The sequence below is a fragment of the Chiroxiphia lanceolata genome, chromosome 13 (assembly GCF_009829145.1).
Source record: "Chiroxiphia lanceolata isolate bChiLan1 chromosome 13, bChiLan1.pri, whole genome shotgun sequence".
Classification (NCBI taxonomy): Eukaryota; Metazoa; Chordata; class Aves; order Passeriformes; family Pipridae; genus Chiroxiphia; species Chiroxiphia lanceolata.
Genome location: NC_045649.1, coordinates 9959416 through 10103594, shown reverse-complemented (window position 1 = coordinate 10103594; position 144179 = coordinate 9959416). Strand labels below are relative to the sequence as shown.

Below are 144179 nucleotides of genomic sequence, written 5' to 3'. Positions count from 1 at the left end.
AAAATGTAAGAAGTAAAAAAATTACTATTATGTAAATATTTTTTCTAGTCTGAGTCTCAGCAATGCAGGGAGAAAGTTCCAACTTGTTTTAATAAATGACCCATGTTTGTAATCATTAGTAAACTTTTCCAATAGCATTTTCTCTTCCACTTCAGAAGGGCTTCAGTTTGTCTTGACTGTTACAATGTCATGTCCTACCCAGCAGAGTGGGTCACAGAATCAGAACTGCTAACACTCACTCAGACCATTGTAATGCTGTAAATGACATTTGAATACAGGTTGATCAAGAATATATATAGAATTATACAGATTACAATAAATTCAGCAGTGAGACCATGTTTTATAATACACAGTATGGCAAGAAAATATCCACAGCACCAAGCATTACCCACTCTAAATCAGTAAGCCTTCCTTTAGCTGAGATATTCCAAAAGGCTGTGTTAACGTGGTAGAAAGAATTTGCTTTCAGCTTTTAATGATACTTTGTGTCGCAAAATGCTGGTAATTTCATATTTATTATAAAGTTCCTTGCTTACAATTTCATTTGTAAGCAATAACTGAAAGCAACACTGGCTGCAGTGGCTACATTTTAACACTGGATGGCACCAATCACCTCAGGAATTGCCTCGCTAAATGTTGGATTACATTCTTATTATGCAAACCTTGTAGGGTAATTTGATGGGAACGCAAAATGTAAATCTCTAAACAAAAAAAAACAAACAAAACCACACACAAAAAAAAAACAAACAAAAAAAATCAAACCAAACAAACAACCGCCCAAACAAAAACAAAACAAACAAACAAACAAAACAAAAACAAAAACAAAACAGAAAAAAATCTTCAGGAAAGTAACTTCAGGGAAGCATCTTTCTGGAATATGACACTCCCCATCAAAACCCTGTGCCATGTAGAATGAATTTGTGTGTGTAAATGCAGCATATGTTCACAGATGTAAATTTTTCCATTTTATCGTGCCACAGGCAAATACTTTATTTGACTCAAAGATGTAACACTTCAAATTCAGATAGGAAAATATAGATAGCAATACCTGAACGTAAGCATTTAGTGTGATTTTCTGATGTGCTAAGAGCTGCAACCTCTCATTTACTTAAACAGTTCTAATGAGGGATACAAGTGCCTTTATAAAAATGATATTTTGTATTTTTGTATTAATCCTTTGCTGGTGTAACACGCAAGTAGACAAAAACAAAATATGTACATTTAAATACGCGACAATAAAATATTTGTCCTGCCTTCAAAGGCTATATTTAATGAACAGCTACTCCAATCTAACTTCACAGGGATGCTAAAGAGGTGGACAAAACAAGTGGGAAGCCAGTAGTCTGGAGGGAACTAGGAAGATATTTACCTGTGTCTGAGAGGAGATGAAAGGAGCTGAGACATTTACTCCTTTGTACAACAGCTCGTCTGTATTGTCAATCCCAGGCACTCAAAAGTCTACCGCAGCCCCAGAGATACTTTTTAAGAAGTAATGTTATCCTTCACATCTCGTTTTAAGAGTTTTTGGGGGGAGAAGTTGTGACTTTTTTTTTTTTTTTAATTAAAATGTGTCCTCTTTGTTTTCCAAGCTATCAGAAGTACCGATTTGGGGATGGGGGCTACACTGCTGTCCCCTGCCACCAGGAAGGGATTAAACTTGTCCTTGTTTTTAAATGAAATCCAAGAAGGCAATCTCAGAACTGGGCCAGGAGTTCAAAGCAAGGGCCCGGGTTGCACAGACTGACACGAGGAGGTTCCTGTGCCCCTCCGTGAGGGCTGTGCCGGGCGATAAGGGCACCAGACATGGAGCTCCAGGAGCGAGCCCGGTGGAGGACTACGAAAATGTTTAGGGGACTGGAGCATCTCTCTGACGAGAAAAGGCTGAGGGAGGTGAGACTGTTCAGCCTCGATAAGAGGCGACTGAGAGGGGACCTCATCAGTGCGTATCAATATCTAAACGGGGAGTGCCAAGAAGATGGAGCCAGGCTCTGCTCGATGAGGCAGAAACTGATGCACAGCAAGTTCCACCCGAACGCGAGGAAGAACTTCTTTATTGTGCAGTGACCGTGCACTGGAACAGATTGCCCGCAGAGATGTGAAGTCTCCAGCACTGGAGACATTCCAAGCATTCTGGACACAACCCTGAGCCAAGCGCTCTGGGATGACCCTGCTCGAGCGGGGAGGCGGGGCCAGGTGACCGCTGCGGCCTCTCCCGGCCTGACCCACCCTGGGACTCTGAGGCGAAGGGCGGGAGGCCCCGCCCCACGCCCCCCGCGTGCCGCAATGTGGGCGGGGCCAGAAGCGGCCGGGGCGGGGCCTGGAGGCGCCGTGGGCTGGGCCATGCCCGGCTGTGGGCGGAGCGACCCCGCTGAGGGGCGGGCCCGTGCCCGGCCGTGGGCGGGGGGATCCCGCTGGGGGTGGGGCCATGTCAGGCCGTGGGCGGGCGATCCCGAAGGGGGCGGGGTCATGTCTCCACCGCCCTTGCTAAAGATGGCGGCGCCGGCGGGGGTGGTCCCTGCGCGGCCCCGGCGCGGGGCGATGACGCGCGGGCCGGAGCGGAGGGCGCGGTGATTCCCGGTGTTGTGGTTCCCGGCGTCGTTGTTTTTTCCCGGCGCGATGGCATCGCGAGCGGCCCCGCGCTGATGGCGGCGCGCCGGGCACCGCGCGGCCCCGCGCCCGCGCCCAGGCTGGACGAGTTCACGGTGCCCGCCGAGAAGAGCCGGCTCCTGGAGCGCAGCCGGGGCCGCATCGAGGGCTTGTTCGAGGTGCAGCTGGCGGTGCTGGGCGCGCAGGGGGACTGGCGGCCCGCGCTGTCGCCGCCCGCCGCCGCCAGGATCTGGGTGCAGCTGGCGGGCGGAGGGAAGGCCGTGAGCAGCGCCAAGGTACGGGCCGGGGGGGCGGGAGGGACCCTGGGGCCGGGTCGGGCCCGCGGGGCGGGGGGAGAAAGCGTGGGGGAAAACCCGGGAGCCCCAGGAGGAAATGCTGGCATGGCAGGTGGGGGTGTGCCCGGTGCCAGGGAGTCTCCGGCCGTGTTGACACAAGCGTAGGGAATAAAGCGAAACAATCCGGCTGGGAGGGGCAGAGTCCACTGGTGTGAGGCGCTCCTGCCCGCGGCTGGGGACGGGTCACACCGGGGCCGGGCTTTGTTGGAAAGCCAAACTTGGGATGTTTCGCTTTCCTTCTTCCTCCCTCGCAAAGTCAAGAAATCCCTCGGAGTTGTTTGGGCGTTGCCATGTTTTGCTTTACGAAGTTCACCTATTCTGTGGCATTTAGTAGCTCGCTAGCGAAGCTTTCAGTAACAGAGCTGATATTTCCTTAGTTAATAGTGGTCAGAGCCCGCCCGCTTCCCCAGGCTGTGTGCTGGAGCAGATGGCTCTCCTTGATCCATTAAAAGAGTTAAGAGTTTGTCTCTTAACAGTAAACGCAGTCTGTTTGTCTCAGACCGGGACAGCGGTTGCTGTGAGGTATCTTCAGCGTTAAATGTCTTGTACAACGAACACTTGGGGGGAGTTTCTCAGCAGTAATGCTGAAATTAGTATTACTCATAGCGAACCTGGCAAGTAGAGCTGTTTGAGTCATGTGATGAGAACTTGGTGTGAGCGCTGGGTGGGCTGAAGGTACCTTTCAAAACCAAAATCTCGGCATGTGGGTGTTTGTCCGTCTGTTTGTTTAAATACAGTTAGACGTTATGGGGATCCTGAGCATGTATTTTGGGACTTAATTCACAGACTTGGCAGTCTGCTTTCAAAAACTTGATCCCTTAACTGTGCAATGCATAAGACTTGTCAGGAAAATACTGTAAGTATTGAATTATTTGACTGGCGTTTACACTAAACCGCTTTGCATGGGCTCAAACTTCAGAAACTGTTACAGGTAGCTGTTCTTCTTCTCCAGGCGTCTGCAGTACAACTTCCTTTTATTTTAAGGAAATCAAAGCCTGAAATAAATAGCACAAGACTTCAGTATTCTAATTGCAGCTTTTCCTAACAACATACAAGATGTTTTCTACATCTGATACTTTAAAGTGCATGAGAAACTTGACTTCACTTGCATGTAGAGCAGTTTTCAGACACTGTCTGGAGGAATGTAGTCAACTGCATATCTTTATTGTCTCCCTTTAAAGGATTTGATGATAGCAACTTGTGGTTTAATTCATCAGTCACATGCAATACGTTCATCCTTCAGTGCTGCTTAATAAAAAGAAGTTCCCAGATTTTGAATATCCTTTTTACCAATTCTGTTGTCCTGTTGCTCTGCAAAAGCAGTCATCTGATGACTAAGACACGGAAAGTAATCCTGTGGCTTTGCTGCAGAAGCAATTTGTGTTCATGTGCCTTGATACCTGTGTGATGATGTAACTCAAACTCAAGGAAGTGGTGTTATGTTATTTGTTACCTTGTATTGGCTTTGAGTTCCATTTAAAAGAAGTTTAGTTTTTGAGAGCAAAGGTAGATACTAAATGTGGTGCACTTGGGAGTCTGTGAATACAATGACTGCAGTTTAGAAACTGGTTTCACTGCATTACAGAATTTTAAGCACAGAAAAAGACAGTTTGGGGAAAAATAATGCTACCTGAAATAATAAATAATACACTGTATTGCAGAGTTTCGAACTTTTAACACGTTTATAACAAGGCAGTGTAGTGAATTTAACTGCAGTAACTTTTAGGTGGCAGAAATAGCACTGGGATTTTTAATTATTTTTTTTATCTTTGTAAAACCAGAACTTCAGGAACCCAGAACTGTCTGGAGCCTGGAGTTCTCAGTCCTTTATCAGCAGCAAAAATATAGGATAGTTCTTGTTGGGATAAGCCTTGGGAAGTGTTCCTTAAAAACTGGTTTTAGAAGTTCAGATTTATGAACTAGGTTGAATTCTCCAGTGGCAGGCATTTGTTCATGAAGTGTATGTTCTCTTTGACCAAAGAATGTGGATGGGAAAATAAGTCTCTTTTGACTTGTCTTTTAAACTGTTTGAGCTACAACTGAAATACCCTGTTACTATCAGTTTCAAGTAAATTTATTTATAAACAACAGGATATAAAAAAAAGGCTTCAATAAGGTCTATTTAAAAATCATTTCAGAGAACTGTATTTTATTTCTGTTACCCAGTTTACTGGCAGTATTTACTTTCTCATTTACTTTTCTTATGCTAAATTTCCTTAATTTTCTAATGTACTTGTCCATTACTGACGTAATAAAAACTAACTGAATATATTGACTTTTCATAACTGAATATATTGGCTTTTCACAACTATTCACTCTCCTCTCTCTCCTTCTAGGAGTATATCAAGGGACTGTGTGAACCTGAACTGGAAGAGAAGGAGTACTACCCAAAGGACATGCACTGCATCTTTGTTGGTGCTCAGAGCCTGTTTCTCAACAGTCTTATTCAGGATACCTGTGCTGATGTATCAGTGCTGGAAATGGGATTACTTGTTATTAAGGGGGGTGCAGAAGCTGTTGTTATGGCTCAAAGTCACGTTCAGCAGTTTGTGAAGCTTTTTGAGAATAATGAAAGCTTGCTAAATGACAATGAATCTGAGATTAAAAAGCAATTCAGGCAATTTGTGGAAGCACATGCAGATAAGTATACAATGGATTTACTGATTTTGCCTAGTGCACTAAAAAGAGAACTCCTGGCTCTCACCCAGACTGACTTCTGTGAAGTGGAGAGCGATATCATAGACCTTACAGGTTCTGAAAGCCCAGCAGGGCTTGTACAGCACAGCGCTTCCAGAGTAGTTGCTCCAAACAGAGATGGAAGGGCAGGTGGTGAGGAAGCAAGAAACAAGGCTGGCACCCCTGTAACTGAGCTTACAAAGCAAATGGACACTGTGTTTTCTGATGCTCCTGAAACAAGTTTTGTTCCCATAAATGAATCTCTGCCAGAGGCAGTGGCATTTAAAGAAAGGCAGTCATGTAAAAGAAGATCCTCTGAGGAGGAGGAAAGGCTCTCTAAAAAGCAGTTCTCTTTGGAAAATGATCAGCAAGTGAAGCCTTCTTCACACCGTAGTCGTTCAGACAGTGATGCAGTTATTGATCTGCTTTCAGATAGGGATGCTCAATCAGATGATCCTACTTATTGCCTTAAAGAAGGTGATGATATCAGTGAAGAAATGGAATATAAGATTCTTGTGAACTTTTTCAGAACAATGGGGTATTCACAAGGTATTGTAGAAAAAGTTATTGGTATCCTAGGGCAATCTGTGGAACCGTTAATATTGCTGGAAGAAATTGAAAAGGAAAATTTGAAATTTCAAAAAGAATGTGAGCAGTCATCTCAAAAGCCTAGAACTGTCAGTCCTCCTTTAGAAAATAATGCAAGTAATTCACAAAAGGTAGAAAACAAATGTATTTCTAGGAAAAGTCCCCTTAAATCCAGTCATATTTCAAAGGAGACAAAAAATGAATATCACAAAGTAAGAGATGTACCAGACGTGCAAGTTGATGCAGAAGATAAAACGCATGCAGTGGTATGTAAACCTGCTTCCCCTTCCAGCAGAAATTCAGCTGTATGCTATAAAGAGAGAGACATTTACTGCCCTGGTAAGAGTCCCAGTTCAAGGTCAAACCATATAGAAAGTGATGGCAGGGTAACTTTCAGCACTGTACAAGCTGGAGCTCTAAAAGACATTGACTTTGTAGCCAGGGGGAGCTCAGATGTGCAGCGTGTCCCAGCTAAGAGTAAAACTGCAGTTCAGCAAAAATCTGCGGGGCCCTCAACTGTGCAGAACAGTCATCCTGTTTCTGAAGACAGACTGGGACACTGCAGCTCTGCTCAAGCAAAATCTGTCTACCAACGCTTTTCCCAAACCTCAAATTGTGAAAATTCAGTCCCAGACCACTTCTTGTCTTCACAAATACATCCTTCAAATCCCGATAGAGAGGCAGTGGGACCACACAGACATCATTCTGATCCTTCAGTTACTGGAGTTCAAAGATTTTTGGACTCTCTGAAGAAGCCATACAGACTGGAGTTGAAAAATGAACCTGGGAAACCATATTTAAAACACATAATTATTGATGGAAGCAATGTTGCAATTTCGTGAGTATTGTTATTTTCAGTTATCTCTTTACTAACAGTTCAGTGAACTTTCAAATGATATGGGGGCTAAGAGATTGCAGTGGCAAGTATAAAGTTTTTGCTGGCTATGTTTTTTGGTGAGCAACAGTCCTGTACACTGCAGGATTTGTCAGCTACTAGTAATGGTAAATCTTAATAATAAAAAATTGAGACTGAGAGTAGCCATCTTCATTGAAGAAGGTGCTGATCATGACTCGGTTTCACCATGTTCAGAGCCCAGAGCCCCCTCATGACTAGCAGCAATAAAGCTTCTCTGGTCAGTCATTTGAGAATTAAGGGTTTCTGTCATTTTATAGTCTTGATAAATTTAAAGGGAATGCCTAACATTATCCATAAGTCTTGACACTGCTTTAATTCAAGTACAGTGTTTTGCTACAGTGAATAGTTCTTAAAGTAAACATTTCCTCGTTCAGACTCTGTTATTTTGAAATGGTGATGCAAAAGTGCAAGTTGCAACTGAGTCATAAACTACCTTGAACTTTTAAAAATGCGTATTAGTGGAAGAAAGATGCAAATTGTGGGGGTCATGTGGGAAATAACAAATGTACTGCATCCTCTTGGTCTTTTTTTTTTTAAATATGAAAATACTTTTTTCGTCTGTGTGTTTCATGATCATTTCATGGGGTTTTGTGTCTGGATTTTTTTAACAACTATATATATCTGAAACCAATTAATTAAAAGATGGTGAATAAACATCTGCTTATTTCTGACTGTGAGACTACTGTAGGCAGTGGTGTCCTAAATTTTTTTGATTGAGCACCCCATGAATAGAGAAATCTTTGAGTATGCATCCCAATATATGTATATTTACCAACTATATGTGTGCATTACTGGAGTTCTAGTGTTTCCTTCATCCATGAAGTGGATTGCCTTGCACACCAGCTGGGGTGCACACACCCCATGTTAAAGTAGGGCAGAATACCTGGATGACATGTAGTCCCCAAAAAGAGGTTATATAACACCTGCTGCTCAACCAAGTGAAAACTTCTTATGAAACTTAAGGGACAGAGCTGCCTCAAAAGAGCAGAACCACTGAGATATTTAAGTGTCCTACTAAATAATCAATGCATGGGGGCCTGTTGGTTTTATTATGTAGGTATTCTGCAGCTTCCTTCTGGCTGAACAAAGGCTCATTATTTTCTTGCATATTAGAAAGTGAAGAATTGTTTGCAATTTTGCTTTGAATTTTTTTTGATTTTATTTCTCAGTACCTTGAAATTACTGACAACTGTTTCTATGCTTATGCTGGTTTGGGGTTCTTTTGATCCCTGAGTACCATGAGGTTTTGGTTTGGGTTGGGTTTTTTATGGGTGTGGGTATTAATGCATTACCTGCATGCTTAGACTAATGCTATATGGGTTTCTGATTCAGTGCTTGCCTCATGTCCTAAGTCTGGAAAACTACAAGAAGCTGTAGAATTTTTTCTTTTGACATGTGCAGGACATTGCTGTGTTGTTAGCTGTACTTTCAGTGTGCTTGTGGAATGAAAGAAAGCCCTGAGTTTACCCTAGCTGCTAAAAATTACCTCTTTTTGTATGCTGAAAACAGGTCTTTGGAAGCAGACTGAAATATCCAGATAGTTGTCGAGTTATTATAAATTAAATTTTATTAAAATGTGGAAGAAACTCAGAATGAAAGAATAATTGGATGGAATTATATCTTGCTAGAACAGTTTGTAAATGATATGTATTTGGGGTGGTGCATCCCCTGCCCTGCTCCCCTTCGTTCTTGAGTCTGTTCTGCAGTCACAAAACTTCTTGATAAGCCCTGACCAAACTGTCTGAGCAGTGAAGTGTCCCCTGACTCTGTCAGTTGGGCCATGAGGCACTCCCTGATCCTACCAGGAGCTCTTCCCTGGTAGAGGTGGGAACAATCAGAAACATCAGCTGCCCAGCCAAGGTGGGAAACAAAGGATAAGCAATTATCCTTGGAAGCCTTGGTGAGCCATTTACCTGAATTGTGGCACATTGTTACTGCACTTTGGGAGGAAGGCCCAGTGGTTACCGAGTTGGGTTATGGCCAGGATGCAAAGTCACTGATGACCAAAGTCAGTCATCTTGTGGCCCTATAAAGAGCTGTCCTGAGTGAGGCCCTTTGAGCTCTCCCTGTGAGTTGGACACAGCTCAGGGATCACAAATCCTCAAGTTTGTGATACTCAGAGGACTGACACTGACAGTGAGGCTCCCACACACCTCTCCACACTTCCTGAGGTGCAACCCTTGCCTTTGGGAAGTGCAAAGGGATTTGATGTGAACATTTCACTGAACCTGAGGTGAATTTTTCATAGGTATTTTACGCACAGAGAAGTAGGGGTACACATTGCTTTACCTGTGTGCATGTGAATTGGTTATGGTATGAGTGTTACCATCTCAAATCTCTAGTTAGGTCACTGTTATGACTGTAGTAAACCCTGTGGAATCACTTTGTAAATGTTCAAGTACTCAGTGATTAAGTACTGCTAAACCCTTCTGCACCCTTATCTTTTGCATTCCCTGCTTTGGTATAAATCATTCCGAATTGCTTCTAATTTGATCTTCCTTTGTATGCTTTAATTTGTGTAGTAAGTAATGAACTTTTCACAAGTTCACAAGAGTGAAGGTTAGCACCAAATTCCATATAGTTGTATTTTGACAAATTCACATTAAACCCTGCTTTTGCCAATACCTTTGATGGAGTTTCTTCAGCAGCCAAACTACTCATGTGTAACAGTACTTTAGTTACAAAACCAAAGGGAAAACATTGCATGTCCCAGAAGGCAACCTGCTGTTTGCTACTTTGTGCTGCTTATGATAATTTCATTCCTTTATTTGACTGTGCTTGACATCAAGAATGACTAATTTTATTAGGGCAAGTGTGGCATAGCATTTTTTTCCTCTGGAAACTCTGTAAGTCAGATCTTTTGCCTTTTATGTTTCAGAAGTAGCTTACTCATTTTTCTGCCCTTCTACATAAAAATTCCTCTCCGAATTCAGAGAACCTTAACAGATTTAAATTTTGATAAATTTATTTTAAAAGGAATTTACAAACTTGGAAAAGGATAAATGAATGCTACTAAAGGCTGAGTTTCACTGTAAAATATTTCCGTGGAAATCTTTTAAAGACCTTTTCGTTGGGAAGATGTCTTGGTAGGATAAACTAGAGTTTAAAGATAAGATTCCATTCAGAACTAACAGGGCTTACTATTAGGTTTATAATATGCAATTGCATATTAACTGGGAGAGCAGCTTCAAATACACAGACCACTCACTCACTTATTGTACCAAAAACTTCTGCAGTGACTTAAGATCTAACTCAAAACATAGACTGGGCACTATTTTGCAAGAAATGATTTGTCTGCTCATGCCTTCAGTGCTCAATCAGTGTGTCTTTTCTAGAAAAGCATATCTTTGTTTTGTCTAAGTGTGGCCTCTAATCTATGAAAATGTGCAGGGAAAAGTTTCTGAATGAAAACTGGATTATTTAAAGTGCTAATAGTGTTTGGTAAGAATTTACTCGGAAGGTGGTTTTGATTCTATCTTCTGTGCTTTATTTTAATTTTTCTATGATTCCACAGAAACTCAGTTCCCAGAGTCTCATTAGACAGTTAATTGCTAAAGGAGGCATTTGTGCCTTGTATAAATAGGCATAAAGGATCAGTGAGAATTCCAATTGGGAGGGATTTTGCAAGGTCATCAACTCAAATCTTTGTATCCCTCATATTAGGCAGTTGCTGATTTTCTGGAAAGTCACTTAAGTGAGTTGCAAAAACAGATAATGAGCATCTTATGTTTTTAAATGGAGGAAAAAGATTAACACAAAAATTAAGTGTTTTGAAAATTTTTCTTCAAAGAAATTTCATTGTTTTGCTTCAGAACAATAGCTCAGACTGTGGAAAGGAAGGGAGAAGAGGCCTTAATATCTTGAATTGTCAGAGAACTTCCCAGATGTAATCCTTGGTCAACCTTTGGTAAACCAAAGGCCTTCTATTTTGTAGCAGGACTGTTTTTGGAACTACCACAATATTGGATTATATGTATAAAATAATATAATATAATACATATACATGCGTAGTCAGTAGATGTCAAAACTGATCACTATTGGCCATTTTTTTTAAAGTAGAACCCACTTCTGATTATCCCAATATTGTTGTGCCCAAGAAACTAAAAGGAGCCTGATCTATAAAGTTGCCAAGTTATGTATCTATTCCCTTGCTGAGGATCTCCTTCCATTTATAAGATTCCTCATCTGTAACATCCATCTGCCTTTTCTTTTGCTGACGCTGTTTGTGTAACTTTCTCCTTCACTTTGCAAGGCTTTGTTCCATTTTCTTTGTATTCAGAGTAGTAAAACCTTTGTGAATTTAATCTCCCTTGTCTCTCTTTCACCCCCAGTCATGGTCTAAGGAAATTCTTCTCCTGTCGGGGAATTGCAATAGCTGTTGACTACTTTTGGAAGCGTGGCCACAGAAACATAACAGTATTTGTCCCACAGTGGAGAACAAGACGTGACCCTTACATTACAGGTGAGGGAAATTTCCTAATGTTTCTTAATTAAAACAGATTGTAACTATTTCTTGGGATACTTCTGTGAAGAATGAATGGAGAAGGAATACTTCATAAAACGTTAAGCACGAGCAGTCTGGCTGCTCAGCATGTGGGACTGGGTTTCCATATGCAGTGTGACACTGAAATGCTCTTTAGGCAGACTGGGGTGCCATAAGTGGAGGCCTTTTTGCTTTGGTTTTTGTTTGCTCTTTAATTTCTAGTTCTGACCTCTTCCTCCCCATTTTTATAGTATTAGCAGTTCTTCCGTTGTCAGTATAATTTCTATAGATAATTTGGTACAAAAATAGCCCATCTTCTTTGCTAATTTTATGTTAGACTAATTGTCAAATCATGTTTTAACAGAGCAGGATTTCTTAACACAGCTCCAGGATGTTGGAATATTGTCTTTAACCCCTGCAAGGATGGTTTTAGGAGCAAGAATTGCTGCTCATGATGACAGGTACAGAATATAAATAGTTTTAAAATCTTTTTAAACATCTGACTAATGGTTGTAAAACCTTAATGCTTCATGAGTGGTTCTATTAGCAAGTTCTGCAACCTCTGTAGACAGAGCTGTGATCCAACTTAAGACTGAGCTCTACATCTGTTGCATTATTTTGCTGTTGTAAGAAACATCCCTGTGTATTCAGAAGGTCATGGGAAATGGCAAGTTTTCATGGCAATTTAAACAAAAAAACCACGGTAGTGGTTTTGTGCTTTCCTGATCATCAGTCTGTCCCTAAATTGCCTTTTATGTTGGGGCATAACTCAGTGACTGATCAGGTACAATTTAGCTCCATTTTTTTCTTGATGCCATGGTGGCATAAAGACCTTGCTGTGTATTTGGAGCAGTGTATTTGTAACAGTAAATTTCGAAGTTAATTTGAGCACCAGAGATCAGCTTCAAAATGTGGGGCTCATCTTTCAGTTAACAAAACAGTAGAGCTTTAGGAGTTTGTGTTGTCAGAGTTTCCTGGTACTTCCTTTTGCCAGATTTTCCCAGTCTTGAGACCCAGTTAAAAGCACATGCTGCTTCAGTTATTTGGGTTTTCTTTTTTCCACAACCAGTTTTCCTGATTCTCTATGGATGCACAGCTTGCAGCTTTGAAATTGTTTCGCAGATCAGTTTGCTGGATTTTGGTTTCTTCCTTCCTACTAATAACCACTCCTACTTTATTTTTCTGACTACAAAATTGTCAAGTTCTTGTGTCATGAGCATGTCTATTTTTGTTAGATTGCACAATCCAGTACCTGATTTCAAAACTCTGATATGCAAGAGTATATAGAGTGTACTTAATTTATCTCCCTTGCTAAAATATATTGACTCTGATTTCTTAACTATTAACCTTGTAGCAAAAAAAAAAGTGCCAGGCAACCAAGTTGGAGTTGTTTGCACAATAATGTTTTACGTACACCCAGCCTTTCCAATAAAATGCTATAGGTACATTTTATTTACAGTTGAGATTACTGTGGAAATAAGTGTTGTGATAACATATTTGCACTTTTGTTACAAGTGCATGCTTTCCTTAAAAGGACACCATCTATTATCTCGTTGCTAAAATAGTTTCAAATGGCAAAAAGCTTGTTTTCAGAGAGGTTAAAATGAAAGCAGATATTGGGGGTTTTAATAAATTTTTGTCATTATTTATTTAACAACAACTTGTTAACAAGTGTTGACAGAACGAGTAACATGCACAGTACTGTCTTGCAGAACATAGATATTAATGCTAAGCAAAAAAGGACAAGGCAATGAGTTTGTGTTGGAATGTGTAACAAATATTGTACTGTTCCATAAAGCAAGCCATTTACCTCTTCAAATATTTAGACCATGAGGCTTGGGGGGGTTTTGCTTGTGTGGTTTGTTTTACGGGAAGAAAACCTCCCATAAAGACTCTGCTGCACTAAATAAATGCATGCTACTCAAAACATTGGTTATGGTGGGTCAAAACAGAGTCATCTCCTGGTAATCAAAGTGCTTGTTTTCATGCAAACAGATTGGTTTTGGATGATGAAGTGTTTAGTTTTCTAGATCTTTGGATCATTTTCAGCAAAGCAATCTTAATGATCTTTGAAATGATTTTTACAGGTTTTTATTACACCTTGCTGATAAAACTGGAGGTATTATTGTGACTAATGATAACTTCAGAGAATTTGTGACAGAATCATTTGCCTGGCGAGAAATTATTCAAAAAAGGTAATCACTGAATTTTTATGAAGTCTTGAAAGGCTGTCTATCTTTCCAGTTGTAGGCACTCTGCCTTCATGTTGGTTTGGGTTTTTTTATTTTTAATTAATCTATCAGGGAATTCTGCTAGATCTGGAGGAAGTACTATCTGTGTTTCACTATGTTGATTCATGGCCTTATACTCAGGTGTTGAGTAGTCTAATGTCCCTATTATTCATATGTTTTCTAATGTATGTCTGTTAATTGCTCACATAAATAGGAGTTTGGTGTAACAGCACAGCTATAGCACCTGTGAAGCTCAGCGTTGGATCCTGTTAGAGCACACACTTTGTAGTCCACTTTAACAGCCTTTCTTGTTTAAAAGTTCATTTTTTTTCAAGAAGACACAGTAGCTGATGCACACACAAAATCACTTCTGAGGTTGCAGAATCAATCACTTTTTACTCAAGTACAACAGATCGGTAGCTAAACAAAATGAGCACTTGCAGCATATCCGTGTAGCCATTTCCCTGCAAATGTTGGGTGTCCCCTGGACTGAGTTCACTTAGCTATCAAATATCCCTGTTGTTGGGTTTGGGTGGGTTTTGGTTTTTTCCCTTTCAGTTGAATCAGATCACTTTACTGTTAAGGTATAATAATCTGTCACTGAAACCTCCCACTGACATCTTCTGAGGGGACATCTGCTACGGTGACCAGGTCTAACGAAATAAGTAATTACAAATTGCCCTGGCCTCTCACAATATAACTGGGAGAACAGGGAGTTGATATTGCTAATCATGTAGGTATTTACACTGTTTCTTGAGTGAATTCTGCCCAAGTCAGGTTCTGTTCTACAGAACTGTAGCAAGAATACTTGGCACGTCATCTCGACTCTGTGGTTTCTTAAGAGCTTGTGTTAACATCTGCTCTTAGTTTTACTTCTGGGGAAATTCCGCTGCACCAAATTTTCTCGCTGCAGACAAATTTTAGTTTAACTGGTTTTTCTTCAATTTCCCCCTATCCCAAAATGATTCCAGAAAAAATAGCTTCATGTCTTAACTGTAAACAGCTAATGCTATGTTTTCTAGTTTTGTGGCTTTCTGGTTACGGGGGCATTTTAGCTACATGACTGAAGATCCTAACGAGGAAGGGGAGTTAGAACAACCAGAAAGTCTTCCTTAATCACCTGGAAAAGTCTATCCTGATCTTGCTACAAAAAACATACAGTCATAAAACAGTTGCTGTCAAAAAAAAAAGGGGGAAAAACAAAAAGAGAAGCTCTGTGTTCTACAGTGTAATGGGAAGAGTTTTCAGTTCCCATTGGATTATTTTGACAGTGAATGCTGGTTGTATCTCAAGTGGGTTTACTAATTAAACTTCAGTGATCCCTGATGTCGTGTATAGCACCTACTCTAAGTTTGTCCTGTGCTACAAAGGTGAAGGACAAGGGTGTAGTCCCTTGTTATTTAATAATATTGAAAGAACTCTCTTGCAGGTTGCTCCAGTACACTTTTGCTGGTGACATATTTATGGTTCCTGATGATCCTTTGGGAAGAAATGGACCCAGATTAGATGACTTCCTTCGAAGTGAAGGCTGTTCTAGGTATAAGCACTGTTTTCACTTTTGAGACAGTTTTGATTTCACATTTGAAATAAACTGTTTACCTGGTTCACTCGAACACTGTAAAAGCACAGTAAAATGAAGTAGAAGCCCTGTATAATATATAGTAGCTTAACAAAAAACATATTTTTCCTGTTCAGAAACTGGTGGTGAATTTGTGTCTAATCAAGATGTCTCTCAGAACTAAGATAAGTAAGACAAGAACTTCCTTTGAGATTTGATTGTGGTGGCTTTCAAAGGTGTGTTAACAGCACACTGAGGTGCCAGTGGTTTGGGTATGTGGTAGTCAGACATCCTGCTAATGCCACTGATGTTATCTCAAACACTTTGGTGGTCACTTACTCACAGTGGGACAGTAGGTGCTACAGACACTCTGCACTCAGTTATTTTTTGTCACTGGAGAGGTATTTCACCTGGTGGTTGAGGGTACAGTATTGCTGTTAAAACAACTTCTGAGGCGTTGTTTTTAAATGCTTTTATATTTGAGTAATAATTATAAATATTAATGAACACATATTGTCCTGTAAGATTAACATACTTTTTAAATGTGCATATATTCAAAATATGAAATTGCTTTGCATTAACTACCAAGACTTGAAGATTAGTTTGCTGTTTTGCAGAATAATCTGCTCTTCTTTCACCAGCTTACGAATTATAAATGCTAATAATTCTGAGGAGTATTGAGAGAGTTTTTAAAAACAAGCAAGGTAATTAAAAATTGGCAATAGAAAAGGCCAATTCTTAAGCTATATTTAATACATGAATACACAGAATGAGGAAGAATCTCATCTATTAGAAACATTTGAGAAAAGTGAAAGATATACATACCAATAGGTCACAAGCTGATATGAAAATAAGCATGCTGACATTAAAAAAGCAAGTTCAGTTCTAGAACTCCAGTAGGAAATGCAAAGAAAATATTTAAGCTCTTTCACAAAACCCTTACGAGATGTTATTTGGACTGTTGTACCTGCCTGTGTCTGAGGAAAAATAAAATTCAAACTGTGTTCTCTGAGAGGTAAGTGTGATCACTGCAGGATTGCAGAGAGGCTTCTTTGTGAAGGCCTGTTAAGAGCTTGGTTTCTTATTTGTAAACTTGGAACTGGAACTGGCATTGGGGTTTATTTGGTTTCTGTTTGGGTTATTTGGTGTGGAGCGGGGGGGGGGGACAGATGAGACAGAAAAGCTGCCAGTGTAAAGAGTTAATTTTGTTCCTTCTCTGAGACTTTTCTACATGAGTTAAATGATGCAGAAAGCATAAATGGCACCAGGAATAAGATCAGAAACTAGAAGAATCTTGAGCAATTAGAGAGCCTTTCCACATGAGTAATGAGAGGTGTCATAACCCAAATGCTTTTAAAATAGAGCTCTGTAATTTACATACTCTTTCCCTTGGTGGTAGGAAACTAGACTGTAACATGAGTTCCAGTTCACATTTCTGTGTTATCTGGTGGCATCTGAAGTAGACTGGGCCTTAAATTTTATAGTGCTGCCAGTTTGTAGAGTAGCAATAACTTTTCAAAGTCTGAAATGAAATCTCAATAAGGAAGAGTGTTCAGATCCTGACATTGCTAAAAATACTTCATTGCTCCATCAAGGATGTTATACAAGGGAATGATCTAAATGTGAGCACAGCTCACAGTCAAGAGCAAAAATAGGTGAGGAATAGTCTCATGGAGCATCTGGAAACCCCTCTGGTCTGTCAGTATTTTCAAATGTTCTGAATCAGTGTATATGTGTTCAGTGTATTTTTTTATCCATACCTTCATAAATAAGCTTTGACTGTTGCTGTATCCTGTCAAATAAAGCACTCACAGCACATTGAGCTGATATCAATGTGCTTAGTTGTGCCGGATTCAAACTGAGAACTGCTAAACCTTCTGTTTTCTTTCACTTTGAAAGAATGCTTGTCATTTGATTCCAGTCAGGAACTAGCTGAGCAGCAGTGAAGTGTAAGTTAGACACATTTCTCTCTTGTACGGAGGCTACGGCCGCCATCTCCTTTAGCTTAATTTAATAAAAACTTTTATTTTGTTCCACAGGGATTTTCGTTCAGCACAAAAGACTTTTCAGAGCAGTGGACAATATTCTTCTGAGACACCTTTCTTCATCCCCAAAGCACCCAGCAGCAGTCGACAGCCCGAAGGCAGAGCACACGACGGCCGTTCATCGCCGTGGCTTCCGCTGGAAGAAAACGTAGAGACTCATCCACCACAGAGATCTGCCTCAGAAACAGTACAGCTCAGAGAAGCCCTGATCAAAATCTTTCCTGATTATGATCAAAGACAGAAGATTGATCAGATACTGTCGGCTCATCCATTCATGAGAGATCTTAATGCACTGTCAGCCATGGTGCTTGACTGAGTGTTGTAAAAAGCTTTTCTATCACAGCTGATCTGACTAACGAACATCAGTGTGAAGAAAGATGTTGCTCTGTTATGCTACCTTGTGAATATTCAAACCCTAATTTTATTTGTATAAAAAAAAGATATTTTTGTGTATGTTCTGTTGCTAATAGACTGCAGGTTTTAGTAAATTAAAAACTGCTGCTACTACAGGTTTGTAGTAATATTTTCTATGAAAAACCCCCAAATCTTCTCTTTCATTTGAATTGCTTATTAAAGCAGTGGCAGTACTTACTTTTAAATGGGCTGTTAGTACTTTTTTTAAAATCCTTTTCCCAGAAGGGAACAATCCTGTCCGTTCAGAAAGCCCCGTGTGTGGGAGCAGCGGGCTCGGTGCGCTGCCCCAGCTCTGCCACCAGGTGGCATCAGTGGCACCGTGAGGCTGCCCGGGAATGCCGCTCCCACTTTTGGAAGTGCTCGGGATGCTGTAAGGAAAGATTGAATGCCGAGCAGGAGGAATCAGTAAGGATGTTATGGGCAAAACTGTGCATTACGTGAATGACTTAGGGATGCTGAGCAGCCTTTTGAAATTTTGGGCAGCTAAGAAGCTTTGTATGTGTGGGTAAATCTTAGTGCCTGCAGAGTGAAATCCAAGAAAATCCATTTGCCCACTCATTCAAGCTGAGAAATACTGTGCTGGAGTAGTCAGAAGAGAAAATATAAATTTACAGCTCTCATCAGTAGAAGATATTTTGAATGCTTTAAAAGATCTAAGATATGTTGGCTGTTGAGTTGGAAATTCTCTTGACCATCACTACTCTTTCAGAGTAGTTTTAGTATCTTTAACAATTGCACTGATAGCCATTTGTCTTTGCCCTGCCTGTTCTAAACCTGAATGTTGTGATGTTAACAGAAAGTGATGCTGTTTATATAGAAATGACATGTTTATGCAGAGTTCATAGGCTGCAGTTAGCAGTCAGCTCCACCCCTTTAAATCTCTTCTGGGATCTCTCCCAAAAGTCATGTGGAAAAAAAGGAACACAGTTTATGAAAGCTGACCAACAGGACCACTTTCAAGAGCAGAGCAAAGTGAAGATTACTGTGTCTCTGTACAGACTTAAGTAAGTCTGTTATACCTTCCCTTTAACCAGTTTCTGATGCTGTGTTTATATTAGTAAAATCAAATTGGACCATAAAGAAAATGTGGGCTACAAGAGCCCCTGTTAAACTGCTGATGTACTGAGCCTTACCCTGATGCACAAATGGTCTTTCACATGTCTTGTGAAGTTAGAAACAGAAAGTGAAGTCTTGCTCTTCCCTTAACAGAAGCAACCTGAAAGAGAATTGCAGCAACAAAAAAAGAAGAGTTTTAGGAACAGTTATTACGCCATCTCAGAAATACAAATGAGGATGAAGAAAAGGTTTTAATATGTTTCTGCATCCAAATAGACACATCTTAATTAATTTTTATTCTGTATAAATGAATAGGGAATTCATTATTCAGATGGGCAGAGCCATTCTGACCAGCACATTTGCCAAGAAGCAGTTCTTACCTACTGTTATGCAATCACCAAGTTTCACCTTGCCCAGCCTGTGTGCGTGTCTGAACGTGCTCCTCGAAGAACTTGTCTTTTGCTTATGTATGTCCTGCTTGCATATGTGTTCAATTTCTAGGTGTGGAGATACACATACATTGTAATCTTTATTTCATAGAATATGCTGAGTTGGAAGGGACCCATCCAGATTGTAGAGTCCAACTCCTGGCCTTGCACAGGACACTCCAAGAATCCCACCCCGTGCCTGAGAGTTTTGTCCAAACACTTCTTGAACTCAGGCTGGTGCTGTGACCACTGCCCTGGGGGGCCTGTTCCAGGGCCCAACCACCCTCTGGGGGAAGAGCCTGTTCCTGGTATCCAACCTAAATCTCCCCTGACTCAGCTTCAGGCCATTCCCTTGGGTCCTGTCTGGTCATGAGAGTGAAAAGATGAGTACTTTTTCTTCTTTCTCTATTTCTTTGTGTAGAGTCTGTTTCTGAAGCATTTGCTTTGTGCTATTCAACCTTTGGTTGCTGAAACAACCCAACTAGAAGCAGTGTTTTGAGTGGAAAATAACAGGAACCTTCCCTTCTGTGTGAGTGATGTGGCATTTCCCTCTCCCTCCCTTTAAAGGGGTAAAGTCCTGAGACTTTGTTCTGATTCCTGGTGTGAGGGTAAGTAAAGATTTCTGTGACAAATACAACAGATTTCTGTTGAAAGGAGCTTTTTCTCTTAAGTTTTAAGAGAATGTAATGTAAATAATTTAATTCCAGTTGTAAACAAACGAAGCTCCCAGGAGTCCCAGTAGTCAGTGCCAGTGCTGCTGTTTTTCCTTTCTGTTTCAGTGCCATATTAGGAGAGCTTGTGTTTTGGAAGAGCATTTCTGAACTGCCTTTTGCAACAGCAGAGAAAGTGCCTGTGAAAGGTCCATGACAAACAGTGACTCATACAGCGTCTTTCTAATACTGGCAGAGTTTCCTTCTGTTTTGCAAGCTTGCAGGCTCTATTTGATATGAATGCCTTTCTTGCTAGAATTTTGTGTAGCTGCAACCAGTGCTATTTTTAGATCTGGGCCTGATTTATGTCCCGGATGGCTCTGTTTTATTGGGAAGCTTGTAGCTCTGCTATAATTCATGTACAGGACCTCTTACTTTCATAAATACAGTTTTGAATAATAATGACTTTGCAGATTTAAAGCTAATCTGCTGTGAGAAGTAAAGCTATCGTAGAGTATTCTGGTATTTGGAGTCTGGTTATATAAGTAGGTGTGTCTGATGTGTTCAGTTTCTCATTTTTATCACAGAATAGAAACCCAAGTGCCTTAAAACAGTGCAACTCACCATGTTCAAAGTACTCTTAGTGCCCATGACAGCTACAGTGGGTGCTCAGTTTTGCACATATACGTTGGTATTTAACTGCATGAAGTGGAAATACTGCAGAGCTCAAGTAGATGGGATAGACAATTGATGAATTTTAAAAACCAGATGGATTTTAGATTTGTACATTTCTCACCTGTGTGTGGGTGCATTCATGTTTAGAATGTGGTTCCATTGTACTACTGAAACTCTACAGCTGTGTATGACAAACCAAGTCTTGCTGTCTGCCTTGTAGATAGCTAAATTCTGTCAGATCACATTAGATAATTTTAAATGGCATGTTCAAATGAAGCACTTTTAAGAAGATACTAGTTTTGAATGCATTGGGTCTCCTTTTCAGTTTCCACTGGAGTATTTTTAGAAATATTTCAGAAATTATACTTAGGGTGTACATAAGAGAACTACAATATTACATATTTTTAATAAAACCCCCCAGAAACTACAGTCCAAAGACATCAGAGTTCTGCTGAAATATACCAATTAACTTTTATTTTCTCATCATTTGTCACTAAATGCAGGAATAGTTGTGATTCAAATCCAAAGTAATGTATAATTTTTTCCCAGCTGTTGAATGAGCATGCAGTATGCAAAGTATTGTTAGTAATCTTAGTATCGTCAATTTAAGATAAAACTTTGCTTTTTTTTACCATGGTAAAAAAAATAAAAATGCTGCCTTGCATGTGCTTTATATAGAAACACAGGCACACGCCCTTCTTACAAAGGCTGTTAAAGGTGAATCCAAACTGAGCGTCTCAGTTCTTTAATTTTGTGTAATTGTTTTGGTGGTCACAAAAGATCTTTTAAGTGTTTCTGGAAGGAAACACCAGCGCTGACATTCCTGTGACAGTAGAGGGTGCCACGGGTTCACTCTTGCCTTAAAACACAGCTCGGCTTCCGACGGCGATGGAGAATGTTGGGGTGATGTCTGAACACATCAGTGCGTGCACAGTGACCCTGTCTCAGTGCAGAACTTCACTTATTTTGTCTTTGTGGTGTTTTACTGATGTCCTCACAGCTGTGGTAGGTTTCATTTGCTTCCTGGCTCAGGTACTGCTCTTTTGTTTGCTAATACTTTAGGTTTGATGTGCAAATGAAATTGGTAGTAATATATTAACTTTTGATACGAGTTCTTTGAATTCAAAAAGCCAGAAGTCTGCTGTTTGAACAATTCTGGTTTTCAAAAGTTATGATATCAGCACAATAGAAATTATATTTTTAAAAAATAAATAAGATACATTCAGAAATTCAGAGGCATTACATTAGAAATCGGAGAAGACATCACAGAGACTCACATAGCAGCATGAGAGCAGAGCTGGCTGCCTAAAACTTGGTTAGGGGTAAAGCAGAATCCAAAAGCAGAGGCAGGAAGGGACCAGCCCTTTTTTTGGGACAAGGACTTGGGAGCACACAGGACTGAGTGATGCTGAAACCAGTCTGAGTGTGACTCGGATAGGTGAGGAGCATGACTGCACCCTGAATCCACTGTGCCCAACTCAACTGTGTTTTGCAAAGACAGAAGGAAATTGGGAATATCTAAAAGGCAGAGCATGAAGGTTTGGCAATATTTTCTGCAAGGAGAAGATATATTGTAATTTATAAATACTTTGTGTAGGAGATCTTTGCAGCAGAGGGCCTTGAATTAAAAGAGGCACATCAGAGTGCTTTGCCAGATCTCCTACTGGCAGGACACCAAGAATATGGAGAAGGACATTCTTGACATTCTAAAGTGAAGGGGCATGAAAATAGTAATATTTGACATTCACTGGGAACAAATTAATGTTTTCTGTTGCACTTGTAGCTGCTTAAGGATTCTTTTCATTAGGAAAGTAGAATTTGTCATATTTTAACTTTTATCCAAATTTTTATTCTCTTGGCATGTGTGTCTATCGGCTATTAGCACCTAATCTAAAGAGAAATTTCCTGGGCTGAATGTAACTTGTGAAACATGTAACATCAACACACAGCTTCACAATGTTCAGACTTCTTTCCCTTCCAGATTTGAGCCAGAAACAGACTTTTGAGTAAATTAATAAGGAAATAGCACTAGAAATGAAGCAGTTTAAGACAATGAAAGCATGATCTTGAAATTAATGTGCAGTCTCTATCAATTCAGTGTGTACACATGATTATTTTTGTTTAAAACCATTCAATACATTAATTTTGACTAATTATTGAGAGCTCTGATTCATAAGCAGCAGGTGTTGTAGTGGCCTCAAATGTTACCATGGTGTTTGCAGGAGATTCACTTCAGCTGCCCTTGCTCCTGCAGGATTCTGTGTGTTGCTTTCCCAGTTGTCACAGCTGGCAGATTGGTTTAAACTGTTGTAGGTCATGAGCCTGAGCCCTCAGTTCTCTGCTGTCAACAAAAATGCAGAGAAGATACAGATATAGTAGCTAGATTGTTATCCTTTGTTTTATAGCATCCATCAAAGCCCTACTTTGTAAATGGAAATCAAATTAAGCTTTCCAGTATTACAGCGGCTATGAGTCTTCCAAATGATGATGGATTGAAATAATTCATGCAAAAGCCCAGGATATCTCGTCTATCCCATCTGGTGGGTTTAGTCTCAGGGCCTTTCAGGGCATTATTCAGATGTTTCTGGTAGGAGGGGAATGTAATTGCTGCTTGAGGAGCTATTTGGGAGGGGAGGTTATGATTTCTTTTAATATGATATTTAATTATATACAAATAATAAAGCAGCTTAAATAAGTTTGTAATGTTCCTGTGAAAATGTTATAACCCTTCATTTCTTTCCTCACCAATAGGCTCTTGCTTGCCTTTTGTTTGTCTCATAGTGCACTAATGGTGAGTGGTGCAGAGTAAAAAGGATGCAGTGGGAGTCTGCCTTAAATTGTGTCTGTCCATAGGCCCATAGGTGGGAGGAGAAGAGGAGAGTTAGACTCTGTACAGACTGTGGAAAGGGCTGGGTATTGAATCATATCTTACTGTACAATACAAGTTCAACAGGGTTAAAATTTTACACTTTCTAAGATTTGATCTGAGTTAATGGCCTTTCTGAGAATTGTCTGTTCTACAACTGATTTGACACTTGATGGTCTGAGCAGCCTTGGAAATAGGAGCACATTTTCTATTGTATCTCAGAAGAAAAAAGATATATATATAGATGTATATATATACATATACATCTATACATACTGTGTTGTTCTTATGTGATGTACCCATTGGCTTTAGAGCATGTGAAGGTCTATACCAGGACCTATCATTACACAGCTCATCAGGGCAACATTTGCAGTCCAGCCACTTGCCAGAAGGTAAAGCTGCTTCCAAGACATTCCTGCTGATGATAAAAAGAGCAGGGGGGATTTCACCAGCTCTTAACAGAGCTGTGGGAGAAAACAGGGTGCACACTGTGATGGGCTGCAACCTTCTCTGTGTTCTCTTTCAACCAGGTTGTTCCCCGAAGTTTTCTGCAAGCACTGTATTGAAGATATCTGTGATACCCCACTGCCCCTTGACTCCTAAAGAAAGGCTCTGCACTGACAAGGTAATTTAGCTCACAGGTGAACAGAATTGGTTGGTAACTGATATGATGGAAACACCTCACAGACCCACCTGAATTCAGGTTCTGCTATGTCATGTGATCTGCAAATTCAGAGTAAAAGATAGACCATGTTATGAAGAGACTGCATTCTGAATGGAGAATTTGAAGAACAAGGAGGGTTATGCAGGCATATATAGAGTTTAATGGCTGGTTTTCCATATAAGGTTTGGGGAAGGGGGAGAGGGGGAGCTTCCCCCTCTAATTTTCTATTCATCTTGTAGTTTTGATTGTTGTTTTTAATCAATTTTTTGGTTTAGTAATCTATGGAAGTTATTGCTTTAGTGTAAGCCTATGATGTTTTGTTGATTCTAGTGGACTGGTGAGTGACTGGGGCATGGGGAAGAAATTAAACCAGTAATGCAAAGTCAGAATTTTGAGCTTGAAAAACATATGACTAACTCTTAATTTGTAAGGGCAGCTTGTGATATTTTTGTATGCCTATGCAAGACCATTTTCCTGTTAGCCATAGTCATCTTGCTGCATGTTAAATAGTGAGGTATATCATAATGTTTTAGTGGAAAAAAATTGTAGCTATTTATGGTGTATTTATAAATAAGCTAGCAGGTTGGACCCGTTATTCCATTACGTGGGGTTCATTTCCCATGACAACTCTGATTCAGAGTAGAATTAATTTAAAAGTAAAAATAGCTACTAAAAATCTTGCTGCCATTCTCATTGGTATCCTCAGGTGCCTCTATGCCATTTGAGCTAGTTAGATGTAATATTTCTCTCCAAGCTACATATAATGTATCAACCCTGATACAAGATTAGTGCACTTACTTGAATGAACTTTTGCCTGTGCATGTTTTTCCCAAGGATTGAAGCAAACTATCATCAAGGAGTCCTCAAACTGTTCGCTTGTCAAAAAAATGTGGTGCTGTGAATTGTAAGGATGAGTTACTGCTAAACTATTTACAAAAGCTTTTTGTAGGTAAAAATCCATTTAAAGGTGCTACAGAACAAAATACTTTCAGGCTAAAAATAATTCTTGAGATATACAGAGGATTCTTCACCTGTAAACTCTAGAGAATTATTATGAAGAAATACATACTGTTTACTTACACTGATGGGTAACAAAATTTAAAGTGCAAAAGAGTCTATGGTGTGGCCAAAACAGGTCTGCTTAGGCAATTTGGAAAACCTGTAGTTTGAAATTGGTAAATAAAGAAAGGATAGGAAAAAAATCTTGTGCAGAAAGTACAGTTTGTACTGTTGGAGCTGTTACTTTCACAATATTTCCAAAATTTTGCCAAAAAAAAAAGGTAAATATAATATTTGCATCAGCATATGTAACATAAATATTATACATACAGTTGTTGCCTGTTAATATGTAGACATTTTCTAAGTGATGGTAATGCACTATACATGCTCTCTTTCTGTTGATTTGACATTTAATATAGTAAACCCATTAATAATTTTTAAGAAGGTATGTTATGTGCATTTGAGGAATCAAACTGTCTGAGCTCTATTTTCTTAGCCTTTTCTGCTTTTCAGTAGGGATGCTATTCATCAGTCAAGGGTTTTGGTTTTAAATCTGGAATAATTTGTAGGCAATGTGAAGATATACGAGCAGTACTTCTTTTTTTTTTTTTTTTCCTTAACAGGGCAAGATTTGTTCCAGAAGGTTCTCGGAGCTTTACAGGGCACTTAGGGTCTAAAGATACAGGAAGGAGCTCTATGGCATTTTCAGAAGTGCATAGGTACATAAATACTTCTCAAAGACCACAGTTCTTTAGGTAGTTTAGAAAATGTGGCTTTAGCACCTAAGCACTTACATTTTTGAAAAGCCCATATTTTGTCTTCATATAGTATCACCAAAATGTGAGTACCTCAGAAAAGCAAATCAGACGTAGATTTACAGTGGGAGGTAAATGTGTTTTAGGTCCCATGCCATTAGCACCATCTGGAGCAGTGTGTCAGATGCCACAGGAATGCACAACTGCAGCCATGTGGCTGTGCAGCATTTCCATGTAAACTGCCCCAAATGTGGCTACAGTTTGTACTCTCAGACAGGGGAAAAACAGGACTGGTTTCACAGTAATAAAACTGTGGACTTGCTAAGCTTACTGGATGCAGTTCTGATCATCATTAAACTTGCTTTCATGAAGATGGAGGGGGTCTCAGGGTACAGACTCAGAGCTGGAGGTGCAGAGGTGAGGCAGATTGTCCTGCAGCAGCTGCACAGGACTGAGGTCTGAGTGTTGAGGTATGTGGGGAATGCTGCACTGGTTTCATTACAACTGTTGATGCAGGCAGAGATTGTGATTAGAAGGTTCATCAGGTGTTTGGTGCTTTAACAAATGAGCCCATAAGAAAGTCATGAATCCTGAGATACCAAGGACTAGTAGTTGTCACTTGCTGGTAGTAAAGGCAGTGAGTTCAGTATCTTGATGTGGAGCCCGATGTTGAAATGATTCCACAGAAACTTCAGCGAGCATCAAAGTGTCTGGTTTTGTCTAAATCTGGCACAGAATGATAAAGAGTATTTCCAGTACGACGTATGCCACAGAGCCATTGTGAATGTCTTTGGCACATTAAATGTATTGATGCTTTAATCTTAGATTAATATGAAATCGGAGCCTTCTTGGCCTGAAAGAGCTTCTTGACAAGCTCCCTCTCTGCCTCTGAAGCTTTTGTTTTGCTGGTGGTTTCCAGGCCCACAGCTCATCCTCAACCACAACTCCTGCAACTCCTGCTCACTTACATAAGTAAGCATAAAATTGTTTACTTGAAACTTTGGTACACAAGTGGCTTTTTTTTTTTTAATATATCATAGAATGGTACAGATTGGAAGGGACCTTAAAGATCATCTAGTTCCAAGCCCCGTGCCATGGGCAGGGACCCCTTCCACTAGAATAAGCTGTTGTGAATTTAAAATACAAAACTGGCAAGCAACAGAGTGTTTGCATAAAAGTGAAGGAGCAGTCATGGTGATTTGGTGTGACTGACAATGCTGTTAATCTGCCCAGCCTGGCAGTTGGGAGGTAAGCTTCTTACAAGTGTTTGTCTCCTTAGGAATTCCCCTCTGCTTAACCAGTGATAAAGAGATGATGGTCCATTTAACCATAAAGGCTTCTCCACCAGCTGCCTCTGTATTTATTAGCACAGTTTCTATAACACAAGAATAATTTATAGTACAATGCCATATCTGATTACAGAAGCGTTTTGTGATATTTTCTGTTTCTTGTGAATTGTTTAATATGAAGCAATCATGCAGAAATGCTTGGATGTGTGAAGTTAGTGAGGCATTTAATTAAGTTGCAAGGCCCAATGAATGCAGTTGCAAATGGAATATTGAACATACCACTTATTTAATTCGTGAAACAAAATTGGTTGTGGATTTGAAGAAGAGAAGACTTGCAGACATGTCCTTCTAAATTCTATAGGCATCGTAACATCTATAGTTTGGGTTTCATTTGTAAGTGCCCTAATTTGGGGGTTTATGTTTTAACTAATTTAACTAGTTTAATAAAGCAAATCCTCCTAGCAAATTCACCCTTGACTCTGCTTCAAATGGACCAAAAAAAAAAAAAAAGGGTAAATCTCTTCTTTTCTCTTTGAAATGAAAATCTAATACTTTAAAAAAAGAAAACAAAATATTTTTTGTGAGGTTTCTCTTTTGGGTGGGAGTGTCTTGCTTTTTGGTGGGAGGTGCGTTTTGTGGGGTAGGTTTGGGAGGTGGGGGTAGGTTTGGGATTTTTTTGGGGAGGGAGGTGGTTTTTGTTTTCTTGGGTGATTTTTTTTGAGAGGGAGAGAAGGGGACTCTATTAGTTATTCCTATTGCCTACAAAGGTGCCATGTGTGGGTTTTGAGTTCACACAAACTGGGTTAATCTGAGGCTGTCATAAAGGGCATATGGTCTGGAAGAAGGCATTCATTGTAGTACTCCAGAACCTTCCAGCTGGTTTATCAACAGGGTAAACTGGAGTGTTCACTGGGCACGTCTGCATGTGTACCTGGGAGTCAGTGTAAGATTTCCTTATTTGAGCGAGGATGCTCAGCTCCCATTGTAATCTATTTACTGGAACTGTTTCCCATCAAAAAATAGCTCAGAAATTAAAGAAAAACCCTGGCGCAAAGTCTTTGGAAATAATCCATATGCCAGTGAAATTTCTATTTGGGAAGCTTATAGGCTTGTGCATTTAATTAACAATGTCTATTAAATACTCTAAAATTTTACTTGAGTACCATAGATCCTCTTTCCAGTCCCACACGTGTTATCCAGCTGACCTAAGAGGATTATATGCTTGTTTGGGTTTTTTAAAGTTTTGGGAAAAAATAATCTCCAGGACTGAACTTTTTCCACTAAATGTATTATTGAAGAGGCTGATGATATTTGCTATTAGTTCTATTTGGCCCACTGTTTGCCTACTTGGTGTCAAATATAAGGGTTTGAATTAGAAAATAAAGAATAGAATTTCATTTGTAGAATCAAGGAAGCCATCTAAAGAGCCATCATTGTTCAATGCCTGTAAAGTTCTAAGCACAAAAAAATTACTCAGCTTTTTTTTTTCCATCTGCAGTAACTTAGATCTGCTTAACTTCAAATGCTTATGTGGAGCCCTTGAATATTCCTGTATCTAAGTGAATAAAACACATTGTGGCTGTACAGATCCTTCTGTGTTGGGAGATTTTATAGCTGTATATATGCAAAATAGGATTCAAGATTTCCCCTAAACTCAGTAACTGCAAAAATCTTACTGTTATTGAAGCAAAACTAAGGCTCCAAGCTTGTGTGTTGGACCCCAAGATAATTTTCCAGAATATCTTTTTGAGGAGGGGCATAGGAGAAATGGAATTACTCATGTATAGATTTGAGAATTTTTACATGAAAATTCTTGTTTCCATGAATATCACAGTATCATGTCTATACAGCTCTTTTTAAAGTAGTAAAACCAGTGTCTAGTATGCTTATTCCTCTTTTTTTTTTAAATATTGTGTTTTTTCATTTACTTTGGCTTTCTCAGTACTTGTGTTCCTTACATTCTCTATAGTGAATGCTTTTGTGAAGTCTAAGCATGTTTGATGAAAGATCTTAACTTTCTTTTATTGTCTCTGCAGCTGCATTTGGTTAACAATTAATGCAAGATAGTGCTCAGTTTTACTTAACAAGGCAATATAATCCTAGATTAATTTGAGTTAAGGACCTCAGGAGATCACCTAGTCCAGCCTCTTACTGAAAGCAGGGTCAGCTACAAGATCAGGCTGCTCAGGGCTTTGTCCTGTTGGGTCTTGAAAACCTCCAGGAACTGAGACCATGCAACTTATTCCACTGCTTGGCTGTGCCCAGGATCAAAAGATTTTTTTTTTTCCTTGAATCGATGCGACCCTCTCTTGATTCAATCTGTCTTTTACCTCTGATCCTTCCACCCCACATTACTGTGAGGGGCCTGCCTCTGCCTGCTTGAGAACCAACTTGTAGGCACTGGGGAGCTGCTGTCCAGTCCTCACAAAGACTTTCCTTCTCCAGCTGTATCGGTGCTCTTTCCTCTGGCTTAATGAGTGCCAAATACAGGGAGAACAATGACTTCCTTGGATCTGGGGGCCTGTTCCTGTTAGTACAGCTCGGGATGCTGGTGGCCATCCTGGCTGCTGGAGCACGCTGTGGGCTGGTGTTTGGCTTGCTGGTATCCAGGATTCCCAGCTCCTTCTCAGCACAGCTGCTCACAGCCAGTCAGTCCTCAGTTTGTGTTCTTCCACAGGGTTGTTCTATCCCAACAGAGAACTTTGCTCTTGTCCTTGTTGAATTTCACAGGTTTCTGCTGACTAAAGCCACTAGCCTGTCTTAAGTCCCTCTGCATGGGAGATTTCCCCTCAAGCCTCTTGACTTTCCCCTAAAATTGGTTTCCCCCAATTTAGACACACCAACCAAGCTGCAATTCAAGTTCAAGTTGAAATTTTTTTAAGCTAAGCTTATAATAAAGTTGAAAATACGGAAGAGCTTTCTCATTATGATTTTAGTCTAAGGAACTGGAAGTTTGGATGTGATTTTGGAAATGTTTTCTGAAGCTCTTTTAGGACTTCGTTAGTGGAGCAAAACTTAGGTTGAGAAATGTGACGTGCTTCTTTGCAGAAACAATTAAACCACAGTGGGTTTTAGTAGGGTCATCTTTGCATGTTGTTTTTATGTACATACATTAGTTGGTAGACACAGTTGCAGACACAACAGATATATCATATTTTGTGGAAAGGAAATAACCTTCCTCTGCAGCATTCAGTTTGATGTGGCATTTTCAGAATGGCCAGGACATGTAAAACAGGGAGATCACACACACAGAAAACCTGCGTGTCAGTGTAAAAGCCTCAACATTCCAGTTTTGGCAACAGAAAATCCTGCCAATGAAAATGAGGTGGATACCTAAGCAGGACAAATCAACAGGAAATAGCCCATGAAAAGGTTTCTAACAGAAAGTCATTGGGGGTTTTTAGCACAGTGAGTATAAATTTCACAGATTATATGCTTGTTTAGTCATCAAGGTAAATCTGGGGAAGACAAGATCTGTTTAATGGTGACACAGTTAGCAAATGGTATGGAATTGTTTAATGTTCCATGTATTAACATTTTGCTTTTAACTTTTTTAGACATTCTTTGCCTGTCTAAGTGCTCTACATTTGTTAATTAACTCCATCTGCTGAAAGTCTGGTCTGGAAGTTTAATAATATAATGAGTTGCTTTGTTAAAAAATTGTGCCTGAATGTGCTACTGTTGGTTGAAACAAAGAGGATTTAAGGCAAATATATCTTGGAAATACCCTTATTTTGCTGGTGATGTCAACAAATCCTAACCTGTTATAGCTATAGTTCTTCATGTTTCAGGTTTATAGGAAATGGTATGCCATGCTTTTCATCATGCAAAATATTAAATTTAACAGAACTATCTTTATCACATTAGCCTTGTTATGTAGATTTTGTTAAGAAATATAAAGAAAACCACTGAAAGCCTGATAGGGCTTGAATTTTGCAGATTTAAAACTGGAAGTGAAAGAAAAAACTGCTAATAACTAACTTCACAACTTCTTAGTAAATTCTGTTTGAACCTGATAGAGAAACTTGTATTCTATTTATTAGGCCTTATTCAATATGTGTATTCTTTACCACTAAATGCAAGAGATTTTCTTGACAAAGTCATGGGCATACTGTTACATTCTTAATGAATATGGGGAAGAAAAGGATGTAATACTTATAATCATCAGATCCATATGTTGTAAGTTGGTTTAGGGTATATATTGCTATTGTGTGTATAAGTACTACCATTTGACAAACATCCTGAGGCAAAATGATGCCTTGATAAAACAACTTAATTATTCTTATTGAATACAAAGCAAATTTCTGGCTTGTTTTTTTAACTCTGGCTTCTTCATTACACGTAATTAATTGTAAATAAGTAATATCTTTTTAAATACTTAATGTTTGCTATTCAAGGAATTGCTGTGTCTGGTTCTCCATGAGCCACTAACATTCTGCTGTGTTCATAATTAGTCTGCATGCTGTTATGTAGCTGCTAAATATAGTTATGTTGCACTTTCATGGAGTTTAAAGCCAAGCAGCCAGTAGATTGTATAGCCTGACACATAGATGACAGGCAATTGTAGTTCACCTGATAATTTGGATGATTGTCCTAGGGTTCAGCTTTTTGCATTCTGGGAGATTAAAAGCTGCAGATGGAGAATTAGGAGAGAGCATGCTATTAAGACCCATCTAATGCTGGGTTAATGGCCAGGTGAGAGCTTCTTCTGCCACCCACACTGATAAAAATGTTTATCAAAAACAGTGGAACCTCATTGGTAGGAAATATTGACTTTTTCTTGCATCCATTTCTGTGTATCAGCAGAACTGAAAAGCTTTTTTTTTTGTGTAAATACGTATGCTTACTGACTGGCACTTATCAAAATTTTCTTTGGCAAAATTGAGGTTTGTTAACCTCCTGTGCCTGTGTCACTGTTGGGGTTTCTGTGCATAATATCCAGAATATTTTTATAGTTGAAGAGAAGATGTCTTTCCAAATGTCAAGTGTTATGTTTCTACTTGATATTCTTCTTTACAAATATACAAAAATCCATTGTAAAGAACTACTGAAGTAATAAAATTATTAATGTGGGTATTGCAGACCCTTTTTATTACAAGGCTACACAAAGAGCTGAATTGTGTTAGTTACAATGACCCTCAGGTCTTCCTGTGAATTGCTGCTTTTCAGGACAGCTTCCATCTTAACCATATGTTTTTGTCCTTCCTTCCTCCTTCCTAGATATATTGTGATACACTCAATGATATTAATGTTCAACATGACCATCGAACCATGTGTTTAACATCCTTAATGTAACTTGACACCTTATAAAGTTATTGACAGTAAATATTTGGCACAAGTGTTTAGATTGCCTGTATAAGTATAAATGGCATGATCCAAGAATGGATCATCTGGTAACCTGCTAATGTTGGTAGTTATGTTTACAAATGTGTTGTCAGCCTGTGTTTAGTCCTTTTAGTGTTGTCCCTATTCCAAATAAAATGTTTTATATATATGTATCTTATTTATATACGTCATATATATTTGTATATGGTAACAAGTTAAATGCTCTGGTATATGCAGGGTAAAATACAGTTGCCTTACCTGCTGATCTTTTCCCCTATAAATTGCACGGACTTATTTGTCATGGTCTATGCTTTATGACTTGAGGAATAATTAGCCATTTGTCAGGGTTTTATGAAGACTGGTGGTGTTTCCAACCAAATAAGTAGAGCTCATTACAAACATATTTAAGCTTTATAAAACTATATTTGCAATCACCTAATAATATATATTTAATAATAAATAACTAAATCTTGGAAAGTTGACCTGGACTATAACCATTGAGCAAATCCTGTCTGTAAGTAAATACAGCTGTAACTTCTTTTGTTTCACTGAAAGTGTCTGAATGGAAAGTAAACTCAGCCTATGTAACTGAGCTCGTGGAGATCATTAGGCTGAAAATTATATTGCAGATTAAAAATAAGGTCCACAGGTTGCTGATTTATGATGTAGCCTGACTGTTCTTTATCTGTGTTTATCTGCCCTAATGTCTTTTTATTTTCTAGGAATACAGTGCTTTTTATTAAAAATGTGAGTAATTTATATTTTACACTATGACATGATCTCTATTAACTTCTTTAAAATCATGCAAAGAATACATTTGGATATCCTTTGCTTCGGAGGATGCATTTCTCTCTTAGAAGTATAATCCACAGCATTAGCTACCACAATGGATTGTAAATATGCAGCTTATCCAGACCACTACAGTTCATTGAAAATTCTGGCTATAAATAGATTTCTGGTAACTGAATATTCAGATACATCTAATGGAGTTTTCAGAACTGCCTAATTGGCTCCTTCCCATTGATTTCAAGGGAAAACAAGTGCTTTTGGAACACTACCCTTCTGCCAGAAGTTTTTCATTAATTGAACACAGTTCAGGTTATGTATTATGAGCACATTTTAGGTTGATTACTCAAAGTGTCTTCATAATGTCAAGGCAATATTTATTTGGCTTGAGAGAGTTAAAAGGGATTGCACAACTTGACTAATTTACTGTTTTAACGGATGCTTAGCTAAGGGTGTGTTGTTTGGCATAGGTTCAAACACAGTAACTAATTAGAAAACAATGTGAGGGCTGAGGTGATGGCTGAAAAGGCCTTAGTTTGCTAAGCTCCATCATGCATTACTTAATTTTGCCAGTGTTTAAAGAGACTTTTAGAACACCATGGGAACACGTATGGCCAAAATGGCCTTTCAGGGGAATTCTAACATCTCAAAGCAAAGCAGATGGATTTTTAAGTGATTTGGAAGAAATGAGAGTAGTCAGCTTAATAAAGTAGCAAAGTAAAGGGAATTCTCTGTGTGCCCAATGTAAGATCATCAGCCTCTGAGTAATTATTATTAATTTAATAGGACAATTAATTGTGAAGGGGGAAAAGTTACCTATTCAGAGCTGGTTTGCATTGTAGATACTCAGAAATCACCGTTCTTGTCGCCAGCCTGTGCCTTGTGTATCACATAATATTGCTTCTTTTAATGCATCTCATAGTTTTTATCTTTGCATTTGCTTATCTGGTTGTTTATAATAAAGTCCACATTGAGCCATGAGCAGGATAATTGAATAAACCTTAAAGATATCTAGGGTAGGTTGCTCAATCACTTGTGTTATGCAGTCTGATTCAAGGGAGAGAGGGGGATTTGTGCTGACTGTGAACTTCATCAGTTTTAATATTATGAATCATATCCAAGGAATCCTAGAAACCAAAAACTCAAAAGGCCTTTTTTCAGCCTGTCAATGCACAGGTCTTTGCTTACTGGGCTCTATATTACAAACTGCAGTGTTGCTTTCTTTTTACAGTTAATTGCTTAGAGACTTAGGAGTATTGGGCTAGATTTTTTTTCATGGTGTCTAATTTTTTCAAGTCAAGTGTGATACATAATGGTGTGAGAATGGTGAGTTTTTCTTTTGGATGACTGCAGCTGCTTTCTTCAGAGATGGGTATGATTTTTCCTATACTTTTGTCTTTTTGTAAAGGAAATGCAACTTGGGTCTTTTTCAGGTATTTCAGAATGCTTTGCAGAAAAACGATTGGCAAAACTATATTTCTTCAGACTAACCCCAGTCTGGGGTCTGAGTGAAACCCCCAGTCATCCTTTCCAAGCTGAATGGTACTGAAAGGACAAAGGAAGAAGAAATAAGGAAGAGGGGGAAGATCTTAGAAACAACAATGTTCATATGAGTCCTTTGTGTGGTTTTGACTATGGAAAATGTAATTCCTTAACCAAACTTGCCCAATGGGCTCTCAAAACTCAGATTTGGATCTTTCTTTTTTCCTTTTGCCTTTTCCTGTAAGGAAAAGCAGCAGTGCAGAATCCTGCATGTTAAATCAGTAGAGATGAGAACAATATGTGTGCAGAAGGCTTTAGGATGCAGTGCTAACATTGCAAATACAAATGAGGAAGAATAATATTAATACTGATCAAGACAGAGCAGGTGTACATGGGAAATGGAAGCTGTGCTGCTCTTTCAGCTGTATTTCTTTGTACAAAGCTGGCAGAAGTTTGGCATGCCCTGTAACAGGATGAAGGCTACAGTCTAGAAAGAACAGAATAGTACAGCAAAAACATGGTAACTGAATGTATAAGGTGTCTCTTGATCTCTAGGGAAGTATGATGTGTTTTAATGTCTGCATACCACCAGCCTTATGGGGTTTTTGTGGTGGTTTCGGTTGTTCAGAGTGAGATCAGTAGGTTTTGTCCCACACTTGAGGAATTTAAATATTTGGTTTTCTTTAGTGCATTCCATTGCAGAGCATCTTGTTTTGCTTTTGCCTCTCCCACTTCCTTTCAGAATTGTACCAGCAGCCCACAGCCTTGTTCAGCATTTCAAAGGGGCAATACGAGTCCCAGATCAGAATGGTGTCAACAGGAGACAGTCTGCCTAGTGTCATTTTTTTTGTAAGTTGTTTCTTTGTTTACAGTGTGAAATGAGAAGGGGGGAAAAAAATCAAATTGTGCACAATTGGCTCCAGTAAATGCCAAGGGACAGTAAATGCCTTGTTTATGGCCTGGGGAAGGCTGGTAACTTGCTGAATTTCCATGGAGGCTCCTTCATAGAGAAGCAGGGCTCAGATCTCCCTTGGAGCTGGTTATGCAATTGATGGGGCAGGGTTTTGGCTAATGGAGCAGCAGGCTTGCATAACATGGCTTCTAATCCAGCACTCCCTTCCCAGCCTGAAAGGACCTTTTTCATAAAGCATTTCCTACAACAAAAAAAGTGCTTCCAAATTTCTACACAATTACTGAAATAACGGTAGCCTGACTCCTTAAAAAAAAAAATTCTTTTGCAAGAGATTTTTTGACCTCATCTTTCTGTATATAGATGCTTTTTTAAAAAATAATGAATCATTTATAAGTGCTTTTTTTTTCCATACCACGAAGGCTACTTTTTCTTTTATTAGCAGAATTCTTGTTGATACAACGCTGAAGAAATTGAATTACGCCAACTAAGCATTTCTTGGAGGCCTTAACACAAATAGGCTGGTTTCTGAGAGTTTCTTTTTTTTTTTCTTACATGACCTATATACAAAAGCATAGGTGGCCAAACCTGCAACTAGAAGGTTTAGTCTGTGTACTTGGGGGCCGAGGGCCTGAATAATAACATGACATTAATGCCACAAAGATGTTGTCTGCGGAGATGGCTGCAGTGGTTACTTAAGGACAATGGGAATTGGGACATCTTGTCTTTATTGCAGCCTGGGGCATGCATTCTTCTTGCTCTAACAAGAAACTTCCATCTATTATTCTTCCACTCCCTTCATAACATACACTGCCCCTCTCCAGATGTTTGATTATTCTGTGCATGTTTCTACCCTCACAGAAATGTGTGCATCTCCCTGTCAGTGTGGTTGAAAACTTGAGAGCAGCCTATGGGTGGTATTTGTGTGTTGCAGTCCAAGTCCTGCTCTGTACAAACTTATTGTAGGGTCCTTAGGGTCAATATGAGGACTTATGCAGCATATAAATGTTTATATTACTACTTTATCTTCCAAGTCAGAAATGTAGGAAAAATGTGCGGCCTTCTTGGGAATTGGCAGCAGGGCAACCCAATATTCTTTCCCTCCTGTTACTGAACTGCCCCACTGAATCTTCATGCCCAGGAAGAAGAATGTTCCCAGCTTGTTTCAAATTTGGGGGTTCTCTGGGTACTCATAAATTAGGATCTGGTGACTTGGAAAGAGCTGAAGTTATGTATGCATCTCTCATCATTGTCAGCTGTAATTACAGATGATTGGTCTTTCTGAAAATAACTTAGTGGCAAAGAGGTGACAGTACTATTTCAGAAGAGAGCAATCAGGATGATTTACATGAGAATCGCATGAAATCTGTTATTATGGTATCTGGAGCAGTCATTACTTGCTTTCATGAAAGCAGATATGAAAGGTGAAACTGAGAATGTGTTTATTTAAATACTATTGCTTGAAATTTTTGGATACTAAGAATTCTGAACCTAATTGCTGAAATCCTCATTCACAAAGGAGCAGTATGGACAGCTGAAAGCTCCGTAACTGTTGCACAAATATGGGTTGTCATATATTTATGCATTTTTAACCCATTGTCTTCAATAATTGGACTCTGCCAGCAGTATTAACAAGGGAAGGCTTTTGCTGGAAAATGTTCAGTGTAGGAAAATCGTTTCTTAAGTCTTACTTTCTCCATTGTTTCTTTGCTGCCACGAGCGTTGTCACCATCATCTCTGCTGTTTCCTTCCACAAACTCTGCAACACTTTTTGACACTTTCACAATATCTGGATATGCCTAATGAGGTGGTAATCAGAGGGACTGCTGTTTTTATCTAGTGAATTCTCTGACACCCAAGGAGATGATTATTGGATCAATCACAGTATCATCATAATTTAATTTATGTCTCTTGGATTCACTTAGTGTTCTTTCAAGTCCCTAGGGGGTTGGCAAAAATAACACTAAACCTCTATCAGGAATTGTTTACATTCATATTTTGACATTCATATTCAATAATTTGGTTGGAGTAAACAAAATCTGAGGTGTGAGATGGGCCAATTATTTTGGATCTTATTATTGAAATGCATTCTTAATATCAGCTGAATATAAATCAGAAAGTATGTTTAGAGGTTATTAATAACAATTATATCTTTTATGAGAAACTGCACATTTTTAATTAGTGGATACCTAAAAGGCAGAATATGTATCACTGCACTCAATCTGGCTGATCTCCAGCAAGCAGCCCTAGAGTTTCATCTGTGAGAAACTGGAACCCAATCAAACGTTCTGTTTATGCAATCTATGTTATTTAATGAACTACTAACTCTAGAGTTATTTGATCTTTGACAGTTTGGGGGTGGGGATGGGAGGTAAAGTTGCATTCTCACTGGCAAAATCCACATTCATATCAGAGTTTTTAACTGAAGTATAAGGTCGAGTCTGTCGTATAGCAACATGTTCACTAAATTGTGTATGATTGCTAGTTGAGTTCTTACAGTAAAAACAACTAAAGTCTTGTGAATTCAATGTTAAATTCAGTCTTTCATGTTCTGAAAGAGTCTGCAGTGACTAATAATGAATCCAAAACCTATTTCTGAAATTTTGAATTGCCAAATAAGTTTCCATGGACAAGACTCACTGAACAAGAGAGCTCTCACTTTTACTCCTTTGAAAGCCCTCAGCTCTGTTTTTCTGGCTCTTTAAGAATAAAATGAAAAAATTTCTGCTCATCTCTCCTTGAAACTGTTCCATTGAGCTCAGGAGCAAGTCCAGGAGGGGACAGAATGTGTGCAGCTCTAGGATTATCTTATAGGTGTGAATTAAAATAGAAGCACAGTATTGATATGAGAATATTTATATGCTGCACTAGCAATTTTTTATGGACATCAATATTGATGATTGTAAAGTTAGACTTTTTTTTTTGTTCTTAGCTATGGGGAAAAATTCTCTATGTAGACTGAGTAAAATACATCCATAAGAGTATTGTTAATCCAGAACAGCTACACCCAAACAATGAGCTCACACCAGTGTGTCCCTGAGCATTCAACTGCCCAGCTGTGCCATGTCTGTGCTGTAGATTTGTGTTAGTGCAGCCCCCTGAGCATACATGCCTCCTCTTTTGATACCTAAGATGTATTACTGCTGTACAAATCAGTCAAAAATATAAAGTATGTTTATTAAAAAATCATTATATCCTGGCTTTACATTCATCATGGTATGTAGTGGATGGTTTAGAATGAAGGTTATTTGAAACAAACAAAATTTGTCTTATCAGATTATCTAGTTATGTAGCAATCTGGGATAATTCATTGCGAGCAGAAAAGCCACATAATGGTATATATAATGGGGAAACTTTTCTGTTTATTGGAAAAAAATCAAATTAGCAGCTTCAGAAATAGCCCTGAGTCAGACAGCTAGCTCTATTATTATGTTACTTAGAAGCTAATGTATTATGAACAAGTGCCAAATATTTCTGTGTAATGCAGAGGAGATTAAATGGAAGCTTCTATTTTTGAGATCCGCTTTGTAGCATCCATGTAATCAACAGAAAGTCCTACATAACAAGTAGTACACAGATAGCCCTGCTAATTATTAATAATTATGTAAATGGTCATAATCTGAGAATTATACTTATCTGAGGGATTAAGAATACATAAAAATCAACCAAAAAGTTTTGAAAATTAGTTTACAAGTAGTCAGTTAGAAGTTTATTTTTAAAAGATGATGTGGGAGCATAACTTGTCTATGTAGTTTTGTTTAAAGTCACATTCCTAACATGAGGAAGGAGAAAACTCCCTGAGAGGGCTGGACTGCATAAGTATATCAGGTTTTAAATCTGGTCAAGTAACTTGCATGGTACTTGGTTGTTAGAGATGACAAAAGTTGGGAGTTTCTAAATAAGTTTCTGTGCAATTCTTGGCTAGCTTAGTATGGTTTTATGCTTTCTGTCTTATTTCTTTACTGGAAAGGTCAGTGTGTAGAGTTGCAGAGTTGAATTTAGTAAGAGTAGTTTCTCCAGTTAATGCATTGCAGTGGCAGCTCCAAAACTATTGCTCATGCAAATACTCTTATTTCTGAGACAAATGCCAAAATTGATTTCAAAGACCTCTCTGTTCTAGTAAAGTTCAGATCTAGTTGACTCTGTGGATAGCATTGTCAGTGCAGGGGGTTGGACTGATTTGCTGTATTTTCAAATAGGATTTGCTATGCAGTTCTTACTGTTTAGAAATGTTTGGGACTGAACAGAAGCATCTAGGATATGTTTCACAGGAATGGGCTTATTTAAAAAATTCTCATCCAGAGCAAGTTAGATGGCCTGGTTCTCAGTGAGAACAAGCTGCAGCAAATGCTGGCTCAGTCAAAACTGACCTCCTATTTTACTTATTCTGTGCTTGTAGAGCCAGGACACAGAAGACATCAGGGAATTTATGCTTCTAGCATGGATGTACAGGCTCTGATTATATGTGTGTTTTCTGAATAGTTATTGATTGTTTAGTTTGGGGCATGTAAAAATGTCACTGAATTTACAGGTGACTAGCTAAGATTTTGTGGGTAGCAGTAGTTATTGTCTTGCACATTTTAAAGTGCCCATTGAAGGCTCCAAAGAACTTGCTGAACTTGGTGTTAGCATTTCACTTCCACATGGCACTGCTTGTAGAAGAGGATCCAGCTCTGCAATGCTCTCCAGTGAAAATCAGAATGGGTTGTTGTGGCCACTGAAGGAAGCAATAATTAAGGCCTTGGGAGAAGGAAGGGTTCACTTCACAGCTTCACAGCAGAGCAGCAAGCATGGTAGCATATTGCTGGTTTGAAGAGAACCCTAAAGGCAATTACTGCTGCCTCATTAAAGGGATTTAAAACACCTTCTGTAACACTTAGAACCTTTTCTGTTTTGGCTCTGCAGGCTTTCTGAAAGTGGTTGAACAAGAAACCAAGTTGTGTTTTGGTTTTCTTTTGTAAGGGTACTATTTAAAAAGCACCCTACTTCTAAATCAGAAACAAACTGTGTTTTCAATAGGTGTTTGTTAAAAATTCTGAAGAAGTAAAATGTACAGAGACACCTTGTTCCTGTTGGCTTTCAAATGTTTGCATGTTATTACAAAAAATAAAACTTGTGAGCCTAAGCAAGTTCAATTAGGAAGCCTTTGAAAGAGCTTTTTCAAGATGTATTAAATTTACTGGGAGGGTTTTTTTCCCCTTATGCTACCAAATAAGTTATTCTTCACAGAAGAACATTTCTCATACATGTAGATTGTTCTGCATGGATTAAATCTGAGAACTTTCACTTGGGCAAATTCAGTTTTGGTTTTAATGATGAAGTAGCTGCAGTTTAGCTTTTTAAGTTTTGCAATTCAAAATACAACATATTGAATTATGTGATATTAGCAAATACAAGATGATAATTATGCTGTTTCTAAGTATTTTAATTTTAATAGAAGAAAGATCTGGAATTTTCTTTCTACCACGCAATCTTGATATTACATATATAATTTTCCTACAGTGAAATTCTGTAAAGGCCAATATTCATTTGAATTTGACTCTCAAATTCTTACCAAATGGTTGGATAAAGTTTATTAGCAGTCTGTTTTTGAGTAGGAGATAGTCATGTGATCACTGTGGTGAGATTCTGGTTTGTCTTTAGTGTGTGCCAGAATTTATTCATAGCAGCGTCCTGGGAGACAAATAATATGTGATAGGAACAGAAGATGCCTTAAAGGAACATGTTAGTTAACACAAAGTTAATTCTATGAGAAGTGGTAACAGGCAGAAGAAAATCTAAGAAAGTCAGAGGTCACTGAATTAAACTTAATGCACAGAAACTTTCTATACCCATTTCAAGTGCTCAGTGTGTTATTTATTGAAGTTTAGGAGGGTTTTGGGTTCCTCTCTGTAGTAGCTCTCGTGCAGTGTTTTCTTGAGCTATTCTCATGAATGAGTCTTTGTTTCTGTTCACAAGGCTTTATATATAAGGTGCTAATAAAGAGGCATATTCTGAATACAAGGCTTTTCTGTAACTACCTGTTACTTTACCTCCTTTGTTTGGGTTCTGGAAGAAGTTCTATTTCCTGTGTCTCCCAGGAAGCCCCTCCACTCATCCCAGCACATCTGCAAGAGGGTGTGCTGATCCTTTTTGACTCTGATAATACCTGACATTTAACTGGCTCACTGAAATTCTCCAGGGAGTTTCCAAATGGTGATATACTCCCTGGGCTGCCTGGTTATCTTAACACAATGACTGAGTTTTATCGCTCCTGTCACTGAGGCAGCTCCTGTTGGTGTCAAGCCAAGAAGGACCATCTGGGATAACTTTACAGATAAATTCCAGTGATTTGCTTAGAGACTTGTACAGACCTTAAAGCAACATTTTTGTTTAGGCTGTGAAGCCTCATGTAGAGATATTTGCATCTGAACTTGTTGTTTCCTCTTCTTTTTAACATACTTCATTATTTTAAGTTCAAACTGCTTGTGACATTGATTCCTCCCTTGTGACAGCTCTGCTCTTACCAACAGGAAGTTTGCCTCTTGTGTGGTTGTTATTTACCAGCATAATTTCCTTCTCAAGAGGACTGTACACACTAAACATATTCTCTAGATGTGCCTTCTGTCATCAGTCCTGTGCTTGGATTGTTCATTATCATGTCTGTGACTCTTGTCTTCTATAACTGATGGGGCTGTTCAGACTGTTTCTAAGCCAAGTTCAGGACTCCATATATTGCAGCAGCCACACTCAGTGAAATATGGATTTCTCCAGTGGTAATGCTTGGCTAAATAGTGTTGCTGTTACATGGATTAAATTTACATAACATATTGTCTTCCAAGGTTTTTTCATTAATTTGGTGACAAGGCACAGTAGTTAATAGATCAAACCCCAGCTACACTGAAGATGGAATTTCAGTCTCTGAAGTGCTAAGACAACAGCTGTGATCCCATGGGACAATGTAAATCACAAAGTCCTGGATAAGGTTTTTTCATATAAATGGTTCTGGCTTAGAAACATTATTCCAGGGCAGATTAAACCCAGGCACTGAACATCTTCGGGAACTTCTGCAAGTCATCTTCATGGAAAACATCTTGCTGTTGGAATTACATCTGGATACCAGCTTCAGCCCAAGAAAAAACAGGCAGCACCAAATAATTATTTTGAGGGTTGGGGGGGAAATTATATTTTTCAATCAAAGGTGTCTCAAACATTTGAATTCTCAAGAAAGAGACGTGACAAAGTTTTTTATTGATCTTTTTGGATTTTACTAATTCAAATATAGGAAGTATTCAGACACTGTAATAGATTATTACAGGATCTGGCCCAGCAAAGATTGCAAACCATTGTGGAAATCAGAACTTTGAGTTTTACAGCCAAATCAGTCTGGTGTTCCTAATTTTTATCTAAGCCTAAGGGTCCTAGTGGTAATGCTGACTTTCTGGTGGTATCTACATTTTTGTATTTAATTTGTGTGCAAGTGTATCCCAAATCCGCCATCTCTTTTTTCGTGAATTCTTTCCCTAGTTTGTGTGTGGTAATGAAAACACTGCTAGATGGTCTAACCTCCGGATATTTTTCCTTAGTGACAGCTGCAAAATACACTCTCCAAGAAGGACTAGGCAAAACAATAACCCCAAAAGTGCTCCAGCTCAAAGGAATGTAGAAGTTTATAGATACAAGCATGTTTTCAAATACAATCTAAGTAGGAGACTACCAACTGTTGCTTTTTTTTGTGAAATAAATTTCCATTGCAGGAGGAGGATGTCTGAGCTGACTGAAAATTTCCAAATATGTAAAAGAAAATATATAGGCTACAGGGGGCATTTTCTAAAAGAGAAATAAAAAGAAGCTGGAGAGAAAATAAAGATACGAACAAAGAAATTATTTTCGACTCCTCTTTTTCTACATGGCGGACCAAGAACCTCTGAAGTGGTTAGGAATTTGTTTACTGTCTGTTTCCTTATGGATTAATTAAAATTACTGATCATTTACTGTTCTTGTTTTGTTTACAGGCTGCAAGTCCTTACCTATACTGAAAAGCTAAAATAATGAGCACTCTTTTCTTGGCTCCCTCAGGATTAAAGGTACCATGAATTAATGGTCAGGATAAGATATTTTGGCCTAAAAAGATTAAGCTCTTTTTCCTACCAAAGCACCTGCATAAATATAGACAAATCCAGAATCAACAGAAGATACAAATGTTATATGATGTGACTCAGCAAAAGCACAGATTGCAGCTCATATGTGAATATTTTAATTCCAGCTACTTTTTGTCTTGCATATAGATGAGCGTCATTACTGTTGAAATCAGAAATTGTCTGCTGTCCCCTTTTTACTATTTATTATATATTTTCAGTTCTGAGTAGCTGTAAAAAGTGTTCATATGTGAAAGTGCAGGTACAGTCCCATTACTTTTATTCTGTAGCCCTTGCAAACCATAAATATAGTCAGTATCTTACTCCTTTGCAGCTCTCAGCCATTATCTAAGTTCCAAAGTGAAACATTTCAAAGATGCTATAAATAATTTTCTGGAACTAAACGTGAATGGAGATTAATTAAACTCCAAGGTCTGGCATGGATACCTCATGCTCTAGCACCCTTCTTTTGATTGCATTGCAACGTGAAACTATTGAGAAAAACAAACCATAGGACAGATCCTGTTACTTTATTTTAAAGATATGGCATTTGAAACAAGATTTGATAATTGGGAAGCAAGCAGTAGCTGCAATTTAAGAGGAGTGGTACTGTCTGTCTCTAACTACAGTTTTGCAACAGGTCTAAAATAACCAGAAGCTTCCATGGAAGTACATTGGAACCTGAGTGCATAAACCTCCTTAAACTAATGGACTAGGATCCTCAAGGGAGGAAAGGGGCCTGGAAGGAGTGCACTGTAATCCAATTTTTATAGATTTGTGTGCTGCAGTTATCTCTGTTGTGTTAGAGTACCTTCCTGGAAGCTACTGCTTTTCTGTCAGCTAGTGAGTATCACGAGTCTGGCTTCAGAATAAATGGAGGCCTAAATCTTGTCCTCCAAATGGTATAAATATGGAATATTTTGAGTGACACCACCCATGTCTGTAGAGGAGATAAGAACCCTCTCTGTGACATCCCTTCCATATGTTAGTATACTGGGCTTTTTTTCTTACTGACATGCTCACTATCTCATTTCAGTAACTGATATGAAATTCAAGTAGAAGAGAAGGCAGCAGCCATGTGTGTATCTGTGGGTAAGCAGGTTTGTCAGCCTGTTACACTGGGAGGGTTCTGAGAGAAGCCCTTGGTAGCAAACCAGAAAGCAAGACTAGAAAGTCGTCTCCTTGCATCGTTGCCTGTTTTGGTGTGCAAAGGAGATCGAGGAATTTGGATTCCTCACGTACTTTTAGGCTGCAAAATTCATTTGATACCTTCTCCTGCCTTTGACACCAGATAGGGTCTGAAAAGGGCTTCACCATCTGTGTTTGTGTTGGCTTGGTCTTTGCATGTCTGGTGGGTTAGTCCCACAAGTATTTCTCTGTGAACAGTACTTAAGAGTCTTAGCTGATGGATTTTTACATGTTCCATTGTCTCTTCACATGACTAAGGCACTGAAAGCTTTTAACAAGTCCCAGATATTTCCATCCCTTCTTTTGAGGAAGTATAAAACATGATGGTAAAACTCTCCAGTGTATCTGATGTCATTGAGCATTCTTTGAAGTTAATAATTCCTTACAGCATTAAACATACAAAGATACTCCAGAAATGTCTATGCCTTACATAGAATTTTAGTGTTTCTAACTATGTACTGCATTTTAACAGACATGTAATGTAAGCAGTTTTCCTGGTTACAAAAATATTTTCTGTTGAAGTCTCTGGGACATGTTTCTATTAATGACACAGCCACATTTTACCACTCTTACATGGTAAATATGCCTGGTAAATCAGGAGGCTAGAGATTCCTTGCATGCACAATGGTTGTAACAGCTGGGACAGAGAAGGGGGATGAGCTTTGTTAAAGAGAAGTTTTGAGGAAGAAAGAAATTTGTGCCTGGAGTCTTAGTCATGAAGGAGTCTTCCTGACTAAACACCAAGTGGCACTTCAGAATAAGACTTCTGCATTTGAGAGGAATGGGCATCCTTAATCATCAAGGACAGGACCCTGGCCTGTATTTGGACCAGGGTGGATACAAGTTGGTGAGTGCATTTAAGAAATTGAAATAAAAATAAAACCCATAAGAATATTTAATAAACATTTTTAATTATCAAAATACTTTTTAGTACCAAAATGGACCATAAATTTACTTTTTGGATGTTGCAAGTTTCCAGTGAAGTAAATTAGGTTAAATTACTCAAGAAGGCAGTTGAAATCCAAGTGAGACTCTCACACTACCTTGCTATACACTTGAACATATTGAAAATTAATATTAGTTTCTTGACTTGCTGCTAAGGCCTCACAGGTCAGCTTCACACTGATTTCTAGGAAATGTAGAATTGAGATTCTATGTGTACAAGCTGCAGACACAAATAAACTCTGTTTGTTTAGACAGTGTCAAGTAATTTTCTCGAGAAATGTAAAGATGAAATATCTTTCCAGGAATTTCCTGTTAAATAGTAGCCTCTCTATGAATTTAATCTTCAAGAACTGGTACACTGTTGAATAGTGCTATATGGTTATGGGGAGAAAATGGTGGTCAATTGAAGGAGTTTTAAAATGTAAATACGGCTTTTTATTTTTATGTCTAGATTTGTCTCTCAAAGATATCAGATTTGCGTTACAAAAATAAAACTACAACTAACTTGGACTTATGGAGGGGGGGAACTTAATTGGAACCATATGTTTAGAACTAAGTTATTACTGCTTTCACAAATGGTTTGTTGTACAGCTTTTTCAGAATTATCCCAGATAAGTATTTTGTTGATGACAACCTAGAATTAAATTAGGATAATACACCCTGCATTATTAATAAAATAAGATAAACAAAAGTATCTCTCTGGCTAAAGGTTAGTCGTCACCTTAAAGAATTTTTGGTTTAGGTTTTTAAAGCACTCAATAACGATTGGCTGCCCTTGGGAGACATTTGTAATATTTTATTCCATGTAAACATATGGATTCAATTTAGTCAAAGAACATTGTGAGTGAAAGCTGGCCTCTCTCCAGTGCACTGCAATAGGTGTCTGGAGGTTTGAATACTTCGTTTGGACTACTCTTATGAGATAAAATTTACCATCAATCCAACTAATTGAGACCCAGTAGGTGCCCTTTAATACTAAGTATCTTAAGAAAATTAAATTCAAGTTCACATGCAGAATGCTGCTGCAATGTAATAATCATAGGATTTGTAATAGAGGTGTACAAAACCTTTTCAGGAATCACTGTGCAAAGATATGGCAGTAAAATAATTTCTAATTATTTCTAAGAGTAGTAGAAGTTTTCATTTTGAACTTATTTTTGTTGTTTGCCATTTGATGTCATAACGGAAATATGATAAGCTGCTCCAATTTATTTCTTTCAAGAGTGAATAAATTTGGACCTTTATGACTAAATCAGAGAAGTACCAAGCATCTCCCTTTGAGGTACTAAATAGTACATGAAACAGTAACACTGTCAGGAATCCATGAAAAAAAATCCCTCAATAATCATAATATTTATGTTTTTGCCTATGAGCATTAGTAACCATGAAGGACATCAGTATTGTTGATTAGTTAGTGAACAAATTTAATTCCTTAGTTATAGCTGTAACTTCAAAGTGATGGGCCTTCTTGATTGAATTTAAGTTGCATGGTCAAGTCATATTCATTTTGCAATTTATAAACAACATGGGAAGCTGTTCCCATATGTAATAAAAGCCTTTGGGGGAGTGAGGTGGGGAGAGGTCTGACTGAACATGTGCACTCCAGCCTGTGTTAAGCCTCTCTGGCTTTGAGCGTAAATCACTGTAGTCAATTTTCTATCCTGATTCCTTGCAAATTTGTAGTACTTTGAGTCAAGGAAATCAAATAATTGCATTTCAATTTGTAAAATTACGATATGCCAAAATCTTACAGGTTATAAGGATTAACTCTGTAAAGTTTTCCAGTTGTAGAAAGTGTTACCTAAGGTTTGGTTAAGCACTGTTACATCCTTGTAAGATGTGCAGTTCATATCCTATGCAGCTGCTTTGACTTAGACACAGCAGATAGGGCACAAATCTTACATGCTCTATCCTACTTCCCCAGTTTTTGGGACTTCATTTCTGGGCATGAATTAGTTGCCAAAACATAACTGTCCATTGCCGTTGTGATGATCAAAGATATTTCACCTCTACTCTGGTTTCCCATTCAAAAGGCACAGATATCCTTTATGTTCTCTGTTATATCTGAATACATTTTTAAATAATTTGGAGCGGTATATGGTTCACAATTGTTTTAAATATTAAATGCTATAGGTGAGATCCTAAAGGCCAGAGGGATCCTTCAGAGCCAGCTGGTGCATCAGGCCAACTTCTGGCATGTTTGCTCAGATGTGCTGTCTCACTTTCACTTCTGAAGTTCCAACATTAGGGGGAATTGTACAATATTTACTAACTGGCAACAAAGAGACAGTATAAAAATGCTCAGAAATCAAACACTAAATATTAATGCAAAGGGCTCTATATTAGGGTTTTTACAATATCTTTAAAAATTATATGATACAGCAATATGGGCATGCAGAACATGGATGCAATACCCATTCCACATGCACCAATTATATGAATATCCCTTGTCATGGATCTTATGGGGCTTTTCCTTGAGATTTTGTTTACAAAAATAACCAGTCCACATTTCTGAAGCATAAATATACATTCACTTTTTGACGGTCCCTCTGCAATTTTCCATGGCTTGATAGAAAACACAGCCATCAAAGCCAGTGGAAAGGTTGTTCTTGGCCTCCTTCCCAGTTTGTAGTAGGTGAAGGTCCAGGAGACTTTGGTATCCAGATCCCTGGGGGGGGATGTGGGTGCATACGTGGACTATATAAACCATAATAAATCACTTCTTTCAAACATAGTTGGTCCTTTTTCTTGGCATCTAAATGATTGAGATTGTGCAGTATTTATTTTGTCTCTTCCTAAATGTTGTATGGAAAAGGAACAGATTCTTCCCTGCCCATTTCCTCTTATGAATTTCAGTATTTTTATTTCTAAGCCTTTTTCAGGTTATTCAGAGGTACAATGGACTAAGTTTCCAAAGTGGTGTAGCTCCTTTTTCACTAATTTTCCCATTATATTTTATAAGAACTCCACCAATTGTATTGATCAGCATCCACAGCAAAAATCTACTATGTATGCCACTAACATTTTATTTCCCTAAAGTTAAGGGTAGAAAATGAGAATGTGAACAAGCACCAAACATGAGCTGAAGAAAACAACACCAACTGCTACACTAAGTGAGATTTGAATGTGATGGCTGCCTGGCACTGCTACAGTAAAAAAACCCTACAACACTATTGCTGAGAAAGAAAATCAGGAGAGCTGATTGTGCTTGAACCACTACACATAACAGTGGAAGTTACAACCTTTCTGATTATTTCCTTAAGTACAAATGAAAAAAGAATAAATAGGCAGAGATTCTTTGCAAGTCAGGTCATTTCCAGCTATAGTCTTGCTTCCCTGTATTTTGCAAAGGTACTTGAATTCCTTAGTTCAGGGGGTTGCCCTAATTATGCAAGTACTTGTTATGGAAAGACAACGCTTCTGTTTACACTGCCATGACTTTCAGCAAAGGTCACTTGCTTCTATTCAAGCTGTAGCTTTTCATGTAAGGAGGTTGCAGGAGGTCTCTAACTCTGGTCACTGTTAACTAGTAGCCTTGGTTATCTGCCAAGGGCTGAAAATCTTAAACATTTGAGCTTAAACTGTGCAGAATCATGCAAACCAAACATAAAGAATTTTGTTGCCTACAGACACAGGAGCTGGCTGGATTAGTTCTCACTTCCTTCTCACTACACAAGCCACTGTCATTTTCAGGTTTTATGGAACTTCCTGATTCCAGCACTCCATCCCTGACAGTGAATAAAACAGCATTTAGCACATGATGTCTGAATATCTCAGTGTCTAATTTTAAATATGTTTTTCACTGCCATCTTTGTGTCTCTGTTTTTGCAGTAGCTTAAATGAGGTCAAAGATTTTTGTGCCTACAGTGCAGGCTAATGTATCTGAGTAATCTAGACATCAATTTAATATGAGATTTAGGGGGGATTTCAGTCCCCATTTTGCCTCCAGGCATCCATGGGTTAAAAAAAAACCCAAACAACAAAACAAAGAAACCCACAAAACTGATTGAAAGCTGTATTTTGGCTGAGTGCACATTTTAGCAGGCTCCTGATTTATTTATTGTATATGACCTGGCTGTCTGTTGGAGCTATGGAGATCCTCTGAGTGCTGCAGGAAACCAGCTGGAGAAAATGGGAGGCATTCTGCTGGTCTGAGACAGATGCTGGTATGAGACAGGTGCAGGTGCAGTATTATGGAGGGATCTGTGCAGTGTTTCCTCAGGAGAAAGCACTGTTTGTCCCAGCACACTTCCCACGTGAGGCTGTTGCTCCCTCCGTTGGCACGTGCCCCATTGGAGCTCTGCTTTGCCAGGTTTGCTGCAGCCACAGAAAGTTTGTTTTATTTGGCTTTTGTCAATATTAACCCAGAGAAGGCTGACGTTTGCACCACCTTTCTTTTTGAAGCACAGAATCCTTAATTATCCTCTTATGTGTTTTTGACGTGATGTAATCCCTGTGCTGTTATTTTTCTACATATGAATAGCACTTTCAAAAAAAATCATTGTTTCTAAAAGTGGGTTAAGGTATCACTTTAAGATCTTTGCAAGATCTCTGTTTGGATGTTTAAATTTAGAAACCTGTGCTGTCATTAGGAAAAAAAAAATGTTGCTTTTCATCTGCTTTCCCTCTGGCTCCCAGGAGTCAGTCTCGATGTAGCAGGCACTGCATTGCCATTTCCTTTTTAAATCTAGGACAGCAAAGCTATGACACTTTTCAAAGTCCCAGTGTCCTTGTTAATATTTCTTTGTGCTCTGAGTGAAGGTAAAGCTTACGCAGGAAGTGTCCTAGTTTCCAGTTCCTAATTCCAGCAGAAAAACTTTAGAAAACAGAAGTTTGACAGCTTCTTGTATTGATATAGATTAAATCGTGTATATTGTAGTATGTAAAAGCTTTGTTCAAGATGGAGGAGATAAAATGAAAAAGTATGAGAGTTTATGATCCACTTGTAAAATATTCTACTGCTGCTTTTGAAAGATTTTCAAACCTTTAAAATAGTTTAACTGAGATACATCTGTCTGGTACACAAGCACTAGAAACTTCTTAATGGCTCTCTAGTACCAGAAAGATATTTTCATATTGGAGTTAATTCAGCAAAAGACCACTAAGATAGCAAGGGGATTGTAATACATGATACAAAAGGAGAGGCTGAGAGAACTTGGTTATTTGAGCCTGGAGAAAAGAAGGTGAAGGGGAAACTTTATTGCTCTCTACATCTCTTTAATGGGTAGGTACAGAAAAGACAGAGCATGACTCTTCCCAGGGGCTGCAGAGCTATAGGATGAGAGACAAAGCATGTAAACTAGAACACAGTAAATTCGCTTACATAGGAAGAGAAATGTTATTACTGTGAGGGTGATCAAACACTGGAACAGGGGACCAGAGAAGTCGTGGGATCCTTGTCCTTGGAGAACTGGACGGGACAAAGCCCTGTTCCAGATCTAGCAGCACCTGCTCTGAGCAGGGGATTGGACCGAAGTTGTTCTGTGTTTCTGTGACTGAGCAGAGTTGCTACATTTGATGCTGGTTTTGCCACAAGAGTAGAGCAGTATGACTTTCGTATGAAAGCCTAATTATTTTCATAGTTTCTCTGAAAATGGGTGCCTCCAGATGCACCAGCTCTGGTCACACTTCCTTGTCCTCTCCTTTCTTCTCTGTACTCATGCAGCTTTAATAGAAATTGGACAAATAATGCAGGAACAATTGACAGGCTAATACCATAATGCTTTTGCAAAGGGTTTGACCTGGCCAGCAGAGCGTGTTAAAACCCTATTTGTGTGTGACTTTTGGTCCATGGTGAGGAACAGTGGGGTCATCAGTGACAGTGTTTTGAATTCAGCAGAGAAAAGCCCCAATGAGATTTGAGTTTTTAACCACTAATGATAGGAATGTGTGCCTCACACAGAAATTCCTCCTTTCAGCTGTTTTATATTACCCAGTGAAAATTGCTCAGAAGTACAAATATGCACATACACACTTTTTTTTGTGAATTTAATCTTAGCAATGTTTGTAATTGCTGCTGCAGCAGAGACTTAATTCAAAAACTTAAAGTGAATATAAGCAAAATAAGATTCTACATTCTGATCCCTGTGCTCCTGGTTTTATCCACTGTCCAGTCAAACTCAGTTGCTTCCAATACTGCTGTGAGAAGCAAAGCTGGGATACTGATAGTCCTTCCCCATTGACTGCAGTGTGTTTACAACTCATGCTAGAAGGGAAAAAGTTTTGCAAGAGTCTATACCATTATAGCTATTGCTTTCCGAAATGAAAGATTAATGGCTCTTACTTTCTTCCTATAAATCACTCCTTTTAATTCTTCTCTGGTATAATAATTTTCTTCACCTTTTCTACCACTTGGCAGTAGGGAAGGTTTTGAGCAGTGTCTGTAAGCCTGCTGGGGAACCAAATCCTACCAAAGTTTATTGGGAAGAAAACTGAGTGGCTCTTGGAAGAATGTTTCTTTATGCATAGTGGGGACATTTTTACTGTGGGACAAATGCTGTTTTCCTACACGTTCACTGATCTTGGTGGGACTGCAAGTGTGCTACTGAATTGCTCAGGAGATGATTTTATTGTATTTTGATGTTATCCATATGTGCTGTATATATAAAAGGTTAGGTTCTAGCATCTGTACTACGACTAGACTCTGTCCCTATCCCTGTAAGTTAGGAAGTTGGTATGAGGGTAGAAACAGAAGGAGGAGGAAAAGGTCATCATTTCAGAGTACAGCAGGTATTTAGAAGATGGCAGAAGTATTAAAACGAGAGTGCAAGAAACATATCCCTTTGAAGGGATAGTATCTACATGGCATGCTGCAGGTTTTTGTTTTTCAAAACTAATGTCTGTGAGAGTACTGGCAGTGGGGAAAAAAGACATGGAGCTAATCAGGCAGTCTTGGGGGGGTTGTCTTTCTTCAGTACACTTTCAAAATAGAGATTGAAAACATCACTGAGTTCCATAAACCAAATGCCCCTCTATGCAATCCTGGTAAATCAGCAGAATTGCATCATGATCTAGTCATCCCTGCAATTTGGACTACATGACATTGAGTTCAAGGTGCTCATATATCAGGGGAATAGATATGTCACCCTTGGATGATACTGGCATGTGGGTTACTTTGCTTCAGGGTCACAAGTTGACATGGAACATTATTTGGAAGGCCTTCCTTGGGAAACTCCCTCCTGAAAAATTGAGTTCAAGAGGAAATATTCATAAATGTGTATACTACAGAGGGACATACTCTGCTGATCTACAAAATGAGAAAAAAAGGGAGATCTATCAATTCCTGAGAAAGAATGTATTGGGAGACTTCCCTTTTGATGTTTCTATTTCTGCACATACTAGAATACAAAGATTACTTCTAGATACCTTGTCAAAATTACATAGATGTGCTTTAGAAAGCATATGCTACTACAGAGGTAATCTTAGTATATAACTCTATGCAATATTATATACCATTTATTAGGTATCATATAAATATCATATATCATATCATATAAATAACCCTTCTTTTAAGCAAACTGTACTGATGTTCCTCCATATGCCAAGGAGAAACAATGTGGCTGAAATGAAAAATTTTAAAGTTTTGAAGGTAATATGTATAGAGTAGGGTCTATTCAGCCAAGATGGTAAGGGGGATGGACAGAGCTTTTGCTGTGATTCGGGACAGAAGCAGGATGGGGGTGTGGCCATGCTCACATACAAGTGATCCCAATGCCCAGGTTATCTCTGTTTCTACACTGTGTTGCTCCTGAAAGCAAAGCAGAGGAAGAAAGTAAGTGTGATTCCACCATCTTTTAACCAGTTTATTTCGTAGGTCAACCAAACCTGTGGTAGGGACTTCTGCTGTGTGTGACCTTTCCCTGATACATAAACTGGAATTGCAGCCTCCTGTGCAACCCCCCATCCCTGTGCACCTATATAATATTGCTGTCTGTGTCAGTGGGCTTTGACCTACCCATACCCTGCATACTGACCTTTTTCACAAGCTGACTATAAAGAAATTAAAGTAGCCTGTGTATTTAGCTCTCCTGGCCCCTTGCATGGGTCAAGATGAGCAGCATGCTAAACTCAGGTTCTGTGAGGGGAGTGTAGTGCCAGCAGAGCAAGAATGGAGGAAAACATTTAGCAGCAATTGAAGCACAGTTGGCTTATGTATTTCAAGATAAATTAAAGGTCTCTGACAACATCTGGAGGTCCTCTAAGGATCTCCTAGAATCTCTGAAAAATAAATCTAAGTAAACTTTAGGCTTCAAGCTTCCTCTGCAGTGGACTGTAGAAGTGCAGTGTGTTAAAGATAGCAGGCATTTATTTTCATTGTTCTCATTTTTATCCTGTGTATATCACATTATACAGCTGTCTACAGTTGGTGATATGAGCAGAATATATTGAGTATATTTTCTTATCAAGCATTTTATGTGAACATGTTCAATCTCACTGCTAACTTTTAGCTTATATTGTTTTCATACTTGCTAGAAAGCATTTAATATGCAGATGGATAAACATCACTGCTCTTCTTAATACAATACAATACTCACAATACAATATCTCGATGGTGTAATAACCTGGATTAGGACCTGATATTTACTCTGCTTGTCTTTGCACTTAAATAAGTTTTATGAGTTTCTGCCCTCTTTCAGCTGCTGCTCAGGTTGCAATCTTTCACACCACTATCCAGTTGCTACCAAAGTGATAAAGGTGGTTTTTTTCGTATTGTATTTGTGACAGTAAGTGATCAGATGCCACAAGTGCTTGAATTCCAATCAAGTCCAGAGGCTGGACTTGACTGGTTTCACTTCTCACCGAGTGAATGTTTGTTGGTAATCATGTTTTCTTCTCATACCAGTGAAATACCTGATATAAACATGGTTGGACGAAGTGTGGAAGATAGTTAATATAACTTGCAAATTACTATATAGTATAAGAACTCAGCCTTTCTTTCCTTCTTAATGGACCTAGCCTTGTCAGGGCTAAATCTTCATTAATTATGTAATCTTTGCTAATGAGGCTTTAAAAATATCTAGCCAAATAGTGCAAGATCTTACATAAATAATAGTGAATAATCTGAGATAGCCAACAGTTCATTCTGGTGTGGCAGAAGCTTGATGGAGTGCTGACAAATGGGTAGCAAAAATGACAGACAATGTTTCCAGAAAATGTGGTGACATTGTTTTCTGTTGTGGATTTGACTCAGAAGATTGGAACTTGACTTCTGGCCTTCATATCCAACACTTGTTGGCAGCATATCACTGTGTAAATAAACCTTTTTAGATCTTTTATTATGGTTAATTTCCCACATCATGTCAAAGTACGTGAAATACTTGTTAAAATTAAATTACCTTTTATCTTAAGTGGGTTTTATTGTTATTATTTAAATATTCTTCAGTCTGACATGTAAAATGAAGAAATATGCTTTTGATAGTGTTATATTTAGTTTAAATAAACACTCGTACTTTCTCTGGGAAACAATGGGAAAGGTTATCTGTATCATAACACAGCTGAATATTTCTGCTTTGTACAGTGCTGTGAGATTAGGTGTTCCTGCATAGCACACTTGAATCTATCCTGGCTCACAGTTTGAACCCTTGACACCCCCTGCCCCTTGTAAAAAGAATACTGGAAAAATACAGAAGAAATACAAGTTGTATTTTTGGGAAAAGTCAGAATTATGAGAAGTGATTCAGAGGTTTTGATGAGAGATGGGCAGAGAAAGTTCAATTGTAGGCATTTTTTGTACAATGAATTGTAACACAAACAGTGGCAATCTTATAAATTTCCACTATAGAGCAATATGTTAATTACAGCATATGAGGGTGTTCACATATCACTTGACTAATGACAGAAGGACAGAGAGAGAAGGATGATGATTATGACAAATCAATGCAGAGAGTTAAAATAAGAGGATAGCAAGTAATAAAATGCTCACAAAGTCTTTGTCATGATAGATGCTGCTCCCATGTTCCCTTGAAGCTTAACAGAGTATGCCTTTAGTTCCTGTACGTGAGAACTCTGACTCACATTTAAAGATTTATGTTATGGCCATCATGTGTGGGAGGAATTTGTTAGTATGACAAACATGTTCTTTGAAACATAACCCAAGAAGTTGTCAATTTGTCTTGTGAGCTGTTCCATTGTTCCACAATGTAGCCAGAAAACTCTGGATTTGTTAAATTGGAGAGCACTATTCAGTAGAGTGGGAATTGGTTACATTTACCATAATCTCCTCTTCCTGTGTGAGCTGTATGAAAACATTCCCTCCATCCCTTGTGATTAATTTAAAATGTGCAGTATATTTTACCTCTCTAGTAATTAAATTATCTCATACCTTACTGTGGGTGAAATTAGATTTTGGTCACTGGAAAGGAGACCACATTCAGGTTATATGAAGTCCAAAACATTATTTAATAATTTGTAAGTTGTTCAATTGTGTTTTTAAGAGTACTGCTTTCCTGTTTAAATTATGCTCTACGCAAGAGGTGCAGATGCTGTCACTGGTCTCTGTTTCTCAAGTGATGAACCTAATGCAGATTTGCATCACCTTGAACAGAGGTTTTAGACCATATAGACACTCTCTACACTCTGTCCTGCACCGTGTCTTGCTCTAGCTTGGAAAATTCCTTCTAACTTTGTAGATTCTCCTCCAGACTTGCCTGCAAAATCTCCATATAAACATTAGTCAGGTAAAGTGAAGACCTGGATGTTGAAGATGGCTTTGAATTCCTGCTGAATCTGTCAGTGGTCCTTTCTGTTTCTTTACAAGTTTTCCTTGTTTCCCTTTTATCTAGTCAGGCTTTTCAGTAAAACATAGAGGAAAAGAGAAGAAAAATACAATGGATTATGCAGTAACTGAGGGAGTTAATTCATAGCCACTTAAATGTGTGCTTTAAGATATATTATTCCCCTTCTTATCCTTTAGCTCATTCCAATAGAGAATTAAGGGTATGTGCACAGTTAATAAATTAAATTACAGGTAGCAATCTCTTTCCAGTTGAGAGATTCAAAGACTTGAGCAATTAGGCTGCTTGTTAGGCTCAAATCACTAAAGCTATGGAGATTCTAACACAGGCTTTGTTAAAATTCTTCTGAAAATGGAAAAGGTTTAAAGCAGTTATCTTACTTATGTTTCACTAAAGGAATATAATACAATAGAACTTTTCCTGAGGACTATCAACAATTACCAGGGGAGTTCCTTGAAGATCTGATGCCTGACAAATTGCACCTGTGTTGGTGGAGAACAAAGAGAGTTAATGCCCAAAACTACTGAGGAAAATTGTAAAATAGCTTAACACTTCCAGCTCTCTTTTACCAACTATTGAAACATTTGGGAGATTTTTCATTAATTATAGCTCCGAATGTTGGCAGATACGTGCAGAGAATTTTGACAGCAGTTTCCATTCTCTCCATGAAACTTTAAGTAGCATGCAGAGTGTCCATACAGCTTATTCTTTACCAATGCACCATCATCAGAGGGAAAAAAAAATTATTTTAAATGCATTATATGAATTAATGGGAGAGCCATCTGGCTATAGCTCAGCTCTTCATACTTGGACCCCAGATCTTAATGCTTGTCTCGTGTGTAGACAGTGAAGGGCTGTGCTCCCACAGCATAAACAGGGTACAGATCTTTCCTGCCATTCATATAATTCTAATATCATGGGAATTTCAGGGCCTTTTATAAGCTGGAATCAGTCCAGCGTAAATTTTCATGTAACTCTGTTTATACAGAAGCATAAGCAGATGAAGATGTGTTTCTTTGGAAGATGAAGCTCAGCCCAGACTTTCAGTAAATGAGGAAGGCCTCACACAGTTTCTCCATGAGGCCAGAGATATAAAAGAAGAAATAACCTAATCTTTTCCCAAACCAGAGAGAGGTCTTCTGGCTCAAATGTTGTCTCCTAATGAAGCTCTTTCATACACCAGCCATGAAAATTACTCCTTACAGCCAGCAGAGGAATACAATGAAAGGCAGGAGATGCTCTTCTGTGACTCTGGATATAAAGCACCAAAGAAGAAACAGTAGGACCCGGAGGAAACAGAAGCCTTGTCTTACTAAAAAACAGTGGAGAAAAAGCAGTAAGGTTTCTCTGTAAGTAATGTTATATGGCTGATGTGGGCACCTCATGAAAAATGGAATGTGTGTAAGTGAATCTGTGTGTAAGCCAGTGGCGATGCCAGGGGATTCTTCTGTTTAAACTTTTAGCTGGCAAATGTGAAATGCTTTCAAAAACTACATTGAGGATTGATTCTCAGTACTGTAATTTAGTTCTTCTCAACAAATACCAGAGGTCAGCCAGGAAAAAAAAAAATAAAAAAGGCTGTATTTCTAAGATTCTGTATCTGCTTCGTAGTAAATGAACATATTCTGGTATTTCTCTCTGCTGATGTCTGTCTTGTTAAAATCTGGGATTTTTTTTTCCTAGGCAGCAACTTTGAGAACATGATCCCTTTCTGAGATCATATGCTTCTGGTTTGCATATTGCATCAAGCAAATAAGCCCTGCTCCTCCTTAGATCCGTTCACAGCCTCTCTGTTAATGTCTGCCAACTCTCAGTGGTACTGAATGATTAAATCCTTTCTCCAATAACCCCAACACAGTACGGTTGATGCCTTTTTAGTTAGTTTTTAATTAGTTACTCAGTTCAGATTTTCATGTTTCTCTATGCCCCTCCTCATGCTCCAGAAGAAGGTTTTGCACACCTGCAAAACTTTTATTTTCATTGAAATCCCAGAAAACTTCTTATCCCTCTTTTTTTTTTCTTTTTTTTTTTTTGGTCATGCTTGCAAAACAGGATAAATATCAGAATGACAACATAGTGTAGTACTTCCTATATTGCTTGCTTTTTTTGTTTTGCCACTTTCTTTTGTCCATATTCTCTCCCATCTTATACAAAAGCGTGTGTGGGATAAGAAGTGTCCTCCTAACTTTATATCCATTGAACAACTGGCATACTGAAGCCCTGGCATATGATTAGGATTCATAAGCACGGTGCATTTAATAAACAAAACATTACCTATGTAATTTAGGCTGGTGCAAAACTGGAATTGATATTGTTAAGACTCCATAAAGGGATCTATGATCAAAGGTGTCTGAAAATCCAATTACATATTCTTACCTAATACACTTTAGTGTCTTTAAATTTGAAGAGGGCAGTTGCAGTTTGTACAGCAGATAGAACTATATTGAGTCTTCCATCACAAAGCTGAGGCAACTGTGTATGGGCTGAGTATGAAGGCTTTAGCCAGGGGTCTTGCTTGTAGGTAACTTTGTGACATCAGAAGGAATGTCCATGAGCATTCTAATGTCCTGATTGTTCAGAAGTACTCCGTGAATTATGGTCATGAAGAGTTGGATTTTTCATTGTCCTCTTGAGGGTACTGCGAGGATGGTGAATCAAATGTATCAGTCCTTTTATATGCACACATGAAGACAAATATGGCAATTTGGGAAGTGGAGTGGTTATTCCATCTCCTTCCCAGGACACACAGAATCTGCTGATGGGAATAGAGACACAGGATTTCAGGTCCCATTTTGCTTTTCTTGTTAACTGTCTGAATTTAGGGTACCCAAGAATAAGGAAGATTGGTAATGTTTGTATTAAATACATGCAAAAGGAGATGTATCAGAGTATTCCCAGTTTATGATTGTCTAGGTGAATCTCGGTAGACTGCTAACATGGTGTAATATATACATTACTCATGGTTAATGTTGTAGATAACATAATTCTTTTGATGTAGGAAATAACATCTGTCAGATCTCCAAAACAGCAAATTATATATTTTTTAAATTAGCCTTGTAACTTGTCTGTATGAGTAATAATATGTAGTAACAGCACTTGGTCTAGGCCAGTCTCTACTGGTGAACCAAAAACACCCCCATACATACAGCAACAAATCCAAAAGGCAGAGAAACCAGAATTTCTTAGCCTACTGTCTGAAATTAGTTAGTTGTATAGTGGTTTAACTCCCTTAAGTCAGATCATAATATTTACATCTTGATGTCATTGCAACTGCGGTTCAAAACTCAAGGTAAAAATACAAGAAACTGAGAATGTTAGAAAAGTGCCTCTCTCAGACCAAGAATTGGTTGGTTTTTTCCTCCGTTGGCACAAGAGATTATAATCAATAACCTCCCTGCTTAATTTGTATTGATAATGTGTAGAGATTTATCTCCCCTCTAGGATATGGTCTTGTCACCCTCCTCTTTGAGGTAAGTGGGTTTGGGGGACAGTATTTTAAATATGGGGACAGTATTTTAAATATTGTTACAGGTTTGACACATGCAAGCTTAGTCTGCTGAGCCTATGTATTTAGCAGTACTGACATAAACAAGCATCCCCCCACCACCCAGTCCCTATTTGTGTTGGTTTCAGTTTATACTCAATAAAATCATGTGGAAAAAAGTTCTGCATAGTAAGAAGGTTTTTGTTATGGTTTCCTTAAGCACCATGTTATAACAAAGTTACAGAACTAGAGAGCTACAAAGATAAATGACATTTAAAATAGTTTGTGAGGATTTATGATAAGCATGTACACAGTTCAGAAGGCCTCTGGCACTGCTAAGCCCCAGTGTCTATCCTCTAACTAGATTAAATTCATTTCCATTAGATTTCAGCAGATGCAGTAGCCATGGGTTGTTTTTCATTCCCAAGGGGTACTTTCTCCTTGGTAGAGACTCCAGATACCTTTTTGCTTTTCAGTGTCTAATTGGTAGACAGCAATCAGGAAGGTGACAATAAAACTGAGAGCTTATGGTAAACAACACTTAAAAAAGGAGGAAAAAGTTAAAGTGGACATGGATTAAAGTAGTTTCTTAATGGACTTCACAACTAAGGAGAAAAAGGGAGATATGCAACTCTGAAAAACACAATGCACAGTTCGAAAATTTGAACCTAGTGGAATAAAACAATAGTGGGAAAAAAAAACAATTTAAGACAGAGCAGTCATTGTAAAAGGAAGCTAAATTGTCAAAAAAATTGAAATGAGGAGGGGAGGCAGATTTAGTAGTTAGAGTCAAGAAGTTCTTTCCTGTTTTTCAGGAATATTCTGAAATTTATCTCTGCCTCAAAAAAAACCTCCACAAGAAAACCCCCAAACTTTGGATGCAGCACTGTAGGAACTCTACAGTCAATGATGAGGAGAAATTTGATAGGGTAAAATAGTTGGATTTTCTGAATGAACTCTAATTCCTTGCTAAAAGAAGTTTTACAGCTGCTTTGATGTGCAGCTGGAGAAGATTCTGCTTTGGTTAGTTACCAGGATAGGTCACATTCCAGGACTTCCCATTGTAATACGCTTCTAAGGACTATTTATTGTAAGCTCTAGGATGAAATTTATTGATTGTGAAAATTATTGTCTGTAATGCGATAACTAAAGGGACAGACATGTTTGTTGAAACTATTGGAGTCACTTTGTTTGAGATTTGTCCCTGAATAGCCTAGTTTAGAATTCATACAGAGATGACTGATTTTATTGCTGTGCAGTAGATTTCCCTACCACCCATCCAAACTGTCTGAATGTGTAGGATGCCCAACAGCAAGAATAGTTCTGCAGCCAGAAATTCCCGTGTTCTGGAGCTTAAGTTCTGAACAAACTAGGGATTTTTCCATTAGCACTCTTAAGGCAGCACATGTTACAATAATATGTTAAAGATCTACGATGTGGCAGACCTCTACTTGATATGATACCGCTTCAATGGCACATTATTTAAAAGAAGAAGGTGCTGTTGCAGGCTTCCCTAATACTGTATATAAGGCCAGGCAGGCAGACAGGGTTGCAGTATTTTATCATGTCTTGAAGTGCCTCCCTGGGGTGTGCCTGTTGGAATCCAATCCTGTCTGCAAGGTCCCTGTGGTAATGGCTGCGCTGTGCAGTGTTCTCCTCATCCCCACTGGGCCAGCCAGGGCAGAATTTGCTCCATAATTATGAAAAAGGATGTGTGTTTCACTGTGCAGATGTTCAAATGATGTACTTGCTTTCTTCCATTTAGAAAGAAATAAACTTTTTAGCAGTATCACAGTGAACACAGGCACAGCTTGCAAAGGATTTCTGTTTAATATCTTATTGAATGTTGTTACCATGTCACCCAAAAATACTTTGGAAGATGATATCTTTATGCAGCTGACAAGCTATAAATTTTCTCTCAGGCAGCTCTGTAAATGTGTGATCTTCCCAAGAGCTTTTCATTTTAAGCAAATGTGCAAAATAATCAAAGCAAGTATGGATTTATTTATAACTACCTCAGAATTTTACATTTAATTTTGGGCTTACTTTGGTGTATATGCTTAATGTTTAATGAATCAAGTCTAATAATTTTACAAAAGTGTCTTTTACCTTGGCCAGGGAGCTGTCCTCTCCACACAACTGAGAGAAATGAAAAAAGAAAAAAAAAACAACCTATCCCCAACAAAAAATAACAAGAATTAAAAACCCAACATCTTCAGCAGAGAGAATTATGGTGACATTCTTGATGGTCAGTGTCACCATCCTAATTGGGATGGTGAACCTATTCTTGTCATATTATTTTTTTTTTAATTATCCTGTTGCAAACTAGACTGTGTTTTAATTCTTTTTTTTTTTCTCTTATAACAACCTCGTTGAATAAAAGGAAGCCTCAAAAGCTTTCCTGTGCAGCACCAGCAGTCTATGGGGAGGCTGGAAACAGAGGTGCTACAATGGTAAATGACACTACAGTAGGAAGGAAAAAAGATGTGTGCAGTATGAATTAGGCATTTATATCAAATAACATTATAATGCCTCAAGCTTTCTCTGTACTCAGGTGTGAAAACTAGAACATTATCATTTGTAATTTTCCCTCTTCTCTGGTAAATCAGAAGTGTCAGGGATAATGCATGTAATCAGATTTCTCTGTGGCCAACAGCTTCTTCTGTGCTTCACCCACTCCAATTTTATAATCCTCAGTACACTCTGTGGTGTCTGCTCAGACTATCTCCCAGTAAAATTAACAGGAATGTTGAATGACAAAGGATCCCTGATAATAAATATCCCTACTTTGCACTTTTCCCAGAACACCTAATGTGTTATATTTATCCAGTACATTTGCTGATGTATTTCTGGTGAGAAGTCTCTGTTGACATTGATAATGCTTTTAAAATGTATTTTAAACAGAAATAGAAATGTAAGTAAAGTTAACCCTTACTGTACTATATGATCTTGCTGCATTTGTATCTTGGTGACCACCAGAACTCTGCTGAAAAATTACTAACAGGAAATTCAAAACTCTCCAATCCCCCTTCATTGAAAGCTGAATGCAAACCTTTCTTCTTTGTCCAGGCTTCCCCATGGTAGTGCTCTCATTCTTACTGATTCATGCAGAAAATGAAAACCAGGAGACTTTTTGTCCCTGTTTGTATGGATAGAGGAAGAAAAGAGGGTAAAAAAGACTGGAAGCATGACCATTTTCTTTGGAGGTGTTCTCAAAATGGTCTTTTTTCTGGCAAATGTTTGTGCCTGTGCTCAGTCACGGGCTGTCAATAAGTAAAGGCTAAAGAGGAGAACAATGGAACATTTATGTGTGCTGGGAGAGCTAGAACAGTAGGAACTGGGAGACGTGGCAGGATCTGAGCAAGGTGTTAATCATGTGCCTTGGGAGGCTGGTTGCAGTACAGAAATGGGGATTAGTGTGTGTTTTCTCATCAGAAAACTTGAAGAAAAGCCATGAGGCTCTGTCAGAGGTATTTCACAAAAGCAAAAAAAGGGATTTGTAAGCAAGGAAAGTGATGCCACTTTCTTTTTTTCTCCAGTATGTTCAAGGCAACTATTTCATAAATCAATGGGGTTATGACAAAGACATACCTAAATCCTATACAGGTCTCTTCCTGACTGAAACATTTTAGGAAGGCTCCAAACATTGGCTGTTTGCCTGAACTGTGAGTAACCATATAATGGAACAACCTGTAAGAATTTAGAGAAAAACTACCTTTAATTTGCTTGGTATGGGACTATACATCTTGAAAACTAACTTATTTGTGCCAGCTACAGGTGTTTGCATACCCTGTTTGCTGTTTGTTTCTGGATTAAACTAAAGATGTGTTGACTTTGGTTCAGAACTTTCTGTATAATGATTAGGCTTTAGCTGGCACCTGATTATTTGTATATAGAGATTATCTGTCAAACAAAATCAGATCTGGTAATAGTCTCAGACTTAAAACAACAACAAAAATCCACAAAACCCCCAACATGTTTAATGGATGACTTACTGCTTTATATTGTTTCTAATTACCTAGGACTGTCCAGTATTGTTGTTCTTCATGGTATGGTGTAAGAATAATGTCTTCCACCCAGGCATAAGCTCCCAAAAACCTTGACAAAAGAAAGCCCTCAAAAAATGCTTGTTCAGCCTTACAGACATGAAAATTTCAAAACTGGAAAAGTTATTGTCTGTGTTTCAAATTATTTTAAAATCAGGTTTACATCCTGTAGTTCACTTAGTGAATCGACTTGTAGTAATTAAGTTATTTCTATATAATATCATGTGCTTCAGGACCATATAATTTTTCCAATGTGATACCATTTTATTTATGCTATATAATTATATGCTATATAATTATACATCTCATTTATCACTCAGAAGGAGTTAAATGAAGACAGCATATAAGACCTGGATGATTCAGGATATTTTAATTGCTTTTAAAGGCTTTTAAATTTAGTTAACTGGAATCTAAAGTAGGTCAGGGCTGATTGGAATTGTATTTTGTCTAATGACTAGGTATAGATTCTTGCAAAATAACCTGATGGTCCTAAGCCTCTCCTTGGATTCATGCTGATCCTCAGGAGGACAGTGCTTGTGCTGGCTCTTTCTGTGGCTGAGAGTGTACTACTTCTGTCTTAAAAACCAGAGCTTGTTCTAAAACAGAATTTAGATTAATTACTTCACCCACATTGGTACACAGTCACTTGCTTCCCTCCTAAAACTGCAAGGTAAAAATTGCCTAGAAATATGCTGATCATAACTATTTCTGTGGAGCTCTGTGACCCATCAGATTTGCTAGCAGGCCTGCAGTCAACTGACAGATTATTAAAATGTGTTTTTTAAATAATTGCTGCATAAAGAAAAAATACATGCAGCCTAATCCTGTGATTGCTGTATGCCTGGATATCTACAAAATGTTAGGGTGCCAGCCTTTATCAGGAGGGGAAGAAGGCTTTAACTTCTGTAGTGCTTCTGAAGAATTAATGCTTTTGGGATTGCCTAAAATCTCCAGTTCTAAAGAGGCTTCTGCAATGTGTTTATATGATTTAAAGGGTAATAAGGCACATTTTCCTGCCCAGAATAACTTTTAAAAAAAATAATTTAGAATCTTTTTCACTTTAAAAAGATTCTTTTTGTTTGTGTCCACTGTTAAACTAAAAATGCTTTTGTTTTCCTAATCTTTCTATGAAGTCTGTCTTCTACCTTTTCTTTCAGTTTCAACTTCTGATAAATCCTGAAAAAGGACATATGTGGTAAATAAATCAGATGCATGAAAGTCAAACAGAAGTGGAAAATGTTCCCTATAAAATAACTGAGATAGTTAAATCAGTCAATTATGATAATTACAAAATACAGAATATCAGTCTGATGTTTGTCAGGCTGGCTGTCTTTTAATTTTTTGAAGACTTAGTACATAGCTACACTATAATTAATAATAGAATGTAGCATATCGTTTCTATGAGTATATCCAATGAACTCAACTGGTACATCAGGACCAGCAAATCCAACCAGTCTAACACATTAGCTTTAAAATGAAATATTTATTATTTTGAAACTACGTTTTGAATTCTATTTGCCTTCTGAAACTTTAGCTCTTACTTTTGAAAGTTTTGTTTGTTCACTTATTTTAGTGGAAACCAAATTTGAGGAAATTGCTTGAATATTGCAGATGTTAAAGGCAGCACTGCAGGGAAAAATCCCCCAGCTCTTTGTCACATGAAGTATTATCAGTGAAATTACAGGAGTCAGCAACGCTGTGTGTGTACGAGGCAGGTTAGGAGTGGGATATCACACCTATTTCAGAGAATCTCTTTGCTTTCTTGCAAACTAGGTTTAGTTCAGCATGTTATATAAGAAGAGATTCAGCATATCCAAAGTTGCTTTCTTATGGAGTTCTTGTTAGCTCAGAATTTGGTTCCTATGCAGACTCTGTGGTTCAAGCAGACATATGAAACAGCTATAGATGCTTCTCTGAAAAACTAAGATTATTTTTTAATGAGCTGCTTTAAGTAGTCATGCTGTTCTTTCACTTTCTTGCTGCCAGAAGATCCCTAAATAAACTGGTTGGGAATACAGATGTTTAGCAGCCTAGGCAGTGATGAATATAAATTAAAAAAACCAAACTCACCCTACTGCAGAATGAAGAGATGCGTAGAGATCCGACATGTCCTTTTGTAACTTGTGTAATCACTAATTTTTAATTAGTGTACTGTTACCTTCAGATACTTCATTTACTCAAGTCTCAAAATGTGTGTTTTGTTGGACACCATGTACTCAATTTTCTTAAGGGCTCAGTGGTCTCATTTCAATATATAAAAAAAGCAGTTAGGAAAGGGTACTGGGTAAAAATTAATTCATTACTTTTAGAGACTTTATAAGTAGGAAAATCACTTAAGCATGTGTATTTTTTCTACCTTCAGTGTTGTCACAGACAATCTTAGAAATGAATTTATGTTTGGGTGCTTTGCTGAGGGAGTAGGTACTTAGCTCATAGGATTGAGTGTTACTTTGAATGATCAGCAGTGTTTTTGCCTAAGAAACCAGATCCAGACACAATATTTGATAGCAAATTTATCCATTGATAATCATATTTCTTCATCTCAAGAGAATGCTGCTATGTGTCTAGTACTTTCTTCATTTGTAAAACAAAAAATGTGTTTTACAGAAACATAAAATAACCACCAATGACTTTTCACATAAAAATTCATGTATAGTATAATAATATATTAACTTTGTAAAATACTACAGTAACTTATATAAACGGCGGGAACCAGTTTATCCCTTTTACTAAATGAATGTTAAATAATAGGACTTTTAAGGAAGAGGATACTGTCTAAAGTTTAGAGGAGAAAAAAAGTATTTTATTACATAAAATGAAACTGCAGACATTATTGTCTAGCAAGGAAACACAGTAATCCCATTAAACTATAGGCCTACATCCCTATATAACGTCAATGACAATAGTATTATATACTTCATAGTGACAGTAGGTACTTTTCCTAGTAACCAATGCATACAAAAATAATGTGAATAAAAAAATAATCAGTAAAACTTGATGTTAAGATGCTTAACTTTGGTTTAAAATTATTATGTTAACAGATACTGCTAATTTAATGGCACCTCCACAGTGAGCCTTTATTACTCATCATTTAAAAGGGGCTCGGTTGGAGTGCTGTGTCCAGTTGCCAGAACTATGGTAAAAAAAGAATAAAAGGAGCAGTTGCAGAGTATGCAGAGAGAAAAGAAAAGAATGATCAGAGGTCTTGCAGACCTCTGTAGACAGAAAGAAATTTAAGTAATTTACTGAAGATTAAAGTCATCAAAAACTGAGAAATGGAAAAAAGATGTTCCTGTGTTCACTGAAGTGTTTCAAGAATGAGCTGAAATTATAATGGGAGATTTAGATTATAATGTAATGATATCTATGAATGACTTTTATGAGATGTTTATACAAACTTCTGGTAGAAATAACAAAGGTATAGCTGATCCTACCTTGGAGCAGGAACATGGATTAGATGATGCCTTAAAGTGTCTTTGAGATCTTTTAGCCCTCATTTCCTACAGTAATGAAGTTTGTGCCACCTGCTATGGGGTCTATTCCAGTCAGGCCTCTCTACTAACTCTTGACCCTGTGGGTGAATGACACCCCAGTCTGAGGGAGGAATGAGTCTCAAAGACTCTGCAGTTCCTGTAACTTTACAAGGAAGTCTAATGATGAATAATGGAGGAAAACTGAGATAAATGGTCCTACTGATGGGAGGAGGGAAAGGTGACTGGTCTGGAGAGCTGGAAGGTGTGAGCTGGGTCATGGAGCAGCGGGTGGAACACAGCTGGGAAGGAGCTGTGCTGGGTGTTCCCTCTGGGGCACCTCCAGTTACAGGGATGAGCGAGCTGAGGTGCTGCAAAGGGTTCAGGCAGGTGAGCAAGCTGGAGGCATTTCAGAGCTAGCAGGAACGTGGGAGTGAATTGGGAGGTTCCAGTGGTGAGGTCAGAGAGAAGAAAAACCCACCAGAAACTAGGTTTAATTACTTTCACTGCCCAAGAAACTAGTTTCTACCCAGGGAAAAGCAAATGCTTTGTAATGTTGACCAACGAGCAACACATTGATCTGATATAGGACTGCGAGACTGTCACTTGCCTCTTTTTAGCAAAAGGTTAGTGTGTGTTCCCAGGATCAAAGTGTTAACCACAGAGATGCTTTGTAGAGACCACACAGATTACCGGAACTGATGAGCATTCTGGTTCTCTAAAAATACTAACTGTTACTATTACAGATACTTTTTTCCTTGTTCTCTATAGGATACTACCTTTTTTGAAGTTTCCACCGTTGAATAGACTTCCATATGTTTAAAAATACATCAAATGATTAGCCCTACTCTGTACTAAAATTGAAGGTGGGGAAAAAATTTAATATTGAGAATATGTTGCTTCAGGATTGTGCCCTTCCTATCCAGGACAAAAATAGTACCTTACTTAATCATATCTCTTTAAGTATTCAATAAGTCAGCCCAAGATGAGTTGGCAGTCACTGCCAGTGTATCACTCCCCATGAATACTTAAAGGAAAAGGCTCAATAATCACTGCATAGCTACAAGGTGTGCAGGGAGAAATTATGTGCAAAGTTAAACTCCTGTAGTTGCCATCCTTTGACAATAAATAATTGATATTATCCATACTTGGGGGGATTCTTAAAGAGTGGTTTTGGTACATATTGCATTGCATCACTATAGTGATGTATTTTTGAGAATCTGCCTTAAAACTAATCACAAAAATCTCTGAAGAGCAGACTTGGCAGATTCAACGTAGCAATGTTATACAAAAAGAAGTGCTTTACTGGTCATCAAAAGGAATGAGGAGGATACTGAGAACCATCTGGATAATCAATTAAACTGGCCAAGAAAATGCTTCAGTCATTCAAAAAAATGGAAATAAGATAGCAAACACATATTTTTAAATATTTTACTGAAAATAAACAAGTGTCTCTCCTCTGGCAAACCTCTGAATAGCTTCCGCAGATGAACAGGGTCCTAATCCAACAAAGTATATGTAAGCACACCAGTAATTACATTTATTCCATCCAGTTTATGTGCTGAAACTTAGGTATGTATTTAGGGCACTGCTGGACGGGGACCCAACCCGAACGATGCACAGTCTGTGCAGAGCCCGGAGGAGGGGTTTGTTTTCAGCAGTCCATTAAACCCTGTGCTGGACGGTACCGGCCTCTCTCGGAAAGGCCACTTTGCGTTTGTTTTTTATTTTTTAAAACAGAACTACGAGTCCCCGTGACAGAGCCCGCGTGGCCCCCGAGGCCCCGGCCCTGCGGATGCCGGTGCGTCCCAACACCCGCTCCCAGCGCCGAGCACGGGGCGGCCGCCGCCCGGGGCGGGCTGGCTGAGAGGGCTCCGGGTGACCCCGCGGCGGCGCAGGTGAGCGGCGGCTCTGCCGGGGCTCGGGGGCCGGCGGGGATCCCGTGGGATCGCGGAGCGTTCCCGCAGCATTCCCGGGGGGCAGCGCGGCCTTTGTTCCCGGGCCGGGCGCGGGGCAGAGCGCGGCCCGCGCGTGCGCGGTGGGCGGCGGGAGCGCGCCTCGGGAGCGCGCTCGCGCGGAGGCGGCACCGGCGGGATCGGGATCGCTCGGGCGCAGCCGGCGCGTGCCCGCGGCCGAGGGAGCGAGCGAGGGGAGGGAGCGCGCGCTGGGCTCGGGCCGCGCACGGAGCGTCTCGGCCGGAGCAGCGCAGAGAGTCGGCCCCGCACGGAGCCCGCGCCCATCGGGGGAGCCAAGGCCGCCTCAGCGGGTCCCGCCCTGCCCGGCGCACACAGGTGAGCGCGGCCCCACCGGGGAGCCCGAGCGGCCGCGGGGGCGGCGGGAGCGGCTCTGCCCGGCGCGGCCCTTCGGCCCCCGCCGCCCGCGGCAGAGGCCCCGGCGCGGCCGCGGGGCGGGCTCGGGACAAGGCCCCGGCGCGGCCTAAGCGCGGCCCGGGCGGGCGGAGCTGTGGCGGGGCCTGCGGGCCCGAGCGGGGCCGGGCAGCGGCGGCGGCCCCGGGCCCTTCCGCCGGGCCATTGTGTGGGTCGGGGGCGGCGGCACGGCCCGGGCCCGCTCCGCCCGGCCGGGGCTGCCCCTTCGCTTTGTGGGCTCGGCCCTGCCGCGCTTTGTGCTCGGGCGGCGCGGCGGGGCCGGCGCGGCCCGGGGAGGCGGCCTGGTCACGGCGGGGCCACGGCGGGCCCGGGAACGGGCTGCCCCGGGAAATGGGCCGCTCGTGGCCCCGCCGTGACATTCCCCGGGAGCGCGGCTGGCTCTTACCTAATCCGGGCAGGGCAGAGAGGGAGGGAGGTTCTGGCTCGTCCCTCGGGTTCCCCTGCAGAATTAAACGCCTGGAGATCTTCGTTCTTTAACCCTTCTCCACGGTTTTAAAAGGACGGGAAACAACAGTGTTTGTAGTAAAAGGCAAAGCATTCTGAGTATTTATTCATCGAGTTTCTTTTTCCAGTGGTGAACTGGTGGCACTTTTGTTATAAGCTCACGTTCATACAATATTTCTCCAATATTCTCTCTGCAGTCTCTATTTCAACCAGTCTGGGTGAATATTGCCTTTCCGCTGAAAGCAGTTTAATCATATGCTAAATAAATAAAGTGGTTTAATTTGTTTAACCTGGCAGATGAGTGTCTGTTAGGAAGCCCATAGCTAAACTGGACTAGGTCATGGAGGACATGGGATATTCCACGCGGGACATAGTTTCAGTTGTCTCCTAATCTCCCTCCCAAACTCGAGGTTAGCACGGTGCATTCCACACTGGTAGGGAAAATGGAAGGGAGTCTTCTCAACCCTGATTTATTCAAGCTGGTCTGCAAGATGATTTGAGTTACTGGGATACAGGTAGACTAATACAGAGAGGGTTTTAGGATAAAACTTGGATTTCTGGGCTACTCATTTGTTGCAGAAAATAACTTTGGGGCATATACCTAAAGCATAGGTCGATTAGTTCTACTTTTATCATTTGTTCTGTGCTGTAACATTGGTGTAAAAATCGAATGCTAGAAATCATAATTATGTTATTGTCAGTGGAAACTGATGTTCTTAAATAGCCTTAGTACTTCTCAGAGCAGTGAAAAATTATGTAGGAAAGGACAAGGATAAGGCTCATCCATCAGTGGTACAGTTTTAGAAATCTGTTGTGACCCAAGAATTCTGGAACTGATGAAATGATGGGCATTTTTGACCTGGAAGTGCATGTTGTGATGAAGTATCTTAACCATTAGTGTGTCACGTCTGTTGATAAGGTTTTAATGCCACAGTCTAATTAGACTGTACTAAAGGAGTTAGCTCAGAAATTCAGTGGCTCCAACTAAGTAGGTGTGAACTAAGGAAAGTAAATACTTTAAATAACATGAGTACTTTTGATAGTTAGGTTGAATAGAGTTTTTACTGTTTGCTTAGTATGAATTGAGAAAGAAATCCTGCTCTGATGTCAGACACCTGCCTCTAATGTGGAAGAGGGGGGAGCATGAGCATGTTCATATGAGAAGAAACTCTTTTTGGTCTCAAAATTCAAAGAAATCAAGTAGGACAGTTTTATGAACTCTGATCTTCAGATGAAACAGTCTGGAAGACTATGCATGCAACTGCTATGAGGAACATGATGTTCCTAATTTTAAGTTAGAATTGCTTTGCTCTATTTTTCTGTGGTAATAGTGCTTGTAGCTGTGTAAGTGTCAGCTTTAAGAGCTGGACCGAGTTTTGCCAAATAGATTATCAGTGTGTTTTTTGCTTAAGTGATTGTCTCAGTTATGGGAGCCAACCAGATTGGTCAAGGTGAATCAGTGGTATTTGTAATTCTGGACACATCTAAAGAACTCAGTCCTTCAGTTGTAGTGCATGTGCCCAGTCTGCAGAAAGCCAAAGTGCAAACGGTGTCTCCAGCTGCTGACTGCAGTTACCTGGGTTCCTGCCTGGTGCTTTGGTGTTACCTGCTGCAGAAAGCAGCAGCAGTGAATGAGGATGCTGGTTCATCTCAGCCATCATGTGGTGCCTAAACCTTAGGATCTCATCTCTGAAGTTTACAGTCTTAAGCATCATGAACAGTGTAGATGCAGATTTTTTTTTTTCTGGATCCTTTTTTGTTGTTGTTGCTTTGGTTTTTGAAGGCAAGTTAGCATAAAGAAAAGTGAAAACTAGTTGTTAGTAAGAGATACCCCTTTTGACTTTAACTAAACTACACAACAGTTAGAGAGATATCACCTCAGTAAAATGTTTTGTTTCATTAATAAAAAAATTTCTTGTAAGCAGTTTACCCTTTTTCAAAATGTATGTTTCTTAAATGTTCGGTGTCAAGACAAAAATGTAATTCTGGTGTATGTCTTCTGTGTACAGTATCACAACATGGACTGGGAGCTGATAGGCATATATACTGTGTTGTTACCATGAGCTGTTACTTCAGATTTATCTGAGTTTTTCTTATTAGCACTTAATTGCACGTAGCAAAAATCTTCCGAAATCATTGACTTGGGGCAGTTTGATATCAAGCTATGGTATGTTTACCTGTTAACTAAAGCAGGAAGACAAAACCTGGCATTAATGCCCCATTAACTCTTTAAGTTTTATGCCACTATAGATATATATTCCAGTTCTGATCCAAACTGCATACTGTGTTTCTGCAATACTCAGGACAACTATTTTAAATATATGCCTATGTGAGTGAATATATGAAAGGGTGATTCTTTGTGTTATCACAGGAATAATGAGAGATTTGGTTACTAATTCCACAGTACTTTAATCAGATAAAGTGCTAGATAATTACAGCTAACCAAATGGTCCACTTCTGATTTTGACTTGTTTTTCTTTGTAGAAGCTGAATACAAAAACTGAGGTTGTCTGTGTTTTCAGTGAGAAAGTAAAATATTTTTTAAAAGGTAAAGCCTGTATTTGTCCTATTGCATCTGGAAATGGATTTTATAAAATTACCATGGATATATTCCAGGGAAACTGTTATAAAAAGAGCAGCAAATTGCTCTACAGACAGTTGTTGTTGACTATTCCTTTTTGGTTTGACTTATCCAGAAACATGTTTGTATCTTTTGTTGTAGCAATTGATGACCTTGCTGAGAGATGAAGAAAAAGAGGGAGAGAGTAGTGATAACTTCTGCTGCTTAAAAAATTAGTCATCAGCTCCTTAAAAGTGAAACAGAAGTTCTTTGAACTGTGGTTTGTGTGGCTGGCGTGGTTTAACCCTGGCTGGCGAGTAAGTACCACGCAGCCACTCTCACTTCCCCACCTGTGGGATCCAGGAGAGACTTGGAAATGTAGAAGTGAAAAAAACTTGTGGATTCAGATGAAGACAGTTTAACAGGTAAAGGAAAAGCTGTGCACACAAGCAAAGCAAAACAAGGAATTCATTCACCACTTTCTGTGGGCAGGCAGATGTTCAGCCATGGCCAGGAAAGCAGGGCTCCATCATGGGTGATGGTTACTTGGGAACACAAAGGCCATCACTCCAAATGTCCTGCCCTTCCTCCTCCTTCCCCCAGCTCTGTGTGCTGAGCATGACACCAGATGGTCTGGAATATCCCTTTGGTCAGCTGGGGTCACCTGTCCTGGCTGTGTCCCCTCCCAGTGTGTTGTGCACCCCCAGCCTCCCCTCTGCTGGGGCAGTGTGAGAAGCAAAGGCCTTGATGCTGTGCAAGCTCTGCTCAGCTACAGCAAAACCATCTCTGTGTTTATCAGCACTGCTTCCAGCACAAATCCAAAGCACAGCCCCATTCCAGCCACTGCAAAGAAAATTAACTCTATTCCAACCAAAACCAAGCACAGTGGCATGAAATCTTTAAGTTAAATATTTTAAGGTCCTTTTCTACAGTTCTTGCAGGTAGTACTAAATGAAGCAAAGCGTAATTTAGTCTTTGATGAAAGACCACAGTTGCTTTTCAAGGTTTTTTTTTTTTTTTATGCTGTCAAGGAAGAGCATTTAAAATGCCATGCTTTCAAGAGTCATGTTCAAACATGTGGTCAGATGAAATATGTAAAAGGAAAACTATATATGAAGGAAAATTGTATGTTAAATTTTGCTCATGTAAGGATTGTCCAAACGTTTTAACTGCAGTAGGAGTATTTTGAAACAATTTACAGTTATACTAGAGGAGGGACAGCTTGAAAATAAATTGCATAAAAATTGCTAGAACTGGTGTCTAGCTTAGAAATGTACATGTGTTAAAAGACATAATTTTTGGTTTCTGTTTGCTCTGTATTACATCTTTCATGAGGGAAAGTTCTGTGTCTTCTATATTTTGCAAGGGGCTGGCAACTGAAATGAAGTTTCTGAGTTCTGTTTTGTAATTCTTAGTACACCTTGCTTCATGCTGAAATGTGATGTAGGTATTAGTTTGAAATGGGGTTTAAAAATCATTTTTTGCTATGATTTTTCTAAAAGTCAACATTATTTCTAAAATATGTGGTTATTTGCTGTTAACACATCAGAGTTAGGAAAGAAGAAATAATAGAAAGGTGTAGCACTGCACAAGCTGTGGCACATCCAGGGTACAGTTCTGCAGTAGCTAAAAACAGTTTCTGTCGGACTGCCAGTGGTAACTTGCAGTGTTCCTGCCACCAGTGTGAATGGGGCAGTTTTAGTCCCCAGTTTAGTTGCAAACTGTCTGCCTGTGAGGAATGGGTACCTGTTTGCTGGGTCACTGCCCAGAGCTGCGTGGTAACACAGGTTCAGCTGTGCTGCAGGAGCTGTGGGTGTGCTCAGGAGCAGTGTAGGTGAAGACTTGGGGCTAACAAGGAATGGCCAGGACCTCCTTTGCCACTTGGTCTTGGTGTCTTCCTGGTGTGCCAGTGCTCAGGTAGTTGTGCAAGACTGATCTTGTTGAATCCACTACCTTAAAAAGAAAGAAAACTGGTGGTACAAGGCAGGCAGCACAACCACTGGGGTTGGTGGCAGCCTTTTGCTTGGTGTGGAAGTGGTGGTACAGTCTGACATGCTCTGTGAGTGCCTGGCACTGGGGAGCCTCTACCTGCTGGAGTGTTCTTTGTGCTGTAGATAAACCATGTTCTTCACGGGTTTGTAATGGTATCTGAAAGCTCTTAAGAAATACTGTAACTGAGCAGTTCTTAAAAGTGCTATTAAAATATTTAAGAACCTTTAAAACATGTAATGTTGCTACTTTCTCTTTGAAAGATAATGGCTGTAACTCCCTGTATCAGTTTAGATAGTCCTTAATCCTGTCCTTAGTTCTGTAAAAATGGATTCTGATTTTTTTTTTTTTTGAAACCTCACTACCTCCTGTCATTTTTTTTTTTACCAGATATAGGTCTGCTACAGTTTCATATTTTAATCTTCTTAAATTACCTAATATTGTTTTGGAAATTATGTGTGAAACGTGCTTTGATATGCATTTATGTGTTGATAGGTATATAACCTAATTTTTAAATTCATATAAAGTTGTTCACTTTTGCCTGTACTTGAGCCTTAAATTTTGCTCCTTTCTATCTTCTTATGTGCAGTTGTCTGCTTTTAAAAGCTGTGAAAATGCTCTGCTCAGCTAATATTTTGATTTCTGAATGACCGTTTATTTTGAAATATAAATGCACATATATTTATATAAAAATCTTTAGAGTCACAAAATGACTTTCCTTCACAGGAATTTTCCCCTCTTTTTAGTGCATGAAGGCGTTAACTCAGTGGAGAGTTAATTCGTGTAGGGTTCTTCCCTCCGTGGCCGGTATCTGTGTGATTACACAAGTGTGGTGAGGATGTAATTTGGAGACTGGTTGCACAGGTGTGACCAGGGAATCATTTGGCTGGCAGATGTTGATGGTGTACTATAAAATTTTAGTCTGCCTTTGTGCTAGGTCGAGTGTAATTATTAGAAAGGAAATTTTACAAATAAAAAATGGACATTCTTCTAAAACAGCACCTGTAAAGCAGTAATTTTAAGAACACTTTTGTGCATATTAAAACCAGCTGCTGCCTTAAACAGTTTTATTTTAAGATCAGGTGTTCCATTTAAGCCAAAGTTGTTCCTCCGTGTACCATCCTAGTTCTTCCATGGACACAGGTGCTTGTCTACTACTGGAGTTGAGCGTGGGCAAAAAGAGCATTTCATGAAGCTGTTCCCTAATGAGAATATGAGGGAGTAGGATTAGGGTTGTCCATGGAGCTTTACATTTTTTATTTCCCAATTTTTGAATGCTTGACCTTCCAACCTATTGTATTTTGGTAACACTCCTGTAAAAGAAAAAGGCTAAAAAGTACTGAAGTTTACAGCTGTGCTTTAGATAGTGAGTCACTGCTGGGATTTGATGTTCAGGATTCAGCACTGCAACATAGACTCAGGTTTTGATTTTTACTACATAATAGAGGAGAGGACAATATTTTACAGAGAAGGACATAATGATAAGTCTTGCATTTAGGAAGTGCAGATAAAGAGAACGTGAAGTAGCAGAAAGATACATTTACACCTGTCATTTCCAAACCTTTTATAATATCTTGTGTTTTAATTTCTGGTGCAGACTCAGGCCTGACTTCAGAGTGATTATGGTGGAATTTTAATTTTGTATGCCATGAAGCATTTTTCAGGCAATACAGATGAGTGAAATAGTGAGTGCATTTTACTTGGCATTTGAGATGTACCTGGTCAGAATTTAATGGCAGTAAAAGAACGTGTGCTTCTCTTGCCTAAGAGCTTTTTTCTGTTGAATTTGAATCACTTGCTTGAGAATCTGGGTACTTGGAGCTTCCCAAAAAAAAGCTGAGGGAATTTTTTTGGTAATACAAGGATCCCTCTTAAGAAAGGTTACTTTATTTACCTTTCATAAAATCAGGAGGCCTTCATATTAGATACTATAGAAGTAGTGAGAAGGGTGTTACCAATGTCTCCCTAATTTGTCTCTTTAAATTACAGAATACTGGAGTGAAGAGAGGGCAGTTATCCATATGTGAGCAGGAGTTGGAAAGTAAACAGTGATTGAAGTCTGATGATTGCTAACTATAAAAACTGAGATGTTAAATAATTTAACAGTGTCTTTTGGTGTGTAATGATATTTAGTTATTACTAACCTGAAGTAAATTCGAATAAGGTCTAACAAGGTTAATTTAGTATCCTTATCAAGTCGTTTCATTCCCTTTGCATTAATGTCTGAGGCTCACAGCTACTTGTGGTAGCTTAAAACCTGTAAGAAGCAGGGAAGTACTTGCCCATGGTGACTCAGAAGCTTGTGACAGAGCAGGAACTAACCCCAGGTCTCCCCTGCCACAGACTTCTGCTCTAGTACCACTAATCGTGGGTTTGGTTGGGGATTTTTTAAGGTTTCAAGGAATGCTCAGTCTTGTCATGTAACCTGGTGCTCTGTGCAGTCAGCAGTTCCACCCATTCCTGGTCACTGTGCTCAGGCTGGACACTTGCTGGGAAAGAGCTCTTATTTGGGAGATAAAGCTGCATTTTAAACCTGAGGTTCTGATGAAAAGCTGTAGACTGTTGCTTTCTTTAGCAGAGTGACCAGTCTCAGCTACAGACTTGGCAGTAGCCAAGATTGAGAATTTGAGTAATGTTGTAATAATGATTTTAAAAAATATTTATTATTGTGGTAGTTGAATCCTTGTTCCACAGTTTTACAGAAACAGTTGATTCAGAGTGGATGAGTGGAGAAAAACTAAGTTAAATAAAACAGTATTGATTTTAACTGAGGCACACGTGCTTCAAGGAATGGATGCTAGAAACACAAGACATGCAGAAGGTGGGAGTTAAAAGAAATGAAGTACTGAAAAGAGTGGAACCATCAGAAATGTGAAAATCTCACTCTAATTTTGTACTTTTTTTACTAAAGCTGTATATTTCTTTCAATGTAGATAATTTCAGTGTTTTCTATTTTCTGCCTGTGGCCTATCTTAGATTTCCACAGCTCTCCTTTTGAAGGAGTAGCATACTAGGAAAATCTTACTTCTAAAATGCAGAAATGTCCATTTTAAAAATACAGACTTGATCCTTTAAATTTTAAATGTTGTGTTTTATTGTCTTTGTGATGTGTGTCTGTGTATCTTTATTGGACATTCTTCCAAATATTCTTTCTTCTGAAGGTTAAATGGATTTAAGAAAAACCCAGATTTGTAAAAACTCTCACTCAGAATGACTAGAGAATCTGTGTATGTTAATACTAGAGGTTCTGAAAAATTCATAATTTCTGAGGAGTTAAAAGTTAGGCCTCCAGTGTCACTAGTCTGTGTTCTACAATGCTGGGTGTTATTTATGTGTAGATTCCATATCTGCCATACCTTGGGGCACCAAGGTCTGTTCTCTGGAATGAATATCTCTGTTCCCCAGGCCCTCCCCTCCATATTTGCCCTCTGGAGTTTAGATTGCCCTTCTTTACAGGACTTCACTGTCACCAGGACTGCACACAAGAATACAGAACAAATGAAGAATCACAGGAATAAATGATTATATAAAATGGAAATATATATGAACCTCAGCAATGAACAACATGGAGGGATCTTTATAAAAATAGTCAATGTAGGTCATCCTGTCCTGACTCTTCCTACAAGTGGCTTTCTGTGTCGTGGTCAGGCTCTTCTGTAGGCCAGCCTCTCTTTGCAGGCCTCCTTGGTCAGGTGTGGTTATTTTGATGGTCTGCTCCCTAGTACTGTTAAGTTATGCAGGGAAAATATTGAGCATGAATTTGAATTGGAATAGTTATCACAGAAAGACTTTGTAAGTGAAGACGCATCAAAGTGCAGGTACTGGTGTAGTTGAGCCTTACTGAATTAAGGTAGGTGCTTCCATGCCACACCCTCTTCCCTGTGTCTGCCACAGACACAGGAATGGTGATGCAATATTGCATGGCAGTTACAGCATGCAGTGGAGAACATAGGCTTTGCAAAATCAGACTGAGGAGAGAAATACAGCCCCCAAAGTGTCACACTTGGTAGGATTTGCTGTGAATGTTTACAGAGGGATTTGGGTTTGTTTTGTTTTTCCTTTTTTTAATTCTAATAGAGTGTGATTGTGTACAGAGCCCATCTATGATACCTTGTAGAACAATTAAGTGCTTCCTGTTTAGATACTTCTGAAAGGGAGTATGTGTTAGAGCATGAAAAATAACTTGCCTTTTTTTTTTCTGGTGCTGTTACTAATTCACTTTGTAGCTGATCCTCCTGTATGCCTCTTACTTTTTATTGCAGCATTGTGTGTCTAGAACTTCTTAAAAGTTAACTATCTCCCTGTGTTTATAGACATTATTTGGCTGAATTATTGTTGGAAGATGATCCTGATGCAGCTCAGTTCAGTGTGTGCTTTTCACAGTGAAAGGAAGCTAGGTATTACTAAAAAATTAAAAACTGTTTTCCCTGTTATGTATTGTTTGCATAGAGATACCTGTATTTTCATAGGAAATTTTTCTTTATTTTCTTAGGTTCTGCCATCTTTGAGACCTGTACTTCTGCTTTATCTCCATGAGCTGTCCCGTGCCCAGACCATGGCAGCTCCAGACGGGCAGGGTCCATTTGGTGCCTGAGAAGGTTGTGTGGGACAGCTCCTGCTTTGAGTCCATCCCCTGGTTTTTGGTGCTGTAGGCCCATGTGTGGGATGCTGGGAATGCAGGTGTCCTGTGTCATTGGCTGACTGGCACTAGGGACACAGAGCAGGGACTCAGGGAAGGCAGGAAAGAGAAGGCTTTTGTCACAGGTACCACACAAGAGCACACAGGATACAGCCTTGGGCAGTGTTTCTTCATCCCCATCTTCACACCTCTGTAGGATGTGGGATTTGGCAGTGTCACAGATAAGTTATTGTCTTGTTTTTAAAAATGCAAATGAAAAATATGGTAAAGTCCAGTTTGGAAGTGGTCCATGTCTTTTTAATGCAAGTGCTTAGTTTTGATTTGTATTTAAATAATGGAGCTTTTCTCTGTATTTTTTTTAACCATGTATAGTTTCACTAGCTGCTTTGATTAACCATGTATAGTTTCACTAGCTACTTTGAGGCTTAACTTCTTTTTATTATAATAGATTGCCAGGTATCAATAATGTTCAATATTGTTGCTTATACCAGTTTATTTAATGTATTGCTGAATTTCTTTTTTCTCACAGTGGCATTTGGTAAATTGGTTTTAGTGTAGCTTGAATTTTCAGGACTTTCCTTGATAGTTCCCCTAGCTTTTGCTTTCTGTCCTGCTGCCTTTCCTTCCAAGTTCAAAAGACAAGAGACATAAATGTTCTATTTTGCTTTATAATTTGTTGATGGTCTGAATTTCCAAAGAAGCCTACTTTCTTATTTAGTGCTGCATATAACTCTAAGACCTAGGAAGGCTTGGATGTTCTCCGATTATACAGTACAGAGGGAATGGTACAAACTCAGGTTTTGGCCAGTGAACAGACATTTTTAGTTTTTGAGGTTTTATCAGATAGTTATATTTTCTCAAAACTGTGTTCCTCAGGTTGTCTTTGTTTGCAAGGCTGGAGTAGCACAGCAGTATAATCTCCAGTATTCCATGTTAAATTGGATGTTGAAGCTCTGTTTGGCTACAAGTTATTCACTTTTTATAATTGGTGGACTTCTTTGTTGCATTTAAAAATTAACGCTTCAGTCATAGTTGTTGTTTGCGGATGTAATTTTTATGTGGTTGTTGTATATCTTCTATAGGACACTGTTCCTTCTTAATTTTACATTACAAAGTTGTTGTAGAAAATCTTTTATAGCTAGAAAAAAAGCACCTCCTGGGTTGATGTTTAATATTCTGGCATATCTATAGAGGAGAAACAGTGTTAGTGATGAAGCAGAAATCAAACAGCACTAGCCAAACTCAGGGGCTTGTGTTGGATTAGAAACAGGTCACTGCCATTTGGTGGGTGTAATAATACTGTTTGTGTTTACATGGTGCTGTTTGTGTCTGCATCTGCCACATGGTATGTGTTGAATTTGGAGAGGATCTGGATTGTCCCCCAGCCGTGACTCAGTTGGTGACCGTAGTGTGTAAGGGGAACACGTGTGATAAACATCAGAAACACTGAGCGTTAAGGGCTGGTGGCTCACTGCAGGGATAGCCATGAAGACAATAACTGATTCCATGATTGTGTGAATCCACTGGGATCTCCTTTCCTGGTGATTGGAAAGCGGGGTTGGTAGGGTGAGGTGCAAGGAAAAAAGATAGCTACAATTTCAGGCAGACTGGGTCACTGCGAGGTAGTGGGAAGTGTTGAAATTGTGTATGGAAAGGAGATGAGCTGGACAGATGATAATTTGGAAAAGGAAATCATCATGAAACTTTTTGTAAATTTTGTAATTTTATTTTGGTCTTATTTTATAGTATTGTGTTACATTGGATTGATCTAGCTGTTGCTTATTATGCAGAAAAAGAGAAAGCCCTGAGGTGTCTGAAATAAATAGCATAGTTAAGGGCACTAAAGAAAACAGTGTCTGGAAGGGTTGAAAAAATTCATGATTCATTATTGTGTTATATAGTTGATTAATAATTTATGTCATGAACTGCCTTGTAAAAGTGTTGAAGTAGGCCAGGAGGTGCAGAGGCTGTGGCTGAGCAGGGCTGCACCACGTCGGTGTCCAGGGGGTCAGAGCTGCAGGAGCAGGCCTGTGTTTGGTGCTGACTCTGCTGGGCCCTTGGGATTTGACATCTCCCGAGAGTTGTAAGAGATAAACTGTTGATGGACTTCAACGTGGAAAAACTTTGGGCCCTAAAATGTCTTTTAAATTAAACAGAAATTAAAGATACTAATTTATTTTAAAATATTTGCAAACTTTTCTCTAATACAATCTGTGCATAATACACTGGATGTGTTTTGACTGCTGAAGTGTGAGTTAGGTGGTGGTGAGGACAATATATATTATTTTCAACAGAGTTTGCTAAAACTTCTTTCCCTTCTGTTTTGCTGTGTGTTGACAATTATGAGTGCAAGAGGGGACAGAGGAAAGGTAGATTCCTTGGACAATTACTTTCAGAAATAGTAAGTATGTGTAATAGAAGAGCTGGCTTTTCCATAGGATGATGTCCTCAGTAGTTTGAGTTCTCATAATTGAGCAGTAGTGGTACAAAACTATGGTATCCAAAGGTTTTTTCACAAAGAGTTAGCCTAATGCTACTTAAATCTTGAGTTCTTATTAACACCTGTTTCATGAGTATTTAGAACAGTTAATTAGCTTTTGTGTTTTTACATTCTTGCTTGTATTGCATCTTGAAAAAAGTAACCTGTGTTTTTCACAACTTTGAACACTGTCTTATTCTCATTTCCAGTGCTCTGTACACAGGGTATTGTGTTTAAAAAGGTCTCATTTTCAAATATGATTGTACAGTTGAAAAACTTGAAAGATTTTCTGTTTGGTGGTGGCTGTAATGCATTAGGAGTGCATTTTGAATGGAAGTCTCTGAATTCAGTTAGTTCTGAAATGTAATAGAAAAAAATATTTTATCCATCACATAGACATTTGTGATAAATCATTTTATCTGTCCTTGTATCATGCTTAGGTGTGATGAGAGATTTTTTCCCCCTTCCATCCATCAGATGACTATACAGAACTTTTGTGTGGTTTTTTTTTTTTGTTCCAAAACTAATATTCAGTTACCCTCTCAAAAGCAAATTAAAGTGTTAAACGCAAGTCTAGTTTTGATTGGGTGAAGATGTGAGAGAAGATACGATATCTGATATGAGAGAAGTGGCTGGTGTTAAGTTGGATTTGTCAAAGGTGCCCTGTTTTCCAGTGAAGCGCAGGAGATGTGATTTCTAGAATGTGTCTGGAGGTAACACCTTGGAAAGGTGAGAAGCTGAAAGGGTATCAGTGCAGTCCTGTATACTGTTGTTAATTCCCTGGCATGTCAAGTACGGCATCTTTGTGAACTTCACTTGAAACTGCTCTCCCTGGGCCTGAGCCTCAGCAGAGCTTTTCAAACAGTGGATTGGTTGTGTCTTTTCATTGTCCCTGTGTTTCTGTTACCTGCCCGGGATTCCAAAGGCTCTCTCCCCTCAGGCATTGCACACCCTGCTGCAGTGGAGCAAAGCAAGTGCAGCATTAGCTGTAACCTGTCCAAGGGCCCCGGGGTTGCTCTGGGAACAGCTCTGTGCTGCAGGACAGAGCCCAGGGCTTGTTCCAGGCACTGCAGAACATGCTCTTAATTTTTCAAAAGCTGTTTCTGTGCAGGTTTTCTTCAGCTTTTCTGTTCTGCTCGGAAACTTTCTTGACTCTTACTTGGTGGGATGATAGATATTACATGTTTGGGGATGAGGCTGAAGGAAGCCTTGTATTGAATTGGTAGTTTTTGTTTATAGTAGTTGGGCATTATTGGCATGTATTCAAGTCCTGATACAAGTCTTCCTTGAACAGGACTTGGATTTCAAATAGTAAGAAAGCATTTTTAAAGATAATCTTCTTTACCCTGATACTGTAGCCTTACTTTTTATGTGACCAAAACAAATTACTGCAGTGTGTTGTTCTGTTGCCTCCACTGAAAGTTGTACTTCCATGATCTTATAATCATTGCATCAGTATTCCATAAACTCTAAGATCTGAGCCCAGTGTGTGCATCATGCAAGCGTGTTGACTTGGTTTTCAACTCCTTTATCCTTAAACTGTTCTAAGTTTTTTAAGAATCCGTGTGAATATTTAAATATACCACATTTTCCTTGAGATTATTAGGCTTTTGCTTATTGAATAATCTTTATGTAAATGGAGAAAATTCCTGTTGAATAGAACTTTATAGGTCCACAGTGGGAAATGCTCATCTGAGGAGTATCCTTGAAACAGCAGGAAGTGAAGTTCATGTGTTAAAAGAGTTCTGAGCGGATCTGTAGCTTTTAAAGAATTCTTTAGGGAGGATGATGAGCTCCGTCGGCGTGGAGCAGGGGGCTGTTGGTCAGGTCCCGGCCGTGCAGAGGGAGCTCCGTGTGCGGAACGCGCACGGCCGTGGGGACACGCGGGCCGGGACAGAGGCGGTGCCGCCCGGGAGGAGCCGGGTCCCTGTGGGCTGTGTCGGGGCTGGGTCGGGTCCCTGTGGGCTGGGTCGGGTCCCTGTGGGCTGGGTCGGGTCCCTGTGGGCTGGGTCGGGTCCCTGTGGGCTGGGCCGGGTCCCTGTGGGCTGTGTCGGGGCTGGGCCGGCTCCCTGTGGGCTGGGCCGGCTCCCTGTGGGCTGGGCCGGCTCCCTGTGGGCTGGGCCGGGGCGGGTCCAGGTCCCAGTTGGCGGGGCCGGGGCGGGGCTGGGCCGGGCCCTCCCCCGGCAGGCACAGCCCGGGCGGGGCGGGCGCGGCCCGGCGGTGCCGGGGGAAGCTCGGGGAACCATTTTGGCGCCGGGGCCGGAGCGGCCGCAGCGGGGCCGGGCCGTAGATGGGGCCGGCGGGGCCCGGGGCGGTGACTGCCGTGCGCGGCGCGGGGCCCGCCGGGGCCCAGGAGCGTTCGGCGGGGTCCCGGCCGGGCCCGCGCCCCCATCGCGGCTGTGCTGCCCCCACACGCCATGAGCTCCGCCGCGCCACATGAGGGGCAGAGCCGCCTCCGGCGGGCCGTGTTCCTGGAAGGGCGTCTGGTCTGCGTGTCTGCCGGGGAGTAAAGCCTGCAAGGGGAAAGGTACCGACGTTACATTGCGTTATCGCAGCATTAAAAGCTGGGGTTTAGGAGCTGTGAGGTCGCGTCCCTCGGGAGGTCTCGGTAGCCTGTGCATGTCACCTTCCGCACAACACTGGCGAGAATACTTTTTTATCAACAGGTCGGTGGGTTCTGATGTCATGAAGGATAATTCTTCTTGCTTTACAATTAGGAAATCTTAAAATACATTTTCCCCATTTTAGTCGTGGTTGGATTTTTTCGAATATGTGCAATCTTTTGGGTAATTTGAGTTAAAGGAACTAATAGTCTTGAAAATGACACCTAGTATGCCTTAGTTTATCACTGTTGCTTAGAGACTTATTCCCAGTGTGTGCAAATACAGATAACGTAATAGCAAATACTGCATGTAGGGAGTAAGGGGTTCGTAACTAAAAATATCTTTAAATTTTGTTTCCAGTTCTGCAGTTGTTTTTCCTTGGTTTGTAAACAAGTTGCTTGGTTTGTATGGTTTTCATAGTTTGGTGGCTTAAATGTATTACGCTGTTAGAAGTCTTACTTGTGATTGACTTGTAGTTCTTAACATAGCCATAAAAAATTATCTTCTCTGACTTTTCTGTTATTATATATTATTCATCTTTGTGTTAACAAGAGTGATGAAAATGCAGGCTTTGGGCAGGTTTAGGCTTGGTAAATTACAGTTAATAGCTTTATCCAGCTTCTTCCTTGCATGCTAATCATCTCAGTGGTCTGGTTCACGTGTTCCTGCTCATTTTCATTCCCTGCTTGTGTGAGGTGCTCGGTTGTGGAAGGTGTGTGTGAAGGCTGGTCACACTGATAACACACAGTCCTGTTCTCCAGTGCTTCCAGAGCTTAGAAGGCTCAAGTGGGAAGTGCGTCTGTGCGTAAGGTCTTTCACAGAGTTTGTAGGTTGCTTAATTTAACTGTTGCATGGGCTCTGAGAGGTGTAATTAAAGACAGCCGAGCTCACCCAGCTCGTCAGACTGCCCAGGGAACTGGTCTGACGCAGTGGTTTTCACCAGTGTTATCTGCGGGCTGCTGGGGATCCCTGGATCAGGACATACAGGGTCAGGCAAGATCCAGCACACACAGCCTTCTGAAATGTGTGTGTTACGATACTGGAAGGGAAGCGCTTCCAGGATTTTACATGTGACTATGGCTGTGATTCCCAAGCGAACAGCAGGATCTGAGTTGGTTCCCCATGTACAGTCACTCCAGTCACTCCTGCCCGTTTGTTCCAGAGCAGTGCAGGGTCACGAGCTCCCACCCGCGGGTGCTGGGGAAGCAGCAGCACTGTCAGCTGCCAGAGACCTCGCTGTTCAAATCCCCTCACTGGGGCAGCATCACTTCCCCAGAACACATTCTTGATTTGTCACAGACATCCTAAACTTTTTCATCTCAGCTGGAATGCCTCACAGTAGGAAAATGTGGCCAAAAGACACAAATATTCTTGTCATATCTCTGCAGTATCAGTTCAGGTCCAGCACTGAAAACCACTGCATGGATTTTTTTTCCTGAAGATGGTAATTGGGTATTTCTAGACCACCAAACCTGAGATGAAGCAATAGAATTTGAAGAGTTGAGAAGATGCTGTTACTGGGCTTGTGAGACTCATAAAATCAGTGACTGAGTATCCAATCTTAGACACTCATGTTTTTCTAGCTCTGGACTAAGGAGAAGTGCTTCTGTAGAGGAATTTGGAATTGCCTGTCTATGATTACTTTTGAATGTCAAGGAATAAGTCATTTTGCAAGTTGGAATCTCTTAGTTCCCCTCCTTTGTGCCATGAACAGTGCGTGTCTTGCAAAAGCATGCAGAGTATGCTGCTCTGAGTTATCTGGTCCAAGTATGAGTAAGTTTGTGGATGAAATGATGCTAAATATGGGAAGCTTGCCTATTGCCTAATATTCCCATGTCAAATAGCAAGGAGATTAAAGATGAGGTTTATTTTGAGAGCTTTATACGTACGTGACAGATACAGAGCTAATGTACTTGCAGAGAGGCACTTAGGGTGGCTGAGAATTGTACTGTGGAACAGAGGCCAACTTTGAGTAGTGTTTTGCCTAACTGTCCTTAACCTACAAAGGTAATGTTTATTTTTTCAGAACTGCGTTTATTTTCTCGGGTAGCACTAGTAATTCCTCTTGCACAAGGAGGAGGAGAGTTAGGGGTTGCAAAAAATGTAGCATCCATAACATGTTAACAAATATGGTACTTGTACCACATCTGTAGGAAAGCTCAAGCAGGCTGTTTGGTCAGACAGCTGTCAGACCTTTGTCACCTTTGTGTGGGGACAGCGGAAAGAAAAACTTCAGTGGGAGCTCCACTGAATGTAAGACTTCGTTAACAGGGCCTTTTCAAGGGACTGCAAATGTTTGAGTTACTTACATGGTAAAATTAACTCTCAGATTTAATCTTTTTTATTTCTTGTCTTACTTGGTAAATTCAAGAAAATAATTGCTTTGTTTTTCTTTTCTGGTATCCTCACAAGTGGTTTAGTTCAGGAATCTGAAGCAGTGGATGTGCTTTACAAGATGTGGGCCCAGTAACAGAGTATTGAAAACGAAGAGTCACTGTCCTATCCTGGGAAAAAGGCAGGGTAGCAACTGTCTGAGCTGTGTTTTCCCTGCTAGTGTTTTTCAACTTTTTTAAAAAACAGTTGTACAGTAAATATGATTACTGAGAAGGTCATGTCCAGAAAATAATTTTTTTTTCATTAAAGATGACCAGTTTGTCATACACAACAGCTTAAAATCCAGCCTTAGAATCGTTCCATAGTGCTCCGAGTTGTTACACACAAGTGATCTGGGTGAAGCATTTCATAAATGCAGTATTAAAAAAAGCAAACCAACAACAACAAATTTATTTTTAGCATATCTTTACTTATCTCCCTTTCAGCTTTCAATAGATAAATTCCACTGCAGAGCACTTAGTAGAACTTCTTCACTTGTTAAATTTCCATGTCATGCAAGTGTCTGCATCAAGTGTGCACAACTGATCTTTTGCACGTAACATACTCATGTAATACAGCTTGTGTTACGTGGGGGTTTTTTTGCTTTTATTTCTGTCTTTTCTCTTGAAGCTTCTTTGTAAGTGAAGAAATTCTGTGTGCAGAGGGAAATACAAGGTGGTTAGATATTAATTCTTTTCTCTCTTCTGTTGCAGACATGAGCCGTCAGACTGCCACAGCACTCCCCACGGGTACCTCCAAGTGCACGCCATCGCAGCGGGTGCCCGCGCTGACGGGCACCACAGCTTCCAACAATGACTTGGCCAGTCTCTTTGAGTGTCCCGTGTGCTTTGACTATGTGCTGCCACCGATCCTGCAGTGTCAGAGTGGCCACCTGGTTTGTAGCAACTGTCGCCCCAAACTTACGTGCTGTCCGACCTGCCGAGGCCCGCTGGGCTCCATCCGTAACCTGGCTATGGAGAAAGTTGCCAACTCTGTACTCTTCCCATGTAAATACGCCTCTTCCGGATGCGAGATAACTTTGCCACACACGGAAAAAGCAGACCACGAGGAGCTGTGTGAGTTTAGGCCTTATTCCTGTCCGTGTCCCGGTGCTTCATGTAAATGGCAAGGCTCCCTGGATGCTGTGATGCCACACCTGATGCATCAACACAAGTCAATTACAACACTGCAGGGAGAAGATATAGTGTTCCTGGCTACGGACATTAATCTTCCTGGTGCTGTTGACTGGGTTATGATGCAGTCTTGTTTTGGCTTCCATTTCATGTTAGTGTTGGAGAAACAGGAGAAATATGATGGTCACCAGCAGTTCTTTGCAATTGTACAGCTGATAGGAACACGCAAGCAAGCAGAAAACTTTGCTTATCGACTCGAGCTAAACGGGCATAGGCGGCGATTGACTTGGGAAGCAACTCCTCGGTCCATCCATGAGGGAATTGCAACAGCCATTATGAATAGTGACTGCCTAGTCTTTGACACCAGCATTGCACAGCTCTTTGCAGAAAACGGCAATTTAGGCATCAACGTAACTATATCCATGTGCTGAGACGGCAATCAAACCTCTTCAGGCCAGTGTTTAAACCGTTGCATTTAATTTAGCAGAAACTAGGGTAACCATCTTTGACTGTCAGACAAAATATTTGGTAGATGGAGGGTAGACATAAATGAAGGTAAATAAAAGGAAAGGCTGTTAAATTACAGGAAGCAGTTGCATGTAGTAACTAATATATTTAAAATAAGTCAACAGTAAACCACTGAAAATATATATACACCCAAAATGGGCATCTTTTGTATTAAGAATTGATTCTACAGGAAATGTTGTAAAATAATTCTAAAAACTTGTTTGTAGATTGATTGTACTGTTGAAAAGGATACTGTTTCGTGTTTTTGTTTGTGTTTTTTTCCTCCCCCTTTGACTGACAAGCCATGTTGAGCGGTCTGGTCTCTGGCCGCTGCTTCCCTTCCTCCTCCCACCCCCTCTTTGTAAGTCACTACATAGTATTGCTGCTGTTTGTGTATATTTTTTGTGTATTTGCTAATTTTTATTAACTTCTAGTTTTTCATTAAATAAATATGACTTTCTTTTCTGTAATTCAGGTTTTTCTCTTTTTTGTATCTTTTTAAAATTAATTACAGGTGTCATCTTTTGATATGCATAATTGCTATGGTAAAACTTATATTTCTGTATGTTTGGTAAATTTTGTCTCTTTCCAGTAGTCAATTCATTGGTGATACTGTTCTTAATTGAGCTATTTGTGAATGTACTGAACTCGAAAGGAGTGCTTATGTTCAAAGATGTGTCAGGAAAGACAGCTCCTTTAAAAACAGGCCTAGATGTTGTTGTACTTTGAGTTATCTTCTAACAAAAATCAACAATTATTAAGAATTTTCCGAATTAAAAAAAAATAATTCACATTTCAAATTTAGAGATGCTTAGAAACTTGATTGCATCCTTGTATTTGTTGGTTTGCAATACAAAGAAGGTATTGTATTACACAGTATTTGTAATTATAAAAGCAGACCATTTGTTTAAAAAAAAAAAAGGCAGGCAGTGAGATGTTTTCAGTCTTTTTATATTTGTCATTAAAAGAATACCTGGCAAATTAAAGAAAACACAGCCAGCTTCTGCTTTTTGCTTTAGCTCAAAGTTTGACACATTGATGCTCTTGCTCAGTTTCTTGTTTTCGTGTCTTTTGGTTGTTACTAAAGCAACTGTCTGGAAGTGACTTTTGTATATCATTCTGGTGACATGATGCACATGACAGCACAGATGAATCTCTTGCAGGTGTTTCACCAGCCCTAAAGGCTCTGGAAGGATGTTGGGCTTTTTGCAGACTGCCTGTAGGTGAAAACCTTAACCATGGCTCTGTGTGGCATTTGTGTTACAGAACAGAGACAGACAGAAAAGGGGAAAAGCTGCTTCATCTCAAGCTGTTGGAAAGAAATCTTTGTCAAACCTAGTCTAGCAGACGTCCCGTGGGGAGGTAGTCTGGCTATGGATACTTTTGTAACACATTAAAATATGGTTTATTTACTGTGCACTGTCTTAACTTTCTTATGAGAAGTTGATCTGTTAAGACAACTCGTTATTATTTTGATGCATGAAGAGGTAAGTAGTTCCACAGGTAAGGAACATAAAATCCATTGGGTTGGATTATTAAAGTACTACAGAAATAGTTGGCTTCATGTAGTAAAAGTTTCACTCTTAAAATTTGATACTTAGGCTGTTTGACCTGTGCACAGATGTAATTTAAAAGATGTACTGGTACCTTGTGACAGTAGATAAGTGCTTCCAAAAGTCCTGCAATCTAGCTTTTTTTTTCTTCTTTTGAATATACAACTGTTTGCAGTTTTCTAAATTCAGTAATTATTCTCACCTAAATAAGCTTGTCCCATTTACCTCTGTTTTGTCTTCTGGTCTTTGACAGACTTTTGGCTAAATACTTCAGACCTTTTAGAGGAGGCCACAGGTCCCCTGGTGCCTGGCTGGCTGGACTGATGTCCTCCTGGCAGCTGAGCTGCCTCCAGCTCTGCTTTTGTTAGGGAAGGCAGGGGAGAACCCGAGTGTTCCCTCCAGCCTGACACGTGCCCTGGGAGAGGCCGGGGCTCTGCAGGCACAGGTGTGTAGGGCTGGGCACTGTGTCTGGAGGGGTTCAGCTTGGGTTGTGTCCCCAGGAGAACTGTGACTGAGAACCTTGTTGTGCTGATCTGCAGTGAGTTTATCTAGGCTGGGATGGCCCGAAGGTCAAGACTGTACTTCTGAAGGGGACTTCAAGAATGGCATTTGCAATGAGCTCCAGGAGCTGACTGGTGTGGTCAGACAGGTTGGTTCATGTCTTACAGATGACAAATGCTATAGCATAACTACTGTATGCTGACTTACTGTAATGTAAAATAGTACCATGTGGTGTTTAAAAATAAATCTGTATAAAATGCTCAATGTCCATCATCAGATGGAATGATTACAGAAATTACACTTAGGCCCAGATCCTCAAAAGTATCAGGAGCCTAATTCAGTGGATCTCCTCTAAAGAGTGTGAGGATCTGGTAAGTCAACTACACTGTTATATATGAAAAAAAGAAAACATACTAGAAATCTGTACAGTTTACTACCTTATCTAAAATAAATGGTGTATTAAAGCCTGGCATTGTCTTAACATTAGCTATTTATTTTAGAAAGTGCTGTTTTACTTTGCTGTATTGGGAAAGCGTATTCAGATTTGTCTCTAAAAGATGAAATGCAGTAGACCTTGCATTTGTCTGCTTGCACTACCTCTGTGGTTTTCATTGCCCTTTAAAAAGAAAGCCTTAAAATGTTTGACAAATGTGGATGTAAATATTCGGGTTCTGTTGTGACAGTTCCTGCTAGTTCTTGTTTGCAGTAGTGCTTTAAAATTAAAGCAGGTGAACAGTTTTGTATTGCTGCCTGTCCTGTTGTTTTATCCAGAATCTTTCCAAAGCTACTGTGACTAAAGCAGGAATGCACTAGTGGGATACTTACTCTCTGTAGCAATTCATAGTGTGGACAGAGGAAAGGAGCTATCACTGCTTTTTTTTTTTTCTCCTCTGATAAGCTTTGGCTATTTCAGGGTATTCTTCTGAGGGCCACGTTTAATATCAGGTCCATTTAACTGTCAGCTGCAAAGCAGAATCCCCAGTGCATTGAAATTACTTCAGAAGTGCTTTGCTGCTGCATGGAGGGTTATTCTTACCACCTTCCAGAGTGTCTGTAGTGTCTGATACAGGGGGTAATGCAGAAGTTTTGTTTAAAAAAAAAAATCAACAAAATAAAACCGGTGTGAGCTCTGCCAGCAGGAACAGCAAACAGGCAGTAAGTGCCTGGCCTTCTCTTCAGAGTGGCCATAGACCCACCCCCTCTTTAGGTGAAGTCCATGTGGACAAGACTTAATATGGGAGTGGTGTGTCAGGCAGAAAGTCATTGCTTAACTTTTCTGGGGACCAACTCCCTGTTTTGCAGTGGTGGAAACTTCTTTTTTTATAGTCCTTACTATTTTTAAAAAAAATGCAGGTTTGTTTTCCACATGTAGAAACAGACTGTGCTGGAATTCTGTGCATGTCTGTGCTGCCACCAGTGCCAACAGTGCAGGATTGTTATTGGAGCTGGGTTCAGTTTAGTTAAGGATCTTTCCCTCCTGGTTTGATCAGAAGCAAAGCAGCAGCACACTCGTGACCATACTGGCCTGGGGTTTTACCCAGGGTGTTGTTTATCTGCGTGCCTGCAAGTTTCTTGTAAGGCAGAACAGGGTCTGAGACTCTGTGTGTTGCCCATGGTCTAGTGACTGACTTAAGAGTAGAGCTCTTAAAACAGTGACACAAAAGGGGTTTTTATTTTTATCATTTTATTAGATTAAGTCTTCTGTGAAATCTTCTGTAAAGAGGTGCAGAAATTTCCACTGAATATTACTATCAGTGATATTATGTTCCAGATAAATCAGCTTTTGTTATCTATGGAAACGAAAGCAAAGCAAACTCTTTTGATTTATAGGCTGCTTCTAGAACAGGCTGTTGTCACTGGTACAGTTTGTGTTTCCTGAGCACACTGGAGCTTGTTTCAGAACCAGTGAACAAGAGGAGAATGTAACAACATGGGAGGTTTGCTCAGGGGTTGACTGGTATAAACAATGCCAAAGGCCCAGCTCACACACTGAAGTGTAGTTTTCCCTGAGGTTCAAGAGAAGAGACAAAGCTATCAACTGAGAGGGGAGACTGACAGACTTCTTGAACCATAAATTATTCACAGTGTGCAGTACTGAATGCACTTTAATGATTCAGTATTTTCTCAGCATTGTTTAAGTGGATTTAATTTCCACAGGCTCACCTCCAAACACAGGCAGCCCAGAATCAAGTCTGTTTGTATCAGTAAGAATAAAGGACTCGTACTCTGTCCCTCCAAAATGTTACCAGGTTTTTTATCAGGGCTTCAGGTTTGCTCTGCCCCCCGTGCTGCTGGAAGGACACATGAACTCCTGTGTGTTACTGCCCTTCTTACACAGCAATTCCTACATTTCAGTTCTGGAATTGCTTCCTGTGTTGGGGTTTGAAAAATGATGTCTGCAGTGACCTTGCTACAAACTAGAACCAAGTGCTGAAAGAACTTACTAACTTAGTTTAGACCATAGTGCTTCTGTTCAAATCCCTTAAGCATGTTTTTTAGATTTCAAAACCCTTATTTTTCCCGATGCTACTGCTCCTTAGCACATTATTGTTATTATTACAAATATTATTCTCTAAATAAGTAAACTCTCCTGCTAAATCAGTTTTGCTTTTTGTCACAAGCCCATCTATGAGCCTCTCGTGCTGCCTTTCTTGCAAATACAGCTCTCCCAGAATTGCACATTATTCTCTCTTTGAGGGTGTGACCTCTCTGAGGATGGGACCAGCTGCTGCCACGTCCATACACACATTCCAGATCTGCCAAGGAATTCTTTCTCAACAGCTTCAATTTTGTCATGCTTGACTCTTATCAGGAAATGAGTATTTTTTTCAAGATTCTTTGCTGATAAAAAGCAGTGAAAGCCCTTAAAACGTGGTTTCAGTTTGTGAACTGCTGCAGCGACATTTTCCTTTTGATTGCATTTACAGTCCAGTTTAACTGCTAATTACACCTGACACATGTAGGGAGCTGGAAGAGATCACAAGCCATGGAATCTGATACAGCAGGAATCTCAGCCTGGCTGCTTAAAGTTTACTGTTCAAATGCTCCACTCTGGGCTTCACTGCAAAGCCCCCCTCGAAGGCGGCGTTCAGGACCTGGTCGAGGCAGGTGGCCAACACGAACGTCAGGTCCTGCCGCACGTGCACCGCGATCTCCTCCAGATCCTTCTCGTTCCTCTGAGGAATGATAATTCTCTTCAGGCCAGCTCGGTGTGCTGCCAGGACTTTGTCTTTAATTCCCCCAACCTAGTAAGGAGAAGAAGCAAAAACATATATAAAAAATATATATATATATAAAAACAGTGACGCTCATCTGGTACTGGAATTATTGTAACATCACATCAGGAGTTAAATTTTGATGAAAGGTTCTGCCTCCCCCAGTAAGTTAAGAAAGCAATTAAAAATGCAGCCACATTTGTAACTCATTATGTGCTTAATGAGGGAAATATGTTAATATGCTGTAGTATTCTTTCTGTAACAGTTAATAACAAGGGAAAAATTAATCTAGGAGTGCAGGTAGAAGAGTACCAATAGTGGAAAAGTCATTACTTTTCAGGAATTTTTTTAACCAAGGTGGCCTTCACTCCATTTTTATATGGTGTGCTTAAATCCTGCATTAGAACAGCAGGCTTTTCAGAAAAAGGCAGTGTTAGATTTAGAGGGAAAAAAGTCCTAAGGAAGCACTATCACACAAATAACTTGAGTTGTACAACAGAAAATGCACCGAAATGCAAACCTATGCTCCAAGACTAGAGAGATGCTTTGTGCTACAACAACAGGCACTGCTCCATTGAGCCACCTGGCTGAGTTGGTAATGAGATGTAAAAAGGGGGGTTAAATTAGTTTTTGCTTCGAATCGCAGCTGTAGCTTCTTCCCCTGAACTCTCTTCTAATCCTAATTAAAGACCATCTTACAGAAGAAACTTGTAATTCTACAATACTTTACAGGAGAGCAAAGCCTTGTATTATAGCACAAAGGGCTGTAATACAGGCAAGGTAGGAGGGGCCATAATCCCCAGGGTGATGCCACTGCTCTGGAGGTGCTGCATACCCAGCACACACCTGGGGCAGCAGCAGGGGCAGCTGCTCGGAGGAATTCAGTGACTGACAACGGCAAGATCCCAGACAACGTTCAGGAAGAAGGTAAATCTGGTTTAACATTTACAGGTACCTGATCTTTGCACCCACCTTTAACAGCAGGCAAAGTGTGGTCACTCCCTGGTGAAGACACTCTGGGGAGCTCGGGCACCTTTCACCAGTTAATGCAGGGCCCAGGAGAACCCTGAACCACAGCCCGTCCTGTCAAGCTCACTGTCCTCAGAACAAACTCCAGAGATCCTCCTCCTCTGCTACCTCCCCCTGGCACCCCTGCTTTACTCTCCTCTGCAGGACACAAAATGCTGCCTCTGTTTTCCTACTTCATCCTCCTCCTCCTCTCCATCATTTGGTATGGGATGATAACTCCTATATTTGCTTAATCACTTGCACCAGGCTCCACTGACACTTTCAACTGTATTTGTTTGAAAACTTTCCTTTGCCCTCATGCTTTATTTTCCATAAAAAGTTTTATGGAAACACCTTTTGGCTGAGCTGTACACAAGGAACAACATTTAAGAAAAATCTAAAAATAGGTGTATGGAGGATGGTTTCAAGAGTAACTTACACACAGTTACTGTGCGAGATTTAAGGAACAACTTTTCAAAGAAACCAAAGATAGTTCTGTACTGATAGTTTGAGGGAGCATGTTTAGAAATTGCAATACCCATTTTGGACCCATCTTGAATTTTAAGATTTCTAGGTCTCCTTTCTAACTAGACATTTTAATGTGTTTTCCACAAAAACCACATCAAGGCTGGCGTTATCTTGAAAAGCAAAGCAGAGGGAGGAGTGGGACAGTACTGCAGCAGGCTGGCTTCCATCAGCCTCCCAACTGCACCAGAGGAGACTGGATTGCTGCTAAGGAATGATCCAGCAAGACCCTGCTTTTCTAAGTGCCTATAAACAGATTTTATATCCAGAATAGGGAGAATTAATACAACTTAGCTCTTTTCTCAAATGATGCTTACTGGAAGAACAAGGCCTCTCAGTGTAATTTCTCCTGTCATGGCTACATCTGAGCACACCAGCCGCCCACTGAAGAGTGAAGCAAGACAGGTTACTATGGTAACACCAGCAGATGGTCCATCTTTTGTGACAGCTCCAGCTGGGAAGTGCAGATGGATGTCAGTGTTGTCAAGGAGATCAAAACTTCCAGAAGCTTAAGGAAAAAAAAGAACCGTTTCAATGTTAAAAATCTAAACCCATTTTGTTCCCAGTCTTTATTCTGAAAGCCCACCAAGAATTAAAAGCCTTGGCACTATTTTTTTAACAGTAGGCTGAAAAAAACAACACAACGTTGCAGACACCCCAGAAAAAAAAACAACAAAAAGAGAACCCAATGAGCTTTCCTGTATCCAGATTCCTAGAAGAAAACTGTAACACATTAACCAGTAAGCTCAGCATTTGCATGTGTTGGCAAATTCAGAGTAGGGATTAATGTAGATACATAGAAATTTTATGTCCCAAACCATAAATGTCAATTTTCAGAGAATATACCACAGAATCAGCACTCCACAGGAACCCACAGGTAATGCCTACAGCATTTCATACATTAATTCCATTTTGGTTTTTAACCTATCTAAGCTTCCAGACATAATGACAAATACTGGACAACTGTTTGCCTATTCAGCAGATGATGCTAGAAAGCACATTTCCACAGCTCCTGGGAGGTTCAAACAAAAATGAGTTAAAATGTTCTTGTCTAGAGTCCTATTGCACTGCAGTTCAACAGCTACCATACAAACCCAACATTCTCAAAATATTAAAACTTAGACTGCAAAACCATACTTTTAACAGAATCTGTGTCTTCATTTTAGATAAAAACTACAGACTTCCCTATCTGTGTACATCATGAAAGTACTGCTGGAAAGCTCAAGTGTAAAAATGAGTAAGAGGCAGAGTCTGGCACCACTGAGGAGAAGCACCTTGGCACTGAGGCTGTCCCAGCCTGCCAGGCTGTTGCAGGGAGAGACTGGCCATGGTGGGAGAGCCTGCAGTGACAACTCCTGTTCTGCCCACACTGACCTGTGTGCCACCAACACCCCCTTCACAGGAACCAGGAAAGAACTACACAAAGGAACTCTGGAGCTGATTTCACCTTCACTGTAGCACTGATGGCTGGAAAACTTTCTCTGTTATGGCACCACTTAATAGGTTTCCACAGTGAGTACAAGTAACTTCCCCCGTTACTCAGCAATGCTACAATCTGCTGAATTTCTAACCACCACCAAGTTTTAGGACCCTGAATTTCCCTGCAGTATTAATCCTTGCCCTGCAGCCCTGCAGTGCTGTGGCACAGAGCCCCACACACCGTTGGTGAGCTGGTATCTCTTGGCGTTGCTCCTCAGCCAGCTGATGGCCAGATGAGCCGACTCCTTCATGACGTCCCCGAGCTGCCCGGTCAGGGTGAGCTGCCCCTCCCCATCCATGCGACTCGCTTCCACAAACATGATCTCCCCTCCCAGGGGAGTCCAAGCCAAGCCTATGGCTACTCCTGGCTGGCTCAGGCGTTCGGACACCTGAGGGAAAGAAAACACAGGAAACGGTTTAGGAAACAGTCATAAAAAAATCTACTGCAAAAACAATTCGATAGTTGCTGTACCCATTAAAAGACAAAAGTTAAGGCAAGTGTCTGATCTCTTATTTTACCATTTAATGCAGCAGTAATTCTGGATATGTGTAAACACTAATTACAGGACTGGAGCTGTATGTGGCAGCTTAGCTTAAGGCAATGGCAAACATCTGGGTGTATCGTTCTTGGAACCTTCCCTGCCCCCAAAAGCACAAGAATCTTTCCCTTCAAGGGACTTCAAGTATTTAGTCAATCCTGATTGAATGTTTATGTGACTTAACCCATCTGCTAGAGGTATATTTGCCCTGGTTGTTACTCATGTGAAAAAGACAGTTTTGGTCTCCAGTGTTTAAGGTGGTTGGCACTGCCTGAACTCAGACAAACACACTGATGTTGTTCACTGCAAACATTTATAAACAACTGTGAATAACGGGAAATGAATGTGCTGCAGGACAGGTAAGAAAGAGGATGGCAAATCTGACAAGACTCCCATTAGGAATTACAAGCAGTTAAGCAAGCTCTGCCCCACACAAGAGACAGGAGAGCCAAGGAGCAGAGGCCAGTGAGACAGCCCTGGATCCAGCTGACAGCCAGGGGAGTCAGTAACTACACTTGTATCGTGCTAAAGCAAAGGAAGCCACACAACCCTTCTCCTGTGGCTCTTGGTTATCTCTGCATTTGGAACAACATCATGCCATTTGCCTTTATTAGCAAATTTAGCTAAAATGGCTGTGGTTTTTTCTAGCATTTAAAATTTTACATAATACTGTTTCACTTCTATGGTATCAAAATAGTTCATCAAGCATTTTCACTAACATTAGTTTCTATATTCATTCCCTGAATTTTATTAGTTGGAGCTATTTACTCTGATTATCTTAGTAACTCAGGTTAACAAAGTCAGTTCATCCTGCTCACACTGAAATCCAACAAGACTGGGGCATTCTCCTTTGCACTTGAGACAATCACATATTTTGGCAGCCCACTGTGGTTTCAAACATTTCAGATGTAATGAACAAAATCAGCTGCTGTTTAAACCCTCTCCCACCCCAAAGCAGCCATGAACAAGGTTTGTTGGTTTGGGGTTTTTCTTTCAGTTTTTTTGGACTGGACTCTGTGTATCAATTAGAAACAGCTTACAGACTGACTCCACTGTTTGAAAGTTCAGGGGCAGAATACAGCAAATGTGACAACAGTTCAAAAAACAAATGGTTCTAAGGACACCTCCCTCCTGTATCCTTGTCCCCCTACATTCACAAGTAATTTGAGATCTGGTAAGAGAAACTAGATGTGTAGTAGGTGTTAATGACCTTTCAAGTGGCAGCTTCAGAGGCCAAGCAACCTCTCCTGCTGTCCTAGTAGAGACTGGACTACCCCTACCGTGACCTCCTCAGCTGAGCCTTACCTGAGGCCTGCTGACAGGCAAACATATGGAAAATGCCCTGGCAGTTTGATATCTGTCTGCAGAAAAGATCTCTGAAAATCCCCAAACACACACACAGACACACAGCCACACAATACAGAGATGAAAGTATGTTATATTTCATTAAACACCTAGGGAGTGTTACAGTGAGCTCCACAAGACTCAGTCACTCCTGGCACTTCTGAATCTTTTCTTGTCACCAAAAGCCAGATGAATTTATATTAGAAGAAATCCTTTCTCACACTTTTTAAACAACTTCAATTAAAAATGACCTCCAGAATCAGCTGATGACTAGTCACATCTGTCAGATGACGAAGATGATGTTACTGACTTTAAGTCTTGGGTTTTGAAAATTTTCGTAGATGAGACCAACTCAGCTGTGATGTAGCTGTAATCTAAACATACCATCAGATACATTTTAGCTGCCTGGACACTGCAGAACTAAAGCCTTAACATTTAGCACAGTCATTTATTTTAAAACATTTACAGTTGTTCCAAGATAAAGGACAAGAGACGTCTGCAGTTGTGGAGTTGCTTTGTAAGTCAGTGTAATGGACAAAAAGTTATTTAATCATTGATTCACAATGGCATGATGAGAACCAGTTCAGTTACTTGCTGGCCTTGAGCATCTTTGTTATCCTTCCACAGGTTCTCCCAACCTGACTGTATCAACCTTTTTCCAGTCTCCTCTTCTGATTCATTTCCTGGCAAATCACTGCTGGCAAAGCACATTAACAGCAGCTGCCCTTTGAGGGAGGAGGGTTTCCCAGAAATACCACCACAAGACTGATAGATCTTTGATAAAAATGCCCATCTAAACCTGCCCTTTGTCCAGGTTTTGCTTCTAAAAGAACCTCCTTTGTTCCTTAATTAGAAGTGTGCACGTCCCACGAAACAGAGCCATTATTTTATGGCATCTGCACTTTCTTTTCCTAGAACAGGCAATTTCACTGACCTACAGCTTCTGTCCCTTCAACTTCACTCCCATTATGAGGATATAAACTAATCCTGATGGGCCTTCCTGTGGTGCCAGTAATGTTTTGTTACCTGAGCTAAAAAAAAAAAAAAAAAAAGATAAAATCCAAGCCAAAAATATAAATAGTTCATTATAAACACACTGGATGTGTTATAAATCCTTTCCCCCAAAAGCGTGCAGTGCTGAAACATTTCATTAAATCTTTTACACTTTAAACTGTCAAGATTATTCTTTCAAAGCCTCACTATGTGATTTATTCCAACATTTGTTCTGTAGGGCGACATATAAGATTATTTGTTTGTGATAAATGAATTAATCCTACAAGTATGAGCTGAATATTCTGTCATGTCTTTCTGCTGGGAGAGCCGTGCAGAAAACAGACAAGCAAAGCACTGAAAAGGTGAAAGATTAATCCCTTGTGTTGGGGTATTCCCTGAAGGACAACAGATCAATTAAGTCATGTCATGTTTTCAGTTCTATTTGCTCAGTGTCATCCAGGTACTCACACAGTGGCTTTGTTTCAGCTACTGAGAAATGGCAAAATGCAGGTCAAAGGTGAAGCTTTAAGGCCAAACATGGAGAGGAAACACACTCTGCAGACTTACACCCCAGAAAAACCACCAGCAGCCAGGCTGAAAGGCCTGCCAGAGACAGGAGCTGGGTTTACAACTCATTTGCAAAGTTTCCTCATTTCTGTCTCTTCCTTAAGAATCTCTTCCATGATAAAACCTTCGTATCCCAAAACCTCAGTTCAGTTCTAAAAACTGACTCATTCCTTAACAAGCACTTGTTTTCCCCTGCACATCTTGTCCCCTTCTTGTTCTCCAAATCCCATTGGAGTCTGGGCCTCTGATCTAAGAGAAAAGAATTCTAAGAGGAAAGTTCTCAGAAGTTTGTCTCTTATGGAAGTTTTCCCTTCTGCTCTATTTTCTCCATAACTTACTGCTTTACCGACCTTTTCTCCACAATAAAGACAGAAAAATTCAGTGTTTCATCAGAACAAGTTTCCTGTCACACCACTGACACTCAGTCACTTCACCTGGGCCTGAACTAAGGCAGAGAATAACTGCAATGGAAATGGTGAAAAGAGAATCCCAAACTAACAAATTCCTTTACCTGATGGCATTTCCATAAAATGGAGGAATGCACAGATGGGGGAGAGAAAAAATTCTGAAATATGCCTACTGAGGAACAGAGTTGGAGGTGCCTGACTGATCATAAAACATTTTAATAGCTAAGAGTGGCATTAACCTAAAGAATGTCTGAGAACTTCTGGTGCAAACTGAAGTGGCTTTAATACCCAAAAATGCTGACTGGCTTTAAGGAGGTATGTGGGACAGTCCTTAGCACAGCTGCTGCAGAGACAGGATTCCTGGGTTCTACTTTTGGCTTCTTTCCCAAGACCACCAAACATCCCCCAAACAAAAGCAAACTTGTTATAAACTGAAAAAACACCACCACATTCTTAAGCACAGAATAGCTCCAGGCATCTTTGCTAACAGAAAGTCATGGCATTAGGTTATTTATGTACCATGAGTTAAAAGAAAACAAAAACTTCTTTAGGTGAAAACACTCACTGGAACACAAAGAAAAACAGTTCTGTTACTGACACATTTTAAAGAAGTTAATATTGTATAAACTCAGTCAATAGCAATAAAATACACAACTAGTCAAACCAGCCAGAAACAATAGTCAAGCAGAAACAAATGAGGATGTTACCTCCATTTCATACATGGGTGGCCCCAGGATATCTTTTAAAGCATGGAAATCAATTAAAATCGGCATTTCAGGTGGCAGAGCCAGGTCAGCTGTGTCACTGATGGATTCTGGTTTTGCATCTTCTGTGACATGCTCTTTGCAATCTAAGAGAAGAAAATCTGATTTAGGATTTGTAACAGCGTTTCTAGACAGAGGAATTTTAAAAAATCATGACAGAGAAAAATAAAATATTCAAAGAAATGCTCAGAAAATTCATTAAAATGTGCTTAAACCATCTTTCACCAAAATCTTGTTACAGTAATATGGCATCACATTTAATTATTAAGCCTAAATATGTTCTAACTGTTCATCAACAAAAATATTAAATCTAGAACACTGACAGAGATGCAACTCATCTGCTTAAATACATTTTAAACTAATTCAAATTGCAAAACACATTAAAGTTCATTTAGGACTCTGCACTTTTCATCAGATTTCTGCATAGAAACAGTAATTCATACAATCAGAATGGTTTGGGCTGCAAGGAACATTAAAGATCATCTAATTCCAAACCCCTGCCATGGGCAGGGGCACCGTCCCCCACACCAGGTTGTTAGCCTTGAACACTCCCAGGGCCGGGGCAGCCACAGCATCTCAGGGCAACCAGTGCCAGGGCCTCACCACCTTCAGAAGAATTTCTTCCAGAAGGAGCAATGTCATGTAATACAGAATACAGAGCTGAATGTGGAAATGCTCAAAGTTCAGTAACTACTGTGTTCTTTCTACAGACATTTACAACTGTGCTCTCTATGCTCTCTTTCAGCAAGGATTCAAATGCTTACTGTTTGACACTCAGAATTAAGTTCTGCCATGTAAAGCAGGAGCATTCGGTCCAGATTTACATTACTTTTCCACTATTTACCACCGGCCCATCTGCATGACATCCAGGAACATTTCCTTTCACAGTGTCCAACAAGGACAGCTTAACTTACTGCTCTGAGACTCTCCTTCTTCCCTCCACATCCCACTCCTCTCACACACACCCTCAACAGAAGAAGCTGCCATGTGTAGACCACACAGAAACCAGCTCCCCCAGGAGCCTACGACTCATCCAGCCCCAGTGTGCCACCTCCTTCCAGGCTGTAAGGGAATCACTGCCCCAACACAGCAGTGCCCACCTTCAGCACAGCCTGCACAGCACATATTCTGACATTACACCTCTCACGGTGCGTTTTGTCTCTTACGACTTCTATGGCTTTACTCAATCATAGCGTGGTTTGGGTGGGAAGGGGCCTTTAAAGATCATCCAGTCCAAGCCCCCATAGGCAGGGACACCTTCCACTCAACCAGGCTGCTTAACTCACAGAACTGCCACCTCCTGTTGCTTCAACAGCCAGTTCAGAACACAGCACATACAGCCCATGTTCAGTGGAGAAACCTCAAACCATTTCAGTGTAACAGCTTCATCTGTGGCTTTTGTCTTGAAATACTATACTTACACAGGGCTCTGGTCTTGGCTTTGTTGGATGAGATACTCCTAAGGTATCCTGACCTATAACCAGTAGCAGTAAAATATTCCTCAAAGGTGTTTTTTTTAAGAAACACCTCCAGGTATGATATACTCTTCAGGAAGGGTATAAACCCCTTATAAATATGTAGCTGGAGACTTCTGAATGCAATAGACTCAAGTGTCATCTAGAAGGGACCACATAATTAAAGCAATAGTTATGGCTTCAGAAGTGGGCTCTTCCCTTCCTTCATTTATAGTACAATTGTATTTCCTACTTATACAATTGTTTTCTTAGCAAAACTGCCTTAAAATTTCTGTTTTCTCTACAAATGTGTTTTCTGTACAAAAGTGAACTGCAGTGGGAACCGAGTAAATATCAAAGTCTCACACCAGCCTGGTCTCAGACCCAGCCTGCACAGCCTGTTGTTTGCATGACTGAGCTCAAGAACTCAGGAGGTGCACACTGTGCACTTACTGGACACAGAGGGAGAATGCAAGCAGGGAGTCATTTCCCCAAGGAATTTGATCCAGATGCAAAAGGCTCATTACCATTTTCCCGAGAGCCCAAAGCAATATTTTAGTGAAACACAGAGAGATGAAAAATATTTGGATAATCCAGATGTTTCTAAGGTTCTGTGGCAGTTTCACAGCAGAGCCTCCCTGCCACTGAGAAAAGCATCCTGCACATTGTGAAGATATTTCTTCCCACCCCAAACACACAGGCCTAATACATATTTAAAGCACAGTCTGTATTACACAGAAATATATACCAAGCTTCCAGACTCCTGCATCATATTTTGGGAAGTTACCCAAATATGGGTTGCTTCCTTTCTTTGAATTCTCTTAAATTTCAGTTTGAAAAGAAAATTTTGGTTTCTTCCTTCTTCAAAGGAATAAACCATCTTCCTTTACACATTAATGCATGCACAATAATTGAAGATCCCAGAGTTTAAACAGCTACAGAAAACCACAAAACACTGATCTGATCTATTTACTATAACATGAAGAGGTGTTCCATGCTGCAAAAGTAAGTCTCAGAATGGATGAACCAGAATGCCTCCTTTCACAAGATACAAACTATCCTGTTATTAATCCTGATTTATGAAGGCCTTTTTACAGCTAATTCTGTAGCAGTGCAATTCTCACTAATGCCTTAATACAGTATGAAGGAAAACATTTGACATCACTATTACCAGAACAGCAGCAACTCAGCCCTCATTCAGGACTCAAATGTAAGAGTTATTATCCAACATCCACTAATCTTTCCATTGGATAACTCGTTGCTCTGTGCATAAATCCCACTCCTTTACTGTAAACACTGCCTTAGTCAGATGGCTCTCCTGTTGTTCCAGCATGTCTCTATATTTTTGTTAAACCACTATTTTTGTACATAATAAAATCATAGACATAAATACTAACAAGTCTAGGAAACATAACCCTGCATGCTATTCTTGCAACTCAGACTGCCATTTCAACACCACAGATCTTTGAAACCTGAGTGATCTGATATACAGTTCATATTTCACAATAAAATTAAGTTTAAAAACAGCTGGTTTTGTTCTATACCAAGATTTTACTGTCTAACAAACACAACTGTTCTTGTTTCACCTAACTCTGCATATGCAGCTGAAGAGACAGAGTTCCCATAAACAAACCAGTAGGGAATTTGAGGCCACCTGCCCTATAAAAGAATCAGAAACTCTGAGTTTATCTAATCCAATTAGTAGATCCCATTTTATAATCTGTAACAATAAGAAACTCAAAAATTTTATTAAAAATATTAACCTGAACTCTGACATTATCTACTTTTATATAAAAGCATACAGTGATGTCCCAAAATATAACTACAAACACTAATATTTTCTTTGAAGGAAAAAACCATCTTGTTTTATCATCTTTGACCAAGTGCTGACCGTGAAGAATCCATAAAGACACAAGCAATTAGGATTTCCATTAACAATGACAAATGCATGTTCCCTACCTACACACAGCCATAAACCACAGTACAAGTTAAATGACACATTTATCTAAACCAAGACAGCTAAATTCGAGTTTCCAGAAACAGAACAAGCTTAATCATCTCACATTTTGAAGTAAGTTGGAAAAATAAGCTAAAAAGTCAAAGAAGTGCCCTTAAACACAGCTCTAAACTGCACTAGAGGAACCACCTGCTGATCTGCTATTACATGACTGCTTAAGCAAAAGCAGTATGGTGCTGTTTCAACATCTAAAAATTGTAAAAACTAAAAATAAACAGTAACAAACCAACATAGAGTTTTCCCAAAGTAACAAAAAAAATGTTCACAAAACAACCAACCAAATAAAGAGAATTATTGTCAAATTTTCCAAGCAGAATCTGCAGCTACTCAAAGATCACAACAATGTCCCTCAGGAATCTGCCTTTGCAAGTTCCAAAATAAAACAAAATCTCGCATGTAAATACTGGATTTGTAAGAAAATGGACTCCTAAGAAAACATACAGTGAACTATTAGGAATTCCATGGCACAAAGACTTAAAAATTTAAGACTGCTACAGGTATAATGGAAACGAGAGAATGCAAGAGTCTAAAACCTCCTTCACATGTAGCAATTTCTCATCTTGTCATAAAATATAATTAAATTAAGCACCAGCAACACATAAGTCTCAAACCCAAAGATTTCTAGCCATACTTACTGACCAAGAGAGAACAATTATAATAACAGTCTAACATTTTAGAGCAGTTTTTAAGGTAACACATTCTGATTTGCTGAATCGCTATGAAGAGGAATGAGAAAGAACATCAGAATGACAGAAAAGGTTTCAAGCTTGAGGGCAACTAAAGGGAAAATAACATGTTCTTTCTTTCTCATCTGACCTATCAGCAGATGCTTCAGCACACAACCTACAGACCCAGGATTTTTTCAGCCCCTCCAAACTAACCAACTCCCCAAAACTGCACTTAGGTAGGAAAGCATAGGATTGCTCTTGCTGACAATGGCTCATATTCAAAGCCAGGCATAACATGAAACTGCGTCCTAAAAGCAACATTCCAATGTCCAACTTAAACCTTGTTCACCATATTTTTGGGAAGCCTTACTCCCACCAGATTTTCTTTAGGAAGAGAGCACCTTCCTGGGACCCTAATCCTCTAAAACTTACTTATACACCTAAATTTAATGCTCTGTGTATTTTTCCCAACAGGATCAGAAAAGGTCTCTTTTCATGCAATAATTGCATTCCAACAATTGTGATCTCGAACAACAACGTTTACTTGAAGCACTTGAATTTGGGGTGTTCATGCAGGAATGCTTAGATAAATTAACATGGAAAACATGGGAAAAGAATTGTTTGTACATAAACCCAAACTTTTCATAACATTTATGCCCTTTTGCCTGCAACAGGAAAGTCAGTCCAAGCAGTCTTTAGAAAGAGCCTCATATTGCAGCCTGCAGAGCTTAGTAAGGCCAGCAGAGCTGGGCTCAGACTGCAGTACCTGCAGCTCCACCACCGTGGGATTGATGCTCACCAGATTTCATACCCTACTTTCTCAGTGCTACAGGAGATCCTGTGTGGCTTAAAGGGCTGAGGTTTGGTTAGAACATACAACAGGTCACTTTTTGCAAGAGCAGTGGTGTCAGCAGAGCTGTATTAGGGCCCTCACACACACTAAAAACAAGCAAATCCCTCTCACAATGCACAGTGGTTTATGATTAAATGCACCATGCCCAAGTTGAGAGATGGAGGACACTTCACGTGTCAGCTCACATTGACTACTTGAGTTGAACTTGCATTTAAATTCAATGCAATGTTGTTTCATCCATAAGGAGTAGAACAAACTGCACTGTTATTACTGGGTTATGGAAATAATTAAGTATTTTCAAAGCCTTAGTTTCAACATAAATAGAATCCTCATTTAACCACTTTTAGTTATTAAATATTACCTGTCCTAAATTTCCTTTCAGGTCTGAATTAGAGAAATAATTTTTCACTCCAGGTTTCAACTGCTGTATCCTGATATGATGCCTTAGTGCACTATCCTGATATGATGCCTTAGTGCACAGTTGCTGCACTGTATTCTCAAGGCAGTTGCACTAAAATAGGAAGGAGAGTTTCACATATTTTTGTGACTACTAGAATTTCGTCTACTGTCAAAAGACTCGAGCAGTGTCTCATAAATCTTAGATAGTGTTGCAGTGAAATATCAGATGGTGTTACTGTACACAAGGATGACTCCCTGGAGAGGCTGAAAAATGACTCCCTTTGCCTTTGCTGAAGTTCATGTACAAACCCAAGGACTGACGCAAACCAACACTGCCCCACTTGCCAACTTCGCAAAGCTCAGGAGTCAAAGGAGCAGGAAGGCAAGACAAAGCTGCCCCTGTGCTTCAGTCATGCATTTTTGGGAAGTGCTAAACACAGCTTGACAGAGCATCTCCCAGCATCAGCTCTGCTATGGCAGGTACCCTTCATTTTTAGAGCCTGCTATCAATGTCAAAAGCCTGATCTTTACAAAGCTTTGCAAACAGGTGCTCCTCTTGGAGTTAATAATCTGACAATCAGTATGATGACGGGAATTTTGTGATTCTCCTACCTAATGCCTTTTAACTTTTACTCCAACCCACAAGCCACAAGGCACTCAGCTAAATAAGCACAACAGCCACCATGTTACTATTTGGATATGCTATGAACCAGACACAAATTATGCTTTAGCAAGCGAGGCAAGGCTGGAGCTTGCCCTCTCCTAGTCCCAACTCAGGACATATCAATGCACTAACTGTAGTCTCAATCCTACATCAGTAACTGACAAATGTGTAAAGCAAAAATGAATTACAGGTCTTCTTCTAGAGACAGAGGAAAAAAAATTCAAGAAATACTTCTAAATGAAGCTATTAAGAGACAACAACTTGATTAACTATTCTTCCAGAGTCATTCATTATACGAAATAAAAATTCAGCCTCAAGACGCACAACCGCACAAACGTCTGCTAATCAACAGGAGAAAAAAATGCCAAAAAAATAAATTTAGGCTACAAATCCCACTATTTGCATCTACTTGCAAGTATTTGGAGATACTTACAAGCTTTGTTTTGAATACTTGGTTGTTTCCAACAGAAAGAATGAAAACTAAACAAAAATATTTTTAAAAAGGATCCTACTGTCATATACTCCCAGCAAGTGACACAGTCTGTTAAAAATACAGCAGGGTATAAGCACGTTATTAGTACAGAACAAAACACACTTTGCAGACTGCACCATTCTATACAAGTCTTCATAATACACCACAGTTAAATGATAGAGTCACCTGTCCCTTGGACTCCCTTTTATTAAATACCAGCTTTTTCTTACCAACAGTTTCCACACCAGAAGTACAAAGGCAACTCTTCACAGCTCATTTCTTCTGGGCTTACTCCAAACTCTTTGTCAACCAAAAGCACTAACATTTTGCCCTCTTCTGAAGCACTTAGATTGCTATTTTCATTTAGCCTCAGTAAGTTGCAAGTCCAGTACTAATTTTAACAGTGTATAATTTTAAGAGTGTAAATACCTAAGTTGCAAGTACAGTGCTAATTTTAACATGGTAAATACCTCTCTTGCCGGATTGAGATGTCTAATACAGTTCCTTTTTGTTATTTGCCTTAATAATGAAGTGTTTCTTCTTACAGTACCATGAGTTGTGCTCTGAACCTACCTTTCATTTATTTTATCAGAAGGCTTGAAGAGCAGAATGACATTTCTTTTTATTCAGCAATTGCATTAAACCTTTGAAGCACATTTTAGACACAGTTGCCCTTCAATACAAAGAAATACTTTAAAAACATGACTTGTCAGAATTGCTATCAAAAAAGTGAAGTAGCAAAGACCCTGATGGTGCTTGCAAGCCTGGCCACCACAGCACAAGGGCTCAGTGTTCAGATTCAAGAGCAAGTCCAGGTATCCCAGAAGCATCGACAAACTCAGTGTTTGTCTTCAGAACAGTCCATCACAGAGGAGAGAAGGTGCACATAATATAAATGGAAAGCATTAATAAATACATCTTAAAAGCTCTTCTTTTAATGTAGGTGAAATTATTTAAACTGCAGGATCGTTCACACATTCAGAGCCACTGCTACTGTGAGAGTTCACTGTTATTAAGCCAAACATTCAGAGAAAACTGAGCTGAATCCACTTAACCAAACACGGCCAAAAATCAATCTTTTGGTATTACAGCTTCCACAGACACTGTGATGACCTCAGAAAACCCAACAAGGTAAAAGAAGATTCAATTTTCAGAAGGGAAATACTGAGCTAGGAAAAAAAGACAAGGTAAAGCTGACAGACCATCAAGAAACAGATTTTCAGAGAGAGATTACTGAAGTTTTTACTGTGGGTAAAACTCTTCTTCAAATACCCCTCTAATACCCCTAATACCACTGCTTGTACAAATATTGATTATATTTCCTCCCCTGGGATTTACTCTCTAAAAGGGGTGGGCACCATTCAGACCTGTACACTGCCTTTTCTGAAAGGAACAGATAATGAGTCTCCTTATTTGTCCTCCTCTAATCCAGACCAGAATTCTTCCAGCTGTACAGATGTTGGAACCTATAGGTTTTTTCCACATCAAATAATTGGAAAGTATTTCACAACATCCCACCACGAGGGAGGGTCCTGTTTAGTATTCAAAGTTTGTGAATATCCTGGAGCAAAAGTAATCAGCCACTCTGCAGTTTTGGCCTTCCAGGATCCTCTGACACACAACTGTTCCCCAACAGACTGGAAGGACTTCTTGTCTGAAAGTGTCACCTGAACTCATTTCAGTCCTTAAAAAACAAATGAAGCACTCCACACCCTGCTTGCTAGGTTTTATTAGACTAAGGGCTACCCACATTTTAGAAGTCCAACTTCAGGTTTGGATTTTGTCCTTTCATGTTTCACATTTTACCTTACGCTGAGGGCTCCTGCAGACACCCAGTGCTCAATGAACACTCTGAAGCTCCAACAGAAAACTGCTGTGCACAGTGACATCCTCCACCAGCAACTGGCTGAACAAAAGCACCACCATCTACACTCTCCATGGTATCTCTCACCAGACACAGTGTGGATGTTCATTTATTAAAGAGAACACTCGAGTGGGGATGAAAAATGGAGCAGTCACCAGCTGTGTGTTGCACATGAACTGGATTATGGGCCTGACTTCTCCCTTCCCCCCTTCTACCTCAACACGAGAAAGGGCTCTGCCTTTTCTGGTGGAGCAGTGACCTGGGTATTTGTACTGTTTGAGAATTTTATGTTTAGTTTTCATTCAGTCTGTTGGATGACTGGGAATGATAAAACACTGTATACGTGGGAAACAACAACAGACTTACTGATGTTGAAAAGTTACCAAAGCTCCAAGGGTTCAAATAAGTGCAGTCCTAAAAGGCACATAAAAAGAGCCTCTAAACCTTCCTAATTTCAAAGCTCTTCAAGCAGACAATTATTTCAGAGTACAAAATAATGGGATTGAGTTCTGAGCCAGTAGAGCATGCACAGCACAGTTAAAGAACCTCTTTAAATAAAATAACTGAGTTTAACTTAGTTTTTTATTCAAGAAAATAAGTGGAAGATTTGCATAAAAAAGCAAAAATATACACAAATCATAACTGCATCCCTAAGATATCAAACAGATCCATTGTATTTCTCAATTACCAACTTGGCAGGCTGAAATTATGCCCCGAGTCACAATTCAGCCCTACTTGAACCATGCACAATAATAATGTCACACTATCCTCAAGGCTTTTGAAAACAGCCCTTAAAGAAGCACAAAAAAGGAGGAAAAGTTGGTAAATTAGCTTCCTAGTGACTACATTAGAAGTTCCCTTTTTAATAAATCATGCAAAAGATACACACCTTCTCCTTCCCCCACTTCAGCACGATCTGGCTTTGCCTCTTTGTGCTGTCCCTCTGCCACTTTCACTGCCACTGCCCTGCAAATGGCTCCCAGCTTCCGATCCAGAGCCCGCACTCCTGCCTCCCTCGTGTACCTGGGGGAGACACAACTGGCTTACTGCTGGCTGTTCTCTGTGAGAGAGTCCTCTGCAATGCAAACACACTTCCTTATTAAAAACACAGCCAAATAAAATGAGACGTGAAAGGCAGTGAACCTTGGACTAATCTAACAAACAAGAAAAAAAAAAGTTATTTGTTTTTATCCAAATAATTGTGGTTGCTGATAGAATTGTAGAGAAAGAAACTACTGAGTGGGAAGAAGACACCTGGTGTTAAACCTTCATGAAATTCTAAACAATGTTTCAATAGCACTGAGCTCTTCTTAGATGCATAAAAATTAAAAGGAAGAACTATTTTAAAACTTTGAACTTTATTGAAAGTTGAGGAACTGACTGTAAAAGAATATTTTCTTATAGTCTGTAAATTAAAAAGAAGCACCAGACAATAACACTAAACAAAGCAGCCAAAATGCTGTTACTGGTCACAGAATACTTCAATTCACTGAATCTTGATCCTTTTTCCATTGAAAAGGAGCTAGTTTCAAGTTCAAAAGATGTTCTGTTCAATGTATGTGCTCTCACGTCCAACAAAAAAAGTTCTAATGCATACAAGCTATTTTAAACCCCACATTTTAATTTGTTTAACCTAATTCCAAATTTTAAACAAATGTGGCCCATCCAGTCACAAGGAAAAAAAAAATGTAATTTACCAGCTGGTGAACTTCTGAAGCTATTAAGGACAACAGACCTTAAGACATGTTTTGTGTTATCACACTATAAATTGATTTACTAGTTACAAAAAAAGAAGTTATTTAAACTGAAAGCAACGAACGGACTTACCTGGTAATTATATCCAAAGTGGTTACTTGGGGAATCTGAATTTGCTGTGGAGTCAGGCCATGTTGTTCAAGCTGTTTAGGAATCAAGTGTCTGTGTGCAATTTCAATTTTTTCTTCTTGTGTGTATCCTTCAAAGCAAAAGCATGTATTTATTTATCTTTTTGCTTATACACTACAATATAATCAAATTTCTTACCTTTTATAATTCTATCTAATTGAATTTAACAAAAACCACCCCCAGCTATAATTTAAAAGGCTGTTGGTATGATCCTTTATGGTGATTCATAAATTCATGTGAACAAGAACAGAATTTTAGTGTTTCAAAGACCCTTTTCTTCATTGGAATCTTAAAAAGATGCATCAACCAACAGACTATTAGAATGCAAACAAATCAGTAAATGAAAATATCATTTCAAATATCATTTCAGAATGTATCAATGTATCACCACAGCCCTGGCACTGAATTTTCCTAAGTGCAATGCTAAGTGTCATTCTCATGGCAGAGCCCATAACAGAGGCATCCTTCCAAGTCTCTTTTAATGATTCTGGCCGTGCACTCCAGATTCCTGGTAGGCTTTCCTTAAGGAACTGCCCTTCATTTCAGGAAAAACACCCTGAACTTGTTTAGGGATTTGCAATAGTCACTTTAATGAAAACACTGCAGAGTTACCTGGAACTTGGATAATTTCCATTCTGTCCAGCAGAGCAGGTGGGATTGTAGCTGTAGTGTTGGCTGTAGCTATAAAAAGGACTTGGGACAGATCAAAGGCTACATTTAAGTAGTGATCGGTGAAACTGTGATTTTGTTCTGGATCCAACACCTTGACAAGAGTGAACACAAAAGAGATGCAATTGCTCAATTAGAAGTAAAGAAAATATGGGCATATTTATTATATTCCATTTGGATCTGTCAAATCTGACTTTACATTCACAGAATATTTTATGAACATCACTAAAGCCTGACTTTGCTCAGATGAGTCTGTGACTACATCTCCCACCACACACAAAACAAAAGAAGTTGTTTTCCCATTAGTTGTTTCTGTCCTTTTCTAAAGGTGGCTGCAGCATTGTTCCAGCCCTCCAGTACCTCCCATAAGCTCTATCTCCATGACCCTGTACACATGGCAGAGAGTGGCCCTTCAAGGACTCTCACAGTAACCTTGGAAAAGCAGCTCTCGTGGTCCCATGGAATAAGCAGAATTCTTTCAAGTAATCCCTGACTCCAATCTTCACCTGCTGCTGGTAGCTCTTCTTACTCTCAGCACACCAACCTGTGAGACCTCCTCACAGATACCACAATCCCAGCCCTTTCTGCTGTCCCTAAATCTCTCACCCTGCTCATTCAGCTTTGGCCAGCCTTTTCCTAATGGAGGAGTACAAGGTCTTCTCCTTGCCCATGACATCCCATGCAAGTCTCGACCCTTGGTGAGCCCTGGCTTTCCTAACACAATCTTTGCATTTTTCTTCCCCCCCCCCCCCCCCCCCCCAAAACATCAGAGACAAAATTAAACAAGCACAGCAGAATAACAACACACAGTCCAACCAACCTCAAAAATTTACTGAACAAGTAGAACTATGGCTTAAATAACTGTGTTGTCTTCCCAGTGCTGTTAGCACCATTTATGTGTGCTAATGCAACACTTGTGTGTATTCAAGCTATTCCTTGAATAAGCTGGTTTTTCACATCAGGTGGATCACAAGGGTACTAAGACACTGTTTTGTGTTTTTGTAAGTGTTAGAAATGGGAAGTTCATTGTATATAGCAATGTTCACTTGGTTTCTGTATCACCTATGAACCACCTTCACTCCACAACCCCTTAAAACAGTCACATTTACTCCTTTCCAAATGATGAATTATCAGTGCTACACGAACATGAATAATTCTCATGTTACAAATACCTATGCATCTCCTGAGAAATAGCACACCACTGTCAAAATAATTTATCTGCCTACACCCAAATGAATGCACACGACTTAAATTATAGACAAAGAACAGTGTTGATAATGAAAAAAAAACCTGAATTTGAGCTTAGATGGTCATAAAGAAAACAAGTCTGAATTTTCATTACTCTTAAATTCTGTTCAGGCTTTGAAAAGTGAAAAAAAAAAAGATCTTTAGAACAGAATTACAATCAGAACAAACCAGGAAAATACTGTTTTTACAGAATGCCAGAAACACAGCAGAGTTTCTTAAAAAAACAGAATAAATTCTGGTTTCATTTTGAAGTACTGCTCAGATTTAAGAGCAATATTTAGAAATGTATTGCAACTGTAATAAAACACAAGCTACACATTCCCCCTAATAGTGAAATCTTAAAACACACCAAAGCATATGCCTAAATTCTAAAACTAAGGCTGCAACTCAGTGAATGCCATTGTTCATGGGCTATACGCTATTCAAAAGCTTTTCCTACACTCTTCAGCAGCAGCTGCTGTCATTTACTCCCTTCTCTATCAATGAAGGCAAAGGCCTTGAAGTATCCTGACAAGCCAAGCACACTGATGCATAATTCACTCAGTTATAGATGTCCCTTCCCTCAATCAGCCCTACAGGGAGACACAACAACAGGCAGTGAATCCAAGCACAGCATCTACAAACTGTTTTCAAAGAAAGCAGATCTGTATCAAATATCAGTTGCCCATTCAAAGTATACTCTACTAAATTTTTCAAAACTGATTTAAACAGCAAATCCTAACTCAGATTACCCTCCCTTTTTTTTAACACTGATAACAGTATTTCCACAGAATTGCAGTCTATTAGCTGAAGTACTTGCATCTACTTTCAAAACTGTTGAAAAACAATGTATTCTGACAGACCAAACTGGTATTTTACCACATTAATTTACAGGCATGTTTCTCTCTTTCTCCTTCTAGTCTGCAACTAGAAATCCTTATGAATCCTACTAAATGACAAGTGGTGATTATATTATTTACAAAGATACACAAAATACTGATGCTGTACTCCTATGCAAACAATACCATCTAATAGAGGTAAATGAAATTGTAATCCAAGCCAACTCAGATAATATCTAAAAATGTGAATTATCTGAGATTTTTTAATAACAACTAGAGTTTCTCTGGACTCATATTTCTTTGTCATGGTAACTATTTCTTAGAATAAGACGTAAAACAGTATCACGCTTATGCATTTCAAACAGATTTTCCAAAACAAATAGAACTGTGCTTCAGTGAGGTATCTGTGCTAAAGTTCAAGTTCAAAAGTTTTTAAAGATATTCAACTAATACAAAAATATTAAGTACAAAAAGAACATTGAGTGCACAAAACTTCTTGGCTAATTTACGGCCAACAGCTCACATGCACACAAAGGCTTCTCTGTAACAGCTTTTTATTACCACAAAATCCAGAATAAGTTCCACGAACATTTAATTGCCTGGCTCTGCTCCTGGTCTAATTTCCCTGCATACAAATAGTCACTATCAGGCACTTGGATCCATTTCTGTTTTCTTCTGTTTTTTAACAGAGGTCATCTAAATTTAGACTAAAATATTCCGTTGTTAATGAACAGTATCTGGAAATAGGAAGACATTCTGTCTTGCTTAAGCAACAATTCTGCAGAAGCATTAGAACCAAACACATATCCGGCAATTATCAAACATCAAGCTTTGCTTCCAAGCTCACAAGGTTATGGCAATTTTCTCCTTGAATATATCCCATTGTAGACAGCGATAATTTGACACACCTACACATCAGGGAGAAAAGGATGTGCCTTTTATACTTAATGATGGCACTTACCAAACAACAAGCAGCAGTGTGGAAAATAAATGTACCAGTTAGGTGACCACCAACTACTGTTTGCTCTCCTACATAATAGCCACCTTTGCTTGTTCCAGATGGACTTCCCAATAGTAAACCACAAAAAGCAGATGAAAATTAAGCTATTATGTCCAGACATGAGTTCTCCATTAGAAGAGGTAAAGCACCTGCTTCAGGATGTTTAGCCAGCAGTAGAGGGATATACAGATCTCACAGGGGAGCAGCCCAGACATGGTTAATAGAGCAATTACTTCTCCAGATGCAACTAATGGTCAATTAGTAACGGCTTACAGAGAGATTGCAGCCCAGGCAGACAATTGGAAGCAAACCTGATGAGTCTCAGCTGGAAAAATCCATGGCAGGAGCTGAGCTGAATATCACTGAGAATTGTGGGCTTCAAATACGGAAAACAGAAACATCTCAAAGCGGTAACAAAGCATCCAAAAGTCAAACACAACTAATTAAAAAAGAAAGAAATTTAATTTGCCCTCATGAACTTGACATGATAAAAGAAGAATACAATTGTTCTCTACTGCAGGACAGGGAAGGAAAATAAATCAGAAGAAGCAGTAAAGGTTGAATAAAATTAACAATATTAATGTACAGATCTAGAGTCATGATGGGAACATTCTTTCCAAGAAAAGCCAAATCATTGTGGCGTTAGCGATTTTCATCGCCTCGCAAACAACAGCCAGCTAACTAATGAAATTTGATTTTCAGGTATATTTATCCATGCATTGACTGGACTCAGGAGAGGTTAGTTCAAACAGCTAGAGGACAAATGACAGAAGAAATATCAGCAAACCCAGACACAGAGCTCATTACCATTAACAGCAAGGAGTAAATAAAATCCCATAAGTGAAAAGTAGAAGCAAAACATCTGTATTTGTTACACTCTCCTCCTTGTTTTCCTTGCATTTTGAGGCTTTTCATGCACTACTACACATTATAGAAATACACAGGTAAAGGACCATAACTGTCACTTTTAAAAGCTGAAGAAGTGAAGCCATGCCATCTTCTAGCACATTTAAATCACTACTAGTTCATGTTAACATGCAAAGATCAAAACAGAGCTCTCAAACCACAGCCTGCTCATACACTGCTTTTCAAAGAACTAGTTGGCCTTGTCAAAACAGTAATTTTACAGTCTAGCAGGAAGAAAATAATGACGTTTGTAGAATGCCAATTGACATTTCATTTGCAGAATGTCATACACCATCCAGATGAGCTCATGACACCTTAAGTAGCATTTTTCATATTTAAATCACTGCATTAAGCACTGCCAGTCAAAAGAGTTATTAGAATTACTCCAGGCAAATATTATCAGAACCACTTTCATATCCACCTACCAAAGCTACCACACCTTAAGTCTGACAACTGAGACACTTCTGGGATATCATGTCATACTCCAGAAAACAGAAGTCAGAAAAAAGGTTCTGACAACTCATTACTGCTTTCAGCTACATGATAAATGAAGCCTGCAAGGCACAGGTCTCAATTCATCTTCTTCATAATCACTCTAGTTTTAGCCTCCTGAAAACCTAACAACTAACCTAATTAGTAACATCTCAACACTTGATGGGATTTACAAAATATTCCAGTAGTACCTCATTCGCCAGTCATCAATTGGATCTCCTGGATTTTACTTGTGTCTTTAAGCAAGTAAACTTTAAAACCTCTAAAACTTTTGTGAGAAAATAATTGCATCATGTAATTCAAAATTAGATACATTTATATCTTAGTCCAAATCCCAGAATTTTAGAAAAAATGCACTCATGGAAAAACTGACTCTCATGGAAAGTTAACACTCACGACACTATGATCAGTCAGGGACTGGGGGATCTGTGACTTAAAGGAAAAATTTTAGTTTAGAAAGTTAATTACAACACTAATTAAAGAAATGCTCCTAAAAGAAGATGCAACTAGTCCATATGGATAGTCCACTGGATAAAATGCTTAGCTCCAGTATAAGCTGGTACCGTCAAAAGCTTCAAAAATATATTAAAATTGTTCCAAGAAAGAAAAGGAAAACTTGAAAAAGTCTAGCTGCTGTGTGGTTGCTCTGTACTTGTTTCTTAGCTAACAACATTTGGTCATTAAAAACCAATGTCCTGAAGTCCCCCAAGTAACTAATGTTTAAGGCTTGAACAGTATTTAAATACACCAAACACCCCCAAATCCATCCTTGTGTTTAAGTACAGCTCAGTGAGATTTATGGTATCTTATTTAGCCCTGATGGCACTTGCACTGTGCCCAAGTAGTTGGCAGAAATCAAAGGATGTCAGAACTCAGTAGCTGACATTTGAATAACAAAGGTGACACTTCGTGCAGCGAATCGTCCGAGTCCACTATTTTAATTATTTTATTTTTTTTTTTAAATACGAATGAAGCAATGCTTGCGATTCAACATCTCTTACCTCAAGCAAGGCTGCTGCAGGATCCCCCTGCAAGCTCTTGGCCAGTTTATCAACCTCATCCAGCAGGAACACGGGGTTGTTGACCCCCACAGTCTTGAGGCCGTTGATGATCCTGCCGGGCATGCTGCCCACGTAGGTGCGCCTGGGGAGAGAAACCAGGGGGAAACAGGGCTGAGCTGGGCAACAGGGCAGGAACAGCACAGGAAACAAAACTCAAAGGAAAATACCAGAGCAAGCAGCATTGTACCAACTCCTGCTTTTTTTGCAAAACTTTTTGGAACTAGTTGCTAAAGATACGCGATATACAACTGAACTAATACAGGCAATTGTAGCAGCAGTGAAAGTTTGAGTTCCATGGGGCACTAGTTGGCCTGGAAAGATAACCATGTGCATTAAAGTATATCCAAACTTTATGGCTTGCAAGCATTTTGCATGTTCCAGTACATGCATCCTTGCACCAGAGGAACAAGCCAAACCTCACTATTACTAGCATTTTAATAATTACAATACTGGGATTTTATCACCGCAACAGAGTTCAAACAGCACGTTACAAATCAGGGCAAAATTCCAATTATGCTGAACTGTCAATGTCCCCTGAATATAAAGCATGCTTTAATAAATACTCAGCGAAAATAACTGTATTTACGACGTCATTTCAATATGAAAAGTTAAACAGTGCAATTTAACAAAAAATTACGAGTTTGAATTTATTCAGCAAAATCAGTAAAAACGTTTTTCCACAACACACATAGAGAGCAACTACATTTTATGTGCATACATCCCCTGCATGCTGCATTTATCACAGCCTTTTCTGCTTGTGCCATAACCACTCCAAATACTATAACTAAGAGTATGAAATTCTGGTCACTCAAGAAGAAAGAGGTACATTAAGTGCTGAATAACTGGATCTGTCTCATGACCCTCACAGAGCAGATAAGCAAAAGAGGCCTGCTTTGCCATATGATCTGTTTTACTACAGTCCAAAATAAACAGGATGACATTTACAAAGATGAAACCAAAAATACCATGGGAGTAATTTCAAAAGATACCAGAGACAACTTTAAATATTAAAAAAATCCCAAACAAAACCAGAACCCAAACCACACAACAACGGTCTTAGTTCCATGTAGCATTTAACCACTGAGTAAACAAACTGCAGTTATGGTATTTAATTCTAGATCTGAGCAAAAATAAAAGTTTTTAAGACCTTCTAAATAGCCAGCAAGGCAAGAGAAATTCAGTTTGCCTCTTACCACCTTCATGAGGCAGCTGCTAAAGACTGAAGCAGCCAGCATGCAATGGTTCAGCACTTTTGTGTAGAGTCTTACTCTGCAGCAAGGGAGTGGACTCCTCTCACTGAGGATTGCTCTGTGTGACAGGTACTACAGATCAAGACTCTGCAGGGGGGAGCTATTACACCACCTCCTCCTCCATCTGCACATGGACAACCTTGCCAAAAGAATGGAAGATTCTATAAAATGCAATCAGAAAATTACCAGACTGGAGCAAAGCTGAAGGTCACAGAAATCAATCATTACCAGTGCAATCAAATTAATCATTCTAGCAATTTGGGCATTTCTTTGGGGTTTTGGGGTTTTTTCCTTCTTATAAGGTGGGTTTTTTTGGGTTTGGGTTTTGTTTGCTGGTGGTGGTTTTGTTCTTGTCTGGGCTGTTTTTAACAGAAGGTGATCACTGCACTAGAGAATAATTTTATAAGCTTCAGAGCCAATGCAATGCAGCCCAACTGTTTCTAATATTCTGATTATACCAGTAATAGGATAACATAATTAGGTAAGCATTAAACCTTCTTCTTTCCTGCCTGGTACACTGTTCTCAAGTGCATTGAAGACATTACACCTTTTTAATGCATGTTTGTGTTTTTATATACACGAAGTTCTACCTGATCCTTTTAAATTCTATAAAATCTTGAGCTATCCATGTCTCATCTAGTTTTAAGAAACAGATTTGGTTTACAAACTAAATGAAGGCAAACAGGTGTTAACAGTCTAAATCTATGACACATCTTCATTTATTAGAGATGGACCAATACCTCTTTTATTATACTATTAAACAAAGACTGAAGATCTCCAAGGTTATTATGGAACACATCTCAACAAAAGAGTCCTTGGTAAAACAGGCCCTGCAGGTATTTACATATAAACCCAAAAGAATACATTAAAATTACAAGCATATATGGCCATTTATGTGTCTGGATATCAACCTTTGCCTTGTAACTTGTGAAACTGAATACTGCAGTTTGTGAACACCAGCCACGGAACGTAATGTTATTCTTTATTTCACTGCTTTTTCTAGGGTTGAAAAGAGAAGAAACAATATTCCAAATGAGTACTTTTGATGATATAACATAGCTTGGCTCAGTTTTTGATGCAGTTTCTTTCCATGCATCAAACCTAGAAGGACAGTCAGCTGTTCCCCACTGAAAACAGGAAGTACAGACCAAGTTTTCTGGTTATCTCACTTCCGTAGCAACACTTGGAAAAACCCCTTAAGAGCCGATGCCACAGAAGTTCTGTAATTTAGTACTCTTTTTATTTATTTTTAAAATCAGTGAAAAGTTAAACAAAACACTAGAATTGCACAGCATATCATTAGGAACTATATAACCTAGAAAATGCAAGAAAACCAGGTGGGAAATGTAACCTTCTTGGTTCTCCCAGTATAAACTGGGAATGTGTACAAACTGGAACTCTTAGAGCAGTGGTACCGTTATTGATAGAAACATGACTCACTTGCTTCATGCTGATCTACAGACAAATAGTTTTAAATGATTTTTAACTGCAGATAGAAAAGGATAACAGAGTTAGTGCCATCAGAAGAAAGAGCTTCACAAGAAGGTGAGAAAGAGCTTCACATTTACCTCACCAGCACCACTATAAATAAATGGCACAATTACACCTTTCCTTCTCGAAAACAGAAAACCACACACACAACAGATAAGCTCATATAGTTCCTGTATAACACAAAATACTAGTATTGAGGAGACTTTAAATACAGTGAGCTTCTTGCAAAAAAAGTTCTAAGTCATTCTTCAGGGTGGTTTGTTTTCTTTTTGTTGTTTTTTTAATACAAGTAAACAACAAATATAAACCAGAAAAATTTAACATATGGTATAGAAGGGTGGTAAATGCAAACAACAGCTGAAAAATGTCTCATAAAACAGTTCTGGTTTTGTACCAAGATGATGATTTCATTTTGGGAATGCAGAACAGTAGTTGCTGTTCTTCCCCCAATCAAAAGAGAAGTCACTAACCCCAGCTGCAGGCACGTGATCCACACTCAAATGGCAAAACCCGGGCGTTTCCAATTGCCCTATTTCCACCTCAGGGCAGCAGCACAGTGACTGAACACACAGACCCCACCCCACTGCTCTCTAAAACTTCTGAATCTCTCAGTCTGCACCTTTCTCTTTCAACAGTACTGAGCAGCCCAAGTGAATGCTATTTAGGGCACTATTGGCTTGGAAAGCAAACTGAAACACAGTTCCTTTTTAATGTTCTAGTACATTTAGTACTTGTTTTTCAATGTAGGTACATACAGTATCATTCTTCTGCAAGGGTAATGGAATCCTGAACTTAAGCCCCAAAGCCTAATAAGGAGCTTTTAGGAGAAAAAGAATGTCTCCTAACATGTAATATTAGAAAATCAGCCTACCAAACAGTAAAACTCAGAACATGGCAGCCTATGTCTCAGAATACAGCCTATGTCTCCTCCACTTATAGGACACCTCTGTAATTCCTCTCTCCAACTGCCACCAGATGCACAACATGGATTCACTTGAGTGGGAATAACTTGAACGCTTTATTCATGCAAAAGGACATTACAGAGGTCTACAGAAAAGCTGCACTTCTTATCTGATTAAATATTATTCTGAGAAGCAGAAAAAAAAAAGAATTTAAAAACCAGTATGCAACAGCTGATTTTGATTTTAACTACAAAAAAACTTGAAAAAGCAGTGGGTTACAAGGGATTCCTGGTACCAACTGCTCTAAAGTTTGTTTTTAAACTATACACTTGTTTGTTGAAGAGTAACTCCACGATATTCCTGCTAATTCTAGACTATATTTTCCTTTGCTGGTGAAAAATAAACTCTCCTATCAAATACTTTCCATTGTCTAATTTCAAGTAAATTTTTAATATGAAATTTATACTGGTTAGCCTCTAACATGCGTTAATAATTTAATAATGCCCTCAAAAATGTGTGACAGCCACAAACACCTGAAGTTAAAAGTTTTTTTTTAAAGGCTCTATCGCGTGACTCTACCTGCCTTTATTTTTTATTAGGTCGAAGCACAAGATAGAAAGTTTGACTTTTGTTTATAATGTCAAGTTCAAGACGTGGTTTCCCTGTTACAAAGGCTTCAGTCCTGCTCTGCCCTGGAAAAGTTCCTCCTGTCCGTAACGCTGAGTTTCCCACAGCCTCTAGTGGCTTCGGCTGGAATAGCAACGTGTAGTTGGATGAAATTTTAAGTTGTTTTTAGGAGCAGTACCATAAGTAATCTGAAACATCAGAATTCTTACTTAGCAAACAGCGATTAACGATAGTTTATGAGTTACAGGAATAACACATAGTGAAAGAGGAGGACAGAGTTTGGCTCTTTTTGCACCAGTGTGTAAGCAGTGGGTCAGAAGGCCAGCCCAGACCTGCACACCTGTACAGCTCCACAGTGCTGCCAGCCAGGAAAAGGGTTAAAACAACCGTGTCACACACCCCAGGGGACTGCTGGGTACACTGGCCAAACCTACACTAAGAAAAAACCCTACACATGATTCCTTCAAGCTACAAACACCAGGAAATGTCAAACACTCTGGAAAACAAAACTCCTGCATGTCTGCCACAGGAGATGCACAGGAATAAACACATGTTGCACCAAGGGTGCTGAACTAAAGGTCTACGAAACAACTCTGAATTTTCAAGTTCTCTTCAAGTACAAATTCACTGTTTTCTCACTTTTTCCTCTTTCATACTCTGGTCTAAGAAGCAGCCAATAGTGTACTGTACCCTCGGTTCCAACCTAGTGTACTGTACCCTCGGTTCCAACCAGTACATTACATTCCAGATTCCTACAAGTTTATGCAGATGTTCAGCACAAGATTTCCTGCATTCCTTCCAGTTGAGACCATGAGCTTCCACACTCTAATGAATTCACACATGTAACTAGCTTACACAGTCAGAAGTCTGAAGTCTGACATCACAAAATGTACTTTTATTGCAATTAGGAAAGGAGGAAGTAGTTACCTGTGGCCTCGAATATCAGACTGATCACAGACTCCTCCTAAAGCAATTCTGTGGAATTCTCGACCCAATGTCTTTGCAATTGATCTTCCAACACTGGTTTTACCAACTCCTGGGGGCCCCACAAAACAAAGAATGGGTCCTTTGAGGTTGTTTTTAAGCTGTCTGACAGCTAAGTACTCCAAAACTCTCTTCTTCAGCTTCTCCATAGCATAATGATCATTATCCAAAACTATTCGAGCTGCACGGATTTCAAGGCGATCTATCATAGAAAACAGAAGAGAGATCAGCACATCTGCCTTTAAAAATGGAATTGGTTTTCTACTCTTTCCTCACTCTCCATTTCTGCATTAATAGTTCCTGTATTAATAGTATCACCCTCACAACTTTTGAAAACTGGTACAAAGTGGACATGATACTCAGTTCTTCTATTGCACCTCAAGTTGTAATTATTAAAATTAGCTACAACTGTATGTTTTCATTTTTTTGTTCCTTACCAAACTTGCTTAAGAAATACCAGAACCTTTTTCAGAAAGATTAATGCTACAGAAACGTCCAAAAATTTTTTTGTCTGACATACAAAGAGTAATTGGATGCTCATTTCTTCATTATTTTTGATACATGCTAGCACCAACTTTAAGTAATAACCCCTCCATTTTTCTGTGAAACTACTCCTAATACTTCTTAAATTCATATTCTTAGATGTACAGTTGTGCTACACAACCTATTCAGTATAGAGATCTCACAGAAGTCTAAAGGTCTACCTGGCTTAAAGTAACACAATAATGCTTTTACAAGGCAGAACTAAGTACACATGTTTACATGATGGTTACTTGTCCTAAAATGTCTGTGCAAGAGACAATCACCAAAAATAGAAGGGTTTACCTTTTGTACTCTTGTTCCATGGCAATTCTACCATCAGCTCCAAGTAATTTCTTGTCAAAGCATATTCTGGCATTGACTGAGGCATCTTCTTCAACCTGGAAATATAAGCACTGAATTCATAAGGCCAACCAGGAATTAACTGCAGGGTAAAACTGTCCTGCACCACAGGACAGCTACTGAGCAAACTTGAGGTTTAAAAATCATTTTGAAAATACAACCAACACAAATATATATCAATTGGAAAAGGTTTGCAGGATTTGTTTTAAAATATAAAATAAGAGAAGAAACCGCTATTTTTACCTTTTTATTTCCTTCAGACAAACTTTAAGAGCTTGTTCTGACATACTGGATGTTCTAATCTTTTTTTCTAGTATGACAACATCATCATGATCTTCTTCTTCTTCCTCATCCTCTGTAGTGTTTGCAACATGACTGATTCTTCTATTAGGACGAATAGCTACCACCTAAAAAATGGAGAACAGAGCCAGAGAATAGTATCAGGTCTTGTTTTTTAAATAAGGTGTGTACTTTGGCTTTGAATGGAAACCATGATAAGAACATATGAGGTGCACAGAAAAACACTCAAGATTTTAATTCCATAAATAACTTCACAAAGTGTTATTGGTACACCTTAAGAAAAGTTAAGAGTTCTTACTTTACTGTAAGTATTCCCTAAGTGCATTTATCATGTACCCTAAACTAGCAAACGACAGAAGACAAGAACAAAACTGAAAGGAGCTCCCTGGGATTTTTCAAGCACTGCAGCCCATCATATTAGGCAAAATAAACCTAATCTTTACAAAATGGGTAAGTTTTCTCTCCCACCCATTTTCATTTCTCAATTACTTCCCATTCACTAAACTGCATAAGTGCAGTTAGCTGCAGGAAAAGTGCAAGCTGCCCTAGCTTACCAACACACATTTTACAATGCTACCATTCATCTGCAATGCCCCAAGGAAAAGATACACCTTTCACTGCACAGGCCAAAACTCAATGTGTGCATACCATGCAAGTAAACTGGGCATCAGATACCTCTTCAAAGGAATCTGAGCACTTACTCAATGTCAGAAAGTGCTCAGAATAAATAAAATAAAGATTAAAATAAATAAACAAATAAAATAAAGCCTAGGCAGTTTTAAACAAATATTTTCTCTTTTAGGTATCTAAACAGCCACAGATGCCAGCTGGGTGTTTTCTGCCCCTCCAGACTCACCATCAAATATTATGGCTATACATTACAATTTTGCACAATTAAAATCATGCACATTCATTAGCCTGCTCAAAAAGTGTACCTTTTTACTTATTTAGGATGCTTAAGTATCCCAGATTTAAAGGTCCATACCCTTTTATCATCATCCTGTTTGGGCTTTCTTGTTTTTTGAAGCAGCTTCAGGCCTTCAATCTGTCTAACAAGCAATGGTATCGTCATCTTGAACCGCTCCTCCAGCCTAACAGCATCTAAAATCTAAGAGCAGGAGCTGTAAGTAACCAAGGTCACACTGATGGATCATCAGTCTGGGGGAAGGGAACGTGGAGAACATGGAGAATACTGTTACTGTCTTTTCACCAGAGTTATAGAATAGATGGATTAGGAAAAAAGGTAGCAAGAAAAGCAAAGAGAATACTGCATACAAGGTCTGTCCTCAAGGGTCTGGATGCCTAAGCTACAAGCACTCCAAACTAGGAAAAAAGTCTTTTATCCTGCCTGTTTTAAGCATCTTAATATTTGAGATGCATTTGCTGTGGCAAGCATCTATCAACATTCTATTTTTCAATTACTGAGCCTCAGGGAAGAGCTAGCCCTCTAAGAAAGTTAAATGATTTCCTTGGTTAACCCAGGAAAAAAGTCCTCTTATGCCTTAAGATGTTTTTTTTATGACAGATTTTTCTGTTTATTTTGTTAGTCTTTTTAAAATTTTATACATTTCATTTTCATGTTTAATTAAGTTGTTATGTGAGTAGAATTCTGCTCCTCTGTATTTCCACAACTTCCACTGGCTGCTCTTTTCTTTAGAACTTTTAATAAAAACAAAAAGGGACACACTAAATGTAATAACTAATGTTCCTTCCATCAGCAGGATATTCAGCTGTAGTACACACCTTCCTTCAAATCACTGTATTAAGTGCTATTTGTGGTGCTTTGAAAGAATCTAACTTACACTTTCAATTCCAGGTGCAGCATTAGCAGTGACAAAAGAAAAGGAACAACAAAACTTACAAACACAGCAGGCAAATACAGAAATCAGACTAGTAAGAATCAAGTCATAAGGACCATTTTTGCATAAAGTTACTTTGACATATGATGGAAATTTAACCTCTGTCTCAGCATTTAAAGAAACCCAGACCTTAAGAATGTTTTCAAAAAGATTTGAAAAATTAACTCTCAAGTTGTTAGCATGATTTGTCAACTGTGATAAAAAGCAAGGTTTCAACACAATATGAAAAAAGATTTATCATCTTTACCATGGGAAAGGCAAGTCCATGCTGGATTTATTGTTTAATAAAACTAAGTATTTCCAAGGCTAACTAGATTAATTTACTTATTAGGTGAGTTCTGGCACATACATATATTAACACTTTAAACAACAGTTAACTTTTTACAAGCATTCCTGCTCGGCTGTAACACAAATACCTGCTGGCACAACCTTATCAGTGCAGAGTCTCAAGTGTGAACAATTCCAAAATTATCTAAAACTGACTGACTGTAAAAAAAGACAGCAAGCCCCTAAATCCCCTTAGAAAAGTTTCTGAACATGACACCTGAAGCTTCTCTTGGTTGGATGTCCTGATGATAGAAGTCAGGATATCTGGCAAAGCTTCTCGAGGCAGATTGTCCAGAAGACGTCTCAGCTTTGCGACCGCAGGCACTGACATGTCCAGCATCTCAACCAGCTGTAAGAAACACACCATCAATAACATCAATTTTTTTTATTTTTAAATTATCTAAGTGAGTATCTGACCTAAACGGGACTGTATCTTTCGCTGTGAAGCTTGTCTAGGTGGTTTGCCAAAAAGCTACCAAAATAAATTCACAAAAAGTTCAGAGAGGAGGCACTAAATCGGCAAAGGGCATCAAGACTTCGGGATTTCTCCTTGTTCAAAAAGTTCAAAAATATCATTGCAGCACTTTTTTTCAATACCTACATCTCTTATTTCCCCCACACGCCCTAATTAAAAACTTCCTCAGTTAACACTATGATGACTTCTTCTATATGTCCTTTAAACTCAAATTCATTATACCTAGTTTATATATGCATCTCTTTATAATCAAGGTTTTAGAGGGGTTTTTTCCCTTTAATAATTTAAAAAAATCCATTGTATATTTTTTCATATACATATAAAATTCTGGAAAAATTAAAAATATTCCTTTTACTGGACTGTATTTATAGTATTGCTATATATGAAACACTAACATATCATAGCACTAACATATGCAGTTAAACTCATCCTGCATTGAGCTGTATAGACACCCCGGAACTCGACACAGAAACCTCAACCTATAACAAAAACATTTGTTTTGTAGCAGAAATACTGAAACTCTACTAGTCTCTGAAAAATATAAGAAGTAGAGAAACAGAAGGACAGATAGGAAACAAATAAAGAGCCCAAATATATGCATAAATAATAAGATTACAACATATTACCTGCACTGCATACTTGTAGAATTGTTCTGACAACTCTCCAAGCTCCTCCTCAGATTTATGCTGATTAGTAAACTGCTCAAGTCGATCCAACTGCTCCACTTCAGCAACGGGATAAGGCTTCTCCTTGAGCAGCTGCAGGATCTGGAACCGGCAGAGGCCCGTAACCAGCAACGTATAATGTGGCTTGGGCCAGTTGCTACCAACCACCTGAACTGCCAAGGCAGCAGTGCCAATCCTAAAAACAGATCAAATCCTTGGATTATTTGTCACCTTCCACAGAACACTTTGCCTGCCTCCTTAACAGCTACAGGTTCCAAGACCCTTTTGGGTCATGGTTCCTTATCACGAAAGGCAACCAAGCTATACAACTTCCTTTGTAACGGAGATTACAAAACCAAACCCTAAAACCTGAAAATGAATGAATTAACTGAAAAACTAAGATAATGTAATAACAGTCACAGAGTTTAGAAACCTGTGTAACTTTTTCATAAATAATGGATCTCGGTGAGAACAGGCACGCTGACATTTCTGCCTAAATGACAGGCATTGGGAAACTAAGTCACACTTCTTCAGTGAAATTGCTGGCCTTACACTCAACAACCCTTTTAGATCGCTGCAGATCTCTTTAAGCAGGCTTAAAACAGAAGATTTTTTTCTTGCAAAACCTTACTAAGTCCACTGATACGATCAAGTTCGCAGAGTAAGGGTTACAGCATGTAAGTTTTACTTATACTTTACCCCACAGAAATACAATTCGTTTTCATTTTATGCGAACTAGGCTACTATCCGTGTTTCATACTAGGTGAAAAATGCCATGGTTAACAGCTGCGACAGCCCTGCAGCTACGGGCCTGCGTTCTTTGGCCTTATTTTCCTCTTCCACTTCACTCTCCTTCTCCAAGCTTTCCTTCCGGAGGCCTCCCAGTCTGTCCCCGACACCTCGCAGGCCGGGCCGGTGCAGGGACAAGGTCTCCCCGAGGGGAGAAGCCTTTGCCGCAGGGCGGCGGAGCGGGACGGCCCCGCGGGGTGAGCCACGGCCGGGGAGGCCGCAAGGGACGGAGGGAGGGGGAGCCGGGCCGGGCCGCACCTGTGCAGGGAGGGCAGGTCGTCGCAGTCGGAGGTGGGGTCGCTGGTGTTGGGGATGACGCCGATGATGGTGCTCCGCAGCGAGGTGCCCTTCAGCAGCCGGCTGCGCACCAGCTGCATGTTGCGCGGGGAGTCCACGCTGGTGCGCATGGTGGAGCCGGGCAGCAGGACGCCCTCGTGGGTCAGGAGCAGCGGCAGCCGCGTGGGGATCTGGATGGCGCTGCCCGCCGCCATGGCCACCCGCGAACGCGAACACCCACCCGCGTCCCGTCACCGCCGCCCCGGCCGCCCCCGCCCCTCAGCCCGGCCCCGCCCCGTACGGGCGCCCGGCAGGGCCCGGCCGCGCTCGGCCCTCCCCGCTCGGTCCCCTGGCCGGAGCGGCGGCTGGGCCGCTCTGCCCCCAGGCCCTGCCCTGACCCGGGAACGGGGTCGCTCCTGGTGCTCCCGACATCGCCTCCGGGGCCTTTCGTGTCCTTCCTCCTTTCAGACGCCGAGCCCGGAGCGTTTCCCCTCCGTTCCCCGAGGGCCGCTCGGGCGCCGGCAGGTGTCAGTCTGACTCTGGCGATGGATGCGGGCTCTGAGCTGTGAGCAGCGCTAAAGGCGCCGACACTGGAGAGGGAACCTGTAGCAAATCTTACGGTTTGTTAAATGGGGCGGTTACGAAGTGAAATCCATTTTTTTGTTGTTGGTTTTTACACAAATCTGGTCTCCTGCGTACGTGCTCCTGGCCAAAGAGCTCAGGGATTCGGTTTCACAGAATCACGGAATTGCCGGGGCTGGAAGGGACTTCTGGAGATCATTCAGTCCAACCCTCTGCCAAGCAGGGTCACCTGGAGCAGGTGACACAGGAACGCGCCCAGGTGGGTTTGGAATGTGTCCAGAGAGGAGACTCCACACGCTCCCTGGGCACCTGTTCAGTGCTCTGCCACCTTCAACGAAAAGCAGCTCTCCCTCCTGCTGGGGAAGCACAGGTGAGCACAGGTGCTCTTCCAAGTGTGCAGGGCAGCCCCAAAGTGGAGGGAGGAGATGCAGGACACGACCTCCTCTCCCCACACAGTGGGATTTCCAACGCAATATTGATGTTCACCGGGGGCACAGCTCACCAGGACCACTGACATTCCTTTGCCCAGCCAAAACAGCCTGCCCAGGTGAAAGGGCTCCAAGCACCAAGGCCCTGGGGAGTTCAGATGAGCAAGTGAATTTTAGAAACTTCCCTTCTTTTTTTTTTTTTCTCCTATTGGTGAAATGAGGTGCAATATCAAAATTGCATAATGCAGTGAACCACGTTAGCCAATGTCTTGTTAATCACTGACTTGCACGATTCATGTTGAACAAAGGTAATCCTGTACAGAGGGGAAATCACAGGAGAGACACACTGACAATTTGAAATGCAAAAGGATAGCTGCAGTTAAAACCTTGCTGAATCATGTGGTTTATTAACACTTTGATCTGTTGGCCTACAGGAAAATGCAATATGGAAATGCCAACAATATATTTAAATGCAAGAAGTTATTACAGCTGAGAAAAATATCTTCTAAATCAACTACCTTAGTTACCTTAGAAAAAAGCTGGAATTTAATATACTAGTCAACATGACATTTAGAAAACATTAATATAAAAGGGCATGTAACACATGGAATATGGAAAGCAGTTTGTGAATTTCCGGATATTAAATGTAATTACTCTGTTAACATATGTTCAACAGTCACAGATGTTTAAGCATCTCTAACTATATTTGTTTGGAATGTGAACACAAACCAAACCTAAAGGTTAAATATTTGCTCGTCACATATATTGATGAATTTTCTCAGTTTGAGTATTTTAATTAAAAAGAATCTACCAATCTCATCGTGCTTATTCTCCAGACTACCATTTTTCCTTCCCTAAGAGATGACTAGTCCCTGTGGTCATTAAAAATAGTTTCTTAATTCATTCTGGAGCTGTATCAAAATCTCAGTGATTGCCTTAAGATTCCTTTCAATTTCTACTGAACAGCTCTTAATACCCAAAGCTGTATTTTACTGCATGTACTAAGTGTGCAGTGTGATAGGGTCACATCCTCATTGCGATGTCTAGATAGTACTTGATCCCCCCAATTGTCTTTTAATTAAATACAAACAGATCAGATTTGAGCAACAACCTTTCAGAATGTTTTTCTGGACTAGCAGAACATTTCATGATACATAGAGAAACAGGCTAGCAATGAGTATTAAGATGTGCCTCCAACTCAGAGATTTTAAGATCAAAAGGGACAACTGCCACACGGTCTGACCTCCTCTAACGCTCACCAGCAAATTCGGCATCAAGTCCACAGTTTCTGACTTAACGCTGTGCCTCAAAGGTATTCAACCTTGGCTTGAGGAGTGACTAAACAGAGAATCCACCCTGTCTATGGGTATGCTGTTGGAGGGTTGATTACATGGTTAAAATTTGCACTTTGCTTATTTGTAATCTCAGTTTCCAGAGGCTGACTTCTGTTGTACCTTACACATTGAATAGTTGCCCGCTATGATAACAATCATTCCTCAGTGAATACAACCAATACTCCATGATCGAGTCACAGCTTAACTTTGAGCTTCTCTGATAGCCATATTTCTCATTTTTTAAATGAAATCTCATCCTCATCTCAAAATGTAGGGTAGCCTATAACTAGTATTCCAATACTCATCTTGCAAATGTCATACAAAGGGGGCAATACTCTCTTTGTGATTCCATTTAATATTCCCTTAGGAAATCAAGTCTGAAGTTTGTTTGGGTATAGCACCACTTCACACAGCTCAAGTACTAATGCCTTGGTCTGGGTGTAGCAGATGTATTTTATACCTGTAAATAACTCATAACTTTTTCGTCTCCCCCCACCTCTACTCAATTTCTTCCGTTTACAGAAACATGAGAGAGTTCAGCATTTCCAAAACCAAGACCAAGGCACCTCGCAATGAAGACTTGAGGTTAATTTGTCTGAGATTAAAACTCAATTCTCTTCTCCTAAAATGAGCATACACTTCTCTTCTGCCCCCTCACTGGCACTCTCTAAAGTTCTCAAGCCCTCTGCAGCTATTTTATAGAACAAGACACTCAGTCTGTTATCAGAATTTCTCTTTCTCGTACTGCTTCTTTTTCATACTTACAGATTGTTTGATGCAATAGCGTTCTTTAGGAACTATTTTTCTCCAGTCTCAACTGCTATATCTGTAAATGAAACAGAAAAAGAAGTCTGCCCACTTTCTTTTCATGTTCTCTCTCTAGTGTGTGACAATTTAAGAGTTTCTCCTTAACAAACATGTTATCTGGCTCCCAGTCCAACAAAGCACTTTCGCTTAAAGGTGCTATGAAAAGAAGTTTTGAATTAATTCAAGGTGTTGTATCTATACATCAGATAGCATGAGACATCCAATAAGGAATATACAATATACAGGACTGTCAGCATTTTGCAATGCATGTGATGATCAAACACACATTTTAGAGTCATCTGAGATGAGAGATGATATGGATGCATGGTCAATCCCCTGAGCACAGGTGGACTACATAACTTGTCTGTTCATTAGATTATTTCCCTCAATAATATTTCCTCTACACTAGATACTGAACATACCCTGCTGCTTCCTACCATCTTGGAGGGCGTCATGAATACCTCAAAAATTTTTAAAATACCATAACTAGGAAGGAATTTTATGTAAAGCTATTGAAAGGATGTCATGATATAACTGAACTGCATTTTAAAGTGCATGTATTTTAATGTCCACTTTTTCTACTCACTGTAAGGTTGAAATGGAGATTTTAAAACCTGGGGGTTAATGCAGGCTTTGTATTACATATCCTCAATCATTCTTTCTTCACACAAAGAATCTGTTTCTTTCACACCCTGATTGATTAAAAGGCTCCCAGTTGGTTATGTAAGGACAGCACATGAAACACATGCCAGGAATTGCTGGCAGCACGTCACTGACTAACAGAGTGCGAGACCTTCCCCAAATTTCTGAAGCTGTGTGTAGGATTCTTTCACAGCAATTGTAAAATGCATTTTAGGAGTAAGTGCTAACAGACCTCACCAGAGCAGTTAAACCTGAAAACTTCATCTTTTATTCAGAAGTCTGAGCTCCAAGAAAGGGAGAGGAGGAGGAAGTACACAGAAAAAGTAATTCAAACTTACTGTTCAAATTTGAAACTTGAGCTAGAATAGCATGGGGCAGAGAGTCTTCTTGCCTGTCTTGCCTAGCCAGACAGGATTTTCACAGCAGAGGCATACATACCACAGAAATAATAAGGATTCAGAGAAGCTTCTGAAGGACAGGGAAATTAAAGAAATGCCATCAGTAGAGCTGTGCTGATAATGCTCAGATGAGGATACAGCTGAAGGAAGAGAATTTCACTCAACCTTAGTTTTGCTGCACACAGTGTCATACTACCTGGAATATATCTTTCTTCTCTCTTTAATCTGCATACTGCCAAATCAGCCATTTTAGGGAACTGCTAGTAAGAGATAAAAAAATGTTTCCTTAGTATAATGTAACTGAATGAAAGAGTTGAAAGGGCCACATTTGAGGCTCATATATCTTTGGTATGGTTTTGTAAGCTTAGCCCATTTTTTTTTAACCTTAAAAATGGAAAAAATTTTGGCTTGTAACTAAGAGGAATAAACTTTCTCCTGAAACCAAGAAAATTGTCACCAAAGAAGAGAAATGTGGAAATTAATGGAATTACTGCCACAGCTTATTGAAGTAAATACTCCCCAAGTCAAACTTGATCATATTTGTAGTCAATATTTTAATGAAGTAACAGTTTGAAGCAGCTGCAGAATCATATTTTTATGTTCCTCTTACTAGAGGGAGCTTTTTCTTTCCCATAGTTCAAATGAAATTTGCTGACTGACACCTAAAAATGGCATGCAAATGTTCTAGAGTAATTCTAGAGCTTAGCCTGACAGAATGTCCACACAGATTGTGGGACAGAGCCCAGAATTATTACACAGACATAATTGTAGTTAAATTTGGGGATGAAGAAGAGTTTTGCCTTTGCTTCTTAGCAACTGAATAGACTGCCTGGTCTGGATTTAGTCACTCTTCTGTTTCCAACAGTTTGTCAGAATATTAACTGCACACTGTAGCTCAATCAACTCAAGAATGTTTTCCTACCTGATCCTTTCCAAATCTGCAGGAAAATGATTCCCTACATGAAGCATGATCAAGTCTGCTTTCTGTTATTCAACCAAATTTTATCAACATTATTCAATCCTTTCCACACTGGTCATTCTTTGCTGTTGTGTCTGCATTCTGCCATTTGGCACAGGCTGTGCCATACAGACACCCAGCTCTTCATTGCCAGTTTTGATCACGATACAAACTGAGTGGAGTCTTTAGCCAAAATTTTATCCATAATTTCATGTTTAAAAATATTTTGAAGCTGCCAAATATTAAAAATATTGTTCTAGCAGCTGCATTGATTTAAAGCCACTAAGTAATCATAACTGTGTACTCCCTGAGGATGTTTCAGGAAATTATACACTAGAACCAATTTCCTCTCTAATATGGTTCTGTAAGTTTAGGTCAGGGAGATTTCATTGTCTGAAATTCTGAAATCTCCATAGCAGAAGCATATCATGTGTACTTGACAACACTGCTACTTTATGCTGATTCCTCTAATGTACATAAATTGTTTAAACCACTTTAATTTTCATAGAAATTATTGTATTAGTTAAGCACAACAGCATCCACAGTTTTACATTTTTACCCAGTTGGTCCTCTGGTAGAATATTATGATAGAGAATATATAAAAAATGGCAGATATAAGTACATTTGGTTTTACCCATTGCCTCTTTACAGAGCTTCCATGTGTACAAACTTGTTTTCAGTATCTATTATAAAAATTAAAAATGCTTATCAGTTTCAAAAATTCCTGGGAATCTTGCCAAAAACTGCTGTAAATAAGGACATGTAGAAAAGAAAGAACCATTTGACATTATGAAGTGTATATTAAATAAGTGAGAATTTCTTTTGGTTTGCAAATATGAGATTAACCCAGTCACTGTGATGTGCATAATTTTCTTAAGTTGGACAGACACTGGAGGTTCCTGATGAAGCATGGAGAGCACAGAACACTTCCCAGAATGGTGCTGAGGAAAGAGCCTTCCATTTAATTAGCAGCTTCTCTGATAACATCCAAGACAGCAACTCACATTACCAATATCTATAAATTAATCACCCATTTTGGGATTAATTTTTCAGGATAGGAAGAAAAACCACAATCCTGAATGAGTACCAAAGTGGACTACAAATTCATAGATGAAAAAGCACCTTCCCCAAACCTCTGCATAAATCTTGACATTTTACTCCACTTTGTTCTCCTCACAGTCCTTTATTTTTATGCCCTCTTTTACCAGAGAGACAAAAAATCTCTACTGTTTTATCCAGTCACCTCTGGAAAACATTAATATTGATAGAGTAAAAACATGCAGTGCAGGTTCCTTTTCACATAAGATATTTTTCCCTAAGTTATGGAAATGTAGAACAGGAGAAGGAAGAAGCTGCTTTTTTCATGTTTATTTATATGCTGCTTAAGAAGGGAGGAGCATCTTTTCCTGTCAGTTGAGTTAGAGAAAGCCCATTAGGTTCAATTCTGGCATGCAAGTATTAATGACAGCAATGGCTTTCTTCTTATCCATTAATTAAATCTAAAGCACATTAAATTGCTGTGCACTTGCACATTCCAGAGTAATCTGTGGCCACAGCAGTAAGAGGCAGCACAGTGAGAACAGTCTCACCCAGCACTGCTTGGTCTGCACCTATCACCCACTAACTGGCTACAGATAAATAAAAATGTATAACAACAGACCTCTGGTTATCTTTCTTTTAATTTAGACACAAATTGACATCTCTTTTTGATAACTGTTGGGCTTCTGGTTGGGTTTTTTTTCCCCACACAATGCATACAATTTATATTTGAATTTTTTAAAATTAGTTTCCACACAGAAACAGATGGAAAGCCTGACTGCTCTACTCCAAATTCCCTTTACCTTCATCTGTTTCAACATAAATATTTATAAATTGTACCTATACTAGATTAATAAAGGTTGAGCCTATAGAATGTAGTTTAATATAGTTTTAATATCAATCAACATGTCCAACGTGTATACAACGTGGCACGTGTATTATTTGCAGTATATTTCACCATCTTTCTTTCTCATTTAATTCCACATTAGGTTTAAAATCATTTACAGTACAATTGTTGAAAAGCAAGGGGATAATTATTTTTAATTCTAAATTGCTACATTAAAAAGGAACAGCAAAAACAGCAAGCAAGCTTTTCAGGAAATATTAGGCTATAGGAAGTTAACTGACAAAACACGGTGACAGCAGATACATTACAAATGCATAATTTAAAAATTAACAGAAACCTACATGTTTTGATTCTTTTTAGGCTCACTTTTTGTTAGATCAGGTATTTCAAATAGGTAGCTGTGCTAGGCTGATGATTATAACATCAGCCTCCACAATTTCAAGTGGAATAGAATCTTCAAATGTGAACAAAAATGAGACCAGAAATAAAAGCTAATAAACCCAGGTCCTATGAACACTGACACAGGGGAAAAAAGAAAGCAAACTTTCCCTATGTAAGATATATTTTACTTGGGAAACTGAGGTCTCAGAATAGGATATTCATTTTGATATCTGAAAGTATCAGACCTAGTTCACCAAAAACCCCTCACATTTATTTATTGCATATTCAGTATTCTGCCTGTTTCATCAAAGGCTTTGTTCAAATTTGCCTGTGATGACTAGTCCATTCCATGAAAAATCAATGGTTTTAGACATTCAGACATGGGTTTCTAGGTTTTGGGGACACTTTATCACTTTAGACTTGGAAGAAAAAGACAAGAGGCAGAATTTCTTGTCAGACACTATGTTTCTAATGCTTCCAGGAGCTATGTGAGTTCTTTATACTCTTCTTCTTAATGGTGGTTTAGTAAAAATAATCTAAGATGGGTCTCTTGAATATGTGAAAATCAGTTGGATATGTGAAAATTATAACAGTTCAAATCAAAATAAGCAGCATTAACGGTGGAAAAAGTAAATAGTACAGGGATTAGTAACCTGACTTTTTCCATTCTATCATCATTGTCTTTTCTATTGTGAGAATTCCACGAGTAGAAAGTATAACCAGGAAAGTATAACTATGTTAGAAATATAACATTCCTTCACTATGTTCTAAACTACTCAAAGACCAAGTTCCAAGGCCAGCAGGTTTTGAACTGGGAGCAAGTGTTGGATTTGAGCAGGATAATTCTTATGTCTTGTGCTATAATTGTTGTTCTCCAAACTAGAAATTTCCAGCAAACATTTTATCAGTGGTTTCAATATAGCTCAAAAGACCTGTTTCAAGGAGCAAGTCTGAGGTGACTTGAGCATGAACATAGCAGTGTGAAACACATAATTGGCTGCTGGACCATTACCATAACAATTATAAATGGCACAACATTAACTAGGAGGTAATTTCTGGAAATGTGCTCTCAGAGTCACCAACACAGATCTCCTTCAATAAATATTTAATATTTTAATTTTGATTATGATTTACTGCTTGATTTAATATTTAATTAACATAATTAATATTTAGGAAGACTGGAAAGAGCTGTATTGTGCCTTGATCAAATATGCAGGTGATCTAAAACTCTGTAGAGGAAAACGATATGGCACTTGTTGCAACAGAATTATGGTGACAGAGAAACAGTGGGAGACAGGTATGGAACAGTGGGATTTCTGAAGTGTTTGTAAATATAGGTATGTGTACACTGATGGGATGCTTTTGAGCATGAAGAGGGTGTAGGAAAACATAGAAAGACAGCAGAGATAAGAAATAAGAACATTATAACTTAGCGGTAAGACAAAAAATGGTGTAACATTTTTTTGACCAGTAAATATCAAAAAAAGTATGAAGATAACTGAACACAGAAGAAACAAAAAGCAGACTTTTCCATTGGCTCAGAAACAGGCAACCATACCCATACTGGCTCAAGATAACTAGTAAAGGTAACAGTGTCTGTGAAAATAAGATGAAACAGGCAAATAAACAACCTGATAACCTGATAAATCTGTACCCTGACTATTAAGGCAAACTGGCCTATTACAGGAAAAAATACTGTGCATTGTATATACTGAATAAAAGCTTATGTCAAGTGTTGGGTTGTAAGTGCTCAAAATTTCAAACAATGCTTCTTGTATAAAATGTAAGCTACAGAGTGCAACAATTTATTTCTTCTCATACAAAACTATAATTTAAGAATGAAAGAGAATACCACAGGTCTCACAGCATGAAATAGCTGCAATTTTACAGAGAAAACATGAGAGCTAGATGAAGAACTGGATTTTAGTCATATATCTGTATGGTTCAAAACACCATTTCAGAGCACAGGTGCCATAATTAATAAAAATGCATGAGATTTTATTGAGATGATGAAAAATAAGTAATGCTGAACTCTTACTTTCAGATACAATTATGCAGTTGATGTGCAGCCTGGAGTTAAGAATGGAAATTCTTCCTCATGGAGACACAACTGAAGTAAGTATTACAATTCATACTAAAATGCAAGCAATTATACTGCCATTTAAGAAAAAGGGGCAAAGAATAAAAGAGAAAGACTAGATTTTAAAATGTCTATATTTTTTTAAATGAAGAGAACCCAAAGCTATATTGTAGGAGCAATCTTATCATAGCAAATTTATTAGTGCCTCCAATAACCTTAGATAAACTATGCAGTATCTACACCTTTTGGTGGTAACAGTGCTTCTAAAGAGCTCTAAGTTTTACCATCTTTTAATACTTTTCATAGACTCTTGTCAATAAAGTTACATCACATCCTATCAGACTGAGAAATCAAGATGGTAAAATAGAGAAATATAGAGAGGTTTACTGAGCATCTTTATAAGAGGAAACTCTTGTTAGCAGGCTCAGGAGGAGGATGGTGTTCCCTTCTGCCGTTTCAGTGTGGAGACTGTCTGAGAGTCATTTGTAGTCCATTAACAAGGGCCAGTGTCTCAGCAGGGGTAAACTGAAGTGAATGGAGCTGTACCATATTACAGCTGCTAAGCATCTGTTACTGAATGTTTAAGTCAGTTATTTCCAAATGGTGAATTAACTACAGAATTTTGTCTTTTTTTTTTTTTTTTTCTGATCATGCATTTAAAAGAAAACATTCTCAAATGTTTTGAAATTAGACATAATTTTTTTTTAAAGGTGACTAATCCCTGATCTGCATTAAGGGATTCAAAATGCAAATGAAAAATTATACTAAGACTGATTAAACGAATCCAGCTACTCCAGAGGCATGCATTTCAAATTATGTAGTTGTTCCTAATAATCAGAGCAAATGCTAATGTGATCAGTACCAAAAGTGATGCAATCAAAGCACACTGTTACACAGTCAATTTATTTCCCTTAAGATTTCATCCTTCTCTTTCAAAAAACTTGGAATAAGAATGACCCACTTTCAAACTGAAGGAGATATCTCTATGCCAGCTTTCAATAGATCAGTTACTCACTGACCTGACCTGTTCTGAGAAAGGTCTTTTTCTCTTCCTTGGCTAGAGAAGGAGCTGTCAGAAGAGTACATTTAAAGAGAAGTTTTATAAATTTGTATCTCTCTTGACTCCCCACTGAAGCTCATATACTAATTCCTTCAGGTGTATACTGTGACTAAACATCTGATAAGTGCAATTTTTATTTCAGATTTGGGAAAGACAGGATTAAAGTCTTCAGACAGATTTGAGATCAGATGCTGTACTGTAGCCATAATTTAATTTGGGGGATAGGTGAAATCATAAAGAACCTTTCTACCCGTTTTTCTGTGTGACCTTTTTACCACCCATTGATAATCTCTGAAAAGTACTGATTGATCCATTTTGAAAATTAAAGGAAAACTCATGTCATTCAGCTGAATTAGATCAAGAACAACATGCAGAATTTTAGTAAATATGCAGCACTCTGCCTGAGCAATAGGCATTTTGTAGAATGCTTTGAAGTAATTTTAAATGCAAGTTACTGGTGTACACAAAATTGCATACTACCTTTTCTTTTTTCCCTCCTGTTAACATAGTCCTTTAGCAGCTTTAGACAGCTATACTCTTTTTTTTTACAGAATTCACTGTGCTGATACATCTTTTTTGGTTAAAAATTTTAATTTCAGTGAATCTTGGACTACTGACACAATAGCTGAAGTAATAAAAGACATGAAATTAAAGTCTAAATTTGCTGTAGATTTACATAAGGTTCAGGAACATGTCTATCATGTTATGCCTATCTCTGAGGGAGTACTTTCTTATAAATATAATATTAGTAAAATTGGCAAAAATCATGATAATGACAATGGTTTTTCATGAAAATGTGAAAACCAGCAACTGCAGCACTAACAACAAAAAAAGAAAAAGGCACAGAATTAAGCCTCACAAAATTTCTATGGGATTTGATGGTTTTGCTCCATGGAATGCTAAAACTATATTAGGTAGGTAAATCCTCATCTAATTCTGGACACAGCCTTATAATTATGGATCAATTACAATTATAAATGCAGAGCCATCTTCTATGATACAGCGGTTTTTTGAAGTTTCTATCCTCTAATTTATGTAATTCTCTCTTCCTCTTGGATAGATGAAGGAGGTCTCTACCTTTCTGATGATCAGAAACAAAGGATCATCTTTATTCCTGGTGTTTATGCCAATAGAGATATTTATTTGTTGGATGATCCCCTACCAGCAGTTAATGCACAAGTTGGAAAGCTTATTTTGGAACAACATATAAAAGATGCCCTTAAATTAAAAAAAAACAAAAAAAACCAAAAAAAACCAAAAAACCAAAAACACACACACACAAAAACCAAACCAATACTGTTGGTAATGCATCAGCTACAGGAGGTAAATAGCTTTTTCTTTCACTCATGAATACTGTGGTACAAAATGTGTATATGTATTTTCACAAAATAGGAACAATTCTTCAAAAAATATGTGCAAATAATTATTGGAGGGACACCACTTTCCTTTTAGAAATAGAACAGAAAACAAGCAATACCTCTGGAGATTGCTGTGGGTATATTGGGGGTAGCAAAGAGGGAGTAATGGGTAAATGCAAAGTGTTTACGTTTTCAAGGGAAGAGAGAGATTTTTGTAACAAATCCACCATGAAGATCAGTAACAAGATAATGCTGATATTAAAAACTGATTTTTAACTTCCATTTAGTACCTATTGAAATGAACAGAGCTTATCAGTTCTCTCAGTCTTATCTTAAGAAAAGGCCGACCTGCACGGTTTCACATTTGTTTCTTTTGATTTTGAGCATTTTTCATGGCCTTAAGGACTGGAAACATGTTGTTTATTTGTAAAAACTAAGTGTCTTTCAGGAAATAAAAGCAGTGACCATAAAAACCAATTAGCTGATGTATAAATGTCCAAGTGCCCAACTGTTTTGAAAGGTAAATCATTAAATAAAAAGAACATTTTTGGCAGGCTAACTAACTATCTTGGATCAGCAAGGTAAAATAAGGACTCTAAATGAGAGCAAATATTTACCAGTTACATCACCTGTGTGTATTCTGCCCAGATCATTCCAGAACAGTTTAATCAAAATCATAACCTGCCTGTCTTCACTGGCTGCTGCTTTCTTTTGAACTTATATACTAGCTTGACCTGATTCCTCCTTTGCTCCCAACACAATCCTGGATTCTGAAATTCCTACAACCTCAATGAACAGGCAGCAGCATTATTCCTACATCATCTGCTTCACTTCTCCCATGGCAAAAAAACCCCTGCAAGTCTTTATTTATATGAGACCAAAATTATTTTAACATTCCGTTAATGGCACAGGTTGTGGGATTGAGTTTAACTATTTAAAGGCCACACTATGTGATTCCTGAACTAATTCTAGGTTCTGATTATTTAGTAATTATAAATAGATTTCTTCCTCACGAACTTGTCCAGTCTGCCTTTGAAAACACGTAAAGCACTGACAGTAAATTCCAAAGATTTACTGCCTATGGTATGAAGAACCTTTGGCTAAATTACTTTATCTTGGGCATCCCAGTCAACAGATTAGACACTGACCACCTAATTCCCACCCATCCTCTTCGTTTCACTCTCATCTTTGCAGATCTCTATTACATCACCCCGTAGCACTTTTCTTTATAACTTGAGGGTTCATTGCACAGATGACAAATCACTTTTGAATCTATAAAAATTTGGCCTCCTAGTTCAATTGAGAAAAAAAAGAAAAGGGGAAGGCGGAGGAGGAAATGGATTTGTAACTATTTTTCCGTGGAACAAAACTTGGGGTTTGCATTTCTTTCTATTGATGTTTTGTTTTGTCAAGAATGAGAAGGGAAAAATCAATACATTCCTGTATGCAGGCTTACTCATCATTCTCAGTGGGTACATATAATTTATTACAATTTGTTAGTCAGTCAATAACTGAAAGGAGAACCTGCCAGACAGCAGCATTTAGCAAGAGCAAGGACTCTACATATGAATAAGAATATTTGACAAAATGTTCCTATGGAATAAGTAACACAAAGGTTCTTTTTGGTGGTTATTGTGCTAAAATATTCTTAATGTTGGCTGACATTAGCACAAAAATTACCTCATCTGGTTCTACAAAGAATTTTACATTGCAGCTCCTTTAAACCAACTGCCTGAGAAGAGAAAAACTGAGTTCTTTTTTCATTCAAAACTAATGTGCACAGTATCACACTGAGTTAGTTGTTGTTTCAACTAAATATCCCTGCTTTATTGAAATGCAACAAATGCACTACGTAAAATATATGTAAAATAAAAAAAAAAACAAACAAAAAAACAAACAACTTAATAAACTTTGAAAAATTTTATAAACTAAAAATGCAGATTGCTCTTTTGTTTTCCTCTTCAAAGAGAAATATTTTAATAGAGAAAATAATTGAAAGAAATAAGAATAAAAAAAGGAACAGTGTATATTCATATTGAGGTTAAAGCAGATAACACTTGGATCTCACTAGGATTTAGACTTCTCCCCCTCTACTCTGCCCTCATGAGACCCCACCTGCAGTCCTGCATCCACCTCTGGGGTCCTCAGCAAGTAAATCATGGACCTGTTGGAACAGGTCCAAGAGAGGGCCAAAAATTGATCAGAGGGATGAAACACCTCTCCTGTGAGGAAGGACTGAGAACACTGGGGCTGTTCAGCCTGGAGAAGAGAAGACCCCAGGGAGACCTAATCATGGTCTTTCAGGACTTGAAAGGGGTCTATAAAAAAGATGGGGACAGACGTGTTAGCATTGCTAAATGTCATTAGCTCCCTTGTGCTAGAGCCAGGGCAAGGGATAATGGTTTTAAACTTAAAGAGACCAGATTCAGCTAAATATAAGGAAGATTTTCATGGTGAGGGTCATAAAACAGTGGAACAGTTTGATCAGAGGGGTGGCAGATTCCCCATCCCCTGAAACATTCAAGGTCAGGTTGGACAGGATTCTGAGCAACCTGATCCAGCTGAAGATGTCCCTGCTCTTTGCAGAGGGGTTGGACTAGATGAGCTTTAAATGTCCCTTCCAACCCTAAACTATTCAATGATTCCATATAATGTGACAAATGCATAGGGGGCACACAAAACTAAATATATTATTTCTAGAGGAAGAGAACAAGAAATACATCACAGTCATCTGAGTCTGGTTCCAATAACATGGAACTGAGACATACCTCTAAAAACTCAAGAGGATTATCCTCTGTGACTTAACTTCATGCTGCCTGTGAAAATGACTTCACTCTGTATAGCAGAGGAAATGCTTGAAATTTCCAAACTATCCAGAAACATAAACCAAATTGTCTGAAAAAAAAGTTGACAGTTATATCAAATGGAAGCTGAGGCATTAGAAGAAGAGAGTGTGATTTGGGTAAAATGCAGGTTTTATTTTGTGAAACTAAACACTGTCAAAAGTTAATACAAATGTTTCATAACTCAATGCAATAAAAATATGGTGTCTATGTGATATGAGAGAGACTTGTATAAAACCTAGAGATCCAAGGCTTTTTCTACATAAGGGAGAATTTACTATACAAGATGTCCTAAAACTGCTTTATATACCAGTCTTCTTTAGACCCATTTTCCAATTTAAAGAAAATTAAAAATTAAAAAAAAAAAAAGCAGTGTGGAAAATGTACCATCTACTTC

The 144179-nt window shown here is 39.3% G+C and overlaps 3 protein-coding genes across 10 annotated transcripts; 2 read left to right on the top strand and 1 right to left on the bottom strand.

Moving 5' to 3' along the window:
- Positions 1-1800: 1800 nt before the first annotated feature.
- N4BP1 (NEDD4 binding protein 1) lies at positions 1801-18038 on the top strand. Of its 3 annotated transcripts, none has more exons than XM_032701353.1 (7): positions 1801-1890; positions 5279-7044; positions 11454-11584; positions 11970-12066; positions 13693-13800; positions 15266-15373; positions 17434-18038. In XM_032701353.1, exons 1-7 carry the CDS (start codon positions 1804-1806, stop codon positions 17753-17755), a joined length of 2619 nt encoding a protein of 872 aa, XP_032557244.1. In that variant the 5' UTR covers positions 1801-1803; the 3' UTR covers positions 17756-18038. The 3 variants fall into 3 exon arrangements, with proteins under 3 accessions (XP_032557244.1, XP_032557243.1, XP_032557242.1); XM_032701351.1 differs by lacking the exon at positions 1801-1890 and adding an exon at positions 2498-2882; XM_032701352.1 differs by lacking the exons at positions 1801-1890; positions 15266-15373 and adding an exon at positions 2476-2882.
- A 6047-nt stretch (positions 18039-24085) lies between these two features.
- Positions 24086-91359, top strand: SIAH1 (siah E3 ubiquitin protein ligase 1). 5 transcript variants are annotated; one of them, XM_032700753.1, is made up of 2 exons: positions 24086-24153; positions 87909-91359. In XM_032700753.1, exon 2 carries the CDS (start codon positions 87911-87913, stop codon positions 88757-88759), a length of 849 nt encoding a protein of 282 aa, XP_032556644.1. In that variant the 5' UTR covers positions 24086-24153; positions 87909-87910; the 3' UTR covers positions 88760-91359. The 5 variants fall into 5 exon arrangements, with proteins under 5 accessions (XP_032556644.1, XP_032556642.1, XP_032556641.1 ...); XM_032700751.1 differs by lacking the exon at positions 24086-24153 and adding an exon at positions 69844-70012; XM_032700750.1 differs by lacking the exon at positions 24086-24153 and adding an exon at positions 84568-84746.
- A 1197-nt stretch (positions 91360-92556) lies between these two features.
- LONP2 (lon peptidase 2, peroxisomal) lies at positions 92557-129300 on the bottom strand. Of its 2 annotated transcripts, XM_032700747.1 has the most exons (15): positions 129009-129300; positions 127923-128157; positions 127039-127170; positions 125621-125743; positions 124579-124742; positions 124279-124373; positions 123397-123655; positions 118140-118281; positions 112618-112768; positions 111949-112075; positions 111011-111144; positions 101674-101816; positions 97298-97505; positions 95955-96145; positions 92557-94134 (listed from the first exon to the last, which is right to left on the bottom strand). In XM_032700747.1, the coding sequence occupies exons 1-15, from the start codon at positions 129239-129241 to the stop codon at positions 93913-93915; spliced, it is 2559 nt and encodes an 852-aa protein (XP_032556638.1). In that variant the 5' UTR covers positions 129242-129300; the 3' UTR covers positions 92557-93912. The 2 variants fall into 2 exon arrangements, with proteins under 2 accessions (XP_032556638.1, XP_032556639.1); XM_032700748.1 differs by lacking the exon at positions 92557-94134 and having other exon boundaries at positions 96010-96145; positions 97258-97505; positions 129009-129268.
- Between the last annotated feature and the right edge of the window lie 14879 nt (positions 129301-144179).

Coding starts and splice junctions, on each gene's coding strand:
- N4BP1 (XM_032701351.1), top strand. CDS start 2,643: ATGGCGGCGCGCCGGGCACCGCGCGGCCCCGCGCCCGCGCCCAGGCTG. Junction 13,801..15,265: donor CGAGAAATTATTCAAAAAAG/GTAATCACTGAA, acceptor ACTCTCTTGCAG/GTTGCTCCAGTACACTTTTG. Junction 15,374..17,433: donor CGAAGTGAAGGCTGTTCTAG/GTATAAGCACTG, acceptor TTTGTTCCACAG/GGATTTTCGTTCAGCACAAA.
- SIAH1 (XM_032700750.1), top strand. CDS start 84,656: ATGAGGGGCAGAGCCGCCTCCGGCGGGCCGTGTTCCTGGAAGGGCGTC. Junction 84,747..87,908: donor TAAAGCCTGCAAGGGGAAAG/GTACCGACGTTA, acceptor CTTCTGTTGCAG/ACATGAGCCGTCAGACTGCC.
- LONP2 (XM_032700747.1), bottom strand. CDS start 129,241: ATGGCGGCGGGCAGCGCCATCCAGATCCCCACGCGGCTGCCGCTGCTC. Junction 128,158..129,008: donor GACCTGCCCTCCCTGCACAG/GTGCGGCCCGGC, acceptor ATCTGTTTTTAG/GATTGGCACTGCTGCCTTGG. Junction 118,282..123,396: donor TCTGATATTCGAGGCCACAG/GTAACTACTTCC, acceptor TTCTCTCCCCAG/GCGCACCTACGTGGGCAGCA.